General features: G+C 39.7%; 1 protein-coding gene across 1 annotated transcript; it reads right to left on the bottom strand.

Annotated features, from left to right (window-relative positions):
* Positions 1-28,225: 28,225 nt before the first annotated feature.
* ksr2 (kinase suppressor of ras 2) lies at positions 28,226-112,786 on the bottom strand. The gene is made up of 19 exons (XM_041042334.1): positions 112,613-112,786; positions 101,727-101,867; positions 99,650-99,806; positions 89,710-90,211; positions 67,169-67,341; positions 55,258-55,327; positions 53,902-53,985; positions 53,489-53,574; positions 51,372-51,478; positions 48,579-48,747; positions 47,676-47,717; positions 46,048-46,117; positions 41,622-41,670; positions 40,223-40,584; positions 36,274-36,370; positions 36,055-36,188; positions 34,343-34,477; positions 32,727-32,856; positions 28,226-31,645 (listed from the first exon to the last, which is right to left on the bottom strand). The coding sequence occupies exons 1-19, from the start codon at positions 112,784-112,786 to the stop codon at positions 31,499-31,501; spliced, it is 2,829 nt and encodes a 942-aa protein (XP_040898268.1). The 3' UTR covers positions 28,226-31,498.
* Between the last annotated feature and the right edge of the window lie 1,048 nt (positions 112,787-113,834).

Here is a 113,834-nt window from a genome sequence, read left to right as displayed (position 1 = left end):
CCAAGTCGCAGCGACGCGCTCTGCCCCTCTAGAGACGAGGCATGCTTGTGCCTTTCCGCGCACCGGGGCGCCTTATAAATACAGAGCAACGGGAGACACTGTGACGAGCTGGGTGAGAGCCGTGCGCGGGCATTTAAATGAACTGTAGGTGGGTTTAGTTATGTCGGCTATCGTCATCACTCAGCATGCAACAGCCGACTCTCCTCACATCCACACTCCTCCTAGAGCCTACAGCAGGCCTTCAGATGGAGGGAGAGAAAAGGGCAAGGTGTGTCACATCCACAACATACAGGTTTTGATTGTGATCTTCCTGAATTTCCAGTAAAGGCGGATTACTCGGAGGGATAGAGATCCGAGCACTGATCTGTAAGTGAGACTAAAAAGAAAAAGCAAAAGAGCAAACGCTTTGAACAACGCCCTTTTAATTTTGTTTACACTTAACACCTTCTTGCATCACAATCGCATACCAATGAGTTTACAGAATAAAAAAAACTAGCTTTGGCGTTGTTTTAATGAGAAGAATCCAGAGCTTGTGCAAAATTCCTGTTGCTCAGCGCGCGGATAAATGAGCAACAGAAGACCCTGAAACGACAATGCAGAGAGACTCAACATAAACGCAATCAAACGAGATGAGTCTACCTGTAGGACTCCAATCCTTTTACAAAAGGCCAAGCGCAGATATACACTTTATAGATGAAATCAGTTTCAAAATGTGACCTCTGTGGATTCCTTTTAAATAATTATACAGGGAACTTCAAATAGAAAGGGGAAAGTGCTAAATAGCTCCTCAGCTCACCTCTGCTATGTTCACACAATAGAAACAAGTCACGTAAAGAGGCAGCTCCCAGACTTTAAAGAAATGCACTCAAGAATGCAAATGCAGAATGACCAAGAACCTATAACTGAAGCAGTTGCGGTAGGAGAGAGCAGGGTGAGAGGACACGCCAGCCCTGGGACGCTGTGATGAATGAGTGATTTCAAGTTGATGTCCATAAAGCTTCAGTTTACAAAAGCACATGACGTCAAGCTCTGAAGTCAAATCCTTATAATTAAGGAAAAACTAAAATAAATAAATCTTTCCCTCCTCTTTCAAGTACAATAAACATGTTTTTAAAAACGAAAGCATACTTTCAGACTTATCTTTTACAAAGTTGTGTATAGGTTTGGTAGAGAGATGTAATAGAGCCTCATCAGGAGGCAGTAATAACATGAGAGTGATTATCTTTCCTAACCTGTTTTCCAAGAACCATGCTGGATTACTTAATAGCTTTGGGGGGATGGGGTGGGGTTGGGAGAATAAGCTCTGGAGCATTTCTGAACACTTTAGGTTTCACTGGTTCCAGCATTGTTACCTTGGGTATCACTATGATCCTTATCAAACAAGATCCACAGGTTATAGTGTAATCTCAACACCTGATCAGACTGTATGTAGTTGGTGTCTGTGTGTTGGGTTATCTTTACAGGTAAACTGCTAGGTTATCAGAGTTTATCTATGTGCCAGAAAAGACAACAGATTCACACACTTGCCTTGTAGTTTACCATCCACTCTCCTCATACTGTAGAGAGAATAAGGGTACACCCTTGTGCCAAAAAGGTGATTTATGACCCTAATTTATGACCCCCCCCAACCCCCGTAAATCCCGCCCCTTTATGACGCCACTTTCCAATCCCGCCTCTATGACATCACTTCCTACCCCCACCCATCGAACCCCCCACCCCCGTATGACATCACTTCCTAGACCCTCCCACTGTATCCCCCCAGCCCTTTTCTGACATCACTTCATTCATCCTACCCCCTTCATTGTTTTTCATTCCCTTCAAGACAACATGAAACATATATAAACAAATACAAAGAAATTAGGGGTGCTTGATGTGAACATTTGGGTGTGCTTGATGTAAACATTGGCTGTAGCTGCTTTCTCCTTGTGCTGTGGTCACATGGAAAGGAGTGCTAAGTGACATTTTCAGATCAAAGAGTCAAAATGCAATGTTGTAGATTCTAAGGCGTCTCATAACAAAGCATTTGTTGTTTAGGGTGCATCAAAGAAAAATAAAAACAGAGAAAGGTATAAATGTGCAAGTGAGAAAGTAACGTCGGTACATAGGGATCGGACTACACCGGCAAGATGACTCGTGGTAGGAATACGAATTTATCGGCTTGATAAATTCGTATTTTTAAAAAATACAAAAAAAAAGCAAACAAAACATTTTGTTTTTTCTTAGAGGTTACCGTTTGTGCCGAAATACACTCTCCTCCGCGTGAAAACTTGTTTACCGGTAGGTCTCCTCAGAACAGCTATTCATTTAAATGTCTTATTTATAAAATTATTTAACGAGGGTTGCTCTTGTTAAAAGTGACTCCAGAGGAGCTGGAAGGCCTCAACTTAACGCAGTCAGACTACGGTAAGAGAGTATCTGAATCATAAAAAACAGCTGTTGACAACAAAGAGTTGTACGCAGGTCACTCACTATAAATACCTACAGATTTAGTAGAGCGCGCTGAGCGTTGTTTTGGGAGATCGGACGAGACAGCGAGAACGAGGATTTTGTGCCGACCGTCCGTCGGTCTAAAAACCGTCTGAGACTCCACCGTGTTAAGCGTCAACATCAGTGGCGGTTTTTGGCACGGGCGAACCGGACAGCCGCGGGGGGGCATCACACGGGGGGCGGCACAACCACGTGAAAAGAAAATCATCTGCGCCGCTAAGCTGTTTTCTATTATCTATCATATTACTGTGTGGGGAAATTGGCCAATTCGCGCCGTCCTCATCTCCAAGCATGCACCACTAGCATATGCATGTAGAAAGGGCACCCTGACTCAAGTTGGTGGTTAGGTTGGAAGAGTGTGGGAGTCGTCCCTAGTGATGGTCCTCTAACACTCGAGGCCTGACACATGCGCGGTAGCTCATGAGGCAGTTGTATTGAACCAGTGTATCGACGTGGCTTGGTCACTGACGTTTGAAGCACTTGAATGACGTCCGAAGCAGGTGAGTGCTTCGGACGTCATAGGAATCACCTGATTGGTTTGGTTTGTCATGTGAATCACGTGGTGGGATCTCGTGTGTCCAGAGATAGGATAGCTCTGTATAGTGGCGGTCATTTGAATTTTTCTTTGCAGAGTATGTCGGTTTGTTAGGTGTTTTGAGAGTTAGTTGTGTTGATAGTGCATTTTTGGAGAATCAGAATATATAGAGCAATAGATATATCATATATAAATTAGATATAGATAAAAAGTTATATAGATAGATATATAGATATATAATCCTAAAAACATTAGATATAGATAAGACATATAGATTCATTACATATAAATACACACACACACACACACACACACACACACATCCCAGCCTCATCTGTGCCGTCTGAATGAGTTTTTTCCAAAGACAGGTGACAAACAGCTATGAACATAAAAATCATGGGTCGGCCACGGTGCAATGTTGTATGGCGGGACACACAGCAGCACCGCGACCGAAGGCCACGGTGCAGTGTTGTATGGTGGGACAGTCCTTTCCAAAAACTCCATCGATGACTGGAGCTGGCCTTCGGTACTAGTACTTTTCTGTTTGACTGCACCAGATGATAATGTGGTTTCACATGGATTAATAATAATAATAATAATAGAAGACCATGTTTGTTATTTTGCATACTTTGCAGTTGAGTCAGGGTGCCGTTTCTATATGCATATGCTGGTGGTGCATGCTGGGAGATGAGGACGGCGCGAATTGGCCAATTTCCCCACACACTAATAAGACAGATAATAGAAAACAGCTTAGCGGCGCAGATGATTTTCTTTTCACGTGGTTGTGCCGCCCCCCATGTGATGCCGCCCCGAAACTCCCAAAACACCGCTTAGCGCGCTCTTCTAAATCTGCCAGTATTTATAGTGAGTGACCTGCGTACAACTCTTTGTCGTCAACAGCTGTTTTTTATGATTCAGATAATCTCTTACTGTAGTCTGACTGCGTCAAGTTGAGGCCTTCCAGCTCCTCTGGAGTCACTTTTAACAAGAGAAACCCTCGTTAAATAATTTTCAAAATAAGACGTTTAAATGAATAGCTGTTCTGAGGAGACCTACCGGTAAACAAGTTTTCACGCGGAGGAGAGTGTATTTCGGCACATTATTGTATTTTTTAAAGCCGTAGGATCAAGCTGATAAATTCGTATTCCTACCACGAGTCATCTTGCCGGTGTAGTCCGATCCCTATGTACCGACGTTACTTTCTCACTTTCTGCAGATCCGGACCTTCAGACATTCTGCAGAGAGTAAGGACCATGGAAGAACGGGAAAAGGACTTTTGGGGGGGGTCAGAAATTAGGGTCATAAATCACCTTTTTGGCATAAGGGTGTATCCTTATTCTCTCTGTAGGACAGATCTCCTTAAAACTCATTCTTAAAATATTTATTTTTTCTTTTCATCTTTACATTCTGTGTTTTACAAATTTGATTCAATGGTGAAATCTAACTGACAGCTCACTTTAAGGTGAAAATAAGTGAAAATGTAAAAGAAAAAAAGAGTAAAAATGTCTCTAATTTCCTTCATAATTTGGTCATAACACACTGATGTGATTAACTGGAAAGTACCAGTCTGGGCATGGTTAGTAATGACCTTTAACTTGGATACACAGACAATTATAGCATACTTAACAGATGGTTAAAATCACTGCAAGTGCAAAGCAAGTATTGCCCTCTCAATTTTCATTTCAGGCATCAAAATAATGTTCTACCACTGTTTTACAAATAAGGGGAGTTAGACATAACAAGATAAACAGTTGGTGGTGCTAACTCTCCAGTTAGATGCCATTAAAGTTTAGCAGAAAACGTTTAATTTGAGAAACGCAACAGTCTTCTCATCGGTCTGCATACATCTGATGTTTTTGTCTGTTCATTGACAACTTGAGTAACATTTAAGCGACATGCTTCATGTGTGTCATGATTTATTGGCTATGTTTTCATTGTGCTTTGTTGCATTTAGTTTCTGTCAATACAAAAAACGAATCTCTGGCATTTTCATTGCAGTTTTAATGTTTTTTTGCAAACTGAAAATGTGCATTAAAATGGTGAAATAGATGAAAACACACTTACTGAGGGAGCGAGGGGAATGAGTGTCATGCTCAAGGGCACTTCGACAGGACACATGTAGCTGCTGATGGATGCACTCTGTCCATTCCAAGATTCAAACACATGAGCTTATGGTTGCAGAGCACCTCGTGCAACCCCCTGTACACCCAGCCTCCCTCTTGACATAATCACAATGGAAATTGCCTCAGCTCTCCACCACTGTGTCTACCCCACTGTGTCTACCCCACTTTGGTACCCAAGTGATAACAAATGATGTCACTCCAGACATTACAGCCCAGTTTCCCTGCATATGACCGCTAAGTGAGGCTTTTTTTTTTCCCTGCAGTTCTTAAGGTTCTCCCCAGAATAGAAGAAAATAATTACCTCCATTTATCATAAAGGGCTGAAAGAGACACTGGTGGAGTCTTCCTCCGTGTGTTTTCTCTGTTATCTTTCAGATGACGCATATACATTTAGTTGGTTAGATATGGAGCCTGCTAGCACACTAACTAAATTGACGTGGAAATTATTTAGCTGCGTGGTGAGACATGGCCTGAAAGAGTTCCAAGAATGTGTGGTTATTCAAACATGATTAGTGAGACGAGACTGGACGTTGCCTTGCATCAACCATCACTCAAAATATGTTGACATGCAGACATAACAGAGCGGATATGGCACACACACATACACACACACAGAAGAGTAACATGGTTGAAAAAAAGAGATTTCTCTGAATCCACTTTAAGGATGTATCTTGGACACACACACACACAGGCACACATACACTCATTCAGTACACACATACACCCACATTCCACGGTCGGCCATGTCATTATGTCAATCACTTCCTGCTTGAGTGGTACCATCTGCCCTCTCATAAAGCCACACACCATGTGGATCACTGTGCAAAGCCCCTGCTTAGCCCCGTTACATCGGACATTGCTCAGAGTTAAGACTCCCTGGTTAAAATTACACTGGTTTCTTTTTATACATCTTCCCTTCTTCTTATTTGTCCCTGGACCCTCAGGTTTTTTGGGTTTTTTTTTTTCATTACAGGAAAGAAACAGTTGTATTGCATGCATGTGTGCGCGTAGCTACAGGAGGTATTTTGTTTGCATGACTATATTTTTATGCCTGCATGAATACGTGTGCCTGTGATTTCCTCCTCACACGTAATCCAGAACAACCATAATTCACATCTCTTAGATTTCCGTTCAGTCTTCCCCATGTGACGTGCTCCGTTCTATCAGCCTGTTGAGCCAACAGCCAATCCTTTACCAGATTGAGAAATTATACAGTGGCACATTCATCCCCAGAGCCAAGGACTACTATACATTTAGAGGAAGTACTGGTATTATCACGGTAGGAGTGCAGGCATATCTGTGAACATACGGTGACTATAGTTTTGCAGATGTGTGCACATCAGTGACATGCTATAGGCACAGGTATGACTTCCCTTTTCTTACGCATACAGTGTTTTCCCACTGCGTTTTCCAACCTTTCTAAGAAATCTAATTAGTCATGTTTAGGTCATGTACTCTCTCTTTTGTTTCTATGGCAACTTTTAATTAAATATTTCTCCATCGTGTCTGCTTGTTGGTGGATCCATTGAGACTAAAATCTGTCCGCTCAATTAATGTGTCATCAATGAAAATAATTGTTTACAGCCAATATTTGCACAGTTTGATTGTTTAGAATCACTTTGTAGTGTCAATTGTGAAATCAGTTGACCAGCTGAAGAGTTTGTGGATGATTGAAAACATCACACTCAACTGAAATACTTGTGTCAAGTGATTGCATGCAGGCAAGGAGTGAATTATTACTGATTACATACATTTGTGCACCTCTATGAGCTAATTCACAGCAACAAAAACAATTATGTAATTCTGTTTCCACGCTTTAAGAAGATTTTGAAATGTTCCTTTGTAATATGTATGCATTTGGATCCACTAATACCATAAATTAGGCAAAAAAACAGTAAACAAGTATTTTGTACTTTTTTGTCATGAAAGACAATAATACCTTTTCCTCTGCCTTCCTAAACTGGCTCATCCTGGAGGAAGTAAATATACAGAATCATGTAGAGTACTCTCAGATCGATTCTTTGGCCCCATATTTTCTACAGACATTCCTGGTTCCCAGAGGATGAATCATAAGGACTTTGGTGATCCCCTGATCTTTCATCTAGCTCCACCAGCAGGTGAAAGTTTTCACTCTTGAGTGAAATATCACAGTCTACATAATGAACTGCCATGAAATGGGGGCATGAGATGGGCGCACAGGAGACACTCATGAACCCTAATTTGATGACTCTTTGACTTTTCTCGACATTTTCGTGGATTGCCATGAAACTGCATACACACATTCATTTCCTCCTCCGGGTGAGTTGTAATCACTTTGGTCAAATCTGATTGTCATGTCAAAATTTTAGTCCACATCCTTATGATTAAACTAATGACAAACCTAAAGACATCTCCATCAGCCTTGCTTTCCTCTATATGCAGCCAAGTATTCATGCTCCTTCTCATCATTGCTAATTCCTGTTTCTTTGCCTTCCTCTCCTTCTGCTCCTCTTTTTCCTCATTCTTCTTGCATTCATGAGTCTTCCCCTTCTTGTGTCCCTTCCTCTCCTCCTCCTTTTCTCACTTTGCTCCTTCTCCTTCTTCTAGTCATGCTTTTCTTTCCACTTGCATCTTCTCCTCTCTCTCTCTCTCCTCATTATTTTAATGTGTGGGTTGTTTGTTTTTATCTAGCGTTCAGCAATTTTTCCATTATTTTTATGTTTTGCTTTTAGCCTCTGTGTACTTTTCTATGATAATTTCTTTTTCTGTGAAGCACTACCAAAAGAACTACGAGAGAACTTTAGATGAAGACAATTTGAAGAATTTAAACAGGAAATGTCTGCCACTACAGACAGTTTTGCATCTGTCAGTTTGAGATATATGACTAGCCCTCAGCTTGTAAATGCAAGAGAAATTACGAGTTTATTCAAGTTTTTCCAGACTTGCCAGGTTTATTGCTCTAGGCTGATGTACCTCACTCTCTCTGTACTTTAGTTCTGTATACTTATCAGTGATAAACTGAGTTACAAACCGAAGAGAAAAGGACAGATGGCTGCCTTAATGTACAGTATATCTGCTTTTTAGCCTTGAGCTGCTTCCCCCAAAAACATACTGCAGGGTGTGGCCAAGAATTGCTCAAATGCTAGGCATCAATCTGGCCAGTACAAAAGGGCATTACATCACTGGAAATGAGAATGTATGAGAATATATGTCATACATCAATTTTATGCACAACACTTTGTCTCAACAGTTTGTTTCATTTGCTTGTTTTGTGCGTATGCATATCTGTGTTTTACGCTGGGTTGAATCTGTGCACTTTTGTTTGTATCTTCTTGGTGTAAAAAAAAAGTATGAAGTGTAGGTTGCAACAGACTAAAACCAAAGCATGAAATATAAACCTAGTGTCAGATGAGCAGGGTAAATATCCTGAACTTATGAAAAGGCTGTTTTGTGAAACTGCACCTTTTAAACTTTTTGAACTGGGCTTTGTTTGTTCCTACACTGTACAGAAAGCCAGATTCAGTGGATTATGTTCCATGGGTAATTTGGCATATTATTGAACCTACACACAGGCCTCTAAAAAGAGCATTTTGCAGGCAAATCAAGCACAGACTGAGCATTTTGGCTTTAAAAACTAATCCATTAAAGCTGACACTGTTGTTCCCTGAGGTTCCTTGTATAATAGGACTGATAAAGCATTGTATTGCCTGACTTGATGGACAGGAATGATTTCATGTTTTAATAGTGGCTGTTTTGAATAACCAAACTGTGCACACAGAATTAAACCTGGGTGTTTTCATGTTGGTGCAAAATGTTTGATTTGCACGCACGGGCTCTTTAGCAAGTAAAAGTTATGTGGGAAACATAGTAAATATTTATGCAGGACTGCAACAGGTACAAAAACAAATGTTATGAGGCAGACTTCCACTAATTAACCGTTCTGTCTCAGTCTTTTGATAAATATTTTTCCTGTTCAATATTTTTATTTGATTGCAAATTACAGAATTCACGTGCAGCCCTGTCAGTTCTGACCAAGATTCACTTCCCTAAAAGAGACCTAAAAATCATTTTAGTAAAAGAGTTGGAGAATTCCCAGTTGGAACGAGGTAAGAGGAATTCTTTTTGACACTATCAACTCCCTTGGAGGATCCGTAGTACATTTTCCCTGCAGCGTGAGGGTTAGGGGCTCAGAATTTTGTCAGCTTTACTGCTTGTGTAGCTGTGCTGGAGAATTCAAAATAAAGTGGGCAATGCAGGCAAAATGGTGATAAAAATGAGATGGTCTGAATATATGCAAGAGCAGGCCAGCGGTTTCCCACCGGCTATGACATGGAGAGCTCGTTGCTTTTGATGTGATCCAAAACATAACATCAGTGCTGATTCCCCTGTAGCTCCTGGGTGAAACTGAAAATCTGAAAAGACCAGTGGGCCAGTGCGAGGCAGGAACACAGCCAGGGCATTTCATGCAAAATCTCTCACTTGAAAAGAAAACACCCACTCTTTGTTGGCATTGAGATCGTCTTGTAACCAACAAATTGAGCACAGCTAAAAGGGTCAACGCTGCAGAGCCAAAGACAGTGGATTGAAAAGAGCCAAGGGCAACTCTGCACATGGAAATGTGCTGTTTGCACTCTGTCAAGGTCATGGGGCAAAATCATTATCGAAACAGATGAGCTCCACTTTGCTTCTTGTTTCTCAGCTTCACAACAGACTGCTGAGGATGATAACGGTAGCCTGTGTGGTGTCAGCCCCGAAATGCTCGTGGGTGGTATGCAAGAGCTTGCACTGTGTTGGATGTGGGAAGTCTTTTATCCAAACCATATCGTGTTTTACTGTACTCCTCTTGACATTTCTGAATATTTTATTATATGCAGTGTGTGTCCAAATTCTGTAGCACAGTTTCATTAATTTGAAACGACCAACTTTCTGGATTTTATAGCCATTTTACTTTTAGATCCTGGAGAAATGTATTCCAAAAAGTTTGTTAGAGACTTCTCTCTGTGATTTAGATCTTGAAGTCTGTTTTTTTTCTGTTCTAACCAAAAACAACCAAGAAGGAACAAAGTTGTTGAATATTACATTAATTTAACAATTCACAGTATATGGTGACGCCCATTGGAGGAAATTCCCCAGACTCTTTGGCTAAATACTTAAAGCGGAGTCCAATGTTTAAAATAGAGGTTGTTTGTTTTTGGAGAATCGTTTCTTCACTGCAACATTTTCAGCCCCATTAACCTTCCTCAGACTTCATATTGAGCAAGTGACACATCTCTCAGTCTCCTGGCACAGGTGTGATTCAATTTGTGATTAACAGGTGAATCACCCTTGACACACTGGCAGGCCCTTTTCACAGCAGACATTTTGACTTATCATAGTAAGAAAAGCACATTAACAATGGCTCCTTTCTATTCAAGTGTGCTAGTAAACAATGACAGAATGACAGTGAGCCAGCATGCACAGTAACAGGACCCTGAAACCGGAGCAGCCATCATTATCTGTGCTTTTGCTACTTTGACATGTCACAATGCCTTCAGTGAAAAAGGCCTGCCACAGGTGTGATTCAATTAGCAAAAAAAGAACAAGAAAAACAGACAATCAGCATGATTGATCCATAGTTTGTTTGTTTTTTTTGGGGGGGGGGACTTGGACCCAAACACAATAACCCTCAAGACAGGCAGAATGGGAGAACTAAAAGTCTTTCAATTAACCAAAAATATAATAAAAAAAATATACAAAAAATATAAAAGTTCTTAAATGAAAACAGGAAACCAAGGTAAGTCCATGAGGTGGGGAAAAAAACGCTAGGCACAAGTACGGGAATAAACACGGGTAAGACACAGATTCCGGTACAGACTCCGACACAGACTTGGGTATCAAAACAGGCACAGACTCGGGTATGGACATGGGTATGGACATGGGCATGGGCATGGACATGGGCATGGACATGGGCATGGACACGGGCATGGACACGGGCATGGACACAGGCATGGACATGGATACAGACATGGACACAGACAAACCAACCAGAACACAGGCAAACAACGAGACTTAAATACACCAGGCAATGGGCAACAGGTGAAACCAATTAGGGCGGGGCAGACAATCACAAGACAAAGACAGGAAGTAGAACAAGACAAGATACACAAGGGCAATGATTTCAAAATAAAACAGGAACTATAAACAAAACTTAACAAACTAAACAAGACTGAAAATGTCCACAAAAGAGTTCTAAACGTAACAAAAAGTGTTCAGAAAAAAGCCCCCTTAGGGGCTAGTCATGACAGTTCATTATCAAATAAATCACCAACTGTATCTGTCACGAAAGATTATGACATGGACATTGTGACACCCTCTCTGCTTTGTTTGCTTTGTTGTTGATTGTAAAGAAATGTTTTTCATTGTTCAGTTTTTCCTCATGTGTCTCCCCATCTTGCTACAGTCTATGAGCCACAGTTGTGACAGTCATATCAAACAACACATCAAAATTATTCCCCGAGTGCAGAAACTGTGCTGTTTGTATGTCAAGAAGAATGGATACCAACTTCTGATTTAAAACAGCATAACCTTTCAGAGAAATGTGTATGCAAAAAAAAAAAAGTGAAGGAACCTTTGTACAATTCATTTGCCTCTTGAGCCCTTCAAAGCGTTTCTATACAAATTCAAAAGCAATAGTCTGAGCACAGACTGTGAAATCTTCTTGCATTTGAAATCTCGCTGGACATGATGAAAATTTAGGAAGGAAACCCTTTTTCACTGTGATCTCTGATGACTGGTGAGATCAAGGGGCTCACCTGGTCTTAAATCTTCTTTCATAATGTCCTCCTGAGACTACAACCATGAACATAATATGACCTGATGCATTATAGTCCACATGAGGCTGCTCTGACCCATTAGAGATCTAGAACTTTAGAACTGCATTAGGTCCTGAAATTACTTTCCTATTCAACATATTAATGGGTTCTATGGGAGTGCCAAACAATTTCAAATTCATAATCTATAAGTCAGAGGATGAGCCCACTGGTGCTATTGATCTCTGGAACTTTAAATTAGTTTTGTAAAAACTTCCAGTAAATGAGCGCTGATGTGATTTCTGCTTTGTGTTGCAATGGTCTTAAACAATTGATATGGTCCTAGCAAACAACCATAATGTCTCCTGCAAACATTTATAAATCTGTTAGAATCTCTGTGGGAAAACACCAACAAAGCAAATTATTAAGATGGCGTGAATGAGCTAATGCCTTTATCCAGTGAGGGCTTCACATTATCATCATATTCTGAATGCCACCTCTTGCTATCTTGTGCAGGGCCACTTCCATTTTCACCCCACCAACATCCCTGCACCAAAAAGAAAGCTCACTCACTGGCCTGTGCACGTGTATTTTAGCATGTTCCCATCTGCTCCTTTGCCTTCCTTGAAAAATGCTGCCAGGAACGACGGCGACTCCGGTCTCTTCCTCGCCCTGAAAGGTCAAACTTGTCATTAGCTGTGAGGCTCTTCACCGCTTCGTTTCACATAATTCAGAAGCCCTCTGCAAAATAATTGCTGTAGGAGTTCACCCCAGGCTCAGTAAGCTGTACAATGTCATAGAACACAATGTCCTCTCTGCATTTTGCATTTCGACTGTGTTGCAGCAACTTTAAAGAAGAAATGATCGCGTCTCAACAGCTCACGCAGTGTCAGAGTTCTTTTGTTAAAGAATGCGAGTCAGAGCTCTCTCTGCAGTTTGCAATATTTCACCAAACCATTATTTACTAACGACATATACAAATAACAGTGCTATTTATTTAAAGCTTTAATGGATTTTGTTCCACTGAGTCACTCGATTTGTTTCATAAGTTTTAACTCAGGTACCGCAAAACTATTATTTCTTCAGCACACTGTACCTTTTTGAACTGTACAATGAACGTCTGTAATGCTGTAGGTCAATACTGTTTTTCAGAATCAGATGTTGTGTTTTTCAAGGAAGTGGCGTTTGATCCCATGACTCTCGTCCTGCTGGTTTTCATTTGAGCCATCTCATCAGGGAGTGATGTACTCAAGGTGAATGCAAGGTGGATCCAAATAACTGCCATTAACTGTAATTAACAGTAATTAAGAGTGTGGTAGGACAGAAAACCAGCGGCAATCAGGGCCAGGATTAGGACCTGCTGGTTTCCTCTCTTTTCAGAAACAAAAGCGCAGCTAATCCAAAACAAATACACTTTTGTCATCGCCCGTCTGTGTATTTGATCAAAGTATAGTTATCTAAAAAGCGATGACCTCCTCGGCCCCCAAAACTGATTCTCATCAAACTTTGTTGTACACCTGCAAGAATCAACAAAGTGCATCCATCCCCTACACATACGTTATGCTTTAGTACGTAAAAAATGAGATTAAAGGCTCTTATTACAGAAAAAACATGCCCACCCACATTTGTCTCCAACATAAAATCAGATTGAACCATCAGTTGGAGGTGGTCAGAAGGCAAATGGATGTTTACTTACGAAAAATTAAGATGGGAGTCTACACAGGCAGAAGCAGTTTCAGTTTTTTCTTTTATGTCCACTGATTTGTGCTCCCTTGAAGTCAGAAATTACTCTGATTATATCCAACAGGGAGGTTCATGAGCCAAAACACATCTCCAGCTGACACAGTTAGCGCCATTCTCATAAATGGGATGACTCTTTGCCTCTCTGGCCACCATTTTCTGACTAAGGTGACATCACATCACATCACAGGAGCTTTTATCCAGGTGAAACTTGTAGAGTCTTTATTCTACAGAGTCGTACCAGAGCTCCGGGGACACTGAAATGCTTTTTTAAGCACGGAAAAAAAAACGGGGTAAAAGGCTGTGATAAAGAAAAACATTATGTCAAGGGTCATTATCTGAACCTCTGCCTCTTCTGACTCCCATTTCTGACCAAAGTGACATGTGCCACATCACATTACACAAGCTGCGATCCAAGCAAACCACTTTTTTTTTCCCCAAGCCTTGAGAATCTGTTATGTTGTCAAGCACATACACTCCCTGGATTGGCTCCCAAAACAATGGTAACAGCTTGGATGCATGAGGAGGAGTCTGTACTGTCCAACATTTGTTACATCAATCTTCATGTCTTGTCGCTCATCAGCAGGTAAAACATTTATCGTGTCCAATCCCTAATTTTAGCTTGTAACTGTTTCAAATGGAATTCATGGGGGGATTACCATTTTCCCAACACAGTGAAATGTTTAATTTATTTAATTTTTTTGTTTTGGAGGACAAACAGATCTTGGAACTTCACGATTTCTCAACATGGATATGAGGCATTTTGGACAGTAATCCCTTTTAATTGCAAAAGTTTAACAGATAATTAACATGCTTAACAAGCAGACTTTAATGGTCTGGCTTGCAGAATAATGCCCTGTTTTAGATTTGAGAGGTCGTGTGTGTGTGTGTGTGTGTGTGTGTGTGTGTGTGTGTGTGTGTGTGTGTGTGTGTGTGTGTGTGTGTGTGTGTGTGTGTGTGTTGTGTGTGTGTGTGTGTGCTATCCTTGAAATTACTGCCATGAGCTGAAATAGAATAGCATCAAATGAGTTCAGTTGGCCTTCCCTGGTCAATATCAAGAGAATAATAAATTAGCTTTCTAAATTTAATGTCAAGGCAACATAAGCTGCATTAATAGCCTAGCAACATTAATGATGTCTCGGGGCACAATATGAGTCAGACTGTTTGCTTTTTTAAAAAAACAAAACAAAACAACAACACATCAATCTTGTCTCAGAACAGAGACAAAGTCGTAAAACATTAAGGAGTTGGCTTCTCTGAGGTGGGCTGCATGAGCTGAAGCTCTGGTCTTCTAATGTCTTTGAAGGCAACGTGTTTTCTGTTACACATTTTTATATTTATTGCTTGAGTCGGACTATTCGGGGAATACAAACACTACTGGGGAAAGTTTCTTTGCACAAACAACACAAACTTATCACTTAAAGTTTTTTATTGACAATTTTTTCTTCTCTTCTGGACAGTAGAACAAACCCAAATGTTGCACAAAGAACACAAACTTTATAACAAGGCCTGCAAATTGTTATTCATTGACATTCAGTTGAACAGCAGAAACTAAATAATTTCTGGAAGGGTAGAAAACTTTTATAAACTTTGCTGTACAAATTATACAAATGAAGATCCATTACAAGCTTGAATGATAGATATGCTCTTTCGAGTAAGGACAGCATTAGGTGTTGTTGCTGATGTTATCATGAGGATAATGATGCCGATGGTCATGGAGAAGTGATGTTGAATCTGGATGGAGAGAAGCATTATGAGTTTTGTGTTGCACAAAATGAAAACAAATGAGATGAACAATATGACATGGTTTACTGAAGGATGAACCCTGGATAAAAATACGTCTCCTGTACAGCACACAGCATCCGTTCAAAGGATGAAAGTAGATTTAAAGCACATTTGAATCAATGATATGGCCGTGAATCAAAGTATAGACCAGTTGTGAGCAGTTGTCATCAGAAAGGAGGTTGTACTGCACAATTAGGCTAATCTGTTCATAGTGGAACGACTCTTCCCTTCTGGGGAAAGCTGCTTGCATTTGACATCATCCTGTACATTCTCAAGTTCTCATGACTTTGATTGGATGACGGAGATAGAGTCACCTTTCAAAACTTTCCAAACAAAACAAGGAAAAAATAATTACTGACAGAACTGCGGTGAGAAGCCCTTTCAGTGTGCTCCCTTGTGTAACAGTCAAACTGAGGACAATTTCATGGTGTTTCTTAGTGTCAAATGGAACAACACACTTCACTGTCCCTGTTGTTTAATTTCTGGCGTTTAAGGAACAGTTTGAAACTTTGGAAAATTTCGACTTGTTTTCTTTCTTGTTGAAGGTTAGATGAGAAAATCGGTACAATTCTTATTTACCTTACAAGCAGAAAGTCGTGTCCTTTTTTAAGTGGCTGAAATGACACAGTTTCAAATAAGACCACAGACTTCATGTATCTATACTTTTCCTGCCGCCTGTCATCTTTGTCATTGTTGCTGTCAGCAATGAACCGTGAACAGTTCTTAGTAGGAAAATAATCTTTGGAACTGCTCATCTGCAAGGACTCATTTGCATTTGTCATGGAAAGCCAGTTTCCCACAGACGATTGTGCGACATGATACTTGTGTCACCTGAAAGATATTTTGTTGAGCTGGAGAGAATTAGGTGAACAGGGGAACAGAGTTCATTTAGCAGTCTAGTGTTGCCTTTCTTCTTGTGTGAATACATTTTTTTTTTACCTTCCCAGTTTTTTTTTTTTTTTGATGTCTTGCCACTGTGTTTGATCTCAACAGGGCCCTATTAGCCAAGTGCATGTAGGAAGGTTAAGAGGAACTGCAGAGAAACAGGTCTAACAGGGTTTGTCCTCTGCCCACACTGTGTACACTCATACAGGATACAGAGCTTTATTGTCTAAAAAGAACCATGTTAAACCAGCAGGAGCTAGTTAAGAAAAGACTTTCAAACTTTCAACTAGTGTGGGCGTCAAAATGAATTCATATTTGTGCTGTGTGTTCTTTTTCTTTCTGTTTCTTTCCACCACTACATGCATATCAGAAATGTGAATTAAACAATTACACATTACAGTTGCCAGATTATTACACCTATCCACCTATCCATGCATCCATCCATTTTCTACACCACTTATCCTCTTAAGGGTCACGATAGGTACACCCAGGTAAAACTAATGCAGTCTAATACAGCAGTCCTGCATTAAATCCCACCTTTAATGTTCAGATTTTGGTGATACAGTGTTAGAGAGGTGTTTGTTCAGCTGTATGCCTGAACTGTAGTGTGTTAAACTGACAGGTGTTTCTGTTATTTCTGTCTTCTCCATATATTTCAGTGACGGTTTGGCTGTGTAGCAGAAACACCTCACTGGTGCAGGCCTGTTTAAAAAGACTCCCCTTCTTTCATATATGGTGATTGGGCATTGTTCATTCTGAATAAGAAGTTCAGTATTTTCAGACTTCTCTGTTATCATTTTAAAGTTGAATAGTGGCAGGACAGGGTGAAAATAAAACAAAACAAAACTAATTATGTGACTCACGTAAATGGTGTCATTAACTGGAGCTGTCATAGTATGAAACCATGTCGGCGCTGTAATCAAACTCTTACTGTGCTCGCATTATTGGTAATAAATGCATTATTGTGTGCATGTAAGAGTAGCCATTGTATCAAATACACACAGGGCAAACCAAGGCTCATCTAATCTTCTCTATCGAAGCATTGGCATGATTACAATTTTATTCTTTTGCAAAAGGTACAGTGAAGATGTATTGAATTATATGTAGTGATTGTGGCTGTTAATTGAGTGCTACAGCCCAACCCTGAATCATGAATAAGTGATTTTCAGGCTGTCTCTGTAGACCATTGTGAAATTTACCGGCGCAAAGCTTCAAGTGCTCCCGTAAAAGAGTGTACAGGGGGGGTTGAATATTCAATACTCTGCCTTGATTAGCAAATTAGAATCAGACCTTACTGGAAGATATGTTCCCTAAATAAAAAAAACGCGCCTTAAATTTATGTCAAAGTTGCAGGTGTATTAAAAGTTAAAAAAGGACTTTTGTTTTAGAAAAATGTTAAATGCATACTGATGATTAAGTTTATTTAATCATCACTTTAGTAAAATATTTACCTATTTACCTTTACCCTTAATTATTGAACTGTATGTTCCCTTTATTCTAATTGCATAGCCTTGAGGTCATTAGACTCCTACATGTGTGGGGGAAGAATCTGAGTAATCTATTAGCTCACTGTCTCGCACAAACACACATACAAATATTCTGTCCAAATATCTGTATTTTAGTGACTGTGTAATTTGCTTAGACAGCATTCACACTGTGATACACAAAACCGTCTCTAGTCACCTGGAGGTTTAATATTTCACAATCAAATTCCTCAGAGAAAACGAGAACCCACATTCATTCCCCTGGAATGAATGCTGCGAGTATCAATGGAGACATTTTAAGCGGGTTTTCGGAATTCGTTTCATTTTTCTTCTCTCACTGGGAAGAGATTAATTTGTCAGTCCAGAACAATGGGTGTGCTAATTCCTAAGTTAGCAGACCATGTAATAGAAACAATCAAACTGAGATGTCCTCTTTGGGAAGGTTTGATTCACTCCACCTGTATTTGGTTGTTCACAAGTGATGACTTGCTCAAGCTTGTCCAGTAAAGTTGAGGAACTGCGTTAGGATTTGAAACGACTGTGTTTCAGTTATATATAGTTTTGTTTCAGTTTTCCAGTTTCTCTGTGAAACACTAGAGGAAGTAGCTATGACCGACAAAATGACTTTCAGTATGCACAGATGGTGTAAGAAGAGGTGAAATTTTGGCTTCTGGGAGCATTCAGAGATTCACACCTGTGTGCATTCAAACAGAAAAGGGTTCAAAACCTGCAATCATCTGGGAAATCTGGGTGACAAAAAAATAAAATATCACTTTTTCCTTAATAACCGCTGCTGCTGAGATGCCCTTGAGCAAGGCACTTAACCTACCGCCTGCACAGGCAGAGCTGTTCAGTGGCCACAGAAGTCTGTTGTTGTGCTGGGCAGCTGTTTATAATATGTAGCATTCACACAACTGCTCTGCCCTCTAGAAATTACATTAATATACTACTAACTTGTTTTCCCAGTTACGTGGTATGAAACATATCTGCTGCCTTGCCTGGGTTGTGTTCACAGGCAGTGTTTTTGAGTGAATGAAGCACAATGTTGTAGTATATTTTCACAATTTCTTAGAGACTTGCATGTTGTGGTGTGAGACTGTTTTTGGTTACAGGCACAGTAAAAGAAAAAAAAAACTAGACAAAGAAAAAAAGAAGAAACTTTTGAACAAAAACATGCAGTAGTGCGGTGGACAGTAACGCATTACTTGGTAAACTATACTTGGTATCATAGAAATACACATTTTGAAGCACAGTGGCCATGCTTTGCTGTTCAACACAAACAGTAAAATGTCCAAACACAGGGATTTTTAAATTTTCAGATAAACTAAAAGCTTAAATGTCACTTACGGGGTTGAAAGAAAATTTCCCGCTTCTTAGACCAATAAAACTTCTCTAAAAATATTAGATTATTGATTGGTTAATTTTCCAAATGCTTTGAGATAGAACTTCAACATTGGTATTTTTCTTGAATAATTGTAAATTGTGGACATTGTGGAGAAATCTTCAAAAGGTTGTGACCAAAATGACTGTGGTTTTCTCAAAATGTGTCCAAATGACTCCTTTGCATAATTGGTACACTGCAGCTGTTGTAATTAAAAGATGTTTAGGGTTTAGTTGTGAAAATGTCTTTCAGGGGCTACAAAGCTGAGAATGATATGTTGCACAATCATGGTAGGAAAAAAAAAAAGAAATAGTTGCAGTCGAAGGATGAGTTGCAGCATGGCATGGATGGTGGTGTTTGCATGTCGAAATTCCTCAACAGAAAGACAAGAGTGTCGTTTTGGGGAAGGGCTTCAGGCAAAGAGCGGAGAAAGGCCTCTCTGTTTGAAAGTCTGCGGCGTGTTTTGTCACCCACTCTGGCAAAGTGGGCCAATACTGACCGCTAAAGGGTCCAATCAGGCATCTGGGGAAACATGTATGTGTCAGAGCTGGAGCGAGGAGGAGGAGGAGGAGCAGGAGCAGGAAAGGTGGGGGTTGTGGAAGCAGGGTGGGGCAAGAGAGGAGTGTGGGTGGGTTGCAGGGCAGGCGGGCAGTGGAGCAGATGTTAGCAGAGCTGAGGACGAGCTTCACGCAAATACACAGTCCCATCGATGCCTCCGTTACAGCCTGGAGCAGGAAGGGGGAAGGAAGGAAAACAGAAACGTCATTAAATGTGAAGCTATCTTAACACACAGCCCTGCAGGACACCACACTGTTAATGGACTATGTTCAGACAGCCAACAATGCAGAGCACATGAATCCACATTTAAAACACACCCCACTGTTGTATTTCAGGTGGGTTTTTTTTTTTTTTTTGGACAGCACTGGAGAGAGTCTGGAAATGAAAGCATAAATACGTTCAGCACTGTGAGTGAAAAATGTCACTGTCACGTTAAAAAAAAATCATTGCTCCTATTTTGTTGCAGCATGTGATCATTACAGAAAATGACTCCACTGTCAAACCACGGGAAAAGACTTTAAAGGCCCTTGAAAAAAAAAAAACATTTTCTCATTCAGCTTCTTTCTATGAACAGTGGAATTCTACAAGAACAGTAAAAACAGTTTCAGTTATTTCACAAGAGATTTCAGCATTTCTTGTCCGTGACTCTGCACGGACAAGAAATGGTTTGGCACTTATCAGCTATAACAGTATTCTGTAAAGCCACAATTTATCATGTTTACTTTTCTGTTTCCACATCAAGAAGAGCTGGTTAGTGGATTTTGTTATCTTTGGACAGAGCTAGTTATTTTCCCCCTGTTTCCAGTCTTTGTAGTAAGATAAATCAACTAGCTCCTGGCCTTTAAGGACACATTTCCAGAGTCAAATTGTGTTAGCCTGCTGTCTGAACATAGCCATACAAGAACACAGAGGCCTGCAACATTAAGTCACTGATGATACACACACATCACCAAAAATCCCAATTACTCCTAAGGAGAAAAGGACCTACAGCAAATACAGTTGCATTCATTTCCAAAAGTAAGAAAAGCAGAGATGTAAATGAGCTTTAAAACATTTATAGTATTTATCACCATATGCTGTGTGGATCGAAAATCCAAACTTTGCATCCAGGAAAAACCACAATGGGCATTAGCAAGTCTGAGTGGCACTGTCATTGCACATTATCTGCCAGATGGGCCAGCACAGGGCCTGCTAGAGGGGAAGACAGGGTCACATACTCCATCCTCTTGCATTATGTAAGATTTATTTTTGGGATGTACAGTTCAAACCAGTGTGGGTTTGCCAAGTGGTTGTCAGACAGTGAACCACTCTCAGGCTCTTGAACATAATGTGAAATCACCACAGTTTGACCGCCAAAATCTTCTCCCCAGATATGTCAGACAGGCTGCCTTGCTAGTTTGTAATTATTCAGGCAGTAAGGCATTTCCACCTGATTTGATAACAACAGTATTTCTGGCTTTAGTGTTAAATTTATTTTGCTCACTGAATCAGGCCAACAGCTGCGTGGGATTCATTGTGATGTTACATACAGGTGCTGCCAGCATGTTTCTCAGCCTCAAGGCCTAACAAGCGTTTCCTTACTGGCACGGCTTTGGGCTCAGTAAAGCTGAACCTTTAGGACATCCCCCTTATGTGGCAAACTTAGCAGTGCTTCTGCTCTCTCCCTCTTTCTCTGACTGTCTTCCAAAAAACCCGCTCTAATGAAATACATCTCCAGCATAATAAGCCGCGTGGGTGTCTTTAAATGAATAAAGAGAACCCCGCAGTCCTTAGAGGCTGTGTGGCAGAGCTAATCTGCTGCTCTAAATTGGCTATTTTCAAAGACATATACCTTCTGCTTTTGTAGACCTATGTCGTGTTTGTGAAGGTGAACAGTAAATTGATGTAATTAGCTTCATTAAGATTCTTGGAACAAGAATCTTTTTAGATTGTTATATGTCTTCAGTGTGTGATGTTTGGTGCAAACTAGGATTTATTTACTTGTGTGGTGCTATGATCGTATTTTTTTAGGTGTCTTTCTAACAACTTTTCTTGCCTACCTCTACGTGACTACGTGTGATTCCCTACATTTCCCAGAATACCTCATTAGAAATCTTCAGAAGAACTTGTTTGCACTACTCAGTTGTGGGTTGTTACAGTACTGTACATGTGGGCGCAGAGAGCAACAACAGCCATAGCATAGTAAGAGCAAGAGAGCGAAAATACGTGAGTCACACCACTGGATGTAAGAGGAGAGCTGGTTAAAGTTGGACAAAGTCAGTCTTGCTGCCATTTTGTCCCAGTGACCAGTGATTGCTGAGCAGTGACCCCTTTGGCCATGAGTAGTGATTACAAGATAAGAATTACATTTAATTTCCACTATCCAGAATTTTCTTGAGTCACTTGCTTTGTGCATCCTCTCTAACCAGCCTGACTGAGACTGAGAGTGGAATGGGACCACAGGTAGCAACAAACACACCAGCTGCTTAGGTTTGTGTTCTACTTCTGTGACAATATAGTTGAAATATTTTTTGAATATAGCACATGTTATGAAAAGTCATGAAGTCAGCAAACACAATTCAGGTGTGTCAGTTACACTGCGACCTCCATCAACGTTTTGTGACCATTGCCCACTGGTTATTCCAGATTAAAGGCCTGGTCACACCACCATTTGAAATATCAAAACTTTGTTAATCTATGACATTTTTGTCAGTGACCACTGGCAAGCCGTCTCTCTGGTGCTGACCTTTGAAGGAACAGAGAGTTGAAAAGACCAAAAGCAGATGGTATGAATATGTCTTTTGAATAAACTGTGTGACTTTACTTTCCCATTAGATAAAGAACTAAGGGGCTTGCTAAATGACGGAGGAGCAAACAGCCCATTACAGAGCAAATAGAAAGAACCTTGCTGTATTATCCGTTAGCTTGTTTTATTTTGCTATGCCACTTTCAGGTGTGACTGAGTAAGACTTTAGCATCAAAATGCCTGAGTGTACTTAACTGAGAGTGTGTTTTCTGCTGATTTATTCAACTTTTTATTCTTAAAAAAGTAAAAAGAAAAGAAAAAATTCTTCAGATAGGACTCCTTTTAAAGAGCCCTATCTGAAACTGCTGTCAGGATGTCTTGAATGGCAAACAAGATAATTGCTCTTTCTTAAACCATGAAGATGTAAGATTTTTAAAACCTTCTCAGAAGCTGGAAAATCATTTTTATGCAGCGCCTTAATGTGTGAGCTGGCAGGTTCAGGGACTCGAAGGTACAAGTGCAGCGGTAAAGCACAAGCCAGCCATTAAAAGAAACAACTTTTTTTTTGTTTGTTTTTTTTTGTTTTTTTTAGCTCATGCACCAAAAGAGCTGCTACCTTTGGAGTGAGTAGGCGCCACCTTGGAACATATCATGTTCCTATAATACATCCATGGTCACAACATGGGTAGTGGCAGCAATGCCTTCTACCCATTTGAGGCAACTGCAGCAGATTTTCTGTCTATGCCTCTTGTAGGATGATTCTTTCCATTAAAAATTGGTTGAATAGTTGGTGCAAAGAGCTGATGTTTACCTCTGATATATATATGTATTTTCTTTATTCTCTTGTATGATTGTTGCTGCCATGTGGACCAATTCTTTTCACAGTTACACTGTTATAGGAGCAGAATTCAAGTTTTGTTACCTGCCTCTGTTGCCTTTATATTAACTTTATGAGCAGCTCAGATAGTACAAAAATAAAATATGGATTAAACGAAAAATGTTGACTGAGAACAAAACGTTATGAAGAGATCAAAAAGGTAACAGACAAAAGATGGCATGCAAACGTCAGGACAAACATAAAGATATATCTCAATGAAAGATTTTCTGAATGACAACACATTTCGCTTTTCGCAGATTTTTTTTTTTCTTCAGTGTGATCCGCATCAATAGATTTCGTAGGAATCACATTCAGCTTTCTAGTAACATTTCTTTTCTTTCTTTTACATTTTGAATGGAGCTGTTTCACAAAATCCTTGAGTTTCTTCATTTTGTTTTCACTTCACCTGCAATAATAGTACAACCACAGCTGTAACTATAAGTATTGAGAGCTTAAATGATCTCAGCAGTTTGTACACAAGTACTTCAGCATCTGTTTGTGACACCAAATCTATTGATTCCATGGGATTTGTTAGGGAGTTACTGACATGCTTTCAGTGATCATAATTTGAATTATACATGACACATTAATTGAATTATGCAGTGTAAAGTCAGCCTGTGAATGTTTTGTGAATTACCTACTTAAATTATCTCTTGAATTCCAATTGTTTTTATTTTTATTCTTTACATCTGTATGCACTGAAACAAGAAATGCACTGAACATTATTAGGTTTTAACACTTTTAAGAATCTCGACAGAAACCAGACATTCATGCTCTGATGGGCTTCAGCCTCCATGAGATTGGGTGATGTGGATTTTTTACACTTCAGTGGCCAAGACTAAACTTCAGAGGTGGAGGTAGAGAAGAAGAAGGAGGAGGACTGGCGGTGCAGACAGTTAGAGCTCTCATCTATCTATTTATTTATCGTTCCATTTTCTTGCTCTGTACCCTCACTAACTCACTCTTTTTCTTCAACCAATGAGTCACAGGTCTGACATGGTATGACACACACACACACACACACATGCTACACTAACATAACATACACACACACACTGTCATCAGTATATCACCTCATTCAAAGAGGAGTTGAGACTGATGAAAGACAGAAAAACACCAGATCTCAGGATTTGAACTGTTTGAACAGGTTTACTGATGTTAATTCCTCCCTAATTAATTTTAAAGTGTGAAAAGCAGACATGTTCGATGTCCTTGGAACCTCTAGGGTTTTCTAAAATGTCTAAAATTAAAGTTATGCAAAATTACCATTAGATATAGAGATATGGGAAGTTGAGAGAGTTGCTCATTTGTGTCAGCCTATTGACCCATTGGTATGAACATATTCTGTCTTCTGATATCTTATTTGGACGAGGAAAAAGGCACGTCAGTGTGAGGTGTAAATGCACGCAGGACGATTTGTGATCTAAGCTCAATCAGATCAGCCAAACCACATCTGGAGGTGGTCTGGCTCACTTTGTGATTGGATCTCAGCCAGTCGTAAATGCAAACTGTGCAGCCTGATCACATTCTTTAAAAAAAAAGAATCCATCCAGCAAGTTGAAAGATCACCTGATCGTGGCTCAAGGAAACCTAAGGAAACCCATGCAGCAAGTAGCAGTAGCTGGCAAGTCTTCCCTTGCAAAAGGCGAAACCCGGTATACAACAATGAGTTGTGGCAGTCTGGAACAATTCCCAATTCTATTTTATTTGACAAAATTAGAGTCTTGTTCAAAAACTTCACAGTAAAAAATGCACATTAGGCCAACCAGAAAGATAAAAGTAAGCAAAAAAGAGGAAAAAAATTCTCAAGAGCACTTCTCAAGAAGAATCAAAATAATTAAACTGTTTTATGCTACTGTCACAGGGAGACCCCGTGCACTAAAGTAAGGCACGTGCTACACATGTGCCTTACATGTGCTCTTTCTCAGGTAGATTTTATCAGAATGTTGATCCTGGTGTGAAGTGCTGGTGGTGATGTGTGTGGTATGAACATTTGGAGGAGGGAGTGAAGGAGAGAAGTCACACTGTGATCGTGTATTTGATTTACTGAATTTAAATTTTGTTGACCTGTCTCCTTTGTTGCACTTCTTCCTCTGTCAGACCAGGAACATCCAAACCTGAGCTGGAGCAGTCCATTTGGTTAAATAGGGGGGTTCACAGGGGAAGAAACCAAGTGTGGTAGAGTGGGAGGGGTGTTTTGTCTTTTGTGGTGAAATGACCTGTAAAAGTATCTTGTTTAAAAAGAAATATGTGTTTTTAAAGTAAGTTTGAACTTCTATATGTTATTTAGTATTGGGATTATTGTAAGTGTGCTGGAAGAGATAATTGATATTGATTTCTTGGTGCAGTCCACCAGTATAAAAGTGAGGAGGCTGTGGTTGGCCGGAGCCTAAAGGATAGAAGCATAGCTCCTGAACACAGTTCCAGATTATAGCTCCTGCCATGGGCCCAAACTTTAAGGGTATAACCAGAAAGGCAGTTTAGAGCAAATTCTTTTGTTCTGTATTATTTTGATTCTTCTTGAGAAGTGCTCTTCTTCTTTACTGTGGAGTTTTTGAACAAGACATTTTATTTTCAAATAAAATGGAATTGGGAATTGCTCCAGACTGCCACAACTCATTGTTGTATACAGGGTTTCTCGGCCACCCCAACATAAAATTGTGAATTGAATCAAAATATTTTTGTTAGTAGTAGTTAGAATTACTAAGGAATTCAGAGTAACAAATACTCCGAATTTTTGTGCTGAAACTACTTACATAATTGATTTGAAATTACTCAAAAATATTAAGTACAGCCAACTTAAAAATATGTCTGGATTTAGATGAATGTATTGCATGCAACCACTTTCAACATTAAAATTGAGTAAATTCAACAAAACATTTTCTTCAGTGCAGGCATCACCTTACTAATTTCCAGATTGAGGTGTGATCACGTTTTGTGACTTGTTTTTGCTTTTTTTCTTTTTTTTTAATTAATTAATTTTTTTTTTTTTTTAATTAATTAATTTTTTTTTTTTAAAAATTGAGAATACAGCCACATTGTACGGATTGGAGCTAGACAACCTCCAGATGTGATCTGGCTGATATGATCACATTCCAATTCATTACATTCTGTGTGCATTCCCACTTTGCATTACTGTGCATTTTTCTTTATCAAGATAGGATATCCAGATACAGATCACTTGCTAATACCAGGTATAAATGGGGTCTTAGAGATCGCCTTTCCTGGCTATACTTTTTGTATTAGCCTTCTCTCCCCTCTCAACCATGGAGGGAATCTCTAGGGCCAAAAAGCTTAGTGTATTATATTATAATATATGGAACAGTACTGTTACTGAATTTTGTACAGTGGTGATTTATTACATTTTATATTACATTAATGACATATTACATTTCTGTTGGCTCTGCTCTAATTAAGCACATAATTCTTTTTATATTACTTTTATATTTCATTGTTATTTATTTATTTTTTAGAAAGTGTCAGTTATGAGGTAGGGCCTCAGTTATGAGGCCCTATAAGAGCCAAAGGGTGGAGGCTTGTGTCAGAAGCAACATCAGTACAGATTATTCATCTGTAACAAAGGTTCATTAGTTCATACTGCGCATTTCTTAAAGGGATAATTTAGTTTCAAGGGAATTGTACTTTACAAGAAAAGAGATTGAAGCTCCTCTGCTGGTGAAACCAACTAAGCTCAGTTCATGGACGTAATGGAAAAAGGTAGAAATAAACCAGTAAATCTCAAAAATAAATGCCTCTAACTTCAACCGTAACACAACAGTATGGTAAGTAAAACTTGTTGAGGACTGGTGAGACTCATTTTTATTTTTCATTCTATTCTCATAAGGTTTTTCTGAAAGGACACTAGTTTAAACAAATTTTCCCTTAAATTATTTTTTGTTTACAGCATTTTACAGGGATTTCTCATGGTGTGGATAACTGGGAATAGTGTGCCTGATGCTAATAGAGACTAAATTTATCTTTTTAGGAGAACTTCTACTTGTATTGTTTTTTGCTCACTGGATAAGCAACACTGGGAAGAAGTATACTAAAATAAGTGTTTGAAATGAAATGAACATCAGACAAACTCATGCTGTGCAGCCAAACACTGTCCCAAATACATACCATATTAAGAAATATGGATTAAAAAAATACTGTTTAGACTATTTCACTCAGATTAAACATTGTATAGCCTCAATAAACACGTAGAACAAGCAGATACTGAGTACACTGTATGTAATACTGTCAGACTGTGGAATAAGATGATTTTAAATATTTTAAATCTACTTAAAAATGGAAAAGTGGATGTTAAGGGTTATGATGCATCTGTTTTTTGTTTTTTTTTTACCCGTGGTACATTGTTTCTGCTTGATGATTTCAAACTGATTACCGCTACTGTTCTCTGTGAATAATTAAAGTATTAGATTTCTAATAGCCACATTTCAAGCCTACAGACAATTAATTATGAAAATATTTTGGGTGGAGTATTTAAATATTCAGAACTATGAAAAAAAAACAAAGTTGCACTTTTAGAAATCAGAACAAGGATCACGTCATCACATCAAAAGAAAATTACTTAATGGGTAATCATAAATGATTAAAACGGTTATACAGGCCGTGAGCACTGACATCTTCTGTGAAGATGTGTTGAAAATTTAAACAAAAGTAAAATATGGATAAGGATTGACTAAGAGAAAAGATGACATAAAAGAAACAGAAAACGTCCAAAATGAAAACATCTTTTTATTGTCATACACGTTGTAAAGGATGAGAGCAAATAAAAGAGCTTGTGATCAAAATCTACTCATCACTAAGCCATGGACCATAAGGCATCATTAAATACAAGCTTTTTGGAGCTATCATCTACAATACAAGGACGGAATCAAGGGGAAAAGAACCACACGGCATCAGTGCTTATGCAATTAGAAGGAAAATGGAGGAAAAGAAATTTAAGTGAACAAAAAACAAAAACAAAAAAACAACCAAAAAACACAACACAATTTGTACATTCAAAAGAAAGAAGTCAAAAAATTCACAAGGAATATTGGTATTACGGCAAGTGACGATAAAACATAGTCTACAATCTGTTATGTACACTTGGCACTAATGTTAGATCTTTGATTGTTGTCCAGTCGGGTTGTCAACTCTAGCATGTGCACAGGTCGTAACTCTTCTTATTTAAATGCTAGTCTAATCATTTATATAATCTATAAATATACTGAAACAATCTCAAACAAAGCTGTTGAAAAGTTTTGCAAAGCCTGACGTAAAACTTCATTAGGTATTGAGATCAAACTGCTCAATGGACAATAGTTCATCAGAAAATGCTCACATACTTTTTATATATAGTGTCGAAGGATTTTTTTTTTTCATAACAAGAATCAATCTTTGATAGTCCATCTCATGCACTTGAAAGTTGTAAACAGTACAAATATAAATGATCCACTTACAATATTTGTATCCCAGCAATTCCAAAATAGACAGACTCCAAAAAACAGCAGCAGATTGTTTGTATGCATTTTCCAACACTGGCTGATGTGTAAATAATGAAGTGGAAAATGGCTATTTAACATGATTGGATTGTCTCTGTCTATTCAACGTGGCTAGAGAGAATCAAAAGCAGTATACAGCTCGAATGACGCCACAACTTCCAATTCATGATGATATGACTCAGATTTGTCTCTAAAACATACATTTAAAATATATTACGATATACAGCATGAAGTATGTAGAAAAATGGCCTGGGCTGGTCTTCAGCATCCTGATATGTCTCTTCTGATATGTTAAAGGGAAAGTTCAGCCAGATTTAAGTTACTTACTTCTTACTTTAACTTTATAATCCAAGAAGTCAATTTACCTCTTTAGGTTTGTGTAAATAAAATCTTTAAAGATATATATATATAAACAAGGAGGCAAGTATAAGATTAATTTGTCCAATAGTCACTTTTTCAGCAGTGTTGTAATCAAGAGTAGCCTAGTCAATACCAAGACAAGTCCAATTTTTTTTAAAAATAAGCTAAACATTTTTAATTTCAATGTACCTGTCTTTGCCTATGCAACTTAAGAGATGTGAAATAACAGTCTCCCTCTTACAAAGGAAAGTTGAATTGGACTGGTTTGACTGTAGTTTGTGGTGCCTAGTGTTAGCTAATGCTAATAAAGTTTAGAGAAACATTGCGGTGCAGTTGATATTACTGAGCCAGTTTGCCTTGTTTGTGACTCTTCTCCACCTCTCTTAAAATAGCTTGGCATTTTAGCCAAGTGCTAAACATAGTGGTAGGAGCTGTTTTGTCCTTAGCCTGGTCTCACAACTGTCTCCTGAAGCCTCAGCAAAACTTACATAATCTTGCTGTAATTAGCTCCACCTTGAGTGAATCAAGCATGTTTGCTTAACCTTCTGTTTTTCCAATAGGCTCTAGCTCTAAAATTCACTTTGCATTCAGTCTGAACACACCTCAACAAGCTCATTTGTAACTAATTAAAGTAATTTATCAATGATTGGAAAGTTTCTTTAGGCAGCTAGCAATGATTTGGAAGAGTTCTTCTTCAGACATCCCCACTTTCCAGAATGCCATCTTTAAAAATGGTCAACTTTACTTGCAATGTGTTGCTTAAATGTTTTGGAAATACACTGATTCTTAAAAATGTGCATCATAAAAGTTAAAAGAAAATAAGTTAAATTATTTTTTGGATCAAAATTCAAGATGAGGTGATTTGAATATGAGGCTCCAATTCAAAGTGACTACAACACTGCTTTTAAGCAACTCCAGACACATTTTAACAAGCCAAAAACAAACTCAAAGCTTACTTTGACTTCTCTGAGTTTTTGTTTGCCTTTTAAAGGTCATGTGCTCTCCCTTTATGTGTCTAACAGTCACATCATCACTGAGCTAGGAAACTCAAAACTTAATTTTCCTAATCAAATCATTCCTGCCCTCACACCCAGCCCCACTGGCAACAGGTCTATAATCCATTTCAAACTATTTCATAAAACAGTTTCATATACTACGCAGAAAGCTAACATGTCATTTTCAACACCTTGACACGGATTAGAGTCTACAAAGTTCATGTACCGAGTCAATTAACTTAAAGTTTCTGAACTGACTATATGGTTGCAAGCTTTAGATTTTAATTAGTATCTATTTTATTCTGTATCTATCAATAGCTATTTAAAATAAATAATACATTTATTTCTGGGAAATGGGGAATGGAGGAGGGGGGGCTCAGTGATAGCATTTCTGAAGGGTAATTAGTTCTGCAACAGTTGACGAGATACATTTCAAGTGTCAGCGATTTCACAGAACAGCGTCAAGTGAGGGAGTCCTGGTCTGACCAGCGGCTTCTTTTTCTTTTTTTTCTTTCTTTCTTTTTTTTTTTTTTTTTTTTCAAAGGCTGTTATTGTTCAAGCGTCTCAAGCTCATGTTCACAGGCAATATTCAAAGCGCAGGCTGATCAGAGAACAGTCTCCCATCAAAGAACCGTGCCAACACATCCCCGCACAAATAGAGACGCTGGCTTCTTCACATTCAAATGGTGCGGTGTAAATAAAAGGACATTTTAAGTTAAATAAAGCTTTTGAGACAAACATGTAACCTGTACAGACATCCACACATGAGACCATGAGGTAACAGTGACAAAACGGTCTACACAGTTGACAGACATAAGGAATGGAAAAACAATGTTATGAAAATATACAATGTGTGATGTTCAACAGTTACATTCATTCAAAACAACAACAAAAAACAGACATGGAAAAAAAAATAAATCTACATTTGTTCTCAAACGTGTTTTAAGTCCAGGATGATGTGATCAGTCGAAAAGTTACAAGCAAGGTACATCCAGGAAATAAATCAAATATTATGAAGGGAACAAGTCAATAGTAAAAGACAAAAAAGATAAAGGAAAGATATCCAGTATGGTTTAAATCAAACCAAAGAAAAGTATGAGTCCCGACTGCTTTGAGAAGCTGGACAGTCAACTTATCTGTACACACACATGCCAACATTCCATGAAAATACACACAGCACGGGCAGTTTTCATCACTGGGCTGGCTTTTGGATTCAGTGCATTCTTTAAGGAGGTGGGTTATTTATGTAGAGTTATGGCGGCTGATTTTTAATAGTTGCTGATTGTTTGCTGTTTTGTGTCTCTAACTCATTTGACATACTCAGCTGACTTCCAGAAGTGCCCTGGGTGGGAAAGGCGGCGGTTCCGTTTTGGCAACTTTTCCAGTAAGTCTACCAGCTTGGAGAAGCTGGGCCGCTCTTCCTGCTTGTACGCCCAGCACAGGAGCAGAATATCCTGGAAAACACAGAGATACATGGCAAACAAAGCTGTTAGACATCACACTTCATCATCTTTGGATACATCAGAATGCAAAGTTTCTGAATAAATGTCGTGCGAGTAAGTGCGCCTGGTTTTACTTTCTGAAACTGGGTCTTTTCTTAAAAAAAGGGTTTTCAAAGAGACGTGAGGCAAAGGTACTGCCTGAGGTGAAAGGGATATGTGCATGCTGGTGTTCTGAAAACAACTGAGAGTTAGCAATTGTAGTTTGATCTGCTGACTTGGCCTGGTCACCAGCTACAGTAGTAGCAACAGCTGTGGCACACAGCTCACGGAGGCAATTAAGGTAGTTGAAGTAGCAATATCAAACAATTTTTGATACCAAGAGAAAATAACTGACACTACAGGAGCTAAACCAAAAGGCTGGAAATTTGTACCCTGAGCTGGGCTTTGCTTGAACCGACTAAAGTGACTCATCACAGCCTCAGCGTGTGATTTGTAAGAAACGCTGGCTAACAGTGGCATGTGACCTGCAAAGATTTGCAGTGACTAAGCACACTGAATTAGCAGGTAAATGTCCAGATCAGTTCAAATGGAGACTGGAGGTATTTCAAGGAAAGAGGAGAGTGGTGGAAGAGTTTAACAAGGTGAACTGAAGGCAACCAAGGACTCATACCATGACTGGAAAGGCCAATACCACTGGGGGGGGGGTGAGCTGTCCATGCATGTTATTACAACCACCAGGGAAACCGACAAGCATTTATGCAAAATGAAATAATGGTGGCCAAAAAGTTTCTAATGTCGTCTTTAGAAACTTTTACTTGTGAGGATTCTTCTGAAAACTTTCTTATATATAGCATTAAGATTCACTTACAGTGCATTTCTGTGAATCCAGTCTCAGATTTGTTATTTGTTATTGCCTTTATCGTGCAAAGCTAATTTTTCAGTTTATAGAGCGTGATTGAACAAAATGAGTCTAGGATTCAAGGAGTGTTTAAACTGGAAAAAAAAAATATGCAGCGATTTGCTAAAGACTGACAAAAACAAAAAAAGATTCATGAACTGTGACAAATGAAAAATGAAAAAAAAAAACCCTTACTGATATCTCCTTTCCCATGCCAGTTTGAGCGAGGTTGGGCTTCATCCCACTGCCAATCTGCCATATGATCACCTCTGCTGGCTGACTCTTGTAAGGCCACTCACGTGCGTGCAACTCATACCAGATGGTGCTGGGAGGACAGAAGAAGAGAGCAGGTCAGTGCTTTGGACTATCTAGTCAAGAGAATAATATGATTGTCTTCAAAACACACCTATGGAGGGTTCCCATCCCAGCCAGTGCTAAATTTCACTCACGGCAACTGTAAACCATTAAACTAAATGGTTTTGATCAGCTTTCAGTTGTAGATGATTCTTCTGTACAAAAACTTTGAAGAAACTGAATCCAGAAGTTAAAGAAACAACATATTTTTAATTACAGCTCATGCAAAATTACCGTACACCACCTCCCTGTGCAAATAAGTGGTTGTTTTCATTCTCCTCCTTCACATCAAGCTTGAGTAGCATAAAAATAGCTCTTTGCCAGTAGTTGGCGAAAAAGTGACAGTTGATTGTTGATGAATTATGCAAAACAGCCGTGGGGGTCACCTCTAGGTAACGCAAGGGCTAAGAGAGCAGCTGGACATTGCGCGCCAGCACTGCACTCCTCCATTTAAAATGATATAGTGATGAAACCTCCATATGGGGGACCATCTGAAAATGCAATTGTGTTAGGAGTCAACAGAGCAGGGTCCATGCCACAAATGAATCAGAAGCCTAATGGCAGTGGAGGAAGAACAGAAGCCATGAGGACTGTCAAAATGTGTTAAATATCACATATTTTTGGCAAAAAAGATTCAAGGCGAGCCAAATGTTTGTTACGTTTTGGGCAGGTTTGCAAACAGATAGCAATACTACAACCGCTTAAATGCCAAAAAACAGAGAGGTTTGTTGTACTGAACCAACCAATATATTTACTTGATCAATAATTATTGGAATACTAACTAAAAGGAGTGTTTTGATATGAAAGAAGCTTCTTTGCTTTCTTGCTGAGAGTTGGATAAGAAGACTGAAAGCTTGTCTTTTGGATTAAAAACTTGCTTCGGAGCTAAGTGTTCTCAAAACGTGGTACATGTGAGCTACTTGTGACAAAAATACTTCACAACTACTGAGTGGCAAACAAACCCACTATGACAACTGCTCTGAATAGGAAGAGCTACAATTCCAGGAGGAAAACAGTATTTTTGTAAAAGTTAAAAATAAAGATTACAAGAATCAGCAAAGTTCCATAAGATATCCTGAACAGTAAGTGGGATCTGGCTGATTCAGTGTGTGGCCAGAAATTAAGTTTGTACCCTATTACAACCCCATGTACCCTATTACAACTCCAGTAAAGACCACTAAACAAAGCTTGAGGCCATACAAGAGCTCACACACTTGGTCCTATTTCAAAGGAAAATTTGTCAGCAAAGTCAAAGTCATAAGGACTTCAGCACAGTTGAAAAGCAACTAAGTTGGAGTCACTTAGGAAGGAAGCGAAATTGTCAAGTAACATATTGTGATTATAGTGAAAATCTATATCTATGATGAGTGCTGAAAATCAGTTAATGAGAGCAGTCTCTTTGTCATGAGATTTGGGGTTTGTAAGCCCTTTCTGGAGCTCACAACAGAAACACTCACCCAAAAGCAAAGACATCCGACTGTTTGGAGAAGGGAAGCTTGTCCTCCTCTGTGTCCGGAGAGAGCTGCTGGATGATTTCTGGGGCCAGGTGACACAGCCAGCCATTCGGGATCCTCAGTTTGTCTTCTCTCCGGCTGCAGAATGAGAAAAAAGTGGAGATGGACACTTGTCAGGGTTTATTGATCTGCTGTATCACACTGCCAAGCAGTCAAAGATGATACAATACTCGTTTGTTTTGCTAGGAATCACATGCAGTATTTATTTCTTGGGTAAACAGCACTCAGGAACACTGACTGGAGTCTTGCTGTTGTAATGATGTTGCAAGGAAACCAATTTGGATTAAACAAACAAAATACAGGCTAATTACTGAGCTGTGGTGATGCTGGTAGGTGTTTGACCTTTGGACTGATCCTCTGTTTTCAGTCTTTAAGATAAGCTATGCTAATCAACTCTAGCTTCACAGTTAACAAAGCAAGAAAGTAAATAAAATTATTTCTCATAATGTACTGAACAATAAAGCAACAGTAAACACATGCAAATATGTAGGATTTGTGGAGAAACCTTTAAAACACTATAACATCTAGGTGGATTATGACCATTTTACACCTTACAGCTGTGTTCTTCACTTGAGAAATAACTAAACTTTTTGTGATTGGAGGTAGCTTACTTAGATATAATTAATAACAGTATGATTTGTAAACGGTTGTAATATTTTAGACTAGCTTAATTAAATAATCTGCTAGGCATATGAGGGGAAACATCACTGTTAATATAATCCTGCTGTGCTGAAGGACTGCCTGCAGATGTTGTGGGTGTAGAGAGACACCTCACTGCGCTGCTCTCACTGGTTCGTTTCCAAAAAGCTCTCGCCACCTCCACTGGAAGCTTGATGAAAGTCTTGGCCCCATGAGGTCAGTCTTGAGCGGATACAATATGTGATTACTGGTGTGCTCATCCATGACATGGTAAATTACAGAAAATACACTCTATTTGTTAGTGGAGTGAGAGCTTTTTTTTTTTTTTATAGCCTTTTCATTGTTACCAGTGATTCACTGTTTTTTTGTATGATATCTCTGTTCGTATTCTGCCTTGTCAGCTTTACTCAGCCACGACCGAATTTCTCTGTACATCATTGACCTGGTTACTCTTTTCTCTGTCTCTTGAGCGCCTCTCTTTAACACCGTTCATGTTCTTGAGTGGAGAAGTGGGAACTTCTTCCATGGCAACAGAAAAGATGGACAGAAGAGGGAGAGGCGAAGTTTCCACTTAATTTAAAATTGCTGCCTGTCAAAAAGAGGATGTTGCTACATATTTGCCTCCTGCTGACAGAGCAAATATGCAGAAAAGCTGACACAGACTAAAGAAGAATAAGAACAAGATTTTAAAAAGTAAACATTCATATTATTTAAACTGTTTTTGTTTTAAAAAAAAAAGTCCATAAAGCAACAAAGCAGATATTTAGTGAAGTCAGCCAGAGACTACCAATGCAGCAGAGACAACCTAGTTTTTGTTTATGATCGTAAAATAAGCTTAAAATGAATGCAGTAATAACAAACTGCTGTTAAAATATGTAAAAAAGAAAAGCTGAGTGCTGCCAAAGATATTTATTACTGACATACCGTCTTCCACTGTTTTGTGTGTCAGTGCTGTGCATTTACACATTCTGAAAAAAAAAGTGCTCCTGTCTCTGATGTGTATTCAACATAATTACCTGCCAGCCTGCAGAACTCCAGATATGGTGAAGAGTCCAAAGTCGGTGATGACGACTTTGCCGTTGTCATAAAACACATTCTTGGACTTCATGTCTTTGTGTAAGATCCCTTTAGCGTGGAGGTAGCCCATCCCCTGAGGACAGAGAGAGATGTGACTGTTTTGTAACATGATGTGTAATGCCGAACTGTTCTGGAGAATCAGCGCTGAGTTATTTTACCTTGACCATCTCTTGTGCGATCTGTCGGGTCTTGTTAACATCCAGCACAACCTTGGCGTCCCGCACCACAGAATAAAGCGTCCTGCCTTTACACAAGCTGAGAGAAGGAAAAAACACAGTGATAAGATTTTAAGTGACCGTGTTGACTTATGTAATTTTTTTTTTTTTTTTACTTCAAAACATTTCACAAACATTACAGGAGAGTCTACCCAAAACTTTTACAAATTTTACTGATGAAAACCAACTGATCAAAACACTGTGATCATTTACCGTTGGTTAATCTGTTGTACATTTGTTTAAGGATTTTCTCATTTCACACAGTTGCCAAAGTGACAGGTGGTCATAGGGATTGGTAAAGCCGTGTGAGTACACGTGAAGTAAAGAGGGAGCATCCCTCTACCCCTACCATCCTAGAAAATAAAATAGTGTACAATGTCAAACTGAGCTTGAATGCTGAATGTAAAGCTGTTTGTTTGTCACTGTCTTTTAATAAATTCGGTTCTGTTTTTATTTCATTTTAGCTCAGTTTTTAGTCCCTATTTTATTTTAAATCCTATTCATATGCATCTTGTCTTAAGGTATCTTTATGTCTTATATAAAGCCCTTTGACTGCCCAGTTGTGTAAGGTGCTATGCTAATTAACTTCACTGAGGTATTTTATCTATTTCTCTTGGTTATGCAGGCATGTCAGAGGAACGAAGGAAAATGCCCCACTGTAACAACTCTTTGTTCCAACAGGGTTACCACACCTTAAGTATGGAAATAAGGTTTAAATTAGCCTCTTTTCTGAAGTTATACATATGCGTAGTGATTTGTTAACATTCTAAAGCAGATAAGAAGAAGCGGGAGATAATGTAGCTCTCAGAAAATCTTTGTGAATACGGCTGGGAGGCTGATGTTTTTTACGGTCTGTGTGATATGACGTAAATGCAGGAAAAAAAACAAAAAACAAGAATGCCTCTAATGATGTCACAGCCCGTTCATTTCCTAATGGTGGAGGTGTGGACTGTGGACTGAAACCAATTTTTCACCACCTTTTCCCTTGTACAGTTTCTTGGTTCCTACCCATGTACAAATACAAAATATTACCAAACTTTCAAGCAAACCGCTCCTGCAGTAAATTTCTAGTGTGAAAGCATCGACTGTTCTCCTGTGTTTTAGCTTTTCAAATACTCTCTTTTTAAATAACTGGTGAACTGGTGAGATACCCTTTCTTTTGTCAGTTTGCATGTTACTCCACTCACCTCATCAAACCACTCATCTTTTAAATGTTCAATGTGTTTTTTGCCACTATTAACCAAAACACAGGCTTACACCGAAGTTCACGTGTGTGTGAGACTGTGTCAGTGAGTTAGTGCAGTTTGAGTTGTTGTTAGAGGATAAAATGTCATCGTTCTGAACCGAAACGTGGGCCCACTCGGTGCCAGGGGGAAGCTGTTACACCGCGGTTCGTGGAAGGTGGTGTCAGATTTCTGGAGGGGTGCCATCACAACGGCGTATTAATAGACAGCTCTAGAATCACCCCCCTGCCTCACCCCTGAAGCCCTCAACCCTGACTGTGCCACACAGGTGACCAACCAAGGACCTGAAGCCAACAGTTCATGCATATTCATTCCTAACAAACACCTGACAGCAGCTGCATTTTTAGTAGCTCTCTTCCCTCTGGGTCTTTTCAACACAGAAATGCAGCTTCTGGCTTCAGTGCTTTAGTGTCACTTCAGTTGAAACCTTTATGTAAAAAAAAAGTCTTATGACAATGATCACCTGTGTACCTCAGACAAACGGAATGTGTATAAGCAACGCTGAAGAGAAAGAGGCAGCATTTCACGCAGCTCAGGATGATGAAGAGCTAATGCTGAAAGTCACATCCGTGCTTTCAGGCAAATTAATTAGGCCACATACATGGATAAAAATCCGGGAGTAACATCACAGGTGACCCTGTGTTCTGTGTGCTCTGGAAAATCAATCCACGGTCACTCGTTACAAATGAAATACTCGAAGAAAAAAAAAAGCAATCAATATTGATATTTCCACTAATGCACCCTAAAAACCCTCAATAAAGCCTTAATAAACCAATAAACCTCTATTGGGTTCTGAATTTATATGTATATAGCTGCACAAACCATTCAGACTGACCCATTGCACTATTGTTATTTGTTGTTGTTCTGTTGTATGTTTCTGAACTGCCTGAGAGCAAAGGAAAACCCGAGTCAGATTCCTTGTCTGTGTGCACAAACTTGGCCAATAAAACCGATTCTGATTTGGATTATTTTTACAGATTTGTCATGTGTTATGTATATCCCACCCAACTTAACTTCTCGTCCCGCTCTGCTTCTTGTGTTATACAGCAATACAAGAAGCAGAGCACCGGTGGATAACAAAGCCACCTGTTGCTCTGACATTTGCTATTATTTTCAGCAATCAGCAGTGGGGATTTCTGTGAAGCAGCTAGCTCCCCTGCACTCAAAACAACAGCTGGCATCAACTGCAATCAGCCATCTCAATCAATCAGTCAATCATTCAGTCAATCACTTATTTAAAACATATTTACCACCACTGTGAATGTGATGGAAATAGAGCGCATTGTTTTACATTTAGTTTTGTTTCCGGAAGCATTTTTCAAGCTGTGAATTCAGCGTGGAAATCCCTCTCTTTCTTTCTTTTCTTTCTTAATAGAGAATGAAAGAAGAAAAAAAAGTTACTTTCTTGAAAACAGAGAGAGGAAACAAAAAGGGAAATTATTCTTTTACTGACACTTCTCTTTGTTCACAGCCTGTGTAGATGACACTGGGAGAGTGGTAAATATCTGAACAATTTCCCTTTGAACATTAGCTGTGCCAGTTAATTAAACAGGAGAGTATTCTTTGTGATGGTCTTTAACAAGAACACAGGCCTGTCTTCCTTGTTATAACTGAGAAAATACTTGCTGCAAAAAGTCTGAACACTAATCCATGAAATAATTAAAGTTGTTCACTGCGTGAGAGAATTCATTCAAGTTCACTCCGACCCTGTACACTTGTATTATCTGCTGTCATAGACTGTAGTCAGGATAGATGCACCATTGCTTTGAGGTGTGGGTGGTTCATCCATTCAACAACAGTAGCAGCCTGTTCTAATCATATCCTCCGCATGCTTCATTGTCAGCCACTCTAAACTCATTGTCCCAGATGGGGGCAAATCTGTGGCTGATTCAAAATGACACCCAGGGGACAAGGACTGGCTCTGGAGGCCGAGCAGCTGCCTAACCACACAGTAAGCACTCAGAGTTCAGAAGCACAGCGAACTGCACATCTCCAAGCTTTGATGTCAACTTTCAGAGACTGAGAGGCTCAGTGATCAGCAAGAAATCAATGAGGGGGATGTGCAGAACACATGACAATACGTTTTGTTTTTGTTTATTCTTTATATTTTTCATCATTTTTCTCTCAATTTGGAATCACCTATTACTTCCTATATTTTGACATTGTAAAAGAACTAAAGCTGCGTCCCGGTTCCAACCTACATTAGCAGGTTTTGGGTATGTAGTGTGTTCACATGTGAAAATTGGAAGAGTACGCTCAGAAAAGTCATTCATGGACATTAAATCCACACTGAGACAGTATTAAATCTTGACATTTAGATTTGTCTTTGTGAAGCTAAATGCAGCGGCATTTTAAAATCAGTTTGATTGACGTCAGTCAGTGCCTGTATTCAGTGTTTTGTATGTTGATTTCTTTCAGATTAACTGCAAAGACAGAATACTATAAAGGTTAGAATATAGTTTATAGTAAATAGAGCTTGTTTAGTCAACTGAGGTAAAACATTCTTTTTTTGTCAGGGTAGTTTCACAGTATTTCTGGACATTAAACCTCTAACTATGATACTAACACAGGAAGTTCTATCTACAGCACCTGTAGAGCTGATTTCCCAGTGTTCAACACAACACAACCTGTTACATGCTCATCCTTACCTGGTGATGATGGCCAGATGTGGTGGGCTCATGCAGGCCCCCATAAACAGCACGACATTCTCGTGGCGAGTGTTGCGGTAGGCCATCACCTCACGCTTGAACGCCTTGAGCTGGTCCTCGTTGTCACGCTCGATGTCGATCAAGCGGATGGCGACCTCGCCATGCCAGCGTCCGTGGAAAACCTTGCCAAAGCGCCCCTTACCGATCATCTCCCCAATCTCCAGCTGCTCGAACGGGATGTCCCACTCCTGCAGGAAGATGCTGGTCTGGCTGGCCTTGCGTGGGAAGTTGCGAGCCGACAGGAGCGATAGGTTCATCTCCTCAAACTCGTCACCGGAGTCTTCATCATTCCCCTCCTCGTTCTGTGTTGAGACAAATTGAACTGGTCTTTGGTAGCTGTGGGCCTACATTTCACATTTACACAGATTTACTGATTTGCAACTGTGGTGATTAAAAATGCCCTTATTCAACTCAAAGACGTGGTGTCAAAATATTCCACCAATATGTTAAATGCTTATATTCTAACAGATGCCATTCAGCACATTCGGCAGCAGTAGATGTAAAAAAAAAAAAAAAAAAAAGCCATTCATGTATTCCCTGAGTGTACACTGAAGTGTTTACTGGATAATGTGTCATATAATTTTTATATATTGCTACTATTTTAATTCAATATCTCCACCTTTTTCTCTGAAATTTACTGTAGCTCCAATGGTACACAGCAGTTAAGTCGAAGGAAAAAATGTCTTATTGACTTTCCAAGGTGAAATATGAATTAATGTGTTTAAGTGTCATGAATAAAGATGTAATCGCTACTGTCTGTTTTCATAAATAAGCTCTGATGTATGTTAAAAACACCCATATATGTTACCTTGATATAAAATTGCAAATAAATTTTGTCAAGCCGTGTGCGTTAGAGATACTGACTGCCGTTATAGGCCATTACCAACAAAAATATGTTATGAAAAGGGAAAGCAGCCAGAGGGGAAAACTGACTGATTTATTCTGATTTGATTTTAAATATAATGTACTGCAGAAGTGAATGTGATGTATTCAAAGCCCGCTGGATTATTAGGGCAATATGCATCACATTTTCTCAAAATATATCATTGTTACAGGAACAGCAGTGACGATCTGTGAAGCTGCGTCTTTTGCTCCTTGCTGCTTTTGACGCATAACTTACCTGGAGGCTCCTCAGAGAGCCGAGCCAAATTATGTTAAATGAGAGAACAACGCAAATGACTGTGACAAGTGGTGGTGAGATCTGCATTTTGTCTTCATTCAGACTCACAAGTCATTTCAGAATGCTATTACACACAAAGATGTGGAGAAGTAAAACAGCATACACATACATTCAAAAGTAACGCAAAGGTCACAGTCAGAAGTCAAAAGAAGGACTCACATCTGATGTAGGTTCAACCTCGATCTGAAGTAAAGGGTTGCCCTCATTCCTAAAAGCAAGAAGAATAGATGCAGAAATAAATCTGTTAAAAACAATGAAAACAATTCTCTATTCACACATAACTGATGAGCCTACGTTTTCTTTTCCTTAAATTTGCTGCTCCATTGATGAGGCTTTTAAATGTTTTGGTTCTTTATTGTCCTAATGACGTGTGAATGATCCACATTTGATCTCTGGTATTCAGACAGCGTCACCATCTTTACTGACGCTTTCAAAAAGATTTATTTAGCACTGCTCCAACGTGAGATGTCTGGAGACATGGTACTACCTGTAGGAATGCAGACTGAATGAAAAGTCTTTCAAAGGGAAACACACTGGATTTAGATCCATAACGCTGTAGCTCTGCATGGACTAATTCATGTGCATGATTTGAATAAATATTAATTGTCATTAAGAATGCTGGTTACTTGTGGAGTTATTATTGTTTAAGCCTTGACCCTTTTTGTTAAACTATATGGTTGAATAGTGGTCTAGTGATTGCAATACCTTTCCTTTGTGTAGGTGTGTTTCCCACATCTATATAGTATTAAACTATGTGTGCAAATCTTTCAAGTAATATTTTTCTGAGCAATGCAGACATTGGCTGATAAGTTAACTCATACTTGGTTTTTAAATATAGCATCTTGTAAATTTGTGGATTAACATTTGTGGATGAATTGTGTGTATAAGCTGATGTAATTGGTGGTAGAACCTGATCTGGAGCCCACACCTGTGTTCAATCAGGGCAAGTCTGTTTGTGGACCTTCGCAGTCACATGCTGAGTAACCTGATGGAAGATGTAATATTATAGCTATATTAAATAAACCTATTTGGGAACATCACTTCAGAGAATGGGCGACTTGCTCTAGAAGTGTTTTTGGTTTCTTGCCAGTGCACCTGTTTGGTAATATTAGGATGTCTGTTCAGCATGCTGAAGAAACACTGGAGTTTAATGATTTAAAACAGGATTTATCAAGTTTTACTATTTGCAATAATGATAGCTGCCTTATCAGTAGGTTCAGTATATGTAAATACTAAAAATGTGTATGTGTCTGTGGTGTTGTGAGACTTCTTCTTTCTGCTAAACTGAACTGATGGCCCATTGATTGCACCTGTGCCTGGTTTATCTAATCCACCTGAGAGCCTGCATCTGTAAGCACTGCTGAAACTTGGGGCTAAACTGTTTGTCACTGATTTCAGCCATACTTTAAAAAGTCTTGATCTCAGCTGCATGGTTGGCTTTTGAAGGCTATTTTATGAGCGAGTAACCTTTTCAGTATTCCTTTAACAACACACCACCGACAAAAGACATTCTGTTGATGCAGAATCTGTTTGTTGCAAGGAAGGTCCTTCACTGGAGCAATTTTAATGATTATGAAATGAGCCGTTTTCACTCAGACTAGCAAACTGTTTTTACACTTAGCTGTTTTTACACGATCATGGCACACCATCATTTCTTTCCTACCATTGCAAACTGTTGACAGAAGTCTATCTTCCACCCTTTGTTTGTTGATCTTTTTTTAAAATTTTATCAGTCTTGTTTATCTTTTTGTGTTTGGTAGAAATAGTTGACATTTTCTTTGGTACTACTCAGCTTAATCGGGCTGTGGTTGTTTCTGAAAAATTGTAATAAAAATATTTTCAAATTACTCTGGAAAGAATTATTGGACCACAGGCTTTTATACTGTAGATCACCTGCAGTGGCCCGCAGGTAGCGAAAGCACATTATATCAAAACTTGACGGATAAATGAATAAAGTGTGAACAGGATGAAATGTAAGAAAGGGCACTCCTAATTACTGGCTGCATTTTCTGACCCTAATTTTGAATTTCACAGTTGCTTTATGAACCTTCAAGTGCATTTGTGCCCTGACTCCCTATTAATTTCTGACCCTGGCATGTACACTGTCACCTCCACTGTGGGTGCCAATGACACAACACAAAAGAACCCGCTTCCCCTCTTCAACCCACCCTCCTCCATCCACATACTGGCTGTGTAACATCAGTGTGTAACCTCTCACAACCTTTCTGTGGTATATTAACACTGTTTCACAAAGCAATCCTGGACTCTGGGCAAAGACCACAGGTGAGGCAGCATATAAAATAATATGTGATTCCTGTGGCGCCAAGGGCCCCTACCACCGGTTCGATCTCTGCTCTAATGAGGGGATCCTGCCGGGTGTTGGGGTCTGAGACAGGCCCTCATTAACCCTGGGATGAGGCCATTAAGGCCAGAGAAATCTGCCAGCTGCCACCGCAAGAGCATACAAAGATGTGGGAAAGGAGGGACAATAGCATTAATTAAATCAGAAGAATATGGGTTTCATAACCGTGCTAATGTATTCCCATTCTTCAAAAGGCAAAGAACAGGAGACTGTGAGCATGGGAGTAGGAGAAATAATGAAATAGTAAAATTGTCCATCTACAGAAATAGTAGATGGTCAAAGACAGTGTAAGATGATTTTCACGTGTATTCTCACCCCCTTTTCAAGAGAATCTTTCATGATCTCTTTTCATGATTTCTAAATATTTAGCTGCATTTAAATGAGACTACCTGGGATTAAACCGGGGCTACATCTCCTCAGCTCTGTTAAATAACGTGGTGCTGTTATTGAGCGATCCCAGAGGGGAAATTCATATTTCACTCACCCCCCCCGCATGGAGAATGGATTACAGAGTGAGCTAGTGTAAAGGACAGGACTTCTTGAACCAGTAGATTTGAAATGTCTTTCTCAAGAACATCTTCCTACTTACTGCAACAGTTTCACGACCCTTCACAACTCACTTAAAGGCATAAATGTTTTTGTTGAGAAGGGATTCTTTGCTAGTTAAACTGTTTGGAGGCATTTTGGTCCTTTCTGATGCAGCTATATAAAAACTAAGAAACATCACATTAGATAGGGGCAAATTACTTACTGGAATAGATACCACTTGATTTTACAGAGATTCCTAAATAAGAATCTGGCTAAATGGGTATCTACCACTGCTGTACTGTCTGTAAAACATCATAATTTTAGATTATTTTTATGCTAGCATGCAACAAGATGATATCTAGCGCCTGTCAAAGCCACACGGGAGCTGTGATTGTTGAATGCATGACAAGCATTGTTGTTTCATGGTAACCTGCAGAGATTTTACATAATCACTTGGCTAAGAGGAGCTGGCAAATGCCAGTCGGTGGACAGAGTCTGGGCCTTAACCAGCTGCTTTTCTCTCTCTACCTGCCCAATGAAATAGAAAATGTTCCCTATATAAATTAATATCTTTATACAAGGGTCTGCTATATCCAAATGAAAATGACCATCTTGTCTTCACTGAGCTTCCCTCCCCCAGAGATCAGCTGCCTACACAGCTGCAGCTCATTCACAATCAGCCTCAGTGTGTCTATAGAGACCAACCTGTCTTGGTCTGATCATCTCTGTCGCTTTGCTGCTTTAAAATCCCTACATGCATTTGCCGCTCCTCATGCAAAACTGCCAATTGCGCTTTGGAGTTCAATGGCTAAATATAATCTGAACATACAGAAAATAATCTTCCTGTCACATCATAATCATTATGGTAATGAATGCACCAGTAGTCATCAGACAATCCCATTCTATTCAAACACAAATGGAGCCTACTGTGAAGTATGTATGCCACTATTTGTTGTTATATGTTGTCCTGATTTTTGTCGTTTCCAGACATTGCTTTCCTTTCTTTATCTCAAAGCTGGCAGCTGCTTCAGGAATGTGGCAAATGCAGCTTTTTTAAATCCATCACTAACATGTGCAGCTCCCATACCTTAATTTAGAAACTCCAATACCATTTGCCTTTCTCTACCTAGGACCTTTTCAAGACTGTGTTGATATTTTGAAAATAAAATTAACTGTGGCATCGTTTGCTATTGACTGATCCATCATAATCCATGGGTACAGTCCATATTTCATCACAATTGACCATCCGCTTGAAGAATGAGGTTTTCTTGCCCTGTTTGTTGTGATAGATTGAGATCCTAATCTAATTAAAATCTGGGTCGAAAGGCATCTCATCATTCCTCCTCCTCTTCTTCCGGTTGTTTTCCTGTGACCACTGGCTTCCTCAAACAGCCAGTGGAAATCCAGTTGGCATCCCAAGTGTAGCATGAACTAAAGGCCATGCTAACATTAGCCTCTGAGTATTCGTCATGTTGGCCTTGTTGGCCGCATTGAAATTGCCACCCAAATATCTGTGCTCCAATAAATTTGACTTGGCCTCTGACCAGCAGCCACAGAAAGAAAGAGAGGAGGAGGAGGAAGAGAAGAGGGAACATGCAGATGAGAGGAAGATAACTAAAAGAAGAGGCTTTCTTAATTTTTTTAAATGTGGCCATGTGGTTTTATTGAATTCCCGATGTAATAGATTTTACTCACCCTGGTTCAGACAGGACAGGGTGCAGGATGACCTGCGGCGCTCTGCTGGGAGGAGCCTCTGGAGCAACATCTGGAAACATTTCACATCACAGCCACAAAACATCAAACCAACAAATCACAATAAAGTTGCATTTAGTATTTAAACATTGTTTACACATTTTTATATTGTGCATTTAATGCCCGACAAAGGTCCATGACCCATGTGCAGGAGTTTCCCTGTGTACCTGGTGTGCATTAGACAAAGTACAGGTTAGTGTGACTGGTGCAAAGACACATCAACATTCTCTGAACCATATTGAATGGCTGTATTTTTTTTTCTATTCCTTTTTGTAAAAATCAGCGTAGAAAATGTCCCCATGATGGGAACATTGTTGGCGTACTCTGTAGAGTGGAGAGATAATGTGTTGATAAACGGGAATGTGATATCACTTTGCTGCACCTTCACAGTGTGCCTTTTACAGTATGTAAAATACATTCAATTTGATCCCCATAAAAAAGGGTGCAGAGAATACACTGCATGTCTTATTATGGAGGAAGAGCAGGTTGAAATGTCTTTGCTACTCTGTGGAAGCGCTCTTGTTCAACATCTAAGATGGAGTAAGGTCAGCTGTTGTATTGTATCTACCTCTGAAAGACATCAGAGGATTCGTTGCCACGCTCGCCGACTGTGTTGGCACATCCTGACAATATGTGACACAAAGTAGGAGCCACAGAAAACATTCCCTTTGTGGCATGGTGCATTAGTAGCTGGCACTGTTGTCTCACAGCATGAAGGACCTGGTTTTGTTTTCTGTGTGGAGCCTGCATGGATGTTTGCATGGATTTACTCCAAAGACCAGCAAGCCAGAAGGATTGGAGGCTCTAAATTATCCAGTGGTGTGAATCTGAGCCAGTCATATATAACAATGACTGTGCGCAATCTCTGTGACAGGCTGGAAACTTTTGCAGGTTATTCTTGCTTTTTATCAAAAATGGGAAATGCTTGAGACCCTTGTGACACCAAATCATACTGTAATTGCCCCTGGGAGGCTTGTTGAAATGGTTTTGGTTTTTTTTTTTTTGTTATCTTTTTAAACAAGAGCCAGCATGTACAGCAAATTTAATTCAACAGGTAGTTCCACTTACAGCATAATGATTTTAGCATAGCAGATTTTAACAGTAAGTGGTAGTGTTTGACCGTGTTGTTATGCAGCACATAAAGGTAGCTGATGTAATTGAGGTGGAAAAACAGGCGACAGTTTGTGTGACTACAATAATCACAACCTGGGTCCCACTGTGTGCTGTATATTTATGCATTTCCAAAAACCTGTCTCCCCGGATGTTAGTTACACTTTTCCTCACACCACTCCAGGTTGTCTCTGCTGTAATAACCTGCCAAATGAGCAAAGACTGTGTGGCACCAGTGTGGACAAAAAGCAAAGAGTCCAGGCATTGACAAATCATTAGGAAGCCCAAATGAGAAAAGCAATGAGTGGGTGTTCGGGCCAAGAGTCTTAAAGCAAGCCAAGATGAGGAGATGAAAATCACCACCAACATCAAAAGAATGCTTCTCCTCCTCCTCCTTACTCATCTTGAGCTAGTTGCAGAGCATTATGGGTAGGGGTAATGATCAATTATGAGGTACTTACCTGGGAAGATGAACTGTTGTTTGTATTTGAAATAACTGGAGGCTGCAGAAAGAGACAAAAGGAAAGCTAGAGTTTGATCTGAAGTTGTGTTGCCTTACCAATCTTATGTGGCTGTTTGTTTACAGCCAAATTAGTTCATGAAAGGGTTATGTGACCCGGCCCTGCTTCACGGCACAAATTAAAAGTTCAAACAAAGACATTTCTCAATATTAACTGATTAGGCGTTACCTTATTTTACTTGGTTTTCACTCCCTCTGTTTACGGGCTTTTAGCAGAATCACTGCATGTCACAGCCAAGCACAGTGTAGATCCTTTTTTTCAGGACAAATTGAGCTACTCAAAAATGCTATTAATTTGCATGTAAATCGTGCATGAGTTGTACCACTGACACTGCGATCAACTTGGTGCTCCTTTTGATTTCAAAATTAGCATCAAAATTTGTCCAAAAGTTGGTTTATACTTGGTTTGACCAAATACTTGAAAAAACGGATATTTCCATCAGCCTCAACTACAATTTGTCTTTTGCGCTAATTAGCTAATTTTTAGTATGCTAACATGCACAAGATCTTGGGTTCTTTTTTTGCTTTGTTTAATTGTGTTTCATGGCAAATTAGTTATTAGCAGCTCCCTCTTTGCACTGCAACCATGGAAACTGGAAAAGTATCAGAGAGTTACTTTTAAAACTGAAGAAAATTTCAAAACATAAAGATTATGAGGGCAAAACTTTAGTTACAAGTCCTTTTTTCTATAATTCCCAAACTTATTTTTGGATGTTTATCTGAGATAGACATCAGATACATTAATATCCTCAGGAAGAATTAGTCAAGGCTAAGTGTTAATTGTTTCCTCTGTGATAACCCTGTAAAATATTTAAATTCAAGGGCTGTCAGGTCATTCTAATACCTGTCAAGTTGAACTGTTTCTGTTGCCGCGCTGACTGCGGGGAGGGGTGTAGTGGCGAGGGGGGCGTGGCACTGCTGGGCAAAGGAGGAGCTGGAGAGGATGGGGTGGAGGAGGTGGTGGATGAGGGATTACTGCTGGAGTCTGGTTGGTACGGGACTGGGATGTGATCCTGAGAAGAGACAGAAAAGAGACGGTCAACAGAAGTCTTACTTAAACTTCAATATAGGTGATTTTGCAAGTTTGAGTCTGTTAATCACAAAATGCTTGAACTCTATTGTTAGCTCCTCTCTGAATCATACCAACAGTTTCTGGATTGATTTTCTACCTTGCAGGCAGCACTTGGTTTTCATTAATTTCAATGTGCAAAAACTTGAGACTTGCCTGACAGATGTAATCCATCATAATGAGCAATATGCTGCCTGTACTTTTTGGACAAAGTTGTGTTATTATTGTGTGGGGCTGCAGATGTAAACAGGAAGCACTGTGCTGAATGGTGCATTCAAGGATGCTCCAACATGCAGGAAAGTAAGGTTAGCTAAAATTAAATCAGGAAAATGTCTTTGCATTCATACTCTTATCACATCTGTGCATATTTCACATTTTTGCTGAGGAGAATAAAAAACAATTCTTCCTTGGCTTGCTTTTGCCAGCTCCACCTTCTGTGTTCATCACATCCAGCCACAGACAGTCCCTGAAGTCCAAGTCCAGTCCACTCAGTTTCTCAGTAATCCTGCTCCAGGTCACATCTACTCAGTTCATATAACTTCTGGAAGATGTATCTTTGTTACCAAACTCATTTTTAGATCTACATCATGACCACTGTCTAGACTCCATCCAATTTCATTTCTTATAATGGCTAAATATAATGATTTCATAATGGAGTCTAATCAAACAAAGCCTGCTTGTGTACCACTCTTTTCAGTAATAACTCCTAAATAATCACTTTTTTTTTCTCTCCTGATTGCACTGACTCAGCTGAAAAACACATTATTAATTACATACATACAAAATTTAATCCAAAAGACGTAGAGTAAGCAAAACTTGGTGGGAAAAACTCTTAATCTCAGATGTCAGGGCATCCTTGAATGCACTAACAGTCAAGGATTTCAAAATTGTTCCAGCATTTAACTGCAAAGCAATGATAATGTAACTGATGAAACATAAAAACAGCACACATTTCAATTTGATGGATTATGTTCTTCAAGCAAGTTTCAAGTCTGTACTAGTTGGTTTTTGGAGCCAACTGAAGTGAAGGGGAAATCAATGGCTGCCTGGAAGGTGGGAAATCAATCTAAAGACTTAGGGTATGCTTTGAAAAATGCTCTGAAATTATGCAAAGTATATGCAATTTACAGTGAATGAGGTAAACTGGTGTACAACCAACTCTACAATTTAACTTCTCTGCAAAAATAAAATGACACATCGGGCTGAAAGCAACATGATATTTGTGGTTATTCTCGTGTCTTTGATATCGTTTAAACAATCACACATTCAGATTCACATTCAAAAAGCTAATGGCAATAATACTACTATCTTTTAATGGTGAAAGTGTGGACTGACTATGTATGAAAAAAATATACTGAATAGCTTTCTTTTTCTATTTGCTTGATGTGTGTTATTCTTCTCTTCTGTGTATTAGCAGAGGTTGTATCCTTACTAAATTATGCCCCAGTTCAAAAAAAGCCTTGAATACTTTGAGCCTAAATCTGCTTTTTTCATAACAATTAAAGTAGACTTTTTAGTTTTAGGTTCATTGAAGTATGATCAAACACAGGATTAGAACCTGCCATTACTGCCAAGTTGACTGACAGGTCTGTTATACACGTACAAGCACCAAAGAACAAAATCTGAAACTAAAACACTAAAGTTAATGACTTCTGTGAGTGTTGAAAGTTTATTTTACATCAGTATGTTTGCAGAGATTAAGCAGGATTATATCTTCAGTTATAATCAGTAATTATTTTTCATGATCATCCCAGTAAGATTTCAGATTAAAGATTAGCATATTTGATCATATAAATATGAAATTCAAGACTTTTACAACCTTGTAAAAGTTGACTGAAAAAAACTTGTGGATTCACTGCAAATTAAGGATCCCACTTAGGAGATGTCAAAGACAACCAAAAGTTCCCATGTATCCTCATGATACTGACATTAACGTCTGCTCAAATGTGTTAAAACCTCCAGTCATATGCTGTGTCAGGTTGTATTTTAGTGATACCTTTGCTTTCACATGCAAACATACATTTATCGTCTGATGTCTTGATGTTACATTAGATATGATGGCAAAACAATGGAAAAATACATACCTACATTTCTTAAAACCTCCAACTCTCAGTTTGATATAGCAGAAATTCAAAACAAGGCTGAAGTATAAAAATGACCTGTTCACAAAGATATTGCCACATGATCTGATTATTCTTCACCAGCACGGACTAATGCAAAAACTGTGTATTTGTAGCGTGTCTCACATTTACTGGCTCACATACACTTTCTTTCTTAACAGGCATTTTTGGTTCACAAGATTTCCATCGTACTATTACCAGCAAAATCTTTCCTCTGGAAAGGAATGAAAATTGTTAGATGTGCTGGCTGTAAAATATTCAATGTATGAAAACAAATCCATCTGTGTAAACATCAATACTGCTGAAGATATTTTGGTACGGTCTCATGATCCCCTGGGAAAGACTGGATGACTCATAACCATTTTCTAGCCCCCAAAAATGGAAGGAATGTGATATGTAGGACAGGTTACTCACAAATTGTAACACACAGTTTATTTTTTACACTTACCTTGTTGATTTTGTTGGTTTTGGGGAGCGTCTGACTGATGTGCAGGTCTGTGTACCTGAGCGGGTTGTTGATGTCACATGGCACTGATTCGGTCCGTACCAGACGAGCTACTACAGGAAAGAAGCACAGAGGACCAGTGAGACTCTGCGGGAGACCGACATTAAACAATAGCTTCAGTAAAATTAGGAAAAACTCATTATCAGGACCTGCTTCTGATGTGAAAAATGAACAAAATGTCCTTTCTTGAACGCCATCCATTTGTTATCGCATTCAGACACTTAAAAAAACTTTCCTTAAGCAAACTATGTCATTAAGAAATTGTCACTCTCGCTTACTAAAGTAGGTTAGAAGGAGTCTAATTAGTGTTCTTTACCTTGAGTCGTTCCTTGGTGATCTTATTAGGGGGAGAAAGGGAGGGAGGAAGGCAGAGAAAGGACAAAAGAATTTCAATTCTGGTAGCAGATAATGGGAATTTTTTCACTGCTGTCTCCGTCAGTATAAACAGTGAATGACGCAATCACATTTGTCAAACCTAAGTGCCTTAATTAATCAGCAGATAACTTTTTATCTGTTTAAACCAGGAGAGTCTCTCTCACTTTTTTAAATGGGGATTTAGCTGAAAAAAAAAAAATGTCTTCCGTAGTTCTAAGGACTCAGACGTTCAAATATATGAATAATCATGGGGGCAGAAAGCAGCTGGGTTTAAAATCTAGAAATCTAGCTCTGGTCCTAATACACTGATTTAATATCCAAACAGACAAAACTCATTTTAAAGCTTTCGCTGCTTTGATACAAGTTTGGTACAGCTACAATGACCTTAAGTTTCAGAAATGACCAGCTTTGGGAAACTTACTTAAAAAAACTGTAATCAATTACTCATATTATTAATAGAAAATGAATTGCATTACTTCACTGGTCAATAAACTTTGTGCCTAAACATTTATTGGCTAAATTAGTCATTACGTTGCTTTCATTACTCAGCCTAACTGTGTCGCAGGTGCTCCGAAGCCTCCACAACCTCACATCACATCTTCTGAATTTAACAAGTGTAAAAATAAAAAAAAAAAATGTGTGATTGTGATTTAACAAATGGCTGGCCTACATTTTGGAGGTATTTACATTATTTACTGTAAAGTTGTGTTGTTCACATATCTTCTGATTCGAACCAAAACCAGGTGGATGTTGGCGAAGCAAACGGTGGTTAGCTAGCAGCAAGACAACTTGTGAATCGGTAAACTCTGGAGTTGCTGGGAGGCTTGTTTCTCATTACCAGGAGGCGCATTCCTGCTTTTGGCAGAGGAAAACCGCCTCCCCACAAATCTGGCCATTGTGCCAGGGAACATTTACTGAGCTGAATTAAGACAGAACATGAGGCAAATTTCAGAGGCAGCATGACTGCATATAAAGTCAATGGAAAGACACATGAGGGCAATGATTACACAAATTTGCCCAGGGTGACGCAAACTTAGGTGAAGACGCTCTTTCAACTTGCGTGAAAAATTCACACTTGTCCTGAGGGTTTATGAATCTTGTTCATAAACTAACAGAGATGAGAGGGAAACGGAGAGGTCTCTGCTCAGTTCAGTCAGAGGCTGTGCTGCCACACAAACACACACAGGCACATTCCTGTACACGGTGATGGTAGAAAGCTACCACCTGCATAGTCTGTACACTGGGCTGTTTGGGGGCAATCAATACAGACTGCACAAATAGTCCAGCGGTAAAATTTGCGTGAATGACGAAAAGCGAAAACTTTATTTTCTGTCCGAACAAAACTTCAAACTATTCTATCCATTCAACCCTGCTCAGTCAAACTCCCCGTAAGCCTGAAAACAAGTGGACTCCCAAAATGTTGAAGTAACAGAGCGTGGTATTAGTAACTGCAATGTAATTACTGAATTTCATTAGCAATCATCAGCACTGGAAATGACAAAACACTACCCTTACACAGAGGAAAGATCCATGATCTTATTTTTCTTCTGGCTCTTGAAAACTGAAGAAACAGCTTACTTTACACTAGAGAATTAAAAGTTTCTCAGAAAAATATTCCCATCAATGTTGATGAAAATGTGTATGGGGCTAATATTAGCTTTAAGGGAATGTTACATAAAAAATACCTTTGAGGGATTCTCGTCCGCCTCGCTGTATGATCAGTAAATGGCAAGGTGGGGCTTCTTTGGTGCATTTGTTGTGGCACTTCAGCCTGAGTACACACAAAAGGACAGGAACTTTGATTAGTTTCTGTTTTGTTGTTTGTTATTATTTTAGTTTGTTTTTTTTCCTCAGCCATGAAACCTATGTTTAAGCCCAAGTGGAAGCATTAACATGTAGAAACACAGGCAAGAGATGCAAATTGCTAATTTATTCAAGTGAGATAAAAACAAAAGGGTTCATAAACATGGCACCAATCAAAAAAGAAAAAAAAATGAAATGCACAGACAACCACAATAATAAGAGATATCAGTAAATGTGTGTGAGTAGATACAAATCACTGCCAACGTTGTGCAAAGAAACAGTTTTAATTACTCACTTGCAGTTTTTACATTTCAGTCCAAACAACATTCCCTTTCCACACACTATGCATGTCTGGGACATCCAATACTTTGTGGAAAACCTGCAGGCAAAAGAAGAGAGAGAGCGAGACAAGGACATTTAAAAAAGTCAAGACATCACTCTCAGCTTGTTGCACATCTATATGACATGCAAGAGCTGTGGATTACCGTGAGGAGAACACTGCTTCTGACCTTTTGCCTTTCATAACGTTCGCTCATTCTGACAGACAGCTTTTGTCAAAGAAGGCCTCACAATCCCCACGTAACCTTTCGGTGAGGATAATAGACGCCTGGAGAAGCTACTTCAGTGAAAGTGTTTACATACCAAATCTCCCTCACCTGCTGATTTAATTTGGGCCCATTTCATTTTCATTTCTACAGTAACCCTGTGCAAATGAACATCTAAGGCAGTCGCTCTGCAAGCGCACGACTGAGGCCATGAGGTTTACATCAGTACAACAATCGGTCCACTCTTAAAGAGTCGAAAACAGTCACCTGTCAAACAAACAAATCCACGATGTGCTCTGCAGTAACAACCAATTCCCTGCACAGGCTGACTGAGCGGTTGGAGCACGTACGGAGCTATTGGCTGTATTTTCTGATGCGGCGGCTGCATGCCAGCAGTGTGGCTGGCTGGCTAATGGCAGGTGACTAATGCAGTTTGACAGAATCCAGATCTCTTTATTAGGCCCCTCCCTCGCCTCAACTGAGAGGCATAACTCCATCCAAACTCTGACAGATTTTTTTAGTGGACTCCGCTGTCAGATATGAACGATGATGTGACATTAAGGCAGATTCTGCATAAAAAAATGTTCTTTCAGCACAGACGAGGCCCTAAAGTCACAGTGGTGCATTGTGTACCAGCTACGCAAATGCACTTATCTTAACAGGCCAACAAAGCAATCAAGGGCGCACGACAGAAGTATGCAAATTTGCACGTCAAGGAGATCGTTGTATGGAATAATGGCATTTCTCTTAAAACCAGCAATAATCTTCAAACAAAATGTCTAGAAATTACATTTGCACTCAGTTTCGCTGAAGAGGCTTAGAGCTTCTCTTTCCACCTTGCTGAATTTCAGCAGGCAAAACGCCCACGTCCCGGAGTTTGCTGAGATCCCACAACTAATACGGTTGTTTTGTTTTAGATCACTAACATTTGGAGTCAAGCAGGGTGAGAGAGACAGAGGAAGACAGACAAAGAGAGAAAGAGAATTGAGATGAGTTATGCAAGAGGCCCTTTAATTGGACTGGCATTCTATCATAGATATGTGAGTGTATGCGCACAGGCAAAATCACACACACTCACCCACACACACACTTTCCCTTAGGCCTACCTGTGTTTTATTGAGTTTCCCAGATCTCTTCGGGGAATCTGTGGGGACCAGCGAGGCACTGAGAGAGTGTCTGGAGAGGATGAAAGAGGAGAGAAGGAAGGTTGTTATGATTCTCTTTTTTTTTATTTTTATTTTTTTTAGTTAAATGGTTATACTGACACAATGTCTTTCAGAATCGACTAAATGTCTTGCATTAAAAAGTCGTTTAGCACATATGGCATTTCGGGGAATGAACTGATTTTGTAGCAACAAACTGACATTTTAGTGTCAGACTTAATCAGCTGCTTGCATATCATGCATGCGGTTAGTCGTGACTCACTGTCAACTCATCACTGTAAATGAGATGTTATCCTTATTGTCTAAGATAGATAGATTGGGGTTAGGAAAAATCAGGCATCTCCTGTGTCATGCTTTGAGTCACTTCAGACCATGATCTTTCCATAACCCTGGCGGTGGATCAGCTAAGGGCCGTGATTGCCTAAAAATATCTATAAATAAAAAAAGTTTCATTGTCCTTTTGTAGCTATGATCAGATATTATTGCAAGAGGAAAAAAAGGTTCCAAATATTTTGACAGTCATTGTGTTGCTGATAAATTCACAAAGAACATTTTAGAACTTGGCAGAAACGTTCAAGGTTCCTAATCATGTTGACAGATAGTCTGGGCAGCATTACAATACATATACACATACATTTATACATACATACATACATAATGAGTACTCATACTAATATGTATTTAAAGGAAGTGCATTATGAAGCAAAGTCAGACTACAGAGCATTTACATGAGGTAATAACAAAGACTATAATAGGTAACATACAATGAAGGCCAGCTCTTTCTGGTGCACTCTCTCACACCTTTGGAATGAAAACAGAATCAGAGAGTCAAGGTCTTGTCTGAACCACCTGTTTGAATTGTTTTCATGTATAGACACAGATATCTCCTATAATAAGGCCATTTTTGTGCTGCCTGTATTCCATTGTGAGGAACTCACACTAGTAATACAACACTTCTAAAGGTTTTCACAACAAAAACCTTTCGCTTGGTCCATTAGTGCCTGCAATGACGGAGCAGCCTGATACATTTATGTGCCACCTCTTAATACCAGGTGAGAATAGCAGCCTACACAGAGTTGTCAGTGGTGGCGGTTGGACGTGGTGGACAAGCATTGATAATGCATTCTTACGATGTGCCGTCTGACAATAATTTAATGACAAAAAAGCCATGCGGAAAAATGCTGACAAAATCGTAGGTCATACCGAAAAGCGCATCAAGCAAGATAATTTTTGTTCTTAGGGTTTTATTTCAATTTCTACAGAAAACCCACACATTACAGGCCAATTTATGTTATTTTCTGACTATTTTGACTATTTAGAAACGAACAAATGCAGTCAACCAAAACAAAACATGCAACAGGAAAAGAGGTATAAGTGTAATTTTCATCGCACCAACATCCTTTGAGATGTTGCTTGAAAGAATACTCCTCTGATTTAGCATTACAGTCCTATAACATTTTCAGACTCACAATGGAGAGTTTAAAAAGAAGGATCATCGATGGAGCACATCGATTCCCATCTCTTATTCTTTGAATTTTTTTGTCATTCCCAGTTTTGCCAACAAATGTGCAGTTTTGAATTCACAATATAAAGGAGAAGAGGAAAGGATACAAATATGAGTGAATCTGTGCTGAAGAGTCTTGAAAGTCATATGTGTAATAATTGAGTAATTTTCTGAGGACCTCTATGTGGACCCCTATTCATGAGCGTTATGTCATGTTTAAGCTGGAAACAAATTCCAGGAGGACGGGAGCAGAGGGAACTTGAGATTCTTGTGTGTGTGTGTGTGTAGGTGGAGGAGATGGAAAATAAATCAGGGAATTGTGAGGCTAAAGAGTAAGCAAAAAAAACAATCCCAAGGAGTTCTTTCCTAAGGCCATCAAACTCGTAATGCCTTGAAAATGAAACTGTCGGCTGAGGTGTGCGCTGAGATTGATCTCCATATAAGAGGACAGAAGAGATTCACTTCAATTAAGCTGAGAGGAGAAAGCGGGTTTCAGGTGGAAATTCTGCAATATTGCCAAAAGAATGAATTCGATGAGGACATCTTTGTCAGTTTTCATATTCACAGGCTCTTTGTTATTTTTGGTTTATTTGAAATAAAAGAGAAAAGGAATGAATGAATGAATCTTAATGTTTTTTTGACATTAAGATTCATTGTTTCCAATGTTTCTCCTAGGACACACAATCTTCAGATTAAAACCTTATTGGGTAAAGCCACAGTACCACAGGCAACTGTACTGATAGTTCTTTTTTAATAAGTTTACCATCACGACAGATTCGCAGCTTTGAACCATTGTTGGACAATTATGGTTCAAAGGTAATTGAGCCTGGCTGGGTAATGTAGCTTTCATGGATGCTGGCAAGGATCCTGACTTTAACATCTCGGATTCATGTTGGAATGGTGTATTAAACAAATCCCATCAAATCAAAACATTCTCCTTTCCTAACCATCTGAAAACAACATCTATACCAACATGAAGTTCTAACCCATAACCACAAGAAAAACATTCACTACTTAGATGCTAAATCTTCTAACAAGGAAACAGTGTCACGCCCTATCAGTTTATATTTCGGTATTGTGTTTGCCATGAATAAACACACCAAACTTGGTAGGTTACATTTTTCTTCCAGGTGTAATGGCAAAACGAAACAAAACATGTAATCACTTTATCTAGATGATGCCATGATATGTCATCAGACATGAGAGCGGAAAGTGTGTTGTGTGTGTACAACACACTTCCCATGAGAAAACAGAGATGTAAACTTATTAAAAACCCAGCATCCCCAGAGGTACCACCATTTGACGATGACATAAACAAGAGATCTGAAATATCCCAAACCTGACAGTCAGACACACCTCAAATACATAGTGCATAACCTTTTCAGTACATCTACACTTCCAGCAAGTGTGAGGCTGTTGTGCACGAATCGTCACTGCAGTTTTGGTGGCCTTAAACTGACACATCTTTGAAATCTGCGTAAATCCAATCCAACTACTCTGGGTTACTCAATGAAAAAAAATCACAACTTGCTGTTGAAAGCATTGTTCTGTTCTGGTCTCAATGTCTCAATCTCAGTGCTTTCTTGTGTACCATTAAACTGTACTTTGTCCAATGAAAGACATTTCTTTTAGGGAAACAAAGCCTAGATCACACAAGCTTCTAATGGTAAGCTGCACTTAATCTTTTTAACAATAATTGGTGTTGGACTGAAGTAGATGCTCTCAGTTCTGACAGCAGCAGATAAGACAGATGAGAAATCTTTGTGTGACTCAAATTTTTGGTCTGTTGAGGGGGCTCAGTCAGATTTATTCGCTGATTACAAGGCAGCTAGTAATTGTCAGCCGTTGTCAGCGCTAATCTCATGGCCATGGTGCTGTGTAGCATTTCCTGGTTCCTGAAACACCCTTCCTCCCCTTCTCCTCCTTCACCAGTGTCTCCAGAGGCTTGGTGTCTTCTCTCTGCACTCCGATGCATTGCTCAATTACACTCAATCAACCTGATAACTCAATAAAGATGGGGAACTGACATCATCTGCTTCTTGTCGGCCTTGTTGGCGACTGGCAGATGATTGGACTTGTCAGCGGTGTGGTCAGGGCTGTTTATCATTGTGTGTCGCTGTCTGTCTTCAGCGACAATAGTTGATGATTCTGTTGTCTCTCTTTCATGACGATCTTTGATGATCTTACCACTCCTCACAGAATGGGGGAGTGTAGACTGATGTCAGTAAGTACTCATGCTAACAAACTCGCTCACACGCCGCACGCTCACACACAGATGTGCAACAGTAAACAGTTTCACTGTAAACAGATAAACTCGCTAAACAGCATTTGCTGTTACCATAGTAACTACAGATGTTGGAATGGTGTATTAAACAAATCTCATCAAATCAGAACATTCTCCTTTCCTAACCATTTGAAAACAGTTCAACATCTATACCAACATGAAGTTCTAACCCATAACCACAAGAAAAACATTCACTACTTAGATGCTAAATCTTCTAACAAGGAAACAGTGTCACGCTCTATCAGTTTATATTTCGGTATTGTGTTTGCCATGAATAAACACACCGAACTTGGTAGGTTACATTTTTCTTCCAGGTGTAATGGCAAAACGAAACAAAACATGTAATCACTTTATCTAGATGATGCCATGATATGTCATCAGACATGAGAGCGGAAAGTGTGTTGTACACACACAACACACTTCCCATGAGAAAACAGAGATGTAAACTTATTAAAAACCCAGCATCCCCAGAGGTACCACCATTTGACAGTCACACATGTTGTGATAAAGATCCAGTCACATGACACGGCAAAACCCTGAAAACTTTAGGAAATGCAAAAACAACATAAGTCAAAATAGGGTGGATAGTTTCTATGTGTATGGATGCATGTGTGTGTGTGTGTGTGTGTGTGTGTGTGTGTGTGTGTGTGTGTGTGTGTGTGTGTGTGTGACAGATGAGCCTGCAGGAGCTGAGAAACCCCAAGGCGCCAGACAACAGTGTCCTACTCCATCTTCTCTGATTGGCCTCAGCCTAATTAAGCCTAGGCCTTCCTTCCCCCTCCTCCACTGGCCGGTCACATGACACACCCCAGCAGGCTGTGGGGTTGAGTGTGTGTGCGTGCGTGTGGTTGCGCACGTATGTGTGTATTTTTGTGCGGGTTAAAAAGAGAAATGCAACTACACGGAAAGATGAAGGAATATATGTTTCTGTCTGTTTGTGGGTTAAATGGAGGGGGGGGGGCTGGGTGTGTGTATCTGTGCAAAGATAAAAAGCCTTCTCAAGTCTAGGAGCCTATTTAGAGCCAAATATAGTTTATTTGACGTTAGACTGAGATGTCTCTCCAAGTGATTGACTGAGCGCTAAACACTGCTATTCCCCATGGAGGAGAGATTTTTACTGCAGGTAAAAGAGGAAAAAGTGGAGCAATTAAAAAACACAAGATGCATACACCAAGAAAAACACACACACACACACACACACACACACACACACACACACACACACACACACACACACACACAAAGTGTAATTCTTCTCATTTTTGGCACTGTCACCAAGTCATCTCACCCACACCTACTCTCATCATTATGAGAACCATCAAGGTCCTGCAGCTCAATGGGCAGAGTGTAGCAGTTTGGCAGTTTGGATAAAAGCTTCAACCAAATGCCTGAATGCAACTGACAGCGTAACTGGCACAGTATTACTGAGAGATGATCAACAGCCTAAGATGGGAATCCTAAACAAATTCATCAATAAACATCAGAACACACAGTTTGAACGAGGAGCTGAAACCTGTTTAGCGAGTCTGACATGACGGTATGTATGCAGTGGACTGTGCAGAGCAGCAGAAGAAGTGAACAGGACTGTAAAAAATGTGGGGGCGTTTACTGCACAATGTGCTGCATTATACCACATGAGTGTTATACGAGCGATATGTTACAGGCTGTTGCGCACCATATTCCCATCGTTCCTCATCCATGTGTTTTGATGAGACTCTCCACAAGGTGAAAGTACACAACCAAACAATGATTTGTTGGGAATGGAAGCAAGAAACCTACTGAGTGAGGGGTGGAAATAGACGAGAGGTTTTTTTTTTTCTATCGCTGTGTGAAGAAAAAAAAAAACTCCTCCGATGAACAAGAGACAAAGCCAGGTTGCACAGTTGCTATGACAACAGCTACACGCCGATCAGCCTTTTTGCAGAATACTGTGCTGTCATCTTTGACGAGCAAGAACACACACACATACAGGTTTACACATAACCCACAGACGCACACAGAATCCCTGTGATAAACTGACAAAAGCAATCACACTGTTGGAAAAATAGCAATTATCTTGGATGAAACAAGTATCTCCACAAGGCCTTATAGATAGCGGGAGTCTTTTAAGACTCGCGGTTTAAGTGTGCCAGTGAGACAGAGGGAGGAGGAATGGGAGAACAGATGATGCCTGGAGGCCTTATGGCTCGGTAGACACTTCCTCAGTTGGAGAACTCAAATGGCTCGGAGCGCACAAAAGAGTAAACCGGCTGACAGACAGAGCAGGTTTTGGTGGTGAGGCCAATCTGACACTACAGAGGGCTTTCAGGTGATGTAATGCATCCTCCGGCAGCAATATCAGAGATCCATATACAAATTTGCTGTCTCATTAGAAGAGAACACTCATGGACTGTGTCACAACCAGGGCCTTATGTCTTCCACGAGCTGTTCCTCATATCAAATTTTTTAAAAATGGTTAGATAAAGATCCCAAAGTGGACTGGAAAGATGCTTTAGTGGTGCTGACAGATGGAAAGCATCAAACATGCACACAGCATTCAATGCATCATGATCAAACACAGTGAACATTTAACTTGTACTCTGTATTATTTGTTTAAGAAAGCTGAATAGTGGGTAGTTGAATTAAAATCGGTTGCTTTTTAAACCACCCTGCTGGCTAATTGGCTATTAAAACAGTTTGTTTGGATTAGTTGAGGTGACAAGTTACAATGCAAATTTCCTCAGAGACCAGAGGCTAATTGATTGTTTCTCCCAGCAGTCTGCAAAGTTCACAATGGGATCAGTGGGATCTTTTTGCACAAAGATAGCATTTCAGTACAGATGTAGTAGCAGTACAGTATTCACAAAGACTCCTCTGACTTGTGGCACTGTTTCTAACACTTGCCCTACTTTCTTAGGAACCAACATAGTAACTATTGACCAGTCCGCCTGTTTATTGACAGGCGTTTATAACCTCCTCTGCAGGGTTTCATTAGTTGGAAGGAGACAAGCACTTTGCACCAGAAATAGAGTAAATTAAGTCCCACCTTCAAAACATTTACCATCTGGAAAACAGTTTTCTTTACTGGTGAACTGATAAAGAAGATAAAGTAAATAAAAAGTCACCGTCTTGGTTTACTAAGAAAATACTTAGGAAAATACAAAATATAGCCAAAAACAGAAAACACATCAATTATGGAAGTAAAGATGTCTTTTCATGGGGGCAGTTGAGATTAAGATTTATGTTTTCTATTCTGCCTACTGGTCAAAAATACAAGAAAGCTGAATATGCTCTCCATAAGTAAACATGTCAACATCCATTTCCTCGTCCCTATAAAGCTATGAAATGATGGCTGAATATCGACCTTTTGCATAAAACTGTACGTCTTCACTGAAATAACAGAATAGACGGCAACTTCAACTATTCTTCTAAGGTAGCTGTTTTTCCTCACCCTGTTTTAAATTTAGCTGTTATTTGTAGCCATTATTTATTTGCCAATTCTCAAAGGGACCTCCATTGTGGTGGCACATTCGGTTGCTAAGAGATCTGTGACGAGACTGCTCAGCGTCTATGCAAGGTTAGGGAGCATGGGTGACGTCACTAGAACACATGTAGAAATAAAAAGGGTGAGGTGTGCACAAAGCCTATGTAGAACATTTAAGCCATTTATATCCACAAGCACACACTTAGACTCCCACACTCTCTCTTCTTTTCTCTCTCTCTTCATCTCACACACATTCACACACACGCCGCACACACACATCAGCTTTGCAGGAGGTGTGTGTGTTGGTCGAGTCCCAGGTCTGGTGATGGACCTCCAAATCGACACAAGGCATCATCACAAGCTGTGCGCTCCAACTGTGCGAGCTCTAACAGCCTGAGGCGCTAGGGGTGAGCTGTCCGTAAAAAATGTCCCTCTGTGACTGCCATAACTTTTCACATTGGACAAACAATGACTTGATCATAACACCTGGAGCAAGAGCAAATGCACAGAACATTTAATATTTATCATTCAAGTTGACTATGAGGGTAAACATACCAGAGCAGTCCATCTAACTCCATGTACTGACACAACCATTCAAGTTCATTGTCTGCAGACTTTTTCTGGTGTTTGTGCATCAGAAGCTTTACTAAATAATTTCAGTTTTTGCAAGCAACAGTCTTTCTTCTTCTCCATGGTCCAGGTTAGAAGTCCTTCTTTCCCCACGGCACTCTAAGCATCAGAGTAAATTAAGGGTACTAAACAATGAGATGAAGAGGTAAATATTAAAGGCCCTGCACACCCTCGCAGGTGTTTGTTATTGTGGCTGATCAGAGCTCTGTATGGAGGTCACAGGAATTCACTACATGTACGCAAACAAAAGTTCCCACAATGGAGTAAAAAGGTGTTCATAGCATGTAAACTACATCTACCACTAATGACGCAAAATGAAACACACTTTCAGACAAACTCACTCAGTTCACACTTGCGCAATCAGTTGCAAAATCACTTGTGTGGGGGTTAATTAGGGGGGTTAATTAGTTTGCTAATATTGGTCTTGTTTTTTGTTTTTGTTTTTTTTAATCAGGGTTTTGCAAGTTGTTTAAGAGAAGCTTGTGTGTTGATTTTGATTGTGTGTGTGATTTAAATCTTCAGTAGGAGCTGAAGGAAAGTCAGAAAGTATTAAGAAATGAACTAACTCACTGTTGGTCTTGATCTTTCCCTGAGATTTGTTTACAATAAGGAAACTATAGAATAATGGCAGCCTTATTCTTTTAAACTTAAAAACGATGTGCACCTTTTCTCCAGAATCCCACTATGTGCCAAAGACTGCTATGTAATTTAACCATGGCATAACCAGACTGTCACACACAGTGTCTCGAGGTGGAAAACCAAACAAACTCTTAGGAAGACGCTGACGTTTCAGCTTCGACAGGGCACTGACTCATCCTGAGCAGACAGCGTTTGGTCACCTCAGCCAGTCTTGTGGGTCCTCCGCGTGTTTTGATTCAGATGACTAGAGAGATGAGTGTCGATGCTGTTGGCTGGAGGGTCCTGACGTATGAGATGGCAGTGATACCATAAACCCAAACATAGACATGGGACGGATATTTATCCTGGCTGACCGGACGCTCACACACGCCTGTCCACATGCTCACGCAGGCGCTCACACAACAAACACACGTTTGCCGTTCCTAAAATAAAAACAGGAGACCCTCAGAGCAACTGTGGAGCTATAACAAGAAAAAAGAAAGCATTTCACTTTTTCTCTACTTAGCTATTTACAAGTAAGTACAATGCGCAGGACTGATCGGATCTTCCACTCTTCTATTTCTGTATTATTAGGCAATATGAGGCCAAGTGTAAATGGTTGCTGAAGGACAGCATTGTAGGTGGGGGATAAGTGGTGTCTAGACCTCCTTCTCTGTTGAGAGATGGCTTCTCTACTTTAACACAGATAGCCACAGTCATTCACCTTTCAAAACAACTGTCCTGCCTGTCCAAAATATGTATGTTGTTGTCCTTGAAGGAGTGTCCTCTGTCCTTTAAGTGTAGGTAAACTGCTGAGCCTTGACCTTAGGAGTTGGCCCTCTGGTGCTGAGCCATGTGTCTGTTCAGTGGTTGCTTAGTTTCACAGATATACAGTAGAAGTCTGTGCATTGCATTGCACTGTGTTTTGAAAGGCTACAAGTTATAACGTTTAAGTTTAACCAAAGAAAAAAAAAAGGTGAAGTGAATTAACAGAGAAAAGACAGAGGTAAACATTATTCCCCCCCCCAGGGGCAAATTTCTCTCAAACTCAGTGCTGCGGCTGCTGCACACTCTGACGCAGACAGATCAGTTACAGTGCAGGAACACATTAATCTAGAAAAAATGCAGATACACTGATACGCAAACAGGAACCACTTGCATGTCGCCCTCAGCATTTACAGCTGTAATCGACACCAACGCAAACTACGTTTTTTAGCAATCTAAACTGTATTTGGGAAAACTGAAAAGCTTGCCTGAGGGAAGTAGCTCATATTACGGAGAGAAGTCAGAGGTGATGTTTCTGAGCAAGCATGCACACCGACTGCTCCCAGAAACCCTGGAGGAGTGTATTATAGATGTACAACTCCTTCAACCTTCAGAGATGTCCACCTTATCTTGGATTTTAGGTTTACAGGCAGGTTTCCAAACAAAGCTGTGATACCCACCGTGTCTAATAATGCTTTCTAGTGCAGCAGGATAAAAAAAGCAGCATGTACTTCCTCCTAAAAACTCTCCGTCTACGTAAGAAGTACTATCTCTGCTGTAGCCTGGAGCAGACACTGTTAACTTGGACGCTCCAGCTCAGTGGGTTGTCAGTATGCACTCCCACACGCACATACAGGTGGAGACATGGGAGATGGCTTCATTGTGAATGACTGCAGGCTTGTGATCATTATTTACAGCTTTGTGATCAAATATCATGTCCTTATCCATTAAACTTTCATTCATGATACTTGGCTTTCAGTCTTTATCTGCTGGTAGAAGGGTGCCAAACTGCTATCATTAACTTGTAGTAGTGTTTTCAGCACAAATACTTTTTTTTTTCTACATTTTCATGTGAAAAAGCGGTGCACTCCAGTGCAAACAAAGATTAATTAGTGAAACATAAACTGCACAAATTAATCCATTTTGCGTGTGGTGTGAAGGGGTCCTCCTCTTCTCAGGTTAACACATTCTATATGAACCTGAGCGCTGAAGGTGTGGAACCAGTTCACAACTTGTCTATACTGTGACATTTGGTTAACAGTCAAAAGAGTGACTACAGATTTAGTTAAAGACAAAGCAGATGGTACATGACTTTCATTAAAATGTCAAATTAAATGTGACGGATTTCTGTGTCAATAACAATGGTGACATTAGCAGCACTGTTTGTCATTGCACAGAATATACTAAAGGACCAAGAATGACTTCTGCCCAAATCTACTCTGTAGCCTGGCGGCATGGTGACTTAATGAATGGATCACATACAGCTTAAGAGAAAAACCTTACAATGACCTTTTGGGTTGCCATATTGTGAAAAATCACTCTAAGTGGTCACTGGTTAATGGTCTTTAACAAACCATTAACCATTAAGTCTGCAGCTGGTCTGTCACTTTCTATCTAGCCAACAGAACAAGCTATAAAGTCATTGGCTTTCATAAAGAATTTTTACAACAACTTGTAAAAAAATGGATTTTGGTAAGTTATCTTTTCAGCACTTTCCTGGTTGATCTGGTTTTCTCGAGCTGTGTTTTGTGCCATTAGACAATATATAAAAAACACTGTAAAAAACCTTATTACAAATATATACCTGCAGGGCTGCTTTTTCATCTCAATGTCTGTACTTTTTCAATCAAGTACATCCTTACTTCCATGTCCTCTCATGCATACGGTGTGTGATTATTCCATGTCATGCCCCTACCAACAAAAATGCACTGCTGTGTCCCAGATACCTCTTAGTCAAGGTCTGCAACTATTCACGACACTAAGTGATGACCATACATCACTGCTTTCCGTGACACGACCACCATTACTTTCTACTTTGCCTTTCCCCATCTCCTCCTCAGTGTAATGGCTTCCGCAGTATGCCCATAATGCATCAGCCAATAAGGCTGCCAATGTGCAGCAACACACCACCTCCGGTCATTATGACACGGCCTGACTGTTCATTTGTTGCATTTTCCAACGGAGCCGTTCTTAAGTATATTTTTAACAAAAAGAATTATGGAGGTAAGAATGATTACGGGTGCGTGAGTTCTCTCTGTTTTTATCACCGTGGAGAGGTCAGTTTGATTAAGTTCTCAGATGTCAAGGCAGACTAACACACCAAAGCGGAAAACTAGACAACTGTTGCAAAGCTGATTTTAGCCATTACAAATGCATTTAAACTCTCAATCCAAGTTCAGTTTTCAACCCCAGACTTAACCAGGCAGAGAGAGCAAAATGACATCCCAGAAATGAAACACTTCCTGAGAACTAAATAAGCAGATGTCAAATGGGATTAGAATATGGAAGAGATATATTAAAGGCATTAAAAAAAAATCTAATTTCATAAATGCTTGAATGTGAGCTGATTCAAAAAGAAGAGTTCACTTACTTGCAGAGGGTGTTTCTGCATGGACAGGAGGTGTGGAAGGGATGAAGGAGGGAAAGAAGAAGGATCGCAGCGATCGTTCGGTGTGGAGGGGTGAGCGTTGTGTGGGCAGATTCTCACAGCTGCCCACACTGCTGTGGATCTTAAGGTTCAAGGGTTTGGTCTTCTTCTTGGCTCTGAGGGAAACAAAACAAGCAAAATGAAAACAATGTGATTAACAGATTATGGGTATACCCTCATCAAACTTGTGATAGAGAAACAATGCTATTTAAATTGTAATGGCAGTAAATATCTGCACCAAGACATTCTGAACATGTTTGCTTCTGTCATTAAATGTGAAAATACATCCTGGCCTTACTGCAGGATACAACTTCAAAGCTGTATGGAAAGCTGTATGGCCTTCAGGTGATGCCAAATTATTTACTTTACCGGGACAAAGTCAAGCTAAATTAAAGCAATTGAAAAATGTTGATGAACAGCTTTTGACACATCTCGGCCTTTCTGTTGTTAGAAAGTATTTTTTTATGCCCTTAGATGGTTGTAGACAAAGTACAGGCTAAATGTAGCTAAGAAATTTTGAGGCATTTGCAAGGATGCCCACTACTCACCAAAATAAAATACTGGCTTTAGTCATTCAGTCTGTCAGTCAGAATTAAGGTGCTAAGGCTTCAGTCGCAATCACACAGGAGAGATACCAATTTCTCCACCCACAATAGTCCATATACATAGACCATGATGCAGTGCCGCTGCAATACATGCTGCATTTTGAGTATGTGATATGACTTTGGCTTTTTATGGAAAAACTCTCTCTGCTCCTACCATTAACTATCATTATTAGTCCTTCCGCCTACACATACTGTGTCCCCCACAGCTGAATGCAACAAGTTCACACAAGCACTTGCAGGGATATGAAAGTCACCCTGGTGGGCAAAGCGGGGTGAGAGAAAGCTGCACCAAGAAAGGTCATTTATGATACTGTCATCGCAAAATATATATATATTGCAAAATTCATATACGAGGAAAGCACCGAAGAACACAGATTGAAGAGAAGAGTTTAAGAATTTTGTCTTGTGGTTTCTTTTAATATGGTATGAACATCTTAGAAATAAATGCTTGTTTTTACTTCCCCTGCAAGAGGAAGTCTTTAAATTGGTGAGGCACCAGATAAAGAAATTGTCCTACGAACAAAACACTTGTGAATCCATGGACACCAGCACGCAACGAGCCACACAGTTATGGGATTAAGTGATCATGACACAGTGTGCAAGGCTGGGTGTGATTTTCATAAGCCACTGGCAGCAGGCCAAAAAGAAAACGCACTGCTGACAGAGAGCATGAGAAGAGCAGGCAGGATAGAGAGACAGACGATTACACAAGACACCACAACGAAAACGAGTTGATCTGAAACGAAAAGTCACGTATGATTTGACATATTATTATATATTAGTAATCATTTCAACTTGAATTTAATGATGGGATTAATGTTTGTAATTTATTGTTGATACATGATATCACTGTCAGTTTTACTAAATGTTAGATATTCAGTGTTATATTTACATATATTGTCATCACAAGGCTACTCTAGGTGTATCTAGAAGAACTCTACTATACAGATAACCCATTACAGTAGTGAATGGAATAATAGTTGCAGTATTAGGAGTATAAGTAGCAGGAATTGATTCTACAGTAGCTTTATACTTGTCATAATTTCCTATCAGTTTCACATAAGTCATACTGAATTTGAATATATTCCTGCCAGGTTTAAATTAAAGGTTTGTTTTCTGGCTGGCCATTGTTAAACTCCACCATGAAGAATGTTTGATTTAAGCAAATCTTTCTATTCAACATCTAATCAATAACTACATGCAGAAAAGCAAGTTACAGAAACGGCACATACAGAAAAAGACAGCCAGCTTTTCGGGTTGGCAGACTGTAATAATTTAATGAATTATCCGTTTCGAGGAAGGATATGAAACCTGCTCAACCATCTAAGCATCAGGGTGAATTTGAAATTTGAAGTTTTGAGGTTAATTTTGTGATAGGAGTGATGAGATCAAGGCTTAATGAATTAGCTCTTTAGACTAAGCTGAAAAGGGGTGTTACCACACAACACCCAACATCTGTCTCCGTGGTTACATTCCTGCTTTTCGACAGAAGCTTGGAAATGACTTGAAAAACATCTTTTTAAATGAGTTTTTCAAATCTCACGTCACCAATAATTCCCCATAATCACTGGCTTCTGTTTGTCAGCCCTGCTTTTTTCTGGGAGACCTTGGATAATTAAGCCTGAAAGTGTAATTTGTCTTTGTCAGCTTGTCATACAATTTGTCCTAGTAAAATTTTTTTGTATTTCAAGGTATCAAGATAGCACCTTTAAGTACACAGATCAGCTGGTGGCAGTTAGGTTAGCTATAGATCAAAACCTGCCCACAGCCTTTCTACTGACCAATTACCTCACTGGAAAAATGGAGTCATCGTACCTACAGGATCTTGACATGGATAAAAACACAACAGGGCTTCTAACAGGCTGAGGACACCCCAGTAAATACATGAATGACAGTTATAGCTGCGACAAATTTCTTCAGTTCCCCACAGGATTCCTGACAGTGTAAATACTGTTACTTTCTTATTCCACCACAGACTCATATGAGGCGACTTTGTGGTGATAATTGGACATAAATACCCTCTGTTGTCTTACATTAGAAAAATAATCCACTTGCTGTTAATTACCGCCCAGTAAATTATAATTGCAAAAGCCAGATTCAGACAGATCTTATCAGGAATTAACTACTTTCTTTCTCCTCTTTCCTCTCCTCTCTGCTTTTGGAAGCAGGAACAGTCTTACATTAATCTACTTTTTACTTTTTTTTAAGTGTATGAATCTCCAGAGATAATGTTAAGTCACATTGAATGATATAAATATGTGTTTCATGTCTGTTAAGCCTTTGACTTCACACTTCTCCTGTTCAGTAACAGACTACATCCTGTAATTTCACGATGGTTAAAATGCATTCGGGAAAGATTATCATGTCCAAAATAGGTCCAATACAGACGCAGTGGGCAAACGCATACATTAAGAAATATACACAACTAATCTCAGGTGTGCATGCATACAGTAACTCATCCAGAGACACAAAAATGAACGTCCCTGAAGGAACAAAAGACACAGGCGAGTCCTGAGGCTTTGCAAAGCCAAAAGACATGTAGAAAAGTGGCAGCAAGCCTGATTCGAGTTCTCAAGCTGGGCAACAACATCTGATTTTTAAGACCATAAATGGACTTGTAAACTGATGTCTGAATGTTGCACAGACACATACACAGGCTAGACAGTGAAGGACAGCCAAGGGACTGAGCCAGAAAGACAGAAAACACAGACTACAAATGGAAATGCTGTAGAGAAGAAGAAGCAGAGAGAACTAGTCTGGGTGACAAACAACGAACCAGCAAAAACAGGATACAGACAAAAGCAGACCCAAACACAAACAGACGAGAAGACACTGGTTGAACTTCAGACACAAACATGAAAGAGACAGGTGAGAAAAAGTATAAAAAGAAAAGAAAAAGAGTTTATCCATCAAAAACAGACATTTAAAGTGAAAAACGTAAGGCTTTGAGTTCTTACTTATCATGTAAAGTAACACTCATTAAGTGTTAAATCCTGCAGGAATTTGTCCTCCTGTGTCTCACTCCCTACGCTGACTCATGCAATTAGACCTGTAAACCAACCCAGCACTTCACTCGCATCTCCTGCAATAAGGAAGCAGCCTGCAGGTTATCACTTCTCCGTCATAGAGCTTTTGTCAACTATTCCAATTAGCACACTTTATGCCATTTAAATCTAAATTATTCATCATCAAATCATTCATCTCTCTGCATGCATGCCTTTATCCTCGCCTCAAATGGTTTCTTGATGTTCAGAGAGGGAACAGCAAAAATGAATGTAGAGAGAAGGGAGAGGATTCCCAATTTTGGTTTTGAAAACGGGTGTCGGTGAAGGGGGGCGGGCAGATGGGGGGGGGGGGGGGGGGGGGCTGTCAACTCTACAGTTGTTAAAGCATCTATTCAGAAACCTCTTTCTGCTCAGCATATGAAAAGTTCAAGGAAAGAGAAAGTTAAAGAATACAGAAAGACAGACGAAGAGGGAGGTGGGTGACTTGTCAAGTGTCGAGAGAAATCAACAAAGGTGTGAATAGTCGAGTTGTCCTTTGATCTAGTCTAGGATTGTACATCACGATGCATCTCTCACAGATGGAAATCACTGCATGTTTGTGTCACATCTCAGGTAGCATTTTTGAGTCTTTTATCCCCTCGGGTCTTCCATACTGAGTAAACAGGAACACTAATTTTTTTTTTCTGTATCATTCAGGCATTTCCACATATTGTAGTGATTAAATTACCTCTGTCCTGTTTATTTACCTACTTCCTTCTGGTTATATTTTATTACAATGACCCAGTTTTCTCTGAAATCACTGAAGTTCTATTGTGTATGTTCTGAAGTGAGTGAAAGTGCAATCTAAAGTTTGCATTGCATATATTTGCATTCATCCAGGAATCAGAAGTCCTGATGTTTGTAGATGACAGCTTGTTTTTTCTTGCTGATGGTCTGTTTAGGTTAGACTTAACACAGAGAGTATGTATGTCAACACCAACATATACCTTGATATATAAATTTTATCCTTATATATCAATTTTGACATTTTGATTTTACAAAATCCATAAAGAGGGATTGAAGCCTTATTCTTAGTTTACATTTTTGAAAGATGTGATTTTCACTTCACAACATGCAAGCAAGGAAAAAAGGAGTCTGACATTCATGCACACACGCACATGCATTCATCCACCCACTTCCACCGCACTCGCAAGAGACGCTAATTACAGTGACACCTTCAAGTAAAAGTTCCATTTGATCAAGGACAGAGGAGAGAGCAGGAGAGCAGCGATCCTTCAAATGACATATTTCCTTTACGTTCTGACTTATCAAGAGGATTTTAAAAAGACTGGGTCATGAATATTGCACAGCTTTTTGCCTAACTAACTAGCAGTTGCTTGCTATCCAACTGGCATATCTCAACAGTGATGCTGTGATAGTGCAAAACATTCTAGCTCCGTCTAATTAACACTTGTGTCCATCTAGGAGAGTAAATTACTTGCAGGATTCCATCTGCATACCTCCACTTTTTTACTCAGAAATATGCAGAGAGCTGTGCTGAGACCCATATGGCAAGAAAAGCACCCTGTTGCTTTTTATGCAAATGGAACTGTGGAATAATATCTCTGGCAGTCACTGCTCTTTGCTGCTTTAATAAAGTTGGTGGAAAATGAAATAAAGGTGGCTAGAATAATGATTACAACAGAGAATTACTGCAAGCCCCTTGAGCAGTTTCATCCAAAGCAAGTTGTCTAGTGTTCAGAAGTCTGGGGTTTCAATCCTGAGCTGAATAAAAGCTGGTAGTCTGTTACCGTGGGTAGGATTTTTCTTTTTCTTTTCTGAGGCAGCATAGTGAAACCAATGCCAAACTTAATCTAAAGGGAATTTATTGTTATTACACAATAAGTGCACCAGTTCAAAGGTTTCACAAACTCAAAGCATCTTGATTTGAAGATTTGTTTCCTATGATTCACCTGGGCCAGTACTCTTATATGCCATGAGTCATGAGTCCATATACATAAGGGTTATTCAAATATCTAAATACAGTGTAGGCCAGCCTAACATGCACAGGCAACTTGCTCCAGATTTTGGGGACTACAATTGCAAAGGCACAATCTCCCCTGCTCTTCAGGTCAGGGACAGATTGGAGCAAACCCATTTAATGATTTGTAAGGAAACCAAAAATCAAAAAAGATCGATCCTAAAACATACAGGAAGCCAGTAAAAGGAGTCCAGTGTGGGGGATATGTGCTCTCGTTTGTGTGCTCCTGTTAAAAGACAGACTGCAGAGCTCTGGACCACCTGCAGGCGTGAGAGGGAGGCCTGGCTAACACCAACATAAAAGGAATTAAAGTAGTCAAGTGAGAACGTGATAAAAGCAAGTAGAACCCTTTCAAAATCATTAAATGATAAAAAGGACTAGGCCTTAGAGAAGAGCCTCAGCTGGAAAACGCTTGATTTGATCACTAACTTTGTCTGGTTGTCTAAATTAGACCTTTTTTTTTTTTTTACAGTGGGTTTTACATATGGTTTGTAGCAACACAGGGTCCATATGAGGGGCATCACAGGCACGACTGGGTCCAAATATCAGGACTTCAGTTTTACATTGCTTGTTGAGTGCTAACAATGTCTCCTTAATCCTGAATATCAGCATTTATCTTGGTGAATGCAATATTATTGTAACCAAGAGGAATCGCGGCTATGAACATATGACTCTATTTAAAATGCACCAGAATTATCTTCAAAATTCACATGAAAAATCTAAATTAATGTCAGGTTATTGGTGCAAAAACTCACCATAAATCCAACATCAATCTAAAAGAGCGTCTGTCTAACAGGATTGTATTTCTTGCCAATACAGTGTGAGTAACAGTAAAGCAGGTGGATTTAGATTTCATCAGGGAATCCGAAAAAAAGGAGGCAACAAAAACAAACGTCATGTAAACCGTCACTGCTACAGAGGAGGCAGTGTTTTAACAAAACTGTCTCGCTTGCTGGTTTTATTGCTTAATCCAAACGTTATATTTGTTTGCCAAAATAACTACATACAAATCTTGAAGAATCTCAACCACTGCACCTCCAGATCATCCCAGCAACCATGAGACACTGCTGCACTGCCATTGCAGACGTCACTACTAAATATAACAGCATGTTTGTTAATACAAGTATTTCATGGACACAGAGAGGGTGTGTCTGGCAGCCCAGTATGTGTAGGTGTGTGTGTGCGCGCGCCCACAAGCTTTGTTCACAGTTCTGGTTGTGGCTTGATGTCTCATCATGACGGCATCTGCTGATCACCTGTTGAGATGGTCGGATGATAATAACACGAGTAAAAAAACTGGCTTTCCCTCCTTCCCTCTCTTGTTATCTCCTTTTTAACTGTCAGCATCTCCCACTGGGATATGGGTGGGTGTCAGTGCGCTGTCAGAGGGCAGGGGAGGCACAGCGCTCTCAGTGGGGATGGAAATCGTGCGCTTGTTGTGGATTGAAAGCTGAACATGATGCTGAGGACACAGCAAGACACCCAAAGCGAAAAAAAAACACGAGTGAGACAAAGGATTGAAAAAGAGAGCAAGCCTGTGTGAGGGAGAGAAAATGAGAGGGAGAAAGAGGGGACGGGGGAGCCGATGACCAAATGAAAAGCGAGACCAGTGGTTTGGGACAAAGGAGCAGGGACAGAGGAGTGACAAGCTGACAGGAGGGCGAAGTGTGACATGTTGTCTTTTCAGTAGCTTCTCAGGGATGTGTGTTGGTGCACACCAACACGGCACGGCCTGTCTGGTTAAAATAGTTGTATGCCTACATGCTGTTGGCATGTGAATGTGATATGATGTCTACTTGCAAACCAGTTAAACAGCAACTACTTACTAGCAAGAATAAACTTCATTGGACACCATCAAGAGAATGGTTCTCTAATCGATTAGTCCAGTGTGACAGTACTGATGATTTATGAGTCTTTTAAGTAAAAAGTAAGTAAGTACAATGTGAAATTTGCTGCTTTTTTTTTGTTTTGTTTTATATGACTGTAAATTGAATATCTTCGGCTTCTGGACTGTTGGCTGGACAAAACAAGCAATATGAAGACGTCACTTTTTGTTGTGGGGAATTCTGAGAGGCTTATTTTTTTTAGCCTCCCTAGCGCCATGGCTAAAAGGATGTGAGTCAGTTGATCCACCACTTTGGTCCACATTAACATGTCTCTATTGGATGGACTGTCATGAAATTTTGTGCACATGATTCCCAGATGCTGTATCCTAATGACTTTGGTGATCCCTTAACTATTCCTCTGGCAACACCATCAGGTCAACATTCTAATTTGCCCAATGCTTTGCTTTGTAACCAAACACACGCAAAACTAATGACATTCCAGTCAGCCTCAGCTGTACTTTGTGCTCAGTGCTAGCTAGCAAATGTTTGTACACTAACACAATAAACTAAGATGGTGAACATTTAATATTGCACATGCTCCATGCTCCAAATCACCATTTTTGCATTCTCACTGTGAACATGTTAGCATCTTGTTAGCATTTAGCGCAAATCAGAGTATAGTCTCGAACAAAATTAGGAAAAATGTTTAGCAGTAAATGAACTTAATTTCTAAGACAGATGATTGGCAGCTTCCACTGTAAAGCAATGCAGCAAATATAACAAAAAAAAAACATAAAGTACCATAGGTGTTATTACATTACAAGGCCAGTTCAGATCAGAGATTCTGAGAAAATTTTCAATAGTCTGAACTGCCCCATGAGAACCTGGGATGGAGGGTGAGAGCAGTAGAATGTAAAAACCGCTGGGTAAAAGGAAAGTCTATAGAGAGTCAGTGCTCAGCATGCTCTTCTGTGAAAAAGTACAAAATACTAAGAAAATATCCTTCACCCCAGTCTCTGCATTCAATTGCATGCTACAAATTTAAACTTAATTTGCAGGCTACCAGCTAAAGGCAACATTATTTTGGTATATTCAGTTTAAAAACGTTAATCAAGCAGCATTTGACTCATGATAGGTATGCTTGAGGACCGTGGGTCAAACACTTGACTCACTTTTCAAAGTGCTTATACCGAAAGGAAGCTGTCTAGCTAGTAGAATTGCATCAGATTCCTCTCATGTTTTGTTTGTTGTGTTTCACAGGTTAGATGGAACAGGTTGCCGACTTCACTCATTCCTCAATCTGTCAAACAAAGATGTGTTTGCAGTAGGCCATGGGTAATATGCAGTTAGCAAAGAACTGAAATCTAATATTGTGTTTTTTTCTTCCTTGGAAGAGAAACAGAGTTTGCTTGTCTGACGCAGCATGAATTTCAGAAGACAATAAGGTGAAATTTAATCTAATATACACATGCACTTTCCTCTGTATATGTCACCTGTACTGGCACCAGATCTTAGGGGCTCAGAGACTTCAATGTACCATTACATCTCAACAACTACAATAACAACAACAAAGACCCACTTACTCTGACTGCAACACCCATTTTGATCTTTGCAGGATGCACTAGGCTCCACAGTTTCAAACTGTATAATGGAAGCACACCCCCAGTGATAAAGTATTAGTAGAAGAAGTGGAGACAAGGAAGAGAGTTGTTGTCATAGAGATGGAGGAAAGCACTCTGTCAGTTAGATGTGTTATGGTCAGTGCTGCATTGATGTTTCTGCATTGAGATTTTTAGCTCTTCTCGTTGTGAATCTTTGAGATGAGATGACAAATTATCTTGGAGAAACATTTTTTGTAGAACATGTTTTTTTTCTCTGCAACACATGACATGTTTTCAGGTTTGAGTAGCAGTACATTATGATCCTGATTTTTGAAACTCTTCAGTCTAGTACAGTTTCTTCAGGCGTTTTGGTTTCCTGCATCTTTACCACCTGGTGATATTTTGTTGTTTTAAGGGACATTCTGTGGTTGCACAAAAGAGTCTGTATTAAAATGATAGCTCAGCTCAGGATGACAACTGGAGTCCTCATTGCTGAAATTCTCTGAAAGTCCATCAGTGGCGAATATCCAACATTTGGATGTTTGCCACTGATGGACTGGATTCAAAAACTGTCCTCATGTCTTTTGTTCATCCTTATACTCTGCTCTGTCTATGTGCACCTCATTTACCGCTAAATTGTTTGGGATGAATAGGAATAAAGAACCATTCATCTCCAAAGATATAAAATGCAAACAGGTGTTGCAGGATCCTTTGTTACCACATCTACAAGGAGTCCTCCTCAAATAGTCACAATTTGATGTTGCTGGCACAAGTCCTTCTTAATTCGCAGACAAATGCAGCAACTGTCCAGTGTGTTATGGGCTTGAATTCTAATAGCAGCTATTACTTTGCCTGATCTTTTAGTTTCTACAGTTTTGTGTCAACAGAGTCCAAGGCTGCACATGTGCCAGAACTGTTCATCTAAGCCTATCAAATACAGCAGGCCTCAGTATTTCATAAATCATTTTGTTTAAATGAATCATTTAAGAACAAAAAAAAGCCAAGATGCAATTTTGAGTTCTTAGCGAGGACAATTCATTTTTCGATTAACTGCTACCATCCATAACCTGTGTCTTTCAGTTCTTTTAGCACCCTTATTTTTTAAACTATGTACGTTCCATTCATACATGAAACAGGTTATTTAAATTCCTTCCCATATTTATCCTCCTCAGTCCTAGTTGATGCAGCAATATCTGTAGGTAGTATGCATTTTCATTACAGGCTGAGGAGATTCATCATGTCAAGTTGTTTTAATAAACAAGACTAAGACAGTCAACAGTGTCTTCTGACATAGTAATACTGAACTCATGATGATAAATGTTGTCGTCCAAATTATGTTAAGTGTGCTCGTTCACCAGCTGTCAATCTATCCTGCACTGGGCACGGTGCAGGATAACAGACACTGTACTGAAGCTTTCAACGTGTAAAAGCAGTTTCAGAAAGCAAGTGCACTGGACTGCTATGATTGAGAAAATAATATTAAAATGGAACTTGAAATAAAGACATTCATTGTGAATTGCAAGTTCAAACAAACCTAAAATGTATTTATAGTTTAATTTCTAAGAAATACAAATAAATATGATGTGCTAAAATTGTTTCGCAGGCGTTACATGTGCTATATAACCATAACCAGATGCTTAACATTAACAGGGGTGATACAGAATCTCCCACTGTACTGCACTTACTGAGATGGAAAACACCACCGTCTTGAACCAGATGCAGAGGAAGAAACATAAAAAACGGTTTCCTGAGGGAAGCTCAGAGTTAAACTCTTTTCACTCCTTTAACCATTCCTATGAGGTTTTCATCTCTCATAGTTACTTATGTCTTCCCTTTTTTCCTCTAGTAGGACTATTGTGTTGATATATTTTCCATTGCTCATGTACTTAGGATTGATCTGACTGCGCATATAAATTCAGTGCGTGTACATGACTAACCAGTCTTTTATCGTGACTTTTTTTTTTAAACAAACTTGAATTAATTCTCTTTTTACAGATAACTTATGTAAGAAATCAGCACTTTTACATTTTGAGGTTTTATCGTGTTCCAGCCTGCTTCTCTTATCTGTCACATGCACGCTAGCAGGTCTGTGTGTGTGTACTTGGCTGTGTGTAGTTTCCACAGTATCGAAATGAATCAGAATTTATTTTCTCAATTCAGTCAAAATGAAACCATAGCTCAAGCCTTAAACTCTCTAATCCAAGTATTAAAGCAACAGCACTGGATGCGAAAACAGCTATCTGGCCTACAGCCGTGCGGGTTAAGTGGTAGTTTTGAGGCACAGGCAGAGCAGTAAAAAGCAGTGAGCCTAAAAAGCACGAGGGGGTCAGGGACAATATGGAACCTGGAGCAGATATTATCTGTCTTGACTTTAACATCAGAGCGAGGCACTGAGATGAAAGCCTCCACTTGATGGCCTGAATGATGAATGATGGTAATAACTCCCTTTATGGTTGTTGGGAGTAAAACAGTCATACTGTACTGTTAAATATATCAGACGGCGGCTGTCACTATGGCCTGTTTCAGTGCTTGGTCTTTGTCACTGCAATGTTTGACATCATTTTCTCAGTCCAAATTTAGTGTTTGATCTTCCCGCAAGACATATTGTAATGAAACTTTGATGATCTTGTCAGGAAACTTAGGATTCATATAATTAAATTAAAAGCAAAACAAGATTCCAACAAAATTAACCAAATGCTTTGTGCACAGTGTAAATGCTATAAATCCTTCCTGTGTGCAGATGGGTGGTTTCTCAGAGTTCTGGGGCTTTTTTTTTCCATCTTCTTGAAAAGAATTACACAACTTTTAAGGATAAGTTCTAATCACGCACTCCAATCCTGTGATCCCCCCAACCAGCTCAACCACTCATTCAAAAATTACCACAGAAAAACCATCAGCCTAATAAATGCATTCTGCACCAGCAACAGCACATTTGGGCTAACCGCCACTCCTAAACACTCATATAAATTCATAATCATGACTTCAATTTCTGGGCCGCCAGCGGAAGCTGGGATGAGTGCTCATTATGGCTGATATGTGGTTGGATGGATGGAGGGGGAGGGTGGTATCATCTGGCTGTTAAGGGCCTGATGTTGACATGCCCTCTCACCTGACTTGTCATTAATGGCAATGGGGCCAAAGCTCTGATTAACATGGATGAGCTTTTGTCCATAGAGAAAAGCAGATACACACTCACATTCCCACGTAACCCACAGACGCCATTGCTTTCTCCTCCCTTTCTGAATCACACGTACATTATTTCACCGCTCTGACATACGTGCCTTTGTGCAGTACACTTGCAGGCACTGAATGTCTCCCACAGTCCCACACAGCAGAGCATGTGGGACCAATAATCCTCGGGGGGTCAGAGGTCGTCGGCTAATGTGTCGATGTGTGTGTCCTGGGGAAAGGCGGATTTGTATCTCAGTGGATTGTCTGGGGAGCAGCGGCAATGATTTGATGCTGGCTGAAATTTCACTGAACACTCATGAGTTTTTTTTCTCCACAAGGGAAGGCAATAAATGTGTGTTCAGATTACAGCTCTGTCCATGAAACAAAGCTCAGCAGCACCAAAAAGGAGTAATTTTATTCTACTGAATAGAGTAGTTAATGGATTTACTTGGGATTTTTGTTTTTGTTTTTTTTTTTACATTTTGTATTTTGGAGCTGCTGTTGGACTGGAGCTCTGAACCTGTCAGCTGTTTTATGGTGTTTTATATGGACAACTATAAGAAAAGCAAAACCTCAGTACAGATGTTTTAAATGTAATTATACCACAGCCAGAGAAAAACACCTGTTCCTGTCAGATGTCGGTCCAATCCCGGGCTGGACAGCTCAGTTCCAGTCAGCAGTTTCATCCTCGTTCTAAATCACTGCACAAGGTGTATTAAACTGCAGGTAACCATAGCAACGGTGCTTGTACTTCAATCTATGTTGGCAGATTAGCAATACTGGTTTCAGACATCTGAACTATCACCCATAACTCAGATGTGTTCAGCAACTCAAATGGGTCTTGTGTTGTGCCCACTGATGTCTGTTTCAGCCAGCTGCGGAAACAATTGACCAATCAGATGTCAACTTCCTACATCCAGTCAGCTACCTAGTCACGTTAGCAACAGAAAAATACCAACAAGCACGGATGAGATTAACACAGCTAAAAAAGTTGTTGAAAGTTCACTTACAGAAATAAAGCCTCTGAAAACTTAGTTTCAGATCTTTCTCAAGTTTTTCTCTGTATTTTAAATATTAATGACACGACAACAAAATCAAAGTTAAAATATGGAAAAAAGGCATTCTTAGAGATTATTTATTATGAGTCTAACAGAGAACATATACTAACACACTGAGAGCAGCAGCTGCTTCCACAGTCAGCGTGGTTAACAACGCAATAAACCTCAGGGTCTTTCCTCTTTCATCACAGTTAGCGAGGGGTCCGAGAATTCATCTGAACCAAGCACATTTTGAGCAGCACACTCACACTGTGCTGGAAAAACATCACCTGCATTAACATCATCATGCCATCAAGAATCTACATAATTGTGTGTATAGCACAAAGAAAAACTAATTTAGTGTGGAGTTGTTCTTTAATTATATCATTCTTATCTAGTTAGGGGAGAAAATCACTTTGCAGTTATGAACATTGTTCCATAATTATTGAATTCATTCAAAACTGAAACAGAATGTGAAAGTGAATTTATTTAAGATGCATGTTGTACTGTCAGTTTCTGTGCTTTAATCGTAATCTTGAGCTCCTGCCCACCATTAGTGGCAGATATAACAGAATTTTAAGTAATTTCTTTCTGTCATCTTACGTTTTTATTCAAGCAAGGCTTGCACCTTTGACTGTTTATCAAATCACATTTTCTAAATAGTTGCTCATCCTTTTTACTGATAATTCCACTAGTAGAGTTGCCAATCCAACTACCTAAATTGTCTATGAGTGAACTAAATGAGATTTTAACTTCAGTGAGCAAGAGCGCCCTGAATAGCTCTTCCTAGTTTGCAACTCTCTATTGCTTTAAGGATCCATTGTCCATGTTGGCTTAAAGGTTAGGCATCAAAGTTCATTCTTGACCTTTGAAATAATAGTTTGAAAAAACAATTCCCACAAAAGGACCTCACACTAGCTTTTCTCAGAACTTGGAACCGTATCATAGTGTATCATCAGAGGATTCATAAATCCTACCAAGGGCCACTGTTATGCTATTACTGCACTGTATATCTTTGTGTGTAGTCCATGGCATGTGAATGTAGTCTTGAGTTAACACATCTAAAGCTGTAGCTGCCTTGGATGATCTAAAAACAGGCCAGGCCTTCTTTTTTACTTTAGTTGGTCATGTGATAATTGCAGTAAGTCACTGTGAGGTATCCTAAACTAAAAACAGCTGACTTGCTTCACCGTGTTGTGTTCCCTGTGTTGTTCTAAAACTTCATCTCATCAGAACTTGTTGCTTATTTGCTTCCATCTCTTACAAACACAAATCTTTTCTGACTGTATAAAATACAGGCATACGCACATACATAATTATAGAGTTTGACTTCCAAATGAAAAAGTCAGCTTTTGCGTAGTTCAAATCACATCATAATTGAAAAGATAGATCCATTTTTCCCCATGTGTTTACAAACAATACTGATGTAAACAAACCTTTGACGGCACCAGACAAGAAAACATTAACCCCTATATTTAGCTGCAATCTACTGTTGTTTGCGCTCACATTAAAACACCTGAAAATCAGTTTGAGAGAAATCACAGGTTCCAGTCGGGTTTAAAGGTTAGACTGTTCGGACTGCAGGTTGTACCTTACAGTGTCTCGCATCTCGTAGCTCCCCTTTGGTGAATTCTTTCTGACGGATGTTCAACATTTGATCTCAGTCAGCGGAGCCACAACCTCATCACAGTTTCCTTTGCACCACTGAGAAAAACTAAATCTAATAAAAAATGTATTTTCTGACTGAATTGGTAGATGTTACAGATGACGGTAAAGCAACACATTGACAGGTTCTGAAAAGCGATGCATAATGAGAGGGGTGAAAGAAAAGGAAACAGAGAGAGAGACGGGGGGAAAGGAAAGGAGAGAGAGAAATATATGATGTGTACACTAGCTCAGTGAAAGCAAACAGCTAAATTAGTCATGGAATGGATGCAAATTTGCTTCCCCTGAGTGTTGCATGGTAGAATTACCCTGAGAGGAGCAGAGGGTGAATCATGCCAACCCCCAGCGCCATGTGATTTATTAGCAAACATCCAATTCAATAAGAAAGTGCTTAACATTCAAAAAGCTGTGAAAGTCTCATAAGGTGGTATTAACTATATGATATTACCATTTCCACTGGCGGAGGGAAGACAAGACAAGAGACCGTGGAAAAACAAACACGCCCACTTTCCAGAAAGATCCTGGTGTGACGTGCCAAGTGGGACTGTGACAGACTGAAAACTCACTTGGCCTTTTCCACGCACACATGTTACTACTCATTAACATAGACAACGAGGTTCATTAATTGACACTCCAGCCCAAAGAGCCTCTCCGCTTTGAAAAGGGCACGGAGAAGGGGGGGAGTGTTGAGAAATAAAGACAGGAGAGGGAGAGAGACAGACAGGCTGCAACATAAGCAAAATGAAATTGCTGTCGCACTTCTGCCGAGAAATTAAAGTTTAAGTGGTGCTGGGTATCCGGCACCACTTATGTTTTCTAAGTAAAACTATTAACATGTTGAACAGCTATCGTGGGCTTCAAAGAAATACTCCACCCGCAGACTCTTCCATGTTCTACGTGCATTTCAGGAGGTTACAGTTACAGTTAAATTTCAACAAGAAAAGATGGAACACCAGACAAAGAATGAAGAATTTTGCTGCACGTCATTTGCTGCAGACTCTACCATCATATGAAAAACTTCTCCAATGCAGGAACTCTTCCTGAAACCCAAGAACCACAATAAGGATTCAGGACTCAGCTAGTATTTTCCGATGGCTCAAGAACTATCAGCGAGGAGTGTCCGGCCCTAAACGTCGCTGACTGACTTGTGTATGCATGTGTACAGCATTCATTCACAGGGGGAGCTATTGGGGCATTATAGTCCTGTCACTGACAGATCAAACGCAGGCCTCACGGCTGTTGCAACGTGTGTACAACATTAATTCACACAGTAATCTAGCACTTTATGTAATTCCCCACTCATCAAAAAAAGACAGGGATAAAAAGAGCGAGGAGCGAGGGGAGATCTGAAAAGTGGGAGCTACGGTTTGTGCTCTTTTGGGCCAAATTGAACTTTTCTGGTAAGTTTCTGTAGATGACCGCTTTTATTCTGATGGATTCAGGCCTGAAGTTTTATTGTTGTTGTTGCTGGTGAGCAAAAAATGTCTATTAGGCAGCACATCTAAACCTATTTGTTTGTTTAAAAGTTAAATATAATAAAGTCTTATTTTATATACTGTACATGAATAGTAATATTCAGTAATAATCAACACATATTTTGGTGAATCAAGTCTGAATGTTGTTTATACCTCGTTTCAAAAATGAAAAACAAGACAACAGGCTTTCTCTTTTCTCCTGTTGCCAGCAGCATTTCATTCCCAGCGGCAAGTAAAAATCAAGTACTCGAGTTAAAGTGTGATTTTATGAATTCAAACTAAACAAGGAGAATTTGAGGTTTGAGTTTTTTTCTATGCTCTGTTATTCTTTTTTTCTGATTTGTTTCTGGTGCTGAAAGCAAAACAAGTTTAAAAGTGCCCTCACCCAGATGATTGCTACTTTGGAAAAAGGCCTTTCTTGCCTTTTTGGTGTTTCCAGTCACTTTTCTACATCTGCTTTCCAATGTCCATTCAAACATTACACTCATCGATTGGTAAATTACAAAGAACAACAGGATGACGTGTTTTGGTGCATCATCAGGCCTAAATAAAAAATGTCTGAAAAAATAGCTTTGCTTTTTAGTCATTCTGATTTATCTAATGTTGACCATTTTTTAATGTGGCTGGAACCGAAAACAGAAGTGCACGTTTAGTTTCTGAGTATACTTGCTGTTGTTTCTTACTTCCTGCTTCGAGCTACTTTGAAAAACAGCCTCTTCTGTTTTTCTTCTACATTGGATTTCCTCCTGTGTGGCTGTTGAATGTCAGTCTGTTGGTCAGTCAATCTTTCCATCTTTCTGTGCTGAAAAACGTCTTGTACAGAAACATTTTGCGGTTGACAGTTATCAAATATCCCATTTAAGTTGTTTTCTATTAGTGTTTTAAACAAAATTGAAGTGCTTCAGGTGGATTTTTGATTTAATGGAATTTAGAGGACCATTTTTTTTTCAATGCAACAGTGTCAAAAAAGAGAGATTAGAGAATAATTAGCAAATCTCTTGACTGTGTCCAAAAAGTCACTGCTGGTTTGATTGATTTACGGAGCGTATCAGCCTGTGTGTGTGTGTGTGACAGTGTGTTGCTTACAGTGTGCATGTGGTTCTGTGTTTGCAGGTGCTCAGTGGGGTGGGAAGCAATTGATTGACTGCAGAAATTGGGTCTCACATTTCAAAGTCAAATTAGTACATTCTGGGAAGGGATGGCATCATTAAGTAATTCTCACCTTATTGACAGGATAAAATACACTGACATAAAAAAAAAAAAAACAATTAAAATTTCTGTCACTCTAGGAAATATGACCACAACAAGGCAGGTTTTTAATAACAATTCAGACTCTTCACACCTGAGCCACACCTTAGTGTATTTCTTAAAATCTCAGAATTGATTTTATACTGGACACAATCAATGATGTCACGTAAGGTTAACAGTGATTTGATGACATTTTCACAGCACACCAGCAGATGCTTCAGTCATCACACCAAAACAAACAGTAATGTTGACACTGTATTGATCTACCACCAGTGCTCTTTAACCCTGTCTGTTGCAAATCCCTTCTGGGGAAACAATGGGTTGCCAAGACAACTATGTGGACAGAAAGTACCAGAAGATTGTGACTTCTTGTTTAGCTTAGAGATGAATTTATCACCCAATGAGATGACTCATTCTGTTAAAGTTAGTTTCAAAGTCATGTCTTATTACTTAGCAAGGCAGGTCATCTTATTTTTGTATTTGTTAAATTAAATTTAAACAACTTTCCTCCCTCTTGTATCTTTATAAGCTAAGAAGCCAAAAGCATTTCCTGCCTGAGATTTTAGTGAGATACCACTACCTCCACAACAAAAAGAGAAAATATAAAGTCTACAACTGTCTATTAGAAACACAAAAGAAAAGTGAATAAAGTCAAAGTAAAGTATTTTAATACAAACTGTAGTCCCCCCACTGTAAGTGCATATTTACTGTGAGTGTACACTGAATGACTCAGACTAATTACTTCCCTAAATTCCCCTAAACTTGGCAACATCCCTGGACTCAGCATATTTTTTTTCATGCTGGGAAACAACTCATTAATTATCGGATGGGGAATTTTTTTTTTTTTGCCTCCAAAAATTGAGGTACAGATGTAAACAGGAGGGGTGACTGTTCAACAAATAACTTTTCCTGCACTGCATACGTCCCTCAGGCTTTGAACGTCATGTTGCCTTTGAGCTACAATAAGTAATATTCTGGCAAATAGTTGTTTTAAAATACAATAAAAAAATGATAGGAATTCAAAGAAAAATGATTTATTGATCACAACCAGATAATCTGAGATCTTAGATGCTGAAGTAGGGTCGAAGCAAGGAAAGAAGAAAGGGATGCAAGACTTCTTCATTGGCTTCCGTGGTAACAGAAAGGACACTGTGTCCCTTGCAAACGACTTCGCATGCTACTAATTGGCAAGATTATGCTACTTGTTAAAGACAAGTTCTAATTTTACATTACATCTATCAACCAAGTGCCTGAGTCATTACCATAGGAACACAAAGAATCTGCTCAGTGTGCACAGACGCTCCGAAGATGAAATTGAAATTGCACACCACAGAAAAATATTACTGATGTCAGTGGTAGCTTCAATCTCCATTAAAGGACATTAACATACTATACCCACAGTGGATCGAGATCTAGGTCATAGGTTTAAAATAAAGTATTTTATTCAATGCAGTGAAGGTCCCCTGTTTTAGAAAGGCTGCGGTTATGTGTCTGGCGCACAGGTAAATAACAAAATTAATTATTACTTTTTAATTAATTAATCAAAGTTAAATAATCACTGCACAGTTATTCACAGCTATAATTTTAGTAATGCTTTACACTCTTTATCTATTTGTTATTCTCTATTATTCCAAAGTGTGTATCATTAACTTTCAGATCAACACATTTGCACTTTGTCATTTTGAGTCCTTCTTCCCTTACCACAATTTAGTTTGTTTAAGACAACAGATGCATTCAAATTAATTGACAAAATATGTTGATTGCCCACAAACTCTGGAACAACTAACAGGTAGGAAACCTGTTAGTTGTTCAGCAATACAAAATATTTTGTCTCTTCCTTCCAAAGCCATTACAAATCACTGATGGAAAAAAAAAAATCAAATTTATGATCTGGCTGAGGTTTGGTGTAGGTACAAAAAACTACTTGGTTAGAGAAAGGGTTAAATTATAGTTTTGTGAAGGATAGCTACAGCTCTGTAAAACCTTCTGCTCAGTCACTTATAAAATATAGAAGCCAAAAATGACCCTAACCACCCAGTCAAAAACAACTAAATGTGAAGAGAACTGAGCATCTAGAGAGCCAAACAAACCCAAACATCTCTGTCAACAGACAGAGGACCACATACGTTCTGAAATACAAATGAATGTGAAATGAAAATGAATTTATTTGTACTTGGGCTTGACAGGTGGTGAGAAAGAATACTCCAATTTCCCCACATAGGTGAAAGTTTGCTTTCTTATCCATTACGACTTGCAAAATTGGCAGCTGTTTCATCTCCGGGTGAGATTTTCTTGGATCCATAGATATTACTGAACACGTCAGTAAGGAGGCAATTTGCTCATTATTTCTTGGGTGGGATAGAAACCAGCCTGTGCTTCACTGCGATCCGAAAGAAAAACACATTATCACACAGACAAACACATTAGACCAAGAAGCACAAAGCTATAAAGCAGAAGATGAGGGTCCACACAAACAGACCAGAGAGTTTGCCGAGTTTTTACAATAAAAATGACTGGAAACAATTTTCAGGCCATGATTGCAGAGAGACCCTTGTACAGTATCTGAAAAACACATGTTGCGCAGTGGAAGACGAATTAACATTGAAATAGAGGCTATAACATTTCAGAAAGCCCATGAAGATTCCCTGAAAGCACTTCATGCCAGTTCCAACATTAATAAAGTTTTTAGATTGTATTAAGCCACAAACATGAATATTAACCATATGTGAAACTCACATTTCCTTTGATTATCAATTACCAGTGCCATTTCTTGTTTTCACATTGTAGTGACTATGGCATACCAACAAGAGAAAATGGTCTCGCAAAGCAGAACACAATTAACTTATATTCATACGTCCGTGTGTAATGTTTGGCACAGTAGATAAGTAATAACAACCTGAATGTTTCCAAAGCAAAAGGACAATGGGCAGTTATTATATTTCATAGAAATACATGTCACTTTTCTAGCCTTATCAGCCTGTTATGCTAAGCATTCTTACACATTCAGCTGCATAGTCTTTGTGCTGTATTATGCAGTGGTGATAATGAGATATCAGGCCATATCTCATTAAGATAAAGGGAGAAAAATGTCTCTTGGGGTCAGAGGGTAATCTCTGGTTAGTGTGTCCTGGCCACAGTGCCAGGCAATTAAGCAAGAGAAAATGAGGAAAAGGAGCGCTGTGAGCTTATTAAAATCCTAAGGGTGGTGACGGGGAAATATGCATAGTATGGAAGGAACAGGGTATCACAGAAAAGCAGCCATTAAAGTATGAAATGTTTAATATTTTTTGGGGGGGGTTGGTTTGCTCAGGTGAAATGTTTGCTAGTGGTTTTTCATCCCGAGCCTTTAGGTGAAAAACAAGGTGAGGAATAGTCGCCTTAATGAAAGATTTATGAAAATGTTGTGTGGTATGAACTTTCAGGCTTCTAACTCCAGGTATTTACTCTCGCATCAAGAAAAAAACAGATGTCAACTTTGCAATGAAGCCAATTCCCTTGCGCATACAGATATGAAACAAACAAGTATGAGAGCCTCGTGCCAGAACTGAACCACCAACTTGATGCTTGCCAGCACCGTCCTCCAACCAATTATGATGTATTATGAGAGGTACTTGGCTACCAGAAGCCAGCAGATCTGCCCTGTCTCGATGAGTTGCAACATTTCCAGGCACACACAGGCCATTGATTAGAGGGGCTCAACTCACAGCCTGCAGTCTATCAGTGCTCAGGGACCGGTAATCAATTCTCTAATGCCGTTTGAGCCTATTCACTGCAGCTACAATCCACTCCTCGCGGTGCGGATTCACATACACACACTCACGCACACTGACATGTGGATGTGGCCCTGTCCACAGCCGAGCACACACCGAATATAACCCAGATGGCCATCGTGAAAGCAGAGGACAACTCCCAAATATTAACTTACCAAGTGTAGCAGTGATAGGGCACTGTCATCTAATGGCATTATCAAAATGAGTGCAGCTCTCCTGAGGCGGACTCTGGTTCCTGATTACCTAGCAGTGGTGGACCCTGTTTGTGGCCAAATCTGATCAGCATAGCACCAGACACAGACATGGCCGGTCAGGAACTCAGCCCAAGGTCCCTTATCTCTACCGACAGGCCACTGGTTCTTTATGGGCAATGATGTCCTCCTAGGAATTAATCTGATTGGGCTCTGGTGGAAGATTATGTTCTAGTAAAACGGCTGAAAGGAAAGGTGGGGCCCAAACTTTCTTTCTGTGCTACTTGAATCAGATGGAATTACAGTGTGAGACCTTGTACACATCATGGAGAGGGAGTACTGAAATCTCTGAATGTTTGCTTCAGGGAGGCCATTTGCTGAAAATGACTGACCAGTGCTAACTTGGAATATTGTCTCTAAGAAACTTTATAAACAGGATAATTTTGACAGTGAAACAAATTTGTGCAATAAGAACCATGTAGCCTCGGTCCTAAAGTACAACAGAGGACATCATTTAACATCCAGTACTTGGAAGGCAAACTCGGTCAAAGTGCTTAAGCAACTGCATGGGGATGATCTATAACCTAAAACCTAATGCGAAACAATAACATGATTCTACAGATAACAAGGCCTCATTTGCCATCAATCACGTGATTCTCTGAAAATTATAAATATAAATATAAATCTGAGCTTCATTACCCCACATAATGATTTTGCCTAGTTTCCCTTCCAGTCCTGGGTTTTGCATTTTGGCAGTAGGGTGACGCTTATTTACTCTACAACATGGTTTCAGTCATTAGATAAACACACAAAGCTCAAAAATGGCCACCACTATTTGCCATTAAAACTCCAGAGGGGTACAGCACTTACTTTGGTGTCTGTGTGTCATCCAAACGGTTCCCCAGCTGGAACTCATGGGATTTGCTGCGGTGCAGTGCTGTGAAGCCAGGCAGCAGATGAATGAGTTTGCGGCTGGGCGGAGGCGGCGTTCCTGGGGCCTTCACTTTGTTCCTTCGCCGCATGGGAGGAGTGCCTGGTGGGGTCATGGTGTTGATCACCAAGGGAGTCCGAGGAGGTGTGTGGCCAAAATGCCTCTGGCGGGGTGACGGGGGCAGGGAGCGATGACCGGAGTCCAAGGGAGGGAAGAGCCCTGTGGCGGGACTGTCGACAGTGAGTCGATCAACGTACAAAGGGGGAGCCAGGGCCTGGGGGCTGTGGCACATGTGCTGGTTATACTTGGACTGGACTTTGGGGCTTTGGGAGAGCTGGAAACGGATCCACTGACTGGCCTCTGGCTGGCACACCGGAGTGTTTTCTTTGCCCGATTCAGAGGTAGGCCACTGGATGGACCAGTCCTGCTTTGCCTGGCTCCCTGCAAGAGTGTGGAGGCAAAGACTGTTTTAACACCAACAGAACATCTTTTTCTGACATCGTGCTTAAAATGCATGTTAAAGGGGTTCACACTAATTACAAAATAACATATTTTCTTGCTCGTCTGTTGTGGTATCGAGCCATGCAAATAGTTTTGGTTTAATTTGCCCAGGTTTTGAGATGTCTGATGTCTGACATAAGATTTTTTTGCCTCCACACCTACGGCACAGAGGGAAATGGAAATTTTATTAATGCTGCTCACTGATTTTTAACGATGACATTTGAAGAACGAAACAGCAACATTTCCAGAAACAATGTCCCAGTCACTGTGGATCATCCATAGACCTCCTCACTAGAACTACTTTATACTGAAGAGTGAGTCCCTGTTGACACAGTGTTCTTATAAAAAGAGGTTGCTGTTGAATTTAACATTTTTTTTTCAGCACTGAGTGCTCTCTGTTTAAATCTCAGGGGCAGTTATCACAAAACCTGGGAAAATAAAACCAAAGCTATTCGCATATCTGAATACACTTGGGGGGTGAGAAAATATGTTTTTTTCATAATTTGAGTGAACATTTGTGAGTAGTATGTTGTATCAAGTTAAACTGGTTTTTGACATGCTCTTAATGCTAAAACATCCCCTAGATGTTCTTCTTAATTGCAGCACTAAGAGTAATCCTGGCAGCAGGCAGATATTAATAACCAGCAAATATGCTCAATTTTGGAAATGAAGAATTAACTTTGCTGTTATCTGATGTGAACATATTAGTAGTGCAGTGGTGTTCGAATATGCCAGTGTGGAGCAGATTAAGCATGAATAGATGGAGCGGAAAGAGTGAGAGAAATGGGAGAGTGCGCCAAAACAGAACAGGGCAAAGCTGCATGAGTCATAACACAAGCCGACTTCTACCAAAATTAAACTTTCTGTTGAATGAGAAAGAAAGAACAACAGAGGCAAAAAATTTGAAGGTGAGCAGCCAAAATGAGGGTTTTGGGGCTCAGACGACAATACTTTACCTCCGTTACTGTGAAATTTATCCTCCTCAAGTTGTTCTTCAGAAAGAAACAAATAAACAAAACAAAAAAACGTGTTTATTGATCTGGCAGAGACACACTTGATATAGTCTACAATATTCTACTTGTCTTTCCATCTGCAGTTATGCATAGCCAAGAGGCTGTTCAGAACAAAACATAATATTGGTAGAATTGATCCTGGGTGCATCACAGCAAATGCTGTATCTCATGAATGACTGAGTGTGGGCAAAATTGACCCGGCAGGCTTCTACTGCTATTGACCATCAAGCCACCATTAATGTAAATCTCTGTCAACAACCCTACACTTATTTTTCTTTTTTTTTGTGTCATTATTTTTCTTCCCTGCGACATCGTCTCTAAGGAACTATAAGCATCAAAAACACAAACTTCAAACACAATATCAACACCAGCAACATCAAATGAACCACGAAAAACATCTCTTATAAAAGGTCCCAGAGGAACTGCAAAACTCGACGGAAAAAAAGCCTGCAGCCTTTCCTATTCTGTAATGTTATGAAGAAGAGGCCACAAGCTACTGGTTATGGGAAGAGATGGCCGCAAAGACACATGGGACTTAATATACAGGAATTTTCCAGAGTCTTGTTTTCTCTCTAAATATTTTTTGTTTATCTTGATTTGGAGTTCTTACTTTTCCCAAAAAAAGGCATCTAGTGTTGAGCTTCTGCTGGTTTTCATTCGCCAAAGCTCACGTCTGACGACCTTCTGGACTATTAAAAGCCGAATGAATCAGCATTTTTGTATTAACAGTGGGTAAACTGCGTGCGTGTAATATGAAAGGGCATACTCACTGTGCAAACCCACAGAAAATTATAACCCAACTCTGCAGTCCCCTACCACTGGTTTAGCATCTTTTGGAATATACTTTTGGTTTTATGGTCCAGAACGTTACTGTTGCCGACTCTCTCATCTTTTAATGAAAAGTTCTGAAAAAAAGACTGTATGCTACCTGCCCAACATCAAACAGCTAACAGGCAAAGTCAGCAACTAGCTGGTGAACACAGTGGACCATTGAACAGCTACAGAGCCAGATATTCTTCTCAGGAACTGGTGAAGATTGGACTTCAATTTATCCGGTGGCTACAGCCCGGGGGATGGACAAATGGGGATCATCAGTGGTAAAAATACTTCCAGAAACAGAGGTTGCTCCTGTTTTGTACCTCTATAGTTTTAACGGTGACACAACCACCAAACAGGACACATTTTAACATATACATCAAAGGCTGTGAAAAAAAAAAAAAAGTTACAACAACACATAACATTGCAGTACTTCAAATAATGCCCCTACACAGTTCGTGCTCCCTGGCTGAAGTTTTCTAATTAGTGAACCTGGTGTTGTCTTTGTTTGTTGTGGAAACCTGCAGGTTTTCAGCACTGCATGGTACGTGGTTAGCTGTCGCCTGCACATAATGTATTTCTGTGAAAAGTGAAAGTAGAAAATGTGATATGGGAAACTTAAGAACTTACTTTTGCAGACATGCAGTCATATTAATAGCATAAGCTGTCATTTTTAACGTTGATTGATGTTCTTGAAATACTGATCACATTGCAAGGATGGATTAAACTCGTGAATATACAGCCTGCTGACAGCTGTAATTCACACCTATGGGTATTAGTCAGTGGGGTGTTTCGAGTCAAGCTGTCATTGCCAGTCTGCCCTCAGTGTGACTGGCTGAGGACCACACTCACACTTGTCCCTGAAACCACATTAAGAGGCCCACATCTCAACCCTAAAAACCCCTTCAGAAGGATATCAAGATGCAGAATGGATGAGTGGGCCTGAAAGAGTGCTCATCCACAAATGTAGGAAAAGATGAGAGGGATGCTCAATCAAGCCTCCTTTATTAGCAGAAATAAAACCACAACAGGCCACTCAGAAATGTAAAAGTTAAGCTTGACCCCACATGAACGACTAAAACTAATCAACGGCCACCAATGAATTCGTAACACTGAGGCTGAGATTAAGGATGGGAGCCAACAGAGAGATGATTGCTTTTGGGCAGGTCTCTATAATACCTAACACACAAGGTTCCAATTTGTACTGTCCATTTCAAAATTAGTACCTTGCAAAATCTAACCGGATAGCTTTTGAAAATGTCAACCAATCACCTTTGATTTAAATTATGAGCTTCATTTTGGTAATTATATTCTTGCGTGAAACAGCCTCGCTTTAAAAATGCTTTTGACAGCGCTTATCAAGCTGATACCCAAGTGAAATTTCTCTGCAAGAGAAGCAATGAACTTGAATCACACTCCTGAAACTGTTGCTTCAAGTAATGAGTCAATTCATCAAGCGCACTAGTATCTTAGCAACTGCTTCAGCAAAACAGTAACAGGACTTGACTTATGAATTTCTTATTTCACATGATCTCACCTAAGCAAAAGCCTCAAGCACACCAAAACCGGCTCGCCACTAAATGAGATGCAGAACACAGACCGAGCGAAAGCCCATTGAGGACTGTGATTTTAGTTCATTTGTGTGCCTTACTCTTCTTGGAGAGTGAGTTTTAGAAGCTGCTTTTGATGGGGAGCTTTGATAGAAAAAAATAATACATTGACTCTTGTAATTTATCCCGATTTTCAGGGGCTGAAAGGCTTTTTCAACAGGGCAGTACCTGCTGATATCAATTCCTGACTATGTTTAATCAATTTCTTTGAACGCATTCCCACTCTGCTCCTGAATTCACATTACAATATTGCTTTTATTTTACTTTAATGCTGCTTTTCTTTTAGATGCATTAAGTAATATTTAAACTGCATCATGATGCAAAATGATCATAATAAATTTGTAAGCACTCTTCATTATCTGTACCAACTGTATAAAAAAATCACGATGGTGCTATGAGCAAGCAATCAGTATCACATCCTCCAGCCAAATCATAAAACGGTATAATTGTGCATCTTGAAATATTACCCCTTGACTGCTGGATGTCTGCTCTAATTAGCAGGATTACTACCTTTAATATAAAAATGAGAGTTGAAAGAAATTCTCTTCTATTTGAGGCAAAAATAAAGAATATGTTCTAGAGATATGGCTTGTGGTGAGATCTGAACCTCTGTGACCATAACTGTGTCTTCTTTTCAGTTCCATAAGAATAACTTGTCATGCTATCGACACGGCTTATTTTTTTGTAGAGAGTCAAAGTCCTTCTCAAAGAGTTTAAATGTTGTGAATTAAAGTAGTTGGGGAAATGTGGCATCTCTGTTTCTAGCCCAAAGTGTGATGTTAAGACTGATACTGCTTCCCTATCTGTAGGTTAAATATGGAGCCATAGCCAGGAGGCGATTAGCTTAGCATGGAGACTGGAATCAAATCTTGAAGTGATCACTATTTTACATGTTAGCACGTGAAAGTGTGTTCACCTCTCTCTTCAACCTTGTTTCCAGGTCTGAGCCTTTAATCCATAAACTAAATTCGTCTAACTCAAAGTAAATAAACTTTAATAAAATCTGTTATTAGCAAATGTTTGTTGAGTATATGCATAACTTCAGTTGTAATTTTGGAGCCACATCATAATTAATCTTCCATTTTCTCCTCTAACCTGAATAACCCTGCATCTCCACATCAACTGTCGAACCAAACAATGCACCTGAAGCGTTTAGGGCTGCCTCTCCTCTGAAGTGATTAATGCAAATAGCACAACCCAACACCATTAATGGGGCAATCTTAACATGCAGTGAGGCTTTGAGAAAGGCAGATAACAGCCTCATAATTGGACTAATTACCTCTAGATGTGTTGCTTCTTTGGGCTAAATGGCAGTGAAATGCCACTGGGACAGTACCTGGTCTATCTTACTGCCACTGTAAACAGGATTTGGTGAAAAGGGCAATGGCTGCGTTCAATAGATGCAGTGGCCCTTTTTAATCTTGACCCTTTTGAGTTGAGGGTTTGTGGACGTTCTTGCAGTGTAATCAGTGGGACACAAAGTTAGACTCTGCTAATTAGTTAATATCCAATAAGGACCACCTAGAGGTGTTCAGGAAGATGGGTGTTGGGGGTTCAGTCAATGCTTCTTCTGGTCGCTTTCCTTCCCTGTTTCATCTGCGCTTTTCTTCTCGACATGACTGTGTTTCTTCCTCACCTCCTGTCGTCATTGCCTCTTTCTCACCCTCATTTTCTCTCGTTATTCAACGTCCTTCTTCCCCCACTTGCCTCTCCCCCCTCTCCTTTCCTTTTCTCCCCTCCTCTGATCCCTTTTCTTGCGCATTCTTCTCCGCCTTTCTTCATTTCTTTTCCTTGCTGATGGCATTTGAAGCCAATTAGGTGTTTGTATGCATGTGAAGCTGTCTCAAAGCAGGGCACAGGGACATTCCTTTTAGCTGTCAGAGATTACAAAGGAAAGGTACCGGGCAGACCTGTCATGCTAAGCAAAGATCAACACTATTAGCCTGATCAACAGAGGAACTTTTATTCAAGAAATTCTCCATGTGAAAATGTTTGTATGAGTGTGTGTGTGTTTGTGAAGTCTGTGTGTGTGTGGACTTGTCTAGAGGGGCGGGCTGGATAATGTGTGTATATTGCGGCACAAAGAACCGACCGGCTGCCTCCGAATTGTATGACTCATCCTCATTGCAACTCATGGACTGCAATCCCAAGAGCCTGTAGTGAAAAATTCTATTAACTTGCATTAGTTTCCTTCCTCCACCATTACACCACAGAGCAACATACATTCACTTGTTATGTTCTCTATTTCTGCAGTTTATGTGATGTAGAGGATTGTAAAGTATGTGAATGTCCACGTTTGCCAATTTTAATATAATTCCTGATGACTCATAAACTGGAACAACATTTCCTTTCAAAAAGCATGTGCATAAATCTGTAAATCCTTCGTTCAGCTTTCATTCATATGGTTGGCTATATCTGTACTTTTGCAACAACCTCCAGATTTTAAAGAGAAAAATAAAACTCTTTAAGAGGACTCGAGACATAACATCCTCCACTTTTTGCCTAGGTGCGTTTAAGTTATAAATACTCTCACAGGGCTGGTTAACCCCTTAAAAACATGTGCACATCTTCTACTCTTGCCTATATACATGCTGACACACAGGTACCTGTACATTCTCACCAACATGAACACACACACACACACACACACACGGATGTGTAAATGTGGCAATGTTTCGAAGCTATGACACATCTCGCTCTCCAAGCTCCATCTGGGTAAGAATCTGAAGAATGCTGCTGCACACCCTGTATTTCTCTCGGCTGAAAGTGCCTCTCAACGCTCTGTGCGGTGGTGTAGTGGTGGTGGTAGTGGTGGTGTTGCTGTGGTGCATTTACACATCTCTAGTCCCCCCCCCTCCCCCCCCCGTTAGAGAGCCCATTAATAGCTCTGTGTGGCCAGACCTTGCCTCTGGAGTGCCAGAGAGAGGAAGGGAGGTGATAGGAATACAGTTGAGGCAATGGGCAAAGAAGAGAGGCAGAGAAGAGAATGATTAACAATAAGCAGGAGGACAGGAAAAAGAGAGGAAAAGGAGGAGGACAGTGAAGAAACGACACAAACAGAAAAACTCAGAGACAGCCCAGATCTCAGTGTGGAACTTCGGTTATATGATAACAGGTGGCTGAATGTAGGAGGGGATCGTAACCCCTATCTCCGTTCAAAGACAGTTGCTGTTGTGAAATGTAAATGGCCCCCATGATCTTTAATCCCTGTGCGATCTCCAACCAGCGAAAAAGATGGGATGAGGTTGAAAGTTCAAGAAAATAATGGAAAATGGACACCGAGGGTTTTTTTTTTTTCCAAGAATGAACTTTCATGCTCTGCGATGATTAAATCAGATGTTGATTCTAAAAAAAATCTTAAAGGGCATCTGTGTTAAAGGGCATAATGGAGTGCTGTAAAAACCAAGCAGTGAGAGGGACACGGGTTGGGGGTTTTAGGAGGAAGACAATTGGACAAATCTCTTCCATCTCAGCTTATTCTGTTTTGAAGCCTGGGCTGCAGTTTTAGTAAACAGAGGCTGGTCACAGGTCAATCCCGAACTTCCACACTCACACCACTCTCATAACAAAATAAACTCAATGTAATGGCAAAAAATATCAACGTTCACTATCACATTTATGCTCATTCTCTTTGCTTCGAACACATTTACAGTTTAGTGCCTTTATGTTTTGACTGAGGCATTTCCACACCTACCAGCCATTAGTTCTTTCACCTTATTATTGTTAGGTTTCACTGTGCTACCAATAATAATAGTTCTCTCAGAATAATTATATAAAACTTTGTTATTGTCCTGTTCCATTTAAACACATTCGCTTTGTATACTGTATATACACTTATGCATGTGGTCCAGACGCAGTGTGAACATAGCCAAGACAGTCCAAGACAGTGATGGCAAAAGTGAGCTGGTCTCCTGAGGTCTGACTGGTCTGAACCCAGATGCACTGAGGCATGGGCGGATGGGACCGTCTAACAGACTCTGCCATGGGACGCCTGCCTCCTCGTCTGTCTGTCTTTCGGGATAATATCCGCCTCCATCCCCAATCAGACCAATGAGACAGAAAGACGGGAAGGGAGCTGAAGGAGCACACAGTAAGGTGGGCAACTCCAGCAGACAGACTGACAAATGAGCACAGGGACCAACAGAGAGGTGTGAGTATTTCGAGAAGACAGCTGAGTACCTGCAGACTCACAAAAAAAAAAAAAAGACCTGGTTTTGAGGCTGTTGACGTTTTTGTCTGAATGTCTGAATTCTTTTTCATTACATTAAAAAAAATCTAAAATGCTTTGAAGAACAGCCGAGTTAAAACTCTTCTAGTAAAACACTGCTTTAATAAAACAGTTTTGTTGAGGGCACACTGAAGAAACACTACTCAAGTTAATTTGCTTAATTATTCAGAAGAACCTTCCGTCTGAAGGGACATCTGTTATAGAACAGAAGTGTGTCTGTGTATGTTGTTTGTGTGCGTGAGCGTGTGTATCTGTGCGTTTCAGTAGGAGTAGAGGAGAAACAGATATGTTATCAAAGGGGTTTACAAAAGGTTGTTACTAAACCCAACAACACAGTTTTAGTGAAGCTCTACTGCCCCCTTGTGGTGATTTTGAATAGTTGCAAAAGCAGTAACCTCAAAGACCAAATTACGGTCTGTAGCGCCACCTGGTGTCAAACAATGGAACAAAAAAAGCACCCTCCTGGCATCACAGCAGCGTAAACCCCAGAAAGTGACCCTTATCAAGAAAAAACTAGCAAAGCAGACGTGGTGACTATCTTTGAATTCATTCTTGGCTTGGAAAGGAAGGAAGGGAGAGATTTTACACCTGCTATACATTGTGAGAAGGGCAACCTCTGAGAGCGAAACCTGCAAGTAACAAAAACTGGGAAAAATACTAGTGAGTAATGGCTCCTTAGAAAGGCCTGGATCTTATTATAAAAACAACAATTCAGGACGGCATCAAGGCCTCCAGACCCACAAAAGCAATGTACGCTCCAACAACATGAGTTTTATCATTCAAATATTTGTAGCAACACCAACATAAAATCTGCAAATGGGGCTTATGGTGAAATTATTTCAAATTTTAAACCAGCATGGACAAGAAAAAAATTCAAAGAATTTTACAAATACAATCAATCAGGTGACCAATGATAAATTGATAAAGTACAGCAATGTACAGCTACAAAGATAATAAATGCATTTGACAAGTTATTATGTAACTGGGCACAGTTACGCCTGTGTTAGTTACACTGGTACAGTACATTCAAAGATTTATTATAGGGGCCATAGAGCTTCATGCTGTGCTCATTGTGCGTTATAGCCATTTGTTTTCAACATTTCTAATTCATATGATGGTGCTGGTTAGTCTGCATAAAAGCAAACAGTAAAGTGGCGATTTTTCTGTGCAACAAATAGTTTTCCTATAAGGCATTAGTGATTTCTTTTCATATAATCGTGGTGACACATGACCACATGACACAGACACTTGAACTAACAACCCACATACCTTTTATATTGCTGTGATTGCTGTAATGATGATTCATAGTAACATGATATATATTTATCTACTCTTGTTCGAAACAGGTGATGGTAAAAAGGTCTCATTCCTGAAAAGAGCTATGGTGTAGAAGTAGCGATGCAGTTTGATTTATAGATCTGTTAAGAGTAAAGGAAGAGGCCCTGAACTACTGTGGCTGAACATAATAGAAAACAGCACCACCTACTGGATAGAAACTTTCTGCACACTGTTTTGATAAGTGTTTTCTGGGAACCCTCTGCTGTGAATTGTCATGTAACGTCTAGTCACGTTTTTATGGTCCATAAATAAAGACTGGATTAAGAAAACAAAAGGTAGAATCACACTTAAAAATAAAATTTTAAATGTTTGGGAAAGGGTAGCTGTTTTATGTTCAGGTGTGTGTGAGCTCATCTCTGTGTTTTGGGTGGACCCTTACCGAGCTGGTGGGCCTTTCTGAGGCAGGACAGGGAGGCGTTGAGTCTGGCACACTCCTCTTCGCTGGCACCAAACTTCTGCAACAGCTCACACACCTGGTCCTCACTCATCTCCAGCAGGCCCTCCAGGGTCAGCTCACCTGGGCTCATCTCCTGCAAAACACACACACATATGCAAACATATGACACAGTAGCAATGACACACACACACAGATACACATGCATGCATCATTTAAAGAAAATTAATGCATAGGTATATTTGGTTTTGAGTTAAAGACGCACTGAAAATTCAATACTGTGCCCTCGTAGAGCAACAGAAGGTGGCAGTGTGGAGAATCAATCTTATTCACTGATTATATATTAAGTGGAAAGAGGTCATACACAGAATACAAAATGCAGACATAGCATTTGTGTCTCATACTTGAAGCACAGACACACCTTTCCAAAAAGAAGTTTTAAAGCTTTGAAAAAAAAAAAAAACTTTGACTAAAGGGAGGGAATAGGTGGTCCTGAGCTGAGCATGCCAGAAAACATACTATTTTCATATTAATAGTACTGATGACTTCTTTATAGAAAGATTACTCTCCAAACCACACTAAAACAGGTGCTAAAAGAAGTAAAATTAACAATTCAATGCATATCGGCTTGTGTAAATATATAATATTAACATTTGCATTAAAAAAAAGAAGCTGGTGGGCTTTTTGAAGCCAGCATTCAGTGTCTATTAGAGGAAATGCAGTTTATAACCATAGACTGTATAAGACATGGACGTAGCACCCGTGACGTCACCCATTGGTTTCGGGGAGTTGGTTTTGTGACCAAACCATGGGCATTTGAGCTGCGCCATCTTGGATTTTAGTGGGAGTGTACTTTCCATATTTGGCGGAGAGGCGGTTACTCTACGGGTCAGCCGGCCGAGAACCCAGCCACTTAGCAACATTTAATATTTACCGGCTTTCACCGCTGCTTCCATCCACTATCCCCTTACAGTTACAGCAGCACACAAACAACAGCAGCCGCTTACTGACGGAGCTGCTCTGTCCATGCAATGTCGGACTTTTTAAACAGAAAAATGAGACGAAATAAAATTGTAGTCTAGTATTCCCGCAATAAACGGACTCTGAGAACACGGAACACACCGCAACAGCGTTCCTAACATTAGCTGCTCCGGTCCTCTATCTGTATCAGCAGCGACCATAAATCGGCAATGAAGTCATAAGCCAGCGGCAAAATATGCTAATACATGCTAATTAGCACAAACATCCAGGTAAAACAGTAAGAAATTTACTTACCGAATAAATTGCAACACAGACTCCTTCGACGGTCGTTTAGTGCAGTCTACACTACAACAACCCATAATGTCACAAAAACCTATCCGAACATTGGCAAACAAACACGGACACTGCAGCCCCTGTCAACCGTTGGAAATAGCCGGAAAGCCTGTGGATGTAGCCGCCTAGCCCAGCCTCTGCTTTAGCAAAGAGCTAACTGCCAGTGCCTGTCTATGGAGCTGTCACTCAACGTAACCACGCCCTAATTTATGTAAGTAATTTATGTAATGAATTTTAAGCCTAAATAACACTAAAACGGTTGTGGTACAAAAAAATTTACGACTATTTTAACATGGGGGTCAATGGAGAATTGCTCACTTCTGGAGCCAGCCCCCAGCGGCAGCCGAGGAACTGCAGCTGTTTGAACGCAGAAGTGATCCTCACTGCTGAAACCTACAACTGCCCCCTTGTTTATAACACTTGTGCATTGTTGGTGGTTGTTTAATGAAAATAGAAAAGGCAAATATGAGGCAGACAATGACAGGCACCATTAAGTCTTGGGCCAGTCACAGAGTGTTTGCTGAAGGAACCACCAGGCTCTGTTTAAATGTATTAAAACCTAAACTGAACACAAATCAATCACACAGCAGTGATTACTATATACCAATGATAAGGATAGGACAATGGCAAGTCCAGCTTGTTTTTAATTTGTGCGATCATATTTTGTTGTGATAAAGTAAAATAAGAAGGCATGTATTTTTAGAACTAAAAAAAATGAATAAATCTCAGTTTCAAAACTTACCTCTGTGACCTCTTTCCTTAAGTTGACGATGCGGAACCAGTGGCCGAGGCGAGGGAAGTCCTCCAGCTCAGCACTGCGCTCCTCTAAGGCCACTTTGCACTTACAGGACAGCTGGCGGCTGAAGTACTTCACCAACTTCCCCTGGGAGGAGAGGGACAAACAATGGGGAAGACGGGCTTCTTTAATGCTCACCACATTTTACATTTTTCAATTTCCAGACTCAAAACAACAACCTCCTTTTTGTTTACTGGACCTGTCCTAAAGACAAGGCTGATGCTTATGCAAACCCTAGAAAAAGATGCTGAATGGTGCCATTCTCTATGATGTAAAAAAGGCAGTCAGTTCTGCAGGAAGCAGCAGTAGCTTCACAGTCAAAGATGAACACAGTTTACTACAAAGTCACAGAAATCCCTGAATGGCCTGAAAAACCAATACAGAAAAAATAAATTAAACACTCCTTTTCCCCTCAACCACCATTACTAAGATCACTTAACACCTGTTTATTCCACCGTGGAGCTGCTCAGTGGTTAGTGGTTGAAAGCTGTGGTTATAGTGGGAAGCTCCTATAGAGTGGAACAGGGTGCATTTGTAATACATGGGTGTAAGCATCAGCTGTTCTTCTCTTCCTGACACAAACAAATGGCTTTTCGGTAGAGGAGAGCTTCCATCACCATTTGTAGAATACAAACAAGCAACTGGTCATAGCCCTGCACTAATGGTCTCAGCTTTGAACGTGATATGATGCAACACCGGTGCAACATACTGTACACAAACACTGACTTTTCATTATTCGTCTGGCATAATGAGCATCAAGTTAACCACAACACTGTGGAGATTACACATGCGAGTACCTATTTTTTGTGCAATTTCAATTTTGGAAGAAAATAATTCACAATGAAAATCACACGGAGTGACTTTGACTTGCTTACTTCCAAAGTCCTGGGAAAGTTTTTCAAATGTCCTCTTTTTTTTGTCTTCACTCCATTAAAGTTCAGTGGTGAATTAGGAGATTATGACATTTAGCCTTTATTTAGCCTTCTTATTATTGTTATCTGATTTTTGTATGGATTCGACTGCAACTTTTTGATGACATTTTTGTCAGCTTTTCCCTGATGGGAGTTACGGCTCTTTGAAGGGAGCCGGATCTTATGGTTCCGTTCTTTTCTGAGAACTGTCCTGTTTTGGCTGGACCACAAGAATGAGGCCAGGCCTCTAAATGCGAATGCTTGTCCCTGACTGACTGAGTGAGTGATGAAGTTACATCATTGGTCCGGCGAGTGCTACAGTTTCCCCATTGGCCACTGCTCTTTCAAAATGAACAGTGCAGCTCATTCCAAAAAAAGTGTCAAATAAATCAATATGAACACAGAAATTGTTCAAATAATATAAATGCTCTTTTCAAACTGCTGTAGTGTAGTTTTTCAAAATAATAAGTGATTTAAGTGTATCAGTAAATGTAACTGCTAAAGACCATTAAAATATTCGGTTATTTTAATCGATTTTCCTTCTTTTTGTTAATTAAAATTAATAAACATTATTCATAGTTTAAAATTAATGATTCATTTTCCATAGGTTCTCATTTTCATATCCCACATGTATCTATTAAATACATTCAAAAACATTTCACATGATTTGTATTTTAGCTTGAAACCATAAGTATTTTGCAGTTAATAGTGCATTTCTTTTCTGGCCTTTGATTATATGGCAAACAGTAACCTCCTTTTTATGAAGGCACTCTATTTAATACATTCTTATTTACTTGTTATTAAAAATGTATTGCTAATTGAAGGGCTATTTCTCTGCAAGTACATCTTCAAGAGGAGGAGAGTGCACTGACCTTGCAGTGAACCTGTGCTTGCAAGAAAGACTTAAGTGGCAAAGACAGAGTTCTGGTAGGACATAAGTTCACTCATAATTCACATCATCCAGAACTTTACTACAGCAACATGTATTTGTGTTAAGGCTGTCATTTTGGAATTCATGCAATTAACCGCTGCTGAGACACAAATGTTTCATCTCAAAAGAGGCAACTAAATAATTAGGATCACACTATAAAACTAAAAATAAATTGTTGGCAATAACCCGTTACCAAACAGTAACTGTTCAACGTGTCTTGTGCGTGTCTCATTTTCAGCATTTTGCAAAGAACAGATTAACTGATAATATCTCTGACATTAAACTCTTCTGTATACAGAAGAGCCACAGCTGGAAAAAATGATGAAGGTACAGTAAAGTCCATAAAGTAAAAACTTATCAGAGCCTTTTTATTCATCAGTAAATGCACAGGTATTATCCTCTGTGTTGTGGTTCAAAGACACTCTCACATCTCACTTAATGACATATTTAAGAGGAGTATCTCACCAAGTTTGATTTTCTCTCCATATAATGCACAGGTCTACTCAATATTAACAAAAATTTACTGACAGATTTGAAATGCTTGCTATAGAGAGGCAATTAAATGTACTTATATGCAATGGAATAAATTAATGCATGAATAAATGTCATATGTCATGTAAATAAAAATCTCACTAAATAAAATTTATAAGCAATGAAATACATAAAGTGTAAGTGGGTTGTATATCTTTTTATTCACTGACAATAGCTGTCCATTATTTATTTCTATACATTTTTAATGATTCCAGGATAATTGTTATTTGCCTCTTTTATTTTCCTATTTCACTGTGTGTTTCTTTCCGATCTATGCTTTGCCAAATGCCTATTTTAGGGTTGCTATTTTTATAGTTATTTATTAATTTAGTGTCCTTTTATTTAGGATTTGGCCTGTCAGTCATCATGACAGTGGCATACCAAACATTAGATAAGATAATTAGGCTACACTCAGTCATCCTGACTCTCTGCTCCTCAGCCTCACTTTGAACTCATTCTGACTGACCCCTAACAGAGTAACATTCAGGCCATAAACTAAGGTCTGAATCACACAACAGAAGGGGTTGATATTAGTCCAAATTGGTAAGAAAGAACTTCAGGTTTTTTGCAGTGGGATAGAGCAGGGTATACAACAACACATGACAAACTGTACTTATCTCCCACGTGTACTTTATGCAAACAAGGCAGCTTAGAATTTAGAGAAAAAGCCAAAAGGCATCCTGTATCGACAGCATGAAAAACACATTCACAGAAATCAACAAGTGTTTGAAATAGAACACAGAAATGTTTAGCCATTAGCTTTTCCAGGAAGTAACACAAACTAAAACTGTGATTTTATTTAATACCTTGCACACCCTAAACGCAGAAAATTCTTCAAAAAGCCTCACGAATACGTTCATGACAGAGCTATTTGTGTCCTACATGTGCACACAACTCTCTAATACTTTTAAGGGACAACCATCTGAAAAACAAACCCTAAAAGCAGCCAACGTGTCCTTTTTGAAGACACAGATGCTCTGTGCCCTGACGATGTTTACTATATACTATATCTGAGTTACTTCCCAGTGTGCTGCAACCAGACAAGAGAGAGCAAGCTCAACATTATATGGACGGAATAATCATTTTGATTTACAAAAACAGTGGTAAAATAAGGTCCGGGCCCATGGTGGGTGACGTGATGCTTGAAGACTTACAGATGATGCATGTTGATGGCTCCATGCCAAACGTACCACCTACAAAATGACTGCTAGAAATTAGACAGTGCTGGCCTACATCAGTGCATACCACAGTAGAAACCAGTGGAGGAGGGACCAGCGAGTCACCTCTGAATGCAGAAAACCCTACAGCAGCTGCCCACGGCTGCTAACGCTCTGCTCGATAAGGAGACTGCTCAGTCCACACCTACAGAGAAATACACATTTACCACAGCTAAATGTGTTGACTTCTCACTGTATATCATATTCTTACCTCTCATAATACATGTACTTAAAATATATCTTGCCATTTTTATTTGTTCATGGGATGATGGCATAAATGCACCAACATAACAAGGTACAGCATATTTAAAGAAACTGGTCCTTAATGTGTGAGAGAGGGAAAAAGAAAGAGGGACAGAAGATTTTCGTATCAATGCTTCTATCATCAAACTGTGTCTTTCACAAAAAGGTACTCCAACCGATTGTTTTGGTAACTGTGAAGTAATCCTAAACTTCTTTTTAGCTGTGGTAGTGGCATGGCTCTGGGGAACTCAGTGTAAACATAAACACTTCAGCTATGACCAAGAGCAGTCTGATTTACCATACTGTTCCTGAGACCCTTATCTAAATATAACATAAAGCGTGAGCTGGACCACAGCCAGTTTCAAGAGAGGTGGACAATTGATTATATTCTTTGTGGAGCTGAATATGGCTTCTCTCACTCTTCTCTCAGTCTTCTCTGCAAGGAGAAAACTAAACATGTAGAACAGTATTATAGGTGCAAGGAAGAGGAAAGAGAAAAGGGAACTGCTCAACTTTACATAGTTGAAATTCACTGTTGAAAGAAGGTTTGTTTATACTGAGCACTCAAGAAGCCCCCCTTGGTGAGAACAATGTGGCTAGTGGCCCCCAGATAACGTGAGTTTAAGCCCCCTGATCTAACGTGCAAAGCCAACCACTGCGTGGCATCGCCATCCTAAAGCTGTAGTCAGAGCAAATTTGGCAAGACAAACTTTTCTCCCTTGCTGTGGCAAAAACCAGAAGGGACTGAACATACTGTACTGTGGGCAGGTGTACAGGCATAAGCTGCTAGGGCTAGCAGGCTAACAATAGCGTGCCACAAGCTGAAAATTATCCCTGTTTTTAACACATTACTATTTTACCTTCTGTCTCTGCCCTTGCACGAACTGCTGAATCCCTCTGATAATGCTGATAATGCTTCTATTTTTTCACTATCAAGCTACAAATAAGCAACAGTCAATGCTTTCTGAACAAGAAGTCAAACCCACCCTTGTCTCTCAAACTGCATGGATCAGTGAGTCTCTGAGGTAAGCAAGGTTGGATCTAGAGTATAGTTACGGTGCTGTTAGAGAAATAAATAAAAAAATGAACAGCCCCTCATTTATTAAAGGAAGAAAAAGTTAAGTTGAAAATTTGATCAAAAGCTCAGGTAAAAAAATTTATATTTGAAAGTGGCTGAGACTAATAATAATGTTAGGAACAATAAAATACACTGAACGATATAGACTCTGGCTTCTATAACTAAAAGAGCATGTTTCCTAAAATGATGCAGTGTTCCTTTAAGCAGACTATTGAAGTAGATGAGCCTATATGGTGCTATTCCCATTTGAGACATGAGCTAATCTGACCTCTTCACAACTGCTACACTCACAGATAATCCAGATAAACTGGAACACTTAATGAATGTACAGCAGACAATAACAAACCTTAAACCTTAAACCAACCAGTTAAATTAGAGTCCAGTACTTTTCTGCCTTATAAACGTCCAGCACTGTCATTCAAGCCAAATCAACAGCATAATAAATGGTCTTTCAGCACAGGTTGGCTTGTGAGTTTAACTTCAGTTCAGGCTAACGCAGAACTAAAAGACATGTAACTTAATATGAAAGCATTTACTTGTATATAGTACTTTAAAACAGCAATTCATCAGCTGAAATTTTAGCTTGCTCAGCTGCAGCATACTGTAGTAAGTCATAAGTCACATATTACGTAGAGGAAGTCCAGAGAAGCCATTACAGGGAAAGTGCCTCTCAAAGGGAAAACAGTGATTTTTTTGACCTTGGTAATTGTCTACAGGCCAAAAAATAAATAAATAAAGGAAAATAAACACATTAAAGTAGACTTGTATTAAAATGGTATCCTATTCATTAAGTTGGGGAACTCACAAAAGACATTAAAAAAAAAAGAATATTCAAAAACAGAAGAGACTGAGATGTCAAGAGTCCTACATCTCCCATTATGCAGCTCAATGGGTCATTACGGGTTATTTTTCACACTTTAGAAAGTTTCTACAGAGGACATTGTGAGTAGTTCTCCTCAAGGCAGGTAAACTAAACACACAAGACAACATGAAAACAATGTGACAGCGTGAAAGGGGGGGTCACTTAGTAGTTATGAATCTGAAGAGAATTACCACCTGAATCTGCTGCTCCCCTTAGTTTTATGGAGGTTAACAGAGAGCTGCTAAAAAAGCCACGCATGGAGACCAAAAAAGAGCTAAAAAGGGAGTGAATGTTGGACTTACATGTGGCAGATAGGCACAAACCTGGCTCCAAATGAATGATAATGTTGCTCCAAAACTAGCAACTGTTTTCTAAGAAGTTTGCCACACCAGCCTGAAAGGTGAGGATATGTCAGACTTATTATGGCTGCTCTGTACAGCAACTGGCCAGGTGTGCAGCGGTGTGAACGTCCAGTCTTTTTTCATTCTTCTAAGAACTACTTCTGTCACTTTTCGTGTGTGTCTCTACAAAGAGAGACTGTCGGAAAGTCTGCACCCTTATTTCCATTCGTACAAGATCAGGAGGCCATGCAGTTTAATATAGCTAAGACGAGACTACACCCTTTTTCACACACCTTTGTAGTGTGGCCATTCGGAACAGGTATAAATTCTACTACACTTTGTATGACCTAGTTTGCCTCAACTGTTCTTCACTGCCTTTTATCTTCTGACTCTGAGTAGAAAAATACCATAGTTCCACCTCTAAAGCAAAAATAAATAAATTTAAAAAATTAGCTGATGTGACACTTCTTGTTCAAATAAATATTGTAAAGCCTTTACCCATCGCACATACTTGAATATAAATGAATAAAACCACCCGTTTTGACCTACCATTATTTCTGTTACATGAAATACATAACTGGATCGCATATCATTCTCTGTAATGTGTCTGCACCTCTATGAAAGCCTCAAAAAAAAAGATCAGTCATCATATGCATTGTATCCATGGGATACCGCTGACAATGAATAATCATATTAATGGAAACCGGTATTGACACTTCATCCAGGTAATGATATAGGCTGCTATTCTTGGTAAAGCTTTTGGCTAAAGCAAGGTCAGAGCTCAATGCCTCTAACAGATTGTGTTTGAGGCGCAATCTGGGTCCTTTAGGTTAATAATAGAGATGAAAAACAGAGAAGTCGTAGAGGAATCTCCCATACACACCGCACTCAATAAAGATCAGGACAGGTTAACGAGGACAGCTTTGCGTAAGACTGACGTCATTGTGGTCCTGATCAAAACCCCTGGTGGACAACTCATTTGTCGTTGAGGCAATAAGAGGACTGCCATCCTGAAAGGCTCTCCAACTCTGAGGATTTGAGGAAGATTAGACGGTTCTCAGGGGTAATTCCTTTGTTGCACTTGTGAATTAACTGTCGAGTGTGTTTTTCCTTTCTTCTCATTCATTTCTAATACTTGTTTCTTGCTGATGAGCATTTCTTTCACATTTTAGTCAACTTAATATTTACCAAAACGCGTCTCACTAAATTAAATACAAACAACAAATAAACTGATAGATCCAGTTCCATCCAGACCAAGTTTCTGCAGTAGCACAAGCCATATTTTTATTGGCTCCAAGATATTGATAAAATGTGTTTTACAAGGGGATTGTTGCCTAAATTTAACCAAAGAAGAACTGCAGCCCACAACAGTACATGACTACCAAAATATCTCACTCTGACCTGAATCCGTGTCAGTGTTTCTATTATTTTATCTGGTAGGCATAAAAGTGGCCAAAGACTGTTTTTTAAGCTCTGTGAAAGTCTTAGTAGAATATAAAACAATTTGTGTATTTTTTAAAAATATGTTATAGGTTTATATTGAAGAGTGCTACAGAGCGGTCAAATCAGTCTTAATCAAAACACAGAGATACAGCTTGTGGTTGAGGCTGAACAAGGAAGTTTTATAGATCACTCACTGTTACTGCTTCATTTAAAGTTTAAGGACATCTGCCAAAAAATCAAAGCAGTCATAGAGAGAGTGAGCAACCACAGATAAAACATAAGTTGGGACATTAATAGTCCTGGGGACTCACTGTTTGGATGCAAAGCATGGCAATACTGGAGATATGATATTTGACCATAGTGATGGATTACTGTAATAATTTTCATATGGCTTTGTGTTATATGAAAGGACAACAAACTCTGTTTCTAGCTGCAGCAGGAATCTGTTGTCAGAAAAATAACACTGACAAACAACAACTACTGTGCACTACCTACCCAGCATCAGACAGACAGACAGACAGACAGACAATTTACCAACCAGCTAATGAATGTAAAGGAGCCAAAGAGCCAGCTCTTTTTCTGAGGGGGTGATGGAGACCAGAAAAGAGTGAAAGGAAAATGAGTCCTGGCCAAGAGGCCAGAAACATGACTTCAAATGAATCCTGGTGGTTTGCTATCACTTCAGCTCTAACAACTTTTGAAACAATATGCCAGACATTGTGTTATTGAATTATTCTGCCCCCAAGTTGCTATTGCTCTGTTAACACAGCTTTAAATAACAAAGGTATAAAATGGGTATGGTGGATATGCTTTGCTGCAGGATTGAACATACACGTCTTAAATGTTGGCTACAGGTTTGCACGGTCATAAAATAAAGATAATAGGCAACTGCAACTTTCAGTATTATACAAAGTTTGAGTTCACTTTACAAAATGCTTGTGTAACTCATTTCTGAATGTACAGAAAAACAAAACGTTCAAACAACCTCATAAGATGGAAGCAAATTATGACTTTTCTTACTCCATAGAAGTCATGACGTGAAATTAATATGTTAAATACTGCAGCAGAGCACAGAGGAACCATAGTATGTGTACAAAGGGAAGCCAGATGTTCTTTTTTGTACACCACAACTGTGGTGTACAAAGCAAACAACAATATCCCCAATGCATCACACTTCATTCAATTCAATCAGTCAGGTGTAAACATTAATAACTCATGAATGTTTTGGAACCTGCATTGTTTATACTGGCTTGCACTGGTCTTCTTCTTTTTAACTGAAAGGTCCTACCTTGCATTACTGCCCTCTGCAGTCAGCAGAAATGTGTTTCACACGGTTTCACATCGCCACTCTTACTCAGTAAAACACTCTACTCCAGAGGTGTCCAAACTGTTCCACAAAGGGCCGTGTGGCTGCAGCTTTGTGTTCCAACTAAGCACCAGCACACCAGACTTGACTTATTTAATCAACTGATCTCAGTCTTCAGACAGTTGATTGGTCAAACTGTGTGCTCTTCATTGGCTGGAACAAAAACCTGCAGCCACATGATCCTTTGTGGAACAGTTTGGACACCCCTGCTCTACACTCTTCAATAGTGGTCAAAAACAATGTAAAGGTCCTTTAGCCACACAGGTGCCATCACAAATGCCCAGGCTGCAAATATGCAAGTCTGAACTTATCATATTGCCACCACTTTTTAAAGTACAATATCTTAATGGAAATCTATGTGAAACCAGTGAAACTGTCTATTTGAAGTAACAATCTGTGCTCTCCTGCTCTCCCAAAATAGTCAGACTAACCTACCTCTGGCCAAAAGAAAAGTTACAACACCCTCCTCCTTTCTGACCTCCTTTAACCACTGTATAATTTCTGCACGGTCCCTGAGCCACGCAGCATAGTTTGAGGCAGAGTTTTGGTCATTTTTGCTTTTAAATTACCACTGTGTATTTTTCTAAAAATAAAACAAACAAAAGAAAAAAACCTGAAGATATTCTCTAGATATATTTTTAAGAAAAGCTAATGGAAAGGCAAATCCAGGAAAGCCAGGAAAGGCAAATCAATCAAACTATTGGGTTATAATATTAATATGTTTTAACACAAAAAAAGAATACTTCTGTAATGCTTATAACAAATCATCCAGTACCCACAATGCTTTGCAAGGCATCCAGGGAACATAGTGAACGTTTATCTTCACACTGTAGCTTGCTCATTGCTGGCAGCACATTTGTATTTAATATTAGTTCTCTCTCCTCTTGGATTACATTCCTGTCCCCTGTCTGTGCAACACTTACAAACTTCACTTAACAGCTCACACACAACATTAAATATATTACTATATGTGTGTATCTCTTATAATACTGTGTATAGCTTCATGTTCCTGTGGGGTTGGGATTAGTGTGCCATACTCACAAGTGACTTTTCTTTATGGTATTTTTATGTAATATCTCAAATCATACTCCCCCTGGGACTTAAAGTGTGTTGATGGTGCACGCAAACACTCAGTGGTGAGTTTATGACGACCTTATCGCACTTAATGGTATTTGCTTTTATCTCCTGAGGCATCACCATAACATTCTTACAGGCCTTTAATGCTGTTCTGTGTCTGCGGCGCTCAATAGTGAGTTTTCAGTGACCTTATCGCACTTTATGGCATTTTTTTTAATGTCCTGTAACAGTCCTGTCACTGGTGAGGGGGTTGTTTGACTGGTTTAAGTGGTCTCAAAACGCATAGCCTGATATCTCAAACACAACACCGAGATATTATGGCCATTACGTAACGCAAATTACGGAATACCCCACGGGCCAATTAAACGGATAACGATATTTTGTAACAATTTCAGTAATCTGCTCGCCTTGCATAACGGCAGGGCCTGGATGCGCTGCGAGGACAGATGCGCAGGCTGGCATATTGGCAGTGGATTGTAAACACGGGCTGCCTATAGGCCTCGGCTGCCTCAGATATTATTCTGATGGAGAAGAGCCACCTTCTCTCCCCGCCACCTGCAGAATGCGCAAGTCTATAACAGCCCACTGCAGCCCCGTAGCCTCTTGATTTATTGCACTGCACAAAAAACAGATAGCAGTGTGGCTTTAGCAGAAATCTTTGCATATTTATGCAGGGACAACGCCGACAGCAGAAAACCAGTGTGTCGTTGAAAAGGCACTGAAAATATGCATAGTGGCCTAGAAACAAATAATAGACGGTGACAGCCCTCCGTGGTGATTTAGATGAACATGCACAGCAGAAATTCAGTCATTCAGCTCAAAGGGTGCTTACCTCCAGCGTTCGTATCTCTTTTTGTGTCAAGTCGTTGGATGTGGCACATTTGGTCCGTAAACCCTCCAAACTAGAAATGCTTATGTCTATCATGTTTTGCACCAACTCGCACTGCTGCAAGGCTTTCTGCAAACTAAGATGCTGCTCCTCGCTTTTTGTCATCTCCTCGTTCATAGTTTGGCGAGCAGTGGTCTGTATTTTCCCTTTGCACTTTAAGAAAAAAAATAAATAAAAATAAAAACAAGGAAAAAATAATTGTAATTCAGAAAAGAAACGTGGAGAAGCCCACAGAGCAGAGCAACCTGCAAAACGCCATGAAACGAGATGTTGTAGGTTTACAGACGCGGTTTGAGCCGTGAGAGAGTCGACTCCATTGCAACAACAGTCCTCGTAGTTCCTGCTGTTTCATCAAGGTGTCTCTGGTTCTGGGCTAAATCAAACACAATATGAAGATACCGAGCGGGACTACACGGTTTGCCAAAGCATCCATTGGGTGCCCCTTCGTTTCAAAGGGATGTTTAAAAAAAAGAAAAGCTGTTCATCATAAGCAGACGTATCGGGGGGAAAGCCTGGTGGTTTTAAAGGTGCTGAAGTGTGGATCGGCTGCAGGTACTCCCTGTCTCCCGTGGCAGCAGCTGCATCCCGGTTCGCTCCCACCACACCGACATGTTTCCTGTCAATCAAACCCACAGCAACAGCAACAGCATCGAATCGCCCAGGCACCGCCGTGAGGAGCCGCTCTCGCGAGATTTTGCCAAGTGCAGTGGGCTCCGTGTTTCATCCAATCTTCAGGCCTGGGTGAGGAACAAAACTAACTCTTTTCACAGGTTTGGTCAGGAAAGATGGGGGGGGGGGGGGGCTCTGGACGATTATCATTATTTCTAAAAAACACCTGCATGCATGTGTGTGCACCTATACACATGTAGTCTACACTGCACATACAGCCCACACACACCACTCCATAGGCTAGCACACAAAGATTTTATGTTTTTTAAACATTTTTGACGAACAATTTAAAACTTGAGAGCCTCATAATATTTGGATGAATTTTAACCTTTAATTTTCAACTTTGGGTTCGTTTCTGAGTTGCTTTCTTTTTATTTCTTCTCCTTCTGTACTTAGGTTTCTCACAAAAGAGATCTTGATCTCAGTGAGAGTAATTAATTAAGATAAAGGTTATATATTCAAATAACATCAGAGGTTCAAATGATGAAAATCTGTG

This window comes from Toxotes jaculatrix, chromosome 7, assembly GCF_017976425.1.
Source record: "Toxotes jaculatrix isolate fToxJac2 chromosome 7, fToxJac2.pri, whole genome shotgun sequence".
Taxonomy (NCBI): domain Eukaryota; kingdom Metazoa; phylum Chordata; class Actinopteri; family Toxotidae; genus Toxotes; species Toxotes jaculatrix.
The sequence above is the reverse complement of the archived record's forward strand: the minus strand, read 5'-3'. Positions and strand labels throughout refer to the sequence as shown.

Coding starts and splice junctions, on each gene's coding strand:
- ksr2 (XM_041042334.1), bottom strand. CDS start 112,786: ATGAACGAGGAGATGACAAAAAGCGAGGAGCAGCATCTTAGTTTGCAG. Junction 90,212..99,649: donor GGCCCACCAGCTCGGTAAGG/GTCCACCCAAAA, acceptor ACACTCTTGCAG/GGAGCCAGGCAAAGCAGGAC. Junction 47,718..48,578: donor GAAACAGTTCAACTTGACAG/GTATTAGAATGA, acceptor CTCTTTCTGCAG/CCTCCAGTTATTTCAAATAC.